At 41.5% G+C, this 121,896-nt stretch overlaps 3 protein-coding genes across 5 annotated transcripts in view; all 3 read left to right on the forward strand.

The window, feature by feature from the left end:
• LOC311254677 (PAK4-inhibitor inka1-like) overlaps positions 1-1,700 on the forward strand; it is a 2,704-nt gene extending 1,004 nt beyond the window's left edge. Inside the window, exon 2 of the mRNA XM_084348558.1 lies at positions 608-1,700. Coding sequence (XP_084204684.1) covers positions 608-1,597 — 990 coding nt within the window. The 3' untranslated portion in view covers positions 1,598-1,700. The remainder of the gene's footprint in view (positions 1-607) is intronic.
• A 46,607-nt stretch (positions 1,701-48,307) lies between these two features.
• Positions 48,308-114,647, forward strand: col7a1 (collagen, type VII, alpha 1). 2 transcript variants are annotated; one of them, XM_084348775.1, is made up of 114 exons: positions 48,308-48,790; positions 56,035-56,107; positions 56,231-56,411; positions 56,516-56,672; positions 56,772-56,865; positions 57,595-57,753; positions 57,855-58,012; positions 58,904-59,033; positions 59,155-59,274; positions 61,110-61,265; positions 61,634-61,753; positions 61,866-62,015; positions 66,080-66,196; positions 66,460-66,606; positions 66,755-66,880; positions 66,994-67,140; positions 67,580-67,702; positions 68,000-68,266; positions 68,818-68,961; positions 69,055-69,186; positions 69,380-69,526; positions 69,797-69,934; positions 70,033-70,182; positions 70,268-70,404; positions 71,505-71,631; positions 71,787-71,930; positions 72,148-72,317; positions 72,600-72,632; positions 72,788-72,814; positions 72,907-72,951; positions 73,060-73,176; positions 73,260-73,331; positions 73,421-73,456; positions 73,557-73,610; positions 74,560-74,634; positions 74,812-74,925; positions 76,992-77,018; positions 77,117-77,170; positions 77,284-77,355; positions 77,431-77,490; positions 78,705-78,740; positions 78,825-78,869; positions 80,018-80,053; positions 80,164-80,208; positions 80,341-80,376; positions 80,518-80,553; positions 80,680-80,712; positions 80,797-80,868; positions 80,980-81,039; positions 81,230-81,265; positions 81,352-81,432; positions 83,106-83,141; positions 83,246-83,290; positions 83,371-83,442; positions 83,570-83,614; positions 83,708-83,743; positions 85,430-85,471; positions 85,643-85,723; positions 85,888-85,923; positions 86,052-86,087; positions 86,313-86,393; positions 86,502-86,537; positions 87,517-87,588; positions 87,712-87,756; positions 88,122-88,157; positions 88,497-88,532; positions 89,078-89,182; positions 89,846-89,911; positions 90,330-90,365; positions 90,457-90,492; positions 90,584-90,631; positions 90,740-90,775; positions 92,913-93,038; positions 93,207-93,416; positions 93,505-93,540; positions 93,652-93,696; positions 93,802-93,918; positions 94,022-94,093; positions 95,523-95,567; positions 96,439-96,474; positions 97,551-97,586; positions 98,200-98,244; positions 98,355-98,387; positions 98,482-98,544; positions 98,670-98,705; positions 99,768-99,848; positions 99,967-100,035; positions 103,509-103,544; positions 103,748-103,807; positions 103,907-103,951; positions 104,039-104,074; positions 105,743-105,778; positions 105,862-105,921; positions 106,001-106,126; positions 106,209-106,280; positions 107,961-107,996; positions 108,087-108,146; positions 108,260-108,304; positions 108,539-108,574; positions 108,713-108,748; positions 109,043-109,099; positions 109,214-109,285; positions 110,264-110,335; positions 110,460-110,495; positions 110,594-110,674; positions 111,885-111,938; positions 112,206-112,259; positions 112,368-112,430; positions 112,507-112,569; positions 112,665-112,781; positions 113,602-113,679; positions 114,130-114,183; positions 114,335-114,383; positions 114,598-114,647. In XM_084348775.1, exons 2-114 carry the CDS (start codon positions 56,044-56,046, stop codon positions 114,612-114,614), a joined length of 8,670 nt encoding a protein of 2,889 aa, XP_084204901.1. In that variant the 5' UTR covers positions 48,308-48,790; positions 56,035-56,043; the 3' UTR covers positions 114,615-114,647. The 2 variants fall into 2 exon arrangements, with proteins under 2 accessions (XP_084204901.1, XP_084204900.1); XM_084348774.1 differs by lacking the exons at positions 105,743-105,778; positions 105,862-105,921; positions 106,001-106,126; ... (18 more) ...; positions 114,335-114,383; positions 114,598-114,647 and adding an exon at positions 104,603-104,668.
• Positions 114,648-116,086: 1,439 nt separating this feature from the next.
• Positions 116,087-121,073, forward strand: LOC311255230 (trophoblast Kunitz domain protein 1). Of its 2 annotated transcripts, XM_084349530.1 has the most exons (5): positions 116,087-116,474; positions 116,779-116,904; positions 118,476-118,652; positions 119,026-119,208; positions 119,654-121,073. In XM_084349530.1, the coding sequence occupies exons 1-5, from the start codon at positions 116,462-116,464 to the stop codon at positions 119,680-119,682; spliced, it is 528 nt and encodes a 175-aa protein (XP_084205656.1). In that variant the 5' UTR covers positions 116,087-116,461; the 3' UTR covers positions 119,683-121,073. The 2 variants fall into 2 exon arrangements, with proteins under 2 accessions (XP_084205656.1, XP_084205657.1); XM_084349531.1 differs by lacking the exon at positions 118,476-118,652.
• Positions 121,074-121,896: the final 823 nt, after the last annotated feature.

Below are 121,896 nucleotides of genomic sequence, written 5' to 3' on the forward strand. Positions count from 1 at the left end.
GCTCCGACCAATCAGCTCAGTAAGTCAGACAGGAAGCAGCAGTATTATATTCCTCAGCGTGTCACTGGTAGATTTCATAGGCAGGCACGCTGCACCCTTAAAGAGGCAGGACCCCTGTAGCTAAATAAAGACCCAGCAGAGCCCGGTTACTCCCCTGATATACTGCAGATGTTTTACTTCTGCTCCAGTGCTCAGATAAATAGTTGAGGTTGGACATGAGCGCGGCGCTCTCTGTAATAACACCTGTCTGGCTTCTCAGTTGAATCACGCCTGAGTCAATGAAATAAGGGCGTTCACTGGCGCGGCTGGCGTGGCCGAGTAAATTAACGGACGGATTGATTTGCTTTGTGTTGAAATCCTCCATCCTATTGAATAAGCTTGTTTGATCAGCAGGTCCGCTGGCCTTTAGGATTACAATAAGAGGTGTTCTGTCTTACTGCCTGCAAGCCTGAGCATGCCCACGACGCATCATGATACTCTGTACTCATGTTATTATTAGAGCCATTCTGCTTTACCTCATCAGAAAGGCTTTGAATCTCCAGATCCTTCGCCCACTCTTTAATTTGCCGACAACTTTTATCTGACCCTCTGTCTTTTGTCTCCTCAGCTCTGCCTACAAGACTCAAGCGACTGCCTACGGGAGCAGATGCAGTACATGATGAGGTCACTGCAAGACCTGAAACAACTGCGGAAAGCCTGCCCTGCAGTCAGACGCCCCCTCTCTCCCATCAGCACCCAACTCCCGGCTATGGTGCGCCACTCAGCGCTGGCACGTGCATGTCAGCAGCGAGCGCTGCAACGGGAACAGCGCACACGCCTGCGGATGTCAGACGCCAGCACGGCCAGTACCTACGACTCGGCCTGCTGCCTGGCGAGTCCTCTGGAGGAGGAGGACGAGGACACGAGCAGCCGGCTGGGCCTGAGCCTCAGACTGGGCCTGGGCTCTCCCTGCAGTCAGAAAAGTCTGGAGTTTGATTCAGGCTACTCCGAGGCGTCGTGGCAGGATGAAGGGGTGGTGCTCAGGAGGACGAGGAACGTGCGGGTGTCGTCCTCAGCATGCCTCCGCACAAACAGAGCACCCAGCGGACGTATTCGACCCAAATCCACCTCTGACGCCTGCCTGGAGAGGTGGACGACGTTCGAGGTTGGTGACCCAGAGGACTGGACAAACTCTTTACTGACCAGAGGACGCAACCGCCAGCCTCTGGTTCTGGGTGACAACAGCTTTGCAGACCTCATACAGAACTGGATGGACCTGCCAGAGTGTCCTGAGCCCACTGAGCCGAAGCCAAATCCAAGTCGCAGACCGGGGCGAGGTTTCTTTGTCAACATGAGGAGGAGACTTGCTGGTTTTTCTAAGAGCGTGGAGGACAGAGTGAAGATGAGATCCACGGACTCTTCTCATGTTAACAGAGCTGCAAATGCTCCAAAACGGCTGTCCTGCCCAGTCGTGGCGTCGCCGGCCAAAGTCCCTTTTTTCCACCAGTCTCACATGGGCATCAACCAGCTGGACTCAGACTTTTACCACTTTGCAGCTCTCATGAAATCAGGCAGTCGACAGCCAATAATCTGCAAAGACATCATCGGCTACATCTGACTTCCCCTGCATGTACAGACTGGACAATCCTCAAAGTCACTTTATTTTTATATGAATGTTTTTTTTCACCTTTATATGCTGTGACTAATAAAGATTCTCATAATTTAAACTCTACTTACTCTTATTTATAGTACTCGGGTCTTGCACGTGACACAGGATATGTGGTTGATTGATATAATTCTGAGTTCCCAGAACACATTTTTTCCTTGAGTGAAGCTTCCGTCCGAGTCATCTGAGTTTCATTACAGCTCATTACAGTCAGACAGCTGCTGGATTAGTTAAAAGATGCTTTTACTGTCCGTGTAGGTTCATTCGTTTTCATTAGAAATGTAATACTCTGGACGTGCATGATGGAGTCTGTAGCTGCGTGGTTAAGAAATTAAGATGAATTGAAAACACGATGATATCTCGTGCAGACTTGCTGTAGTTCCAGGATTAACAAGGGCATTTGAGTTTGTGAAGTCCATTTTGTAGGGACTCGCTGTTCTCAAAAACGTCTGTTCCTACTCAACTAAAAGTTGAATCCTAAGAGAGGCTTTAACCAGGACGACGAAGCTATTTACAGGCCAGAAACAGAGGCTGTATCAACACAGCGCTGTGTGCCCGATGAGGTAATTCCCCATGTGTCCACGCAGACAGGGGTGAGGAGAGGCGAAGCAGCTGGTTGCAGATGGAGCTGAGGTTTACTCTCCCGTTTGCTTCGTGAAGCACAACAGCCCCCTGCCTCATTTAACTCGTTGCGGCCACACAGGTGGTGCCAACTCATCATTGGTTAATGGTACTATTAGTTCTGAGGAAAGCAAAAAAATAACACAGATACAAAGGAGTGACACACGTGGCCAGATAAGCTCATGAGCACTTCACCTTTGCCTTTACACATTTGCTTTGTTCATCAATTCAGAGGAGGGATAACAGCAATAGACGTTATAAAGATAAAGAATTCCCCCAAAAGAGATTTCCCATGCTCCCTGCTGCAGCCCGCCTCACCAATCATGTCTCGTATCACGGCCTAAGAAGAGAGATGGTTCTTACTGGGTGCCTCCTGGTTGGACGTCGCTGCGGCACACTGCTGAGCACTCAGCTGGGATGTAATGAACTCTTATCAGCACTAATAGTCACACCGCAGTGGAAGCTTGGAAAAGTGTGGGAGCAGCCACGAGGGAAAAACATAAAAATCTCTGCAAAGAGAACTTGGAACAAATACTGTGAGCGTTTCTAAGGTTTTCCTGGCTCTGATTTTCCTTATTAGCACACGCTGGTTCCCGGCGGTTTGCAGTTGGACGAGTGCATCAATACATCACCTTCCCCAGCTGACTGAGAGTCGTTCAGGGAAAGGGGATGAGAGGAGAAGAGAGAGGAAGCAACGAGTCCAACCCATTACTCAAACTCAACCTCAACAGCACAAAGTCCCCAAAACATAGTTCACTGTGTATGTCAGCAAGCAGGAGAGCCGGTCGTCTATGTGAAGTATAAAGAGAAGTAGATGTAAAGCGGCTACGGTTGGTGTCATGCTTATTATAAGGAAAAATCAACCAAGCTGACTAAATCACAGCTGTAACAGACAAATAAGCACATTTGCGCAACCGTTTTTAAGCTAGTTGTTGGAGGCGGTTTGTCGATTCAAGTTTAACTTCATTATATGTCATTCAGTGTATTTATTGAGTCTATAATTGAAAGTCAATGATGAGGAAAAATCAGAGGAAAAATGCAAGATGTGTTGAAGCTACACGCTAATGACTGCTGGCTACTGATGTGCACATGCAGCTTGTTGAACCTCTAAGCTTTCAGACACCAGCTGCAGAAAAACAGGTCAGATTCACCTCCAGTGAGCCAAGAACCATTAAATGAGCAAACAGCAACAAAACGCTGTTTCGACCATCAGAGTTAACAGCATGCATCAATAATCACATCTTTCCTCCAGTTAACGATGCACGCTGAAGAATCCAAAACCAAATATTGTTGCTGGGTAGTCACCTCATGGTACATCCACGCAGGATCGTGTGCAATGCAACAATGTCGATCCTGGCAGCCATGTTTTTACACTGTACGTAACCATAGAACATCTGATCTCACTCTTCTCATTGTCTCAATCCCGCTCGAGTATTGACCTCTGCTACTTGTCCTCATTTCTCTACCTTACAAACATCTTTCCTCATTTGTCAGGTATGTGGACAGGAGCTGTGTGCGACGGCATGGCCGTGGTCCATCAACTGGCTTAATATTTGAAATGTAAAATGTACTTGTTCAAACCAGAGCACATGTGTACATAATGTCAGTAAGTCAGCATTCATGACTTTGCTATCCCAGTCTTTGTTAATGTCTCTCAAACAACCTTTAGAAGGCACAGAGGTAAGTAGGATCGCTCAGTAACAGCCTGTCCGCCACTACCGGACACCTTTAAGATGACTTGGCTTTCAAACCATAAAGGATAAATGATGGCTGCCACCCACAGTCTGCTTATAATGAGTAAGACTCTTAGTACCAGCAGCCATAAACAGTGTTCATGGCTTGCTGCTTGAAACCAGTGTGTTCATTTTGCGATAGGGTGTTCACGAGATGATCTCGAGCAGATCTGCTGAAGCGTTGCACACGTACAGGGTGGCCCAGTCTGATGTAGTGGACCCATAACACATCTCCTGTTAATTAACCAGCAAACAGAAGGAGAAGATGGGCCATGTGTTGACGTTTGGCAAACTTCTCATCTCTGTGATTCTAGTGTGTTGATAGAAACAAGCTCTAATTAGGACTATAATCAGGATTTTTGCACTGTGGACCATATACGTATCTTACTCGACAGTTTCAGACTTCATCTTTGAAAGTCCCTCACACTGCAGGCTGTACCTGAAGATGTTTGTGCCGCTGAGTACACTTAATCTGATCAGTTTTTCAATTCAGGGCTATTGAGATGTCACACGGTTAATTCTCTGCTCCTCGAGGACTCATATGAATAAAAATGGGAAAGTGGTCAGGTGAACTGTGTGAGAACAGCTACGGTGCGTCGAGGTTAATGAGCTCAATCCCTCTCAGGAAGTGGGGAAACAAGAAATACAGTAGGAGGAAGTGGTCTGACGAGGATGAATGACAATCACATGAAAAATGAAACTGCTTATCTTACTTGCTGCACACTGGAGTAAATGTTGTTTCTGGGCTTGTTGAATATTTTTTGATTAGGAAAAAAAATCTTCAGTTCTTGTTTCAGATGAGAAAAGATGATGTGTGAAGACCTTGTGATTTCCTTTGAAAAGAAGAAGACTTGCAACTGTTTTTTATTGCATCTGCTGACTCTGAACACGTCAATCCGTGAATGACTCCACACATTATGAAACACTTTCACTGGGAAGTTAGAGGCTTCTGACATCATCGTCGACTATTTTGCTTGAAGCAACCTGTCATAACGTTTTTCACTTCCAGAGAAATCAGGTTTCCATCTGAAAGAGGGGTGACTCGAAGCCATTAAAACAAATGCTATGATGCAGTAAAATCATGAGACAGAGTTAATGAGGAATCAGATGACAGACTGAATATACAGCATATGGTTCGTTTAGTTTGGGCTTTGTATGAATTCCACTGAACTGATTCACCAACTTGCTTACATAACTCCGAACTACAGCGCTGCAGAGAAAACAAAACTTTATATTCAGTTGTGTCCTTCAGGGAACAGGAGAGTTAATTAAATTGTGTGATCTTTGGCTTCAATATCTGTCACAATGATTGAAAGTCTGTCAGCTGCACAGATAGAAAAATGCTTCATCACAGATAGAGAGAATTAACTTTCCTTCACTGAAGAGTGAGACTGACTGACTGCTGAGGCACACGAAGACTGTTCCTATTAACCTATCATCTAACTGAGAGTGAGACAGGAAGTGTAGTGTGGGGGGTGTTCAGCCTGCAGTCTGGCTAAGAATGGATGTGATTAATGTTTTTTTTTTTGTTTTCTTTCTTTCTTTTCTGGCTATGAAATAACCTGGCAAGAATTAAAAAATAATTTCCGGAGTCATTCATTCACTGCTGCTCCTATTCCAATGTTTACGTGCCTTAAAGTGGTTATAATTCCGGTCATTTTAAACCTCGGCCCTATATTTACATGTTTTGATACTTAACAAAAGTTTCCGAATCAGTCCAACAGATCGCCTCAGCTGGCAGCTGCCACATGGCTGAAATGGCTGCATTTTAATCCGGTGGGGAAACTACAACTGTCAAACTTACGTCCACTAAAAGACTGAAGTGTTTTTGCTACTTGCAGGCTGAGGTTGTTATTCTAAGGCTGAAGTTAAACATGCTTATAACAATGCGTTTGGGCACGCCTGATGGCTGGCTCGCCTTTCCTTTGTCCATTTGGAGCGACAGTTGTGTGCATTCTCAGAAATTAATGCTACACATCCAGAGATGTAAGATGCAATATGCACATGAACGGTAGGGGGACTGTAATCTTATTATTAGCAAGAATGTCCGTCTCTGTAAAAATTGTTTCTGGAATGTTGTCAGAATAACAACTTCAGCCTGTCAGTGGTGAAAAGTACTTTTAGTGGATGTAACTGTGACAGTCGTCGTTGCCCCAAAGGATTACATTGCAGCTTTTGTAGCCGTGTCACGGATGCTGGCTAAGGCGATCTCATGGGCCGATTCCAAATCCTTTAGTAAGTATGAATCATCACACACCAAAGGGCCCGGGTTTAAAAAAACAGGAATTCACCTTTTACAAAACACAGACTTCCACCAACCGATCCTTATAGTAGAATTAGGGCCATTAAAATACTTCAATAGTAATGAAACTGTTAGTCGACATGTGGTCATTCTTGACGATTATGACCTTTCAAAGCAAATCTATCATGTTTGAGGTCCCGCTGCACATTGCACACACATCAACTGTGTAATAGATACATGTAATAGAATAAGAGGGGAATCAGGAAATCATCACACGAGCTTTATTTAGAAACCACACAGCTGCTTTCTGCCTCTGCTTACTATAAAGGTTCATGGGAATCATAACAGACCAGATGACACAGTCGAAATATCCCAGAGGACTCTGCTTGGGTTCTCATGGTCAAACAGGGCCTCTTGGGTCAGACCCTACTTCCTGTGTTCAGTACAACACACAGCTTTACAAGCAAACCCACAATCCCATAGCATAAATAAAACGGCCTCGTTAGGGGTTAAAATAACAGGCTGTTTGGTTATGTCATTATTGGTTGTTCAATTAATGACATAAGCACAACACAGTATCAGTATAGGCTCCATTTTTTAAATGCTCCTACATGCAATGCTAATGCAAAAAAAAAGATTGTAATATTGGCTTTCTGCAAAATCAGCATAGTTTCTAAATCAGTTTGTTTGTCTTCACTGCAAAAAAAATCAATATTAATTATATTCATAATAATGATCATATTACTGCTTGCTATGATCCAGTGTGTGTAATCCATATCCATTTCATCCACCATGTGCACGATAGCATTTCCATCAGCGGTTTCCTGCAATGAAGCTCAATAACTGTAATATCACAAAGAGCCATTCACTGCCGTCTTGCAGATTTTTTAAGCTTGAATAAACATCCACCTTCTCTGGAATGTCATGCTATTCATTGCCAACTACTATTCCTGTTAATTCACTGTACCTGCATGTGAGCGCGGGCCTGCCCGGGCCTGCATCGTGTCACGTCCCAGTTCATCCACACTTGGCTCAGTTGGTGACACGACCGCGGGGCCTCAGCAGAGCCTGCAGCCTGCTGCCAACGGGACTTCTCCACACTCTTCCTTGGAAAAAACAGGGGAAAAACACACCACAGTAAAGAGAACGGAAAAAACATTAGCTTCTCTGGAGACAATTAATGGCTTTTCTACTTCTTGCAGAGCCTCATGTTTCAGCGCTCCCATAAAGCAGCAGTTTCCCTCTCTTTGTCTAAAAAAAGACAGAGCCCGCAAGGTCCACTTGTAAAAGACAATTGTTTGAGACAATGGGAATGAGACTCAGATTTGTTTTTGTTTATACGAAGGTTCGACTTTATCATCATGCAGCTCTCTCGCACTGCGCGGAGCTAAAACTGGTTCGACAATGGTTGAAATAAATACTTTCCAAACAAAGCCCGTGGAAGATGCCAAAGCCACATATGGTGACAAACTCTACACATCACTTGAAGCCTCTGCTGCGTGAGGCTGCGAGTGTGAAAGTGTCTTCAGGCATTCGGAGCGTATTCACAAAGACACGGCCCAATGTGTGTTTATAGTCTCACAGACGAGGCAACAGCCCCGGCACAGTCAAACACACACTTTCACTGCCAAACACAAATATTCACACTCTCATACACACAAACATTGTCACATAGTTTACCTTGATACAATAGACACAGAGGGTTACAGTCAATAAACCAGAAACTCCTCTGAAGAGCTCAGAAAACAGGAAGAGACTTGCTCAAAATCAAAATGCTCTTAAGAACACACAAACCCTCAACAGCTGTGTTTACACGCACCCAAATATTACACTAATAATCAGAATAACAGTCCGATCAGAGTGCCTCATGACCACAGGACAAGAGGAAGAATCTCCCTGTCCTGTGGTCTGGTCTCACTTGAACTATTGGCTTTGGGGCATCTTACCGGATGCCTTTATTTAGCGTCTACGTAAAGAGTTTAGTTGGACTCTCTAATCAGAAGTTAATGTCTTCTGATTTAAGGGAAGAATGGGGCCTTTTTACCCGGAGGAGCCAGCATGTGACCTTCTAAAAAACTCCTTTGTGCCTTAAATTAGCGATAAAAAGTGACCCACTTTGGCTGAAAGGAGCTCACGTGGCTGACATTCAAAGCACAAGATAGTAATGTAACTTCTGTCTTGTCAAATATTGCAGACACAGGAAGCATCATAGACTTCGGCAGTGTGGGAGAGCGGGCTTTCCTGGCTCAACGTCCAATGAACTCAGGGTGGTGAAAGATAAGGAGAGGTAGAGAGAAGACACATAAATCCTTCACTATGAGGAGGAGAGAGCAGATGCTGACGAGGAATAAAAAAAACAGAAGAAGGGAAGAGGTCTGTCAAAGAGACTGCAGTGTTTTTAGTCCGTGTGGGAAATCAGATCATCGAGCCTGCGAGCTGCTCGGTGGCACAATTGGTGATTCTGGCGAGCAGGAAGCTAAGGTCAGCAGAGCGACCTTGATAAGTTGTCTTCCTGTGGTGCTCCTCAGCATGGTCATGCCACTAACTGTCCCTCCTCAGCTCTAAACAGAAAACCCTCGATAGACGTCCGCACAATAGCGTCCTTCTTCAGCCTAACATGGGCCACACTGAGGAGACAGACAGAAAGCAGACATTGTGTGGTCTCAAAGATCTCTCAGTCTCCCACTTCCTCCGACTCTTTTTCTCTCTGACATTTTCACTTCCTGCTGACATCCCCCCACCCCGTCTCAGCCTCTCTATCGCATGATGTCCTCTCAATTCACTGCAATAAAAACGATAAACTATTTGCATTTTAGCTCCCATCAGTACAGACCCCTGCAGGTATTTGTTGGTGAAAATGTGCTATTTGTTTGCGCAGACTTTGCTGTCGAACCCGTTGGTCATGGCTGACTTGCTCTCACGCTGTGTCTGGATATGGATAATTTGTTATGACGGCTGAACTTGTTTAGTGACCTCTTGTCCTGATATATGCCAGAGCAGGCTGAGTGTAAATAGAAATGTTGAGAAAGATGAGACAAAATGTCCACGGAGGCCATGCAGTCACACACAAATTATCATGATAATGATACCCCGCAGGTTGTTTGTTTATGTTTTCAGAGATTTATTTCTCACATGCTGAAGTAAAGGGAAACTGCAGTGTGACCCCAAGTACTCACCCTGATGTTGTCCATCTTGGACCTGTTAAACTAACATGGCTTCAATGCAGAAATCTTCATTACAGTAAAAACACACGTGCACATCCTCTGTTGTATGGCAAACCTTTAATGAGCGCTCTCGTTCTCCAAGAAGCTGCCACCTGACACAAAGCATGACGTTTAAAAAGCTGTTCAAAGTTCGAATCATGTGTCACAGACGATCAGCTGGGTTGACGGTGGGTTTGAGGGCATGTCGTCATGTGGGTGAAGAGAAGGTCAGAAGGTGAGACTATAGGATCATGTGAGAGACCAGATGCCTCCACCCTCAACGTCACTGATAACATTATTATTTGGATGTGGGAAATCAGGAAATGGTGGATGGAGGAAATCATTTCTTACATATTTCACACAAACGATGAAAGTCATCTCACATAACCTCTTTCTTTTCGGCCCAAAAGAAAATATGATAATAAATAAAAAAACTTTAAATTGTTATTTCGCTTCATAAACCATTTATTAAGCATAAAGGTTTATAAACATCAGTTGCTTAATAAATGGCTCATAAAGCAAGTCATTGTTTGTTAGCAGTGAAAAAAACTGTTAGCTAAACTTTAATCAACTGAAAAATGTCCTATTTATTAATGATAGTTATTGGAAAGCACATTTAACCTATCTCCTTATATTCTTATCTTTTTCCAGTTCGACATTTGGAGGGGACGTCGCTTATTCACTTTTAGCTGAGCGTTCGATGCTAAGATTGATAGCACTCTCAAGTCTGTTCATTAAATATTGAGCTACACCAAGCACCTGGTTAGCTTAGCTTAGCATAAAGACTGGAAACAGGCAAACAGCTAGTCTGGCTCAGTCTAAAGGTAACAAAACCCACCTATATATATATATATATATATATATATATATATCTTTGAGTATAAGTATGTGTTCATACGTCAGTTTTCATTGAAAGTTTGGATATTCATTCAAATTGTACTCAGAACTTAATTATGATTTAAATAATTACAGACTTGAAATAAAACTCAAGTACAAGTACCAAAAAAAAATGACTTAACTACAGAAGTTTGAGTAGATGTACTCAGTTACCTCCACCCCTGGTTTTAAGGAGAGTTATCCCTGAACCCTTAAAGTTCATAGTATTGGGTGTAAACTGTTCCTGAGTACATCTGCAGCCATTATAAGCAGTAAAAGCTAAATATAGTATTTATTACAATTCCATCTTGTAAAAGAAAATGTAAATGTGACAGAAATCAGCCACTAAATCTCCTGTTGCAGCAGTTTTTTTAACAGAGGTAAAAGCTCCAGGCTGGCAGAGAGGCTCGTCCTGCTCATGGCCCCTGTGTCAACACACGGCCCAGTGGAGGTGGGCTACTGCAGGCACCAGATGGCCGTCTGCCGCACCTGGACTACTGTTGATTTTAAACAAAGCTGTCAGATTTAATGCAGACCGCCTGACTGAGTGACCGCCTCACTACCACTGATGTAGTCAAATATTAAACTTAAGAGTTGTCAACCTCCCCCTCCACCCACAAGCCCTTTCACCTCTCACTCCCTCTCAGCTGACACACACCCTACACACACTGCTCACGTTGTCCTGGTCCATTTGGATTCAGTACTGATCAGTGTGGAAATAACTGTAAGCAACTTCTTTGCTTCCAGCTAGAAAAAACACAGCATGTGAGCTGCTGAACATCATCATCCACCACCTTTGGGTAAATTACTTACATCCAGACATTCGGTCTTCGTCAGGGGATGGTGTTTACTCAGTTGTCATAGTGATAATGATTTAATCTAAAACACTGTTGGGCCTTCTCAGTTAAGTTAAGCATGAACGTTTGTTCTTGTCCTTGGAAAGTGTGGTTGACATGTGAGCTCAGTAGCTGTTGAGAGCTCTGGAAAACTTAACTTGCTTAACAAATACATTTTTAGTTATGGTTGTTTTTGCTGTACTGATTTTTTTGTAAGGCTGCAAAGAATGATGTTATTCATTATCGACTCATCTTTTCAATTTCATCAATTTTAATTCACAAAATGTTACAAATGTGTTTCATTGCTTCGTCGCAGCAACAGTCACAAAGATATCAAATAGAGCTGTAACTGACACGGTTGATGTAAAAATGACCAATCATTCATCATCTATGTGGTTGTTGATTAAATGTCAATTGCTTCTTTTTTTCAGCAATATTTTCTCTTCCCGTCATTGCACTGCATCTGAGTTGACTTTACATTATTCTGTTCATACAGTATTACATAACTCATGAGTGTTTGAAACCACGCTCCATTTCTGTGTAAATCATAAGTAGTTATGATTCAGAACGAAACCTTAAACATTTGTCAACAACAACCAGTTCTACAGTTTCATAACCAGTATTTCAAGCGCTGATGCCGCCTTTGACCTGTGATCAGTTAACTGAGTCAACGGTGAACGTGAAGGTGCGACAAGTCGGGTGACAGATGAGTCATTGTGCTCCGTAACGGTTAATGTAAGTGCTTTTGATTTTACACAGCAGTTTTGTTTTCCTAACTGGACTCTTCCCGACAGTGATCACTGACATTAAACCATTTACTTTAACGAGAGTCACATTTTTGTGTAAGACAGTAGCATGCAGTCTTGTGGTTGCAATTGTTGTTGGACCCTCTGATTGGTCTCATCCGTTAACAGTATTTGAGAATTGGTCAGCAGTGACAGAATAATTTAATGGAGTGAAAACTCCTGCCTGGCAAGACTGAGCCTATCACATGACCAGTCTCCTTCATTATATCACATAAAGGACGACAGATGATGGGTACCAAACATTTCTGGACATGTCAGGGGACAAATTTGCCACTAGAACAGTTTATAAACAGTTTTCACATCCAGGCACCAGCTTGGATTTAACGTCTTGCAGGTGTTAAATCGGGAACGCTCTGGATCTTCGTCTGCCTCGAGGCCTCTCGACTTAACTGCCACTGCAGATCAGTCCTAAAATAACCTGCTGTCCCTCCTCAACCTGCTGCCACGCCTTCTGTCCCTTCACGGAGATGTGAATGGCAGGAAATCAGCAGATTGAGTCAGGAAACAAGATGGATCACTATTACGCTCCAGGCAAAGCAGTGTGGGAACTCCAATCAGACTTTAGACCGGCTGAACCAGCCCAGTAACGAGGGGAAACGGCAAGCAGGATGCAGCGTGGGAAAAATATCACTATCATTGAAAGTTCAGTGCTGAGTATGAATTAGCCCTGCGGCCAGACGGATATTTTAAATGTTAAAACAGATTGTTTTGGTATGGTTTGAGAATGGTAATGCTGGTCAGTCCACTTCACTGACATGTCAGTGCAGGCTGACATGTATCAACAACTATTGGATGGAAATTAAAAGGAAATCTTATCAGGAAATTTGTTGCATCCAGTCATGCACACCTCTGGGTGTGTTGATTCCTTAACATTTCATCTATAGCGCCATCATCAACTCAACATTTTAAAAAGTCTAACACTTTGTTTATAACCAAACACTTAAAAATGAATGACATCCTCACCTGCCTCAGCTAGCTGTTAGCTCTAGTTAGCAAATGTTAGCATGCTTACACACTAAAATGCTAAAAAAGGCTAACAGGATACCTGCTAGATATCAGCTCGTTGATTGTCAATGGAAAATGTTAGCATGTTGATGTTAGCATTATACCAGTGTGCCAAAATACAGCCTCACAGAGCTGCTGTCATGGCTGTAGCAACCACATGTATGTTTCTGCAAACCATGTTGAAACTTTACATTTATTTTGGTTCAATTTTCAATTTTGAGCTGTGACAAATGATTAATCCATCAATCAAATAGTCAATCAACAGAGAATTAATCGGCAACTGTTTTTACAATTGACATGAAAACATGTTAAACATTTGTTGGTTCCAGCTTCTTAAATTGGAGGATTTGCTGCTTTTCTAGCTGATTATCTTTCAAATACAATTTGATTATGTCAGTGTCAGCTCTGGGGAAATTGTGATTGCCATTTCTTACTTTAAAACGGTGAATCAGTTTATTCAGAAATTAACCGTCAGATTACTCAGTGACAAAAATGATTGTTAGTTTCATCTTATTATGCTCAAAATGAAAGAAAAATAAGAATCAAACACTGAGATGACAAGAAATATCAATGTGATATCTGACAAAGAGACACAGTGGTACAAACACACATGAGCAACAATGAGCTTGGGATGTTGACCACTTTATGACCGCGACAGACGTGGTGACCCGTGGCACCGCGGTGTCTGCGTGGCTTCAGGGCCGAACAGTACAGCAGCTTTTACATCTGACAACACAGACTGACCACTGTGTTGCTAATTACTCTGCTGTTGAGCTCTGTCACCTCTGTGGCCCCTGGTGACTCGTCACCACCCACAGCACACCACCAGCCCTCCCCCAGACACAGTGCCCACGACAAAAGTGAACGTCTTTTGACAAGAGAGAATAAAACTGTGACTGAGACCCAAGCAATGATAAAATATGCAGGACACAGCATGAACAGATCCCTGACAGCCACAATATAAATGAAAACTGAGTCTCCCACTGGGATCTCCTCATTCACCCCTGCATCACCTTATCAGTCCTATTAATCACAGAACCATGTGATCTAATCAGGAGCCTATTTTTGTGCCATTTATGTTATCTACGCTGCCTTTTCACCGTCTGTGTTTGAGTACAAACACATACATCAGCCAAACCAGAGCAAATAAACCTCAGATAATACCTGTGTTTACATAGTGAACTCAGCTCGTGCTCTTGGCCGGTTTTCAGCGATGTGTCGCTCTGCAAGGCTGCACGCCGCTTGGTACAGATCAAATACACTGGCTCAGCTGCAATTAACATCCACATTCCTACTGAGTGGTAAACCCACAAGCATGCTGAGTTTGATGTTTTTACTGCACATGCAGCTGAATCATCACTAACGTTTCTTACTCACGGTTCCAGATGAGATTTTCTCTTTTCAAGCTTTCAATCAAACGGCAATCAAACAAATATAAGTTTTTTTTTCTTCTTTTTTAGTGGCAGGATGTTTCTTTAAAGGAATAGTTTGACATTTAGGGAAACACGCTTATTTACTATCTATCACTGGAGAGTTCGATCTGAGAAGGTCAATACCACCCTCATGACTCTACGGTAAATATAAACCTAACATGATAATCCATTAATCACAACTCATTTCATGTTGAGATGAAACAAATAAGACATAATGTGTTAGTAAAGTTTTTTAGTTGGATTTCTTCCCCGTGTTTCCAGACTTTATGCTAAGCTAAGCTAACCAGCTGCAGCTCTACATGTAGAAAACACACATGGCAGAGGTATCGATCTTCTCGCCTAACCCATCGAAGTATTTCTAAAAAGAATATGTCAGAATATTTCTTTAATTCCTTCCTTTGTTTTTGCAGACTATATGATTTGATGACATTTACCTCAGATCAGCAGGGCCTGTTGTGTAAATGTACAATGTGCTGTGTTGTTTTCTTTCCTACCTTCTGCCATGTTACCTGTCATAGCACGAGATCGTTCAGTCACACTGCCTCAGACCACAGCTGTAAAACCCAGAGGTGTTAATTGAGAATGATCCTATAACGAGGAGTTCAACTTGGGGATAGTCATCAGTATTAAGTCAGCAAAATTGTACCTCATCTGACACATCTCTATCAAAGAGGGTTTCATTTCCACAATCTTGTTTTTCCATCTACACTCATGAACAAAGAGTCAAAGGTCCTTTTTGCAAATGTGCCACATACCTCACTGGATGACCAACTTTAACAAGACTTAGCAAGAACATTGAAAACAAATTAATTCAAATGAGTAGCAACAAACAGAAAATGTCTGCCGGTTGGGGAGACAATGAGGTCCAGGAGCTTTCTACCCTCCAAGCAGAGGACAAGACCAACAAGAACAGGGATGGTAGGTTATTGTTTCCATATGTAAAATGTCACATTAGACGCGCACGTTGTGTTATACGTCACATCTCTTTTGTTTGAAGGATGCTGACACGCTATCCAAAATCACACACTGTTGTTTAGTGCAGTTTAATAAAACAAAGGTGGCATATAGCAGGGTCTTTGTTGCGGCGGTATTGCACGAACTGTTAAATGTGCTTAAGAGTCGAGATTAGATGATGCTGCCGCATGTTTACTCTGCTGCCACATTTCCTCCATTAGGCAAATGAGAAACCACGCTCTGATCACAAGTATAAACGCACATCACCTGCAATGGGAGCAGTCTGACCTGCTGCCTTTGATTAGATGCTAATGTCGTTATCACACTGGTATTTGGAACGCCCTTCTATTAGACCAGAGAAGCGAACACTGGTGCTTCTTTGTGTACAGCTGTGTTTCTCCACATGCACTCTCCTATTAGGGTTGATGTGATCACATTAGTCCCCCCGCCCCCGACTCTTCAGCCACTTCCTGCCCCTGTAGCCCAGCAGGCAGCAGCGAGGTGGTGATCCTCCTCTCCCGACTCCGGTCTGACACAGAGCTTTCATGTCACATCATCAGACTCTACTCTCTCTTTCTCACGTTCTCTGTGCGTCACTATTTCTGTCTCTCAGTTTCTTTATCTTTCTCGGTCTCTTTGCTCTAACCTCAGGGGGACTCTCTCTCACCCACAACAAACCGAGAGCTGCCCCACAGAACGTCGCAAAAAGACCAGAATAACTCTCAAATGAGCTGCTTGTAGTGGATCTGACAGCTAAATTATGGGTGAAATGCATGTTCCTTGTCTTTAGGCTGTTGGGGGCGGAGTGGGGACGTTACCCTCGCAAAGTTTAGGGTCTTTTTAGGTCTGAGAAAATATGATTTAGTCAAATATAGTTGAGATGTGGCCGGAACTTGTTCATTTTGCAGAATGGCTCAAGCATTTGCACAAATGATCTTTCACACTACCCGTCTGTTTTACAGTATACATAACTCTTCTAACAGGGGATGTGGTTGTTCAAATTAAAACCACAGCAGGAATGTCTTATACCTGGACGGGTCCTTTCATTTGCCGGAGTGCTTTATGTTGGCCTGTACCTTTCTCAACATTATTCATGAGCCCATCAGTCTTTCATTCACTCTGTATATTTCAGTGACAGAGTGCACCGAGGACACTGTCAGGTGAAACATCTGGTTTGGGGTGACGCTCTTTGGTCTTTAATGGCCTCTGCGAGAGGCCACATCAATGGCAGGGATGATAAATCTGAACAATGAGAGAGCCAGTAAAGCAGTCAGCAGGGGTTCGACGGTGCAGGAAGTGTGGCTCCTCTTGACCCCTGAACCCTGAGGTGATGCCCTTCAGTCTGCTCTCTGTGCTCAGATATCAGACACCCATGTGCTATACAGTACAAATGGCAGGCTGCACCACATATACCCTGTCAGAGACCTACTGATTAAATACGTGGTTTTTGGTGTTAGGTTAGAATAGATGGGGTTGTTGTTTTTTATTTGAATTACAAAACAATCCTACAGTTACTACACTGATGTTAGCCAGCTCCACTGTATTCTCAGAACAGAATAAAATATTGTTTTAAGGCCTATGGTCGGGTCGTCAGTGAGCGTCTGTGGCCATAGTTTTTGCGATGCGTTATTTCCCCTAACGCAGCTGCAAAACGTACCAGCTAGTTTGCCATTAGACTGTCGTCTTGTTGCGGCGTGTTCAAGTGCAGCTTGTTGGCCGGGACACAGACCACGCGAGATAATGAAAGCCGCGAGTTCTCTGATGTCAGTTTTATGTGTCTGGGCCCTAAAGCTCACCATTTACCATGTAATATCTTGTTTGTTTAATCTGTTCAAAATTCAAATAGTAAAAATGATAATATACGAAGGAGGAAAACATCACAGTGACAACAAGACTCCAGGAAGTCACAGCTGCCGGTCAAGAAAATAGTGCCAGACGTAGTCTAATGTTGGTTTTTGTACAGATTAAACAAACAAGATATAATGCATGCATTAGAAAGTTTTGGAGGTGCTGGTAGGCAGATTTAATTTTGCCCTGGAGCAGAGCCAGGCTAGCTGTTTCTACTGGTTTTATGCTGAACAAAGCTAAACATCTGCTGGCTCCAGCTTCATACGTCATGGAAACATATGAGAGTGGTATCAATATTCTCGAGTATTGGCTAGAAAGTCAAATGAATTTGATCATCCCTGAGAAAAGATACTGCCCTGTTGGCGTATGAATTCTCAGATGGAAAAGAAATATTACTTATCATCTGGACTATTATCTTGACTTTGTTCTTAGTGCCTGTCAGTAAACAACACAGACTTGTTAGCGCCATTGAGAGAATTCGTTTTACAACAGTCTGGCTCTATAGTAGCTGACAGTTGTACACATGAAACTTCTCTTCTCAATTAGTGCAGAGCAGATGTCACAGTAGTTGGGTGAAGATCAATAGGGTCAGTTGTGACAGACTGGTCCTTAGTGTGACCGGGCATTTTTACAACACTAGGCCACTGGGACTTTAGCTGCTTACAACAAGAGAAGGAAGTGTGGCACTATTAAGAGCACAAGAACAGAGGGACTCTCACAAAGACAAAAGGGTCCAGTAGAGCTAAGTTAAGCCGCCTGCAGCCAGTGACCTCCTGCACCCTGAAAGCTGCCCTTTCAGATGGGCTCACTGTCCGCTGCTCTGGAGGAAATGAGATGCTGCTGCCAAACAAACCAGTGATCTCAGTCTATATATGGAGATGGCTGAAAAAGCACTGAGTTTAAACAGAGTAGTTAAAATCTGCTAGTCTTCCCTATGGGCAGACGTTTACAGCAACTTGTCCAAACAATAGCAAGGGAGGCGGATGTGGGGAGGAAAGGTTTCACTTTATGTATCCAGTGCCATATTTGGATGAAAGTGACAGCTGTGGCTTATCATGCCACTTAATGATAGAGTATACTTGTGCACCATTAGCATGTCCTGGGAGTTTTGAAGCACATTATATATACTATATATACTATATTATATATATATATATATTTTAAAAGCTGTTGTGTACAGCAGATAAGAACATCACTAAACACTTGGCCTGTGCTGCAGGAAGAAATCCTTCTTGCTCCCAGATATTATTGAGTGGTTTACTCTGCTGCCTCTGGAACCACTTGTGTGCTCGTACTGGCCCAAAATTAAATTTGGCCTCAACTCAATCTTCTGCTTGTCCACTGCTATTCTTCAAGATGAATGGGCTGCCACGCCAAGGAGGGAACACATTCCACGTATTTGTTTTTACTGCAAACCTCTCTGTAAAACCTAGTTTGGTACAAGCATCAGGGAAATGAGAGCTTTTTGAAAATGGTGCACCATTTGCGAAGGAATCAGATTTCAATTAGTCTGGCTGCGACTAACACTAAACTCCAATTTTGTTGAGTGAGTCACAGCTGGACTACACCAATGTCAGACTCTCACTACCCATCTCTTATTTCAGGTTTTTCAAGCTGTCCCACACCTGATGGTGCGTGGCAGTAATCACCTTCGCACAGCAGGCCCTGTCCAATCAAGATAATTGGCACCAGACTGCGAACTACAAAGGAAGGGTTGAGCTTTGGTTTTTTCTGTCCTTTTACGGTCTTGTATGTGTTTATGAGTGGATAGCCCCGGTCAAAGAAAATGTACAGGAATCCATTAAATCAATTCTCTGCTTTACTCACAACTGTTATTTCTGTGGCAGTGTTTCTATCTTTGTACGTGTTCAGACATTTTAGAAGTTGATGAAGGCCAAAGAGGGAAATGACCATAAACTGAGTTGAAAAAGCAGCTGATGCAATATTAGTTTTGCTTCACAGCATTTAAAGGAAATTTCAATATCTAAATGTCAGCAGCATAAAAGTCTGGCCTGAAATGTGACCTACAAAGGCATTAAAGACATTAAACATCTAACAGTTCATGCTCATGTTCCACCACATTTCCTTTATTTCGCATCATGCAGTGCACACTCTTTGATATCAATCAAATCAAACCACTTTGAAAACATTCTATAATAAAACGCTTCAAAGTTTGGGTATATATATGTCTATTTGCACGGCTTTAGGTGAAAAGGTTGATACCACCATTTGTATGCTAAATATGAAACTTCAACGAGACAACAACACTGCAGGAAGTTATTGTGCTATGAAATAGTCTTGGCGTTTTATTCCCTCAGTGGTGAGCTTGATATGTGCTGGTAGGCGTTTCAGTAAGCTAAGCTAGCGGCTGATGGCTGCCAACATTAGCTTCATGTTCAGTGTACAAATATAAGAGTCTGCCATGTTGCACCACTATGTTTCTACAATAGTGCGGTACGGACAAACCAAACATTGTTGAGTGAGATGAGGGTGATCAGTTGGTTGCAGTCTGCAGCCACACCAACAGATTCCAGTAAATCCTACACCATGGACCTTTACCTGTCCACAGTGGAGCTTCAGAGATATAAAATAAAACATAAAATACAGAAGAAATAGATTTATCATTTTTCGGTCCAGTGTTTTTTTCTAAATCCAGCATGGTGAGCAGTTAATTATAGCTGTTAATAGGAGTGGCGCACAGGGCTGTGCAGCAGCTGCCCCTCCCCTGGCACCCAGGTGTGAAAAGCTTTTGAATGCAGTGTGGAACTGGGCCACTCTCCCTGGAGCCAGGCCCACAAAACCACAACCATATGCACTTTCACATTCGCACGGGGATGACGAGCCTGAACGAGATAAGATTGATAGCGAGATGGGAGTATGAGATAGAAAATATGAGGAATGAAAACAGGAAGTGCAGTATAAACATAGCAGGAGACATCTGCTTCTGCAGCTCAGCCTTTGCTTAAAATCACTCTGCTGAACTGAATTGTTTTGCTTACATTTGCATTGCTATTTCGAGCAGATGTATGTTATTTACAGAGGGCCTCCTTATCTGACACGAATGCATCAGCGTTTGCCATATACTGTAGTGCTCGATAAAGAACAATGAAATGTGGGTTTTATCATGACAAAACACATGCAGCATGAAATGTTTAACGAAAAATAATTTACGCAGAGCAGCCTGTAAGATAATAGCTCTCATCTAGCTGTGACCACAGAGCAGTTTGAGGATTCTGGCTTGTGGCGAGAGCTCCCAAACTGCTCAGCTGCTCTCCTCTCCCAGTGTTTAATCACCAGACCACGCCAAAGAAAACCACCCAGTCTGAACTCAGAGCAAAGCATCTGGTTTACCACAGAGGACATTCTCATGCTCAAATATAGACGAGAGCAGAGGCACAAAATGACCCGGAGAGACATTCTTTCCCAGCAGAAAGTTGCGGCACACACCCTGAAGCCTCATCCAAAAATCAACATGTTGTTTGGCAGCGTGGCACTCCTGTGAATAAAATATGATGGAAGGGAAACCTCTCTCCCACTAACCCCTGTTTGGAGCTCCTCGACTACATGTTTAGGGCTTTGTGAACACACTCGCCCTCTCCCACAAGTTGGAGAAGCCTTTCCTTTCAGCAGACGCAACCTCTCTCCTGTGGTTCATTCCTGCCCTCAGTGGGTTTAAGTGCATGTGTGTGAGCATTGCTGCACGGGGTTGCGCTATAATTAAAGCATGAGTGCAGTTTTGGCTTGGTGGGAAAGCGAGATCCAACAAGAGTGTTGTTTTGAGTGATTTGGTGATGGAGGGTGTATTGTGCACCCACATCTGCCTCGCTGCACATGTACCTACGGCTCATTTACAACACCTGGAGGGTAAGATGATGCCTGGCCCACCAGCACGACGGGACAAAAGATGTGAAGTCAGCCAAACCAGCGCACAGCAGCAGAGAAGAGGACAGAATTAACATAAGATCCCCACTGAGATGAGGATTAGTGATAGAGAAACACAATACCAAGAGGAAAAGGTGGGAAATCTACAGCAGCAACATAACAAACCCAAACTGAGGCTTCACTGAACTCCTCCTCCTCCTCATAGCAAGTGTCTCATCATAGCTTAGCAACTGTAAGAAGGCGCAGCAGGCCTGTCAAGCTTTGAAACAATGCAAAGGTGAAGTTAACATTTTTGCAGGTCACATGTTACTTAGGGTGGCATTTGTATGAAATGGCCAGAATTCAAAGGTAGCTCCAAAAATATCAAATATTTCAGTTTGTCAAACTTAAACTGAAAACGCAGAGGCAGCAGCCAAAATATGACACAAATCATCTTAAACCAGTCACAGCGATTAGAAAATAATCACCAAAACTGAACTACGCAAGAAACCTCCCACATCGTAAAACACTGCAATCAGATAAGAGTTTAGAAGTTTTTCAGCAAAGATAGCTGCACTGTAAACACGATCCTTTGGACAAATGTTTCCCAGTACTTTCCTCCCCAGAACGCCTGTGACAGCAGAAATTATTGCCGACTTCTTGTTCCCGTTTGTGCTCCGCTTGATCCATTAGGCCACTTTAAAATGACATGAGGTAAACAATAGTCTCCTGAGAGGTAACAGTGTGGCCCCTGGGGACCCCGCCTGCAGTGTGGGGGGTCCTGCCCCTGGCACACTTCCCTTGACCTCAGGGTTATCACCATGGTAATCCCGGCTACGGCACCCATGAGGAATGACGGTGGCTACTGGGTGATACCTGGACACACTGAAGCAGCTGTGCTGGTGTGGTGAGGAGTCGTTTGCTGCATCGGTATAGACTAAACCATATCTGTCATTCTCACATTAGGGTGGTAATCATGTCTCATCTCCACAATAAAAACAGACAGTAACTGCTGAAACATCATAATTACAGAATTGGTTTTAAGCAATCATATGTCCTCCCTTATTTCCGATCTAAACAACACATTGTCATCACTAAAGATTTATTATAGCGCTCTGTGTCCGTATTCCTACATGTGCATAATCCCAACATGTGTGTCTCCACATGTAGCGCTGAGACTGTTTGGGTTGAGTCCAGGGTCAGTTGGTTTCTCCTGACAGTTTTATATACCCAGTAGATGACTGGCTGCTTGCGCTGCGACGCTCAGATGTTTACTTCCTCTGGTTGAGGGTTTAAAAGCGTGCTGCGATGGTGTGTCGCATGCTGTATTTATGTTTGGGCCCCGGCTGTTACCATCTGATCGGGCGCTCTGCGTGGACCCTCGCTGTACCGCTGAGGCTCGGGGTAACTCCTCCGCCCAGGCAGGCTCCTGTGTGTTGACATTTGAAAAACCAAATAGCACTCAGCAGTGAAACATGAGCGCAGCACGAGGAGGAGAGGGCAGCAGTTTGGTGAGGAGAGTGAAAGAAAGAGAGAGAGAGAAAATATGTAGTCGTAAAAAAAAGAAAGAAAGAAAAATAATGAAGGAAATACCCCACACCCTGTAAGATGAGGGAGATGAGTTTCAAAGCTGCTCCCTCCCTCCATTCCTTCCTCCTTTTCTGTGTGCAGGCCGGAGCAGCTGAGACTGCTTTCAGCCTGGCTTTGGCTCAAATCAACTGTCAGAGAAAATCTGTTTCTAATATGAGCTTTTCCTGTGAATGCAGGAAACGGCCCTCCACACAAAGCACAGCTTGTGAGGAGTCACCGTGGAGCTACTGCACTCCTCTCGCTCCCTTTCCGCTCTGTAGCCTGCAGTACCACTCGAACCCAAAAGAACAGGGGTGAACTCTGAAGAGATGGATAATGGAAAGTTATGTTTTGAATCCTGCACGGGGAAAGTTATGTATGTTCAAGACGTCCAAATGATTTCCATCTTCTAGGCTTTTCATTTTTTCTTTTATCTTCAGTCCCGCTCAGCTGTGAAAACTTAGAGTTGTATAGATGGGCAGACTGCTCTCCCATTCTTTACATACTGCAATCCAATGTAAATTAACTCAAGACCAAAGGCCTAGTGGCCTGGGATCTACTAGACTCTTTCTCCGTCTGGAGGGCTGACATCCAGCTTCCAGGAGCACGCTCGAACTGCTAACTAATTTGGAGAATTGCAGCCCTAATCACCGAGAACATACCCTCATAAAAAAAATGATTTATGTTTTTGCTGTTTCATGCAGGCTACCGTATGCTTCCTTTTTGGTCCTATGTTTACTTGTGCTTATTTTATATTGCTTATATATATTTGTATATTATAGGACTTGTATTTGCTCCAGGAGTTTTCTGAATCTCACCCACAAAATCTGCTTCTTTTTTCAAATGAGCAAATAAACAAATACAAAAAAGAGGCAAAACCATCACAGGTTCACAGCCACTGATTCCCTTTCTAAATGGAATTGGCAGAAGCATCCGTGGATATTCATATCAAAGGTAATTTGACAGACAATTCAGAAAATTTCAACTTTACTGTGAAGTGATGTTTAGCTGGTTGAAATTAAAGCCTCCTTTCATGTTGTGATGGGATTAAGTTTCTTTGTTTTGTTTTATTCCCATTCATTTTATTACCGTGTGATTGTTCTTTCTTTTTCTTGGTATTTCCTCCTCCATTTGCATGATATAAGGTTCAAAGGAACTGATGTGGGGAAAGAGCAACATAAATTTAAGCTCTCTGGTGGCCAAGTAGCATTAATCATTATTTTATTTGGATGTTTACTCTTCAATCTCCTCCAAATTATCTGAGCCTAAACTTTTTATTACATGCCACCAGAGACTCGTTGGCTGTTTTTCTTCCCTTGTCTTTTCTAAACTGCCCAGATGTCCCAGATGTTTTCACTGTGTGCTTTAATGTGTTATGTCAAAGCTAATAAAAAATTGGTCACAAAAAAGAATTGACTGCAAAAACAGGCCCACTTGAAGGAAGTAAATGTATGGAGGATTAGAGTATTTTGTCTTCTCAGTTTCCGCACATGTAGACAAGGATTATCATCCCAATGTGACATCAATACTCCTCTTTAAAACACTGATCCAAAAATCCCTGCACCAGAGTATCCTGACTATCCTGAATCCTATGTTTCATCGAAAAACCAGCAGCGTAACATAATATTTCCCAGGGGACACGCCGTCATCGCACCCACCGCATACCACAACAGGCTTCAAGGCCTCTGGCTCAGCCCAGAGGATGTGACAGGAATCAAAGAGGCTTTTGCTGCTTTTTAAATCAGCAGCTCTAATACTTACTTACTTACTTGTCCAGACACTTAAACCTGCTTTACTAGCTGGGATTGGCCTTCAGAAGTCAAGGTCGGATGACCTGAGTGCTTTGACAGATAAAATAGGACTCCCCCGCAGGCTACTGCAAGTAATATAAAGACTGCTGTTCAGAATTAAACCCAAATAGATGATTAACATTTTAGTTGTAATTTTTATAGTTTTGTAGAGATGTATGTGTGATTGATACATGTTAATTGCTGCATCTGAATGTTGCTTTTCAAGCTTCAAGCACACGACAAGATAAACCACATGAGGCCACAGCTGGACAGTGTCGCTGTCATTGTGCTGTATGACAGCTGCATCTACTGAGGCCATCCTGTTCCAGATACGACACAATGCAACAGGGAAGGAAGGATCTTTGGCTGAGAGACACATATCATCACCAGAGCAGTCCTGCCTAACAAGGAGCACTCCTCATTAATGATCCTTTTCTCTCACGTTTAGCTTTATGACAAACAGCACTTTGCTGAGTAGTTAACCCCGAGGTCAGGCCTCCCGAGGGCCAGCATGACCCGGCTCCGTCCAGCCACATATTCATTTAGGTTCAGTGTGTTTGGTCACTGTTCGCACGGGTCACTTGTATCCTCTCGGTCACTGAAACTATGTCCCAGCAGAATGTGAGGTGACTTAAAGAACTTGAGTTTTAAGACATAAGTTATACACTACTCTGCTTTGACTAATAATGTATGTCTGAAAAAGTTCAGTTACTCTGTTATTATTCTTAGTATTACACCTAACATCCACAATCTGCAAATATTTTTCATTTTAAAGTGTAACTGCTGGACACAAGATGCCTCCGTTCATGTGTCCTGAAGGCTTCCCGTTTCTACATCACATGCTCCACACATGTGGACACTAATGGTGATGTCACAACATCATGCTCATACGTACAGGTTTAACTCAGATTCAAGGTGAGTACACAGAAACTTCATCTGCAGCGTGAATGTGACAACAGGCTTCTAACTTTGCATCATCCTGCACAGTAGTGAAGTAACAACAAGCAAAACAGATTTTGAGTGGAAGAGTCCTTTAATTAGTAGTCCGCTTTACCTGTTAAGGAGTTTTGCACAGATATGATTCATTCTTCCTTATTACATGTTAGTAATGAGGGAGCACAAGCTGATGAATTATCTTTGACGCTATGTGAGCAGTAAGTGACCCTGTGAGTCTGGGCACAGGATCAGATACAGACAGTGAACATGAACACATGGTGTGTCTTCCTTTTACTGCCGCAGGTCCATCTACAGTATGCACCAACATCCTACACACAAGTGAAGAAGTATTTATTGACATGTGCATAATAAAGATGAGACATGGACCCCTTTGTGACATCTTTTAAGGATGTAATGCAGCTGCGTATGGTCCCTGATGGAGTCTAAAAACTTGTGGTGGTGACTGGATGAAGAGACTGGTTGAGATCTGGATGGATGTAAAGAGGAGGCTTCTGTTGAGCACAGACTTGGGGAGCTGGAGGTAAATGAGACGGAGGAGGGTTACAACAATTGCTGCTGAAATGGCAGCTGACAACATCAGAGAGGGGAAGGCGATATGATTGGCTTAAGAAGATCGTAGTATAATCTTAATGGTTCAAGGGTAACTCTTTTTATTTACCCGATTTTATACGTTAAAGTGTTTTTACAGGTCTCAGGGAGTACTACTGGATATGTAGAAAAAAGTAGAATGAAGCCTTTTGTGGCTCCAGAGGAAGCTCCATGTAATCTGATAAACTGCCTCCAGTGATGTCACTCAGTGGCTAAGGTCCACTGTGGGTGATGTAGGCGGCAGGTTTTGAAAAGGAGTCCACTGGTCAAACGTTGCTGTCCTGTCACTGTTGGACTCATTGAGAACATTTAAAAACAAGTGATCAAAATTGTTACAACCAGAGATATCACCTTCTTTATTCCACACATTCCTCCTTCTCTTCAAAACCTGGTGCCTTCATTACCCACAATGCAACTGAGCCACTGAGTGACATCCCCGGGGGCACTTTATCAGATTACATGCAGCTTCCTCTGGAGCCGCAAAAGGATCTATACTACTTTTTCACACATGTAGTAGAACTCCTCAAGACCCATGAACACACTTAAATACGTAAAAAAAAAGTGGAGTTGCCCTTTAAACTGAAAGAGTTTGGACTGAATTTAGGAAAAAAGAAAGAAGGGAGGATAAGCGTGATGTTGAATGAGTTTGGGATGAGTGATTTTAAGACAGGTCACACTGCCCGGGTGTAAACTGAGAGTGCTGTTGGAGTGTAATGGTCCTGTGAAGGCTGTTGCTTTTACTTCTCGGATCATTAAGCTCATGGACATCAGCCAGGCCAGACCTTGAGCGGGGCGAGCAATCACTGTGTGGAATAACTTTACATAGAGCAGTTAGAGTGAGAGTGTGCCTCTGGACATGCTCTATCAGTCAGCGTAGGGCCTCGTTTACATCAGGCTGATATCACATTCGCCCTTATTCCCATAAAACATGCTGCGCACGGACGGATTTCAGAAACACTTTCCTGCATGGAAAAATAAGGGCCACTGGGACCTCTCACTGGATCCTTTTTCCAGTGGACGCATGTGTATACACGTGTGCATGTGTGTGTGTTGGGGATCCTCGTGTCCATCCCTATTCATACGTGTCATGCCTCCATCTGGATCCTGCTCTCTGACCACATGTCAGGTAAGTCAGCGCCGAGTAACAGAATACAGGCACAGATGATGAGCTTTTACAACGAGCTAACCTGTCATTTATCTGATTCTCCACGCCAGGTCAACGGACTGAAACCGCGGGGTCATGAATACACGGGCTTCCTGTTGAAGCTCATAGAGGGATAAACAGACTGTCACATGTATTAAGTTACATATGACACGCGGAGATTCTTGACATTTCCAAAAACATAGAGGAATAAAACTCACCTGACCTGATCACACCTTTCAGTCAAACTTGAGATATAATGACGCCTGCTGATGTGAGAAGTGTTTTGATTGATAACTAATGAAAACCAGGTGAGTCTCAGTCAGGCACTCTGGTCCCGACACAAGGTCACCAGAGGTTGCAGAGAGAGGTCAGTCTACCTCAGGGGGCTGATGGGGGGGCAGAATAGGCTGAAACTGCAGGGGTCGGTTTTCAATTAAGTCACAGCTCAAAGTGTCACAAGGATATATGAACAGCCCACTGGCTTTCCTTAAGATGAAACTCCCAATCCATCTTTCCATTGAGAGCTCAAAGGAATCAAAGAAAGCTGATGTCTTTATCAAACATGAACATCACTCTTCCATCTTTGCTCGTTCCCTTATCTGTCACCCTTTATCACTGTGAGACGTGTGTGCACTCCCTGTGTGTCTTCATCTCTGATCACAATCGATCACGATCTTTGCTTTGCCTCCGAATTCTCTCGTAAAAGCTGAAGTTTTCAGCCTCAGAAAATCAATAAAGAAAGTAATGCAGTGTGTGAGGAATGTGTTGTTTCTCTGGTTTGCATTATTGCTCTTTGTTAACCCCAGGAAATGAACCTTCCCCCTAAATATCTGTGCTACATTAAATGTGCTTATTTGTGCTGTTTGTATCCGCCTTTGTATGTGCGAACGACGGAGAGAGAGCGGTGAGAGATCGTGAAATACAGGAAAGAAAGAGCAAAACGTCGGGAGACATCTATCTCACTGATGGATGACTCCATCTTGGAAACTCAAACATGTGAACCAGATGGTGGACAGGAAGGGAAACAGGACTCTGCTGATGAATAGGATGACAGTGAGGTCCACATTTATACCAGAACGCTCCTTTTTTATTCTTTTTTATTACTTGATGAGCAGTTGCAAGATCTTGGAGTGTTTTTGATTCGGGATAAGCAATTAATAATTGTTTGAATAGTTAAAGGATCCATGAGTACAAATTTTTGTTTAAAACATTCAAAATCAACAGAATGTGAAGAAATAACATCAAAGACGTCTATGTATTGTGTTGCAGACATATCTACTGAAGTTAGCATCCTAACCTGCTAGCTCCAGCACATCCTGTCTCACAATACCATTTTGTAGCACAAGAGGCGATGGTAGTAGTCAGATACTGCCGCTTCACGTCTCTCTTGCCCCTAATTGAACCCGCTGTGTCTTTGTCGTCCCTGGAGTCAGAATCCTGGAATGAATCGATGTAAATCAGAGATGTGGACTAGAGTCAGTGTGACTTGGAATCGAGTCGACTCAAGTCGCTGTTTTGATGACTTGCAACTTGACTCGACAGAAAATAGATGACTTAGACTTGGAAGTTACCTAGACTTATGACTTGACTTGCCTATTCATTTTATGTTTTCAGGATAGTTTTTGTAGTCTGGCTGTCAGTATTTGACTCTTTAAAAGTGAAGGGGTGGGATTGATCAAGAAAAAATTAAGAAAGCATTTATAAAGTTTTTTTTTTGATTATACTTTACACCTTGGTGCTTGCCCCGCTCACTTACTGCCAGCATTCACCAACAATCCAACGGTGCTCCGACCGCCCAGTCAGGTTAGAGTCAGTGAAGGACCCCTTGCTGCATTGCTAACTGAGCTAACAAGCTGACAGCAGCTACAGTTAGCATCAGTTAGCAGTTACTCTAGTGCTACGCTGCCACTTATTTGTTTCGAGTATGAATTGGACAGGTTGCCACTTCTTACATATCACATTTTTAATATCCCTGATATTACTATTAACTTTCCTAATGCTTTGGCCATGGCATTTGAAGAGGCCCCTCTGCGTCACAACATTCCCCTCAAAAGGGCAAAATAATGCTGCAGAAAGACTCAATTTAACAATTAGTTGAAGAAACCCTGTGACCATCAGTCAACATCCAATGCTCAGAGGTCACTCACTGGTCACTAGACTAACCAGCGTCACTTCAGTATAGTTTTGTACACATCATTATTGGTTATTGTAGTGTTTGAATTCACAAGGTAAACACAGTGGTCTCAGGGTCTAAATTCACAGTACTTACTGACACAGAAAGTAGAGTGTGGACACCACTGCTGACAAGTAATGAGCGACAGGAAGAAATACAGAATGATAGTGTGTACACTGTTGTTTTCTTAAAGGTAATAGTCAAGACCCTAAGAAACAATCTGAAAACCAAAAAATACTTTAATCCTGGTTTGATGAAGAGTTGTTTAAAATGCCGTGGGCTTTTGGCAGCAGAGTGAAACAGATATTGCAGAGCGGGAGAGTCTAGCTCCAGAGCAGCAGAGCTAAACGTGACATTGATTAATCAGCAGTAAACAGATTGGGTCTTCATTATCTAGTCTCTAAGGACTTAATGATGGCCTGAGCTTTGCAGGCGTAGGAGGGCAGACAAGAAAGAAAGACTCATTCTCAGGGTATTTCTATGACTGACTCTTTCTCGGTTCTTTCTGTTAACCCTGACTAATCTTTCAGGGCAGTGTGACTTAGCAGTGGAGCCTAAAGACTCCAAAATGATTGGAGACTATTAATACTCTGCTATTGCATGTTGGGGCAGGTTATAATTAAAAGGATAAAAATAAAAAAAATACTCTTTTGTCTTCACAGCATCATGACTAAGTTGTCCTTCTGCATAATTTAAATAAATGGTTCAGGCTGTATCCCAGCATGGAAATATGAGTGTGATGTTCCCAGATGTTGTGTTAAGCCCAGGAGAAAGAAAGTTCACGAGAGAACTGGGGGCACAAGAGGAAGTTTAATTTCAAGCTGAAGAGACTTTGACACCCCAAATAGAAAAGACATGTCTTAATATCAACTGCAAAGTCATTTATGGTTTCAAATGCAAACCCTGTTCTCTTAACTGCTACATGAACACTGCAAGGTACACTGTATTTCACATAAGTGTGTTTTTTTTTTTACAATATTAATACAAGGATACTGAATTCGTGAAGATTTTACAAAATGAGTGGTGAACTCTGTCCTGACTTCTGCCTTCTAAAAACCAGATTCTGCTCCAGGGCCCGCGGTTGAGTCTGGAGTGGGGGATGTGGAGGATGTGGGGTGAGGGGGGTCGGACGGTGAAGACTGTACACGCTGCAGAGAAATTAGACAGGTTGTCAGCTGAGTGTGCAGCAGGGCTTTGGCGGCTGGCCCTCCTCTGGGAGTCCAGGATGGAGGAGTGTGCGAGCCGTGCACAAGGGGTTGAGACACGGTTTCCTGTGTGTATTTCCTGTGTGTTTAATGTGGAGCTCAGGGCCAGGGCCTGTTTCCTGTGTGTGATGGGTGCCAGGCCTGAGACCCCGACACAAAGACAACACAAGAGCCCACCAATGTCAGTAGCAGGCCAGGCAGCCGGTACACACATCAGGACAGCTTCACAGACTTCTGTATACAGACTCAGAGCTTCAAAGTTTACAAAATGTAGCTCTTCAGAGACAGAGCTCTCTTTCTCTTTCTGTCTGCCTGTTTTTGTTATTACCAGAGACCTCAAGACCTCTGCCCGGAGGGCTCGATACAGCGAGGTGTGCCACTCGGCATGAATACTTTGATGGAATTAAAAGTATGACACAAGAAGCTGAAGGATTCATGTTTCTCAGTCTGTTTTAATTTCCTAAAACATCAGGGCATTGCAGTTTTTAGCAAATATTACTCAAACCGAAGTAAAAGGGAAATATACAGGGGACTATTTAAGTTGTGGAGGAATACACATTTGGTGCACTAATGAGTATTTACAGCAGCAGGACAGTGTGCAATATGTGGGATTTACTTTAAAAAACTACGGTGCCCATCGTCATTCTGATGAAGGACCATATGAACCCAGTGTGATCAAGATAAAGATGAAGTTTTTGGACAGCAATGGAGGTCTATGGCACCAGAAAATAAGATCAATCAGGCTTTGTCTGCACAAGCAATACTTGGTAATCATGGTAATAATTAGTTTTTGGTGTGGGGGGCTTGTTAAAGCCGCTACTGTACAAGAAACTTTCATATTTTGTTGATTTTGGAGGTTCCTGTAGACAAAAGTTGTATTGTTTCCAAAGTCAAAACCACAAAATATAATGTCAAAAATAAAATTACGTCAAGAAAATTCTCCTTCTTCTTTTAAACTGGTTAACGTTGAGACTGATTCACAGGCAGTTAAAAGTTACTTGTAGTATCTTTAATATTAAGGAAACATAATGTTTATTGCCATCCTTATCATTTGAATATATTTATAATAAAAGTTATTCATTGCTAACATAAAAATCAAACCTGTTCTCATTTATTAAACACTAAAGCTGCAATAACTGATGCTGGGCAGCAGAGGAGAGAAGCTGTAAACAAGCAAAAATTTCCACCAAAAGCAGATACAGAGCAATATAAGCATTATTTCTTCCATATTTCTGTCAAATTTTTACTCTTCTTTCAGCTCCATTTTACCCTCCACCAACTCCTAAGTGAAATATTACTGCTTAGTGCTAAACTGTGTTCACCAGCTAGTTGTTGACTTTGCCTGCGAGCTGTTTGGTGCCGGACAGGTCGTGTTCAGTGGACTTTTAAAGCTCTGTCACTGAAAACAGCTGCCTGCTGAGGCCACACTCAGTGCTGATGAAAGCAATGTGAGTGGACCAAAACAGGAGGGCTGGACAGGTTAACACTGAGCTGAAAGATGCTTAAAAGCTCCATAGAGGAGATGAGAGCTGCAGAGTCTGGTGGGTTCATCACTACAGGCAACTTCTTTCACAAACAAGGGGTCATGTGATCCACTGTTGCTGAAAAAATATTGATTATGGCCGCTTTATAGTGTTTCAGCTTGTTTGAAATATGTGTTTGCACATGTGCTGGCGTGTGTGTGAGGGGTCAGGCCAGGAGCTCTGACAAAGTGACAAAACCTCACTCAAGAAAACGGAGCATGTTTGCCCAGTAAGAGAAGCCTAAAACACACAAGCAACACAAACAAAGACCCTGGACATATGGGAGGATGGAAAGAAGAGAGGACAGAGAAACCAGAGAGACAGAGAGAGGGAGAGGGAGGTAGGGATCAAGTGAACATGACTGAAGCTGTTAATTCACCTCAGACAAGCTCAGACACATACAGTGAAACTGTGACGCATTAAATTACTCCTTCCTGGAATCCTCAACTTTATATGCCTGAGTGTGCGGTAAGGACGATCTGCGCATCTGCACATCCATGTCTGTGACGTATTACTGTTGTGACTGTGTAATTACTGATTTCTTAATTTCCAGACAACAAAGCCTCAGGACAGATTCATAAAGCAAAACGCAAACGCACATGAACAGTCACTCAACTGTTGACACACAAACACGCACTGAAATGCAAAATCAGGCAGGCAGTCATTTATGGGTGTGTGTGGTGGTCAGCCAAGAGCCGGGGTTATGTGAGTCTATCAGACACACACCGATAGGTTAGCCAGGCCGCCTCCAGAGGGAAGGCCTCTGACGGAAAGAGGCTGCCAGTCCTCTGTCATCGTATGTCAGTGCAGTGCAGTCTGGCATAAACTCAGGGAGGCAGCCTGAGACACTTCAGCTGTACTGTAAAATATGAGTATAAAGGTAAGAGGCAGTTGTTTACACACGAAGGCAGAGTCAGCCAGGGAATGAAGGCCAGCTGAAGGCAGCAGGCCTCAACACAAGCTCTGAATATATGCACCATCATGAGTACTTTTCCTCCTTAAAACTTCACTTCACTTGCATCACTGCAAACTCATATGTTATTTTATTATGACTCATTATTGCACCATGAGATACAAATGAAAACCCAATCAATGATAGTGGGAGATGTTCAGACATTTTTAATCAGCGGTTTCCAATTAGAGGTGCTCGAAAAATGGAAAGTTGGTTTGAGGGATAGGGTTAACTGTGACAATAAGGCTGATTGTACAGGACACACTGCCAAATAACATGAGTCAGTTGTAACACGATGTCACCATGTGATGCAATTAAGAGTGCACTGAAAACTATTTGGCAAGTGATGAGAAAAGTTGAAAAGGGAGGAAAACCATTAAATAAACTAATTAAACTTCCAGCTCCTACAACACCAAGTGACAGTGGTGCAAATGTAAAACTGTCTGAAAAAAGACACCAAGCCAAAACAAGGCAATGTTAGAAACTGTTTGGTTTGTATAAAAAAATATTCAACCCAATTGGCAGAGTAAATGTTGGCACAGATATGCTAAAACTTCATGCTTCTAAAGGTTCAATTTCACATTTCTCTCTGGTCACAACACTGTGGTTGTGCTCTGGTTAGGTGTAGGCACAAAGACCACTTGGTTAGGGTTAGAAAAAACACCATAATTTGGCTTAAAATGTCTGTTTTTGTTGACAAACATGGATGGAGATGGCCCTACTTCCCATCAAAACAATCGCTTTTTTTGACACAAAAACAGTCAGAAATTGTCCCGAGGTCCCCTTAAAAAATCCAAAATATAAAGTTTTGAAATGCAGACTCTAACTGCAGTCATTGGCTTGGCAGCCTTGTCGCTGCCTGCATCTCCCACACCATCCCCTCCACATCCAGACTGCAAAGCCAAGTAATAAACATGTAATGTTAATCTAATATGAGTGTAAATATCAATAAGGTGCGCAGCCTGTGACACGTAAAAATTTGAACCCATCTGCAGTTTACAGAAACTGTCACTGCTCACATTTTATCCTGGTGACTTTACTGAAATATTAAATAAATTATCTGGTTTTAAATATTTCTAAATCACAAGTGGTGTCAATGAAGGGCTCATCTGATAAGGTTTCGGACGTACATCAGACATGAATGGTTGGAAATCAGCGTTTTAAATGACGATCAGTACAATGTTATAATTCAGCTTTGCAAATTTTAAACAAAGACCCAGAAATGATAAGGCACACATGTTCTAGTGTATATTTCATTCATGCTGTTAAAACTGAAGAGATGCAGGTCTGAGCTCAAAGACGAGCCGGCTCTAACCCTCAGGACCCCCCATCACATCTATGAATCCCTAACCTGAGCAGGTATCTGAGCCTCAGACATAAACCTCATCACAGACCTCTTGCCACAGCTATAAGTCCCCCGTCACTCAGCTCTCAACTCTTTTATGTACATTTGTCCAGCCTGCAGTTCACCGGAGGGGGGGAGGAAAGCTGCCATTCACTGAAACGTCTATTGCACCAGTGTGTGTGTATGTGTGTGTCCAACAGGGCTGAAAGGATAGTAGGGGGACGTCTATGTGATTAAGTACGAACAAAAAAAGACCAGGCTGGAGTCTATTCAAAAGGCTCTTGAGGATAGAAAAGACCTCTCACCCATTACTAGAGACCCCAAAGCCTTTTTTATTTTTTCCTCTTGCATCGTTGTGTTCTATTTACTGCAGAAGTCATTTATCAAAAGAATGAAAGGAGTGTGTGTGTGTGTGTATTATTAATCCGTGTAAGAAAAATGGATTTCTATTCATCCGCTCTCACAACATGTATGACTGATAAAAGCGCAGCAGTGCCTTAGTTACCAGCTGCATACTGTAAACATGCAGCATAATGAGGCATCAATAACTCATTAAAAGCTAGACTCAAAATACGCTGGGATGGGCAGGCATGTCTTGCCCATTATTGCTTCACTTTTTGCAGTGTCACGAACCGACAGGTCTGAACATGAAGGCGGCAAATCTGGTCAGAAGCCAGGAGGGTGGCAAACAAATGACATTGAAAACTGTGTGTATGTTTAACAGCAGAAAACGTCACTAATATACAAGTAGCACACATATACTTAATATATATCCTTGTTATTAGAGCTGCATCTAAATTCTGTGAACATTATTACACCAACGGCACACTTTGACTCTGGTCAAAGTGTGCCGTTGGTGTAATAATGAGACAACAACACGCTCATCCTCAGCTGATTGGGCTGAGCACTGTGTCTGTTGGTTTTAAACAAAAGGTCAGGGTGTCTCAGCTTTACTGAGGCCTTGTACAGCAAAGACTTGTTATTCTGCTTTAAATCCACCTTTAAGTACTTTGGCATTTACGATCTGACTTTTCCTCTGGACACTCTGCTTGGCTTCTTATTGTTATTTGACTTGTTATTATGTCATATTATACTGTTCAAGTTGGAATCAGCTGCTGCAAAAGCTTGATTATGTGCAGGCAGATGGCTGAGACGACTACTCTTTACTTTTGAATGGTCTTGTGCTTCTAGATGGTAGAAAATCTTTCCAAACACATGTTATTTTGTGTGAGGTGTTTGCAAAAAAAGTCATGTTTTCCACAGCTATGGTTCAACTGGACTGATGGGGCATTAGGAGACAAAGACACCGCTGAGCAACACTTAAAGGGTAACTAAACCGTTGGACTCATTATGGACGGTTTAAAAACTAATGATCAAATTGATAGAGCAGAACTTGAGATATTATATTTTTTTATTCCATGCATTCTTCTTCCTTTTCAAAACCCGGTCCTACATTACCCACAATGCAACTTAGCTAGAGTGATATTACTGGAGGCAATTTATCAGAATATATGCAGCTTAGTCTGGAGCCACAAAAAAGCTTCATACTACTTTTTTCACATATGCAGCAGTACTCAAGTACCCCAAGACTAGTAAACACACTTGTAAAATGTAAAATTGGTGGAGTAATCCTTTAAGTAAGAATATAAGAAATCAGCAGTCATTGGTGAAAGAAACTGGACGCCTTTAAATAGGACCAGGTTCCTGTTTCAGTGTCAAGTGCACAATAATGCCTCCAACAGGCGTGTTGTTTTCCTGAAATATTCAGAGCCCAACTGAGAGCACTGTTGTGGTTCAATAATGTTCCAGGGTCACTTACACTTTTCTGGACTGGAAAACAAAACCAAAGCATATTTGGGGGGAAAAGGGGAGTTACAACATTAATCTCTCCTGTCAAGCAACACTGCAGGAACTTAGACCATCATTTAACCATTCATTTTTGGAGGTCAAAACCTTTTTGACTAATTTTAATTAATTTGGCATCTGAACTAATATGTTTTATCCAAGTAAAAACATCCATACAACAGGTGATTCCAGACTTTTGAACGGTAGTGTATATGTGACCATTTTTCATTTGCAACAACAAATTGTTTGGTATTTGATCAACACAATGGGAACTAAATCATGGGTTGGCCTCAAAGGCACTCAAAGTCTCTGGATGAATCTCTGCTGCTCTCTGTGGGCAATGTAGTTCAATAACACCTTTAAAAAAGAGCACTAGAACTTCTCACATTGAAACACAGTTCAGTTTCCTCAGTTTAATACCAAGTCTTCAGAACTGATCCCCAAACCATCTGTGATTCTGGGCTCTTTTTGCACACAAAACATACAGAGGGCTTAAAAATATGATGTTTTGTTATGAATTAAACTACCCAACAGTAAATAGGCTCAGACGCAGCCAAAACTAATAGTCACTTAATCAATGTATCAATCGACAGAAAATAATCAGCAACTATTTTGACTATCATTTAGGTCATTATTTGAATACTATTGTGTCACAACTGTGTCACAGTTTGAGCTGTTTGTAATTGTGATGGGATTTCTCAGTATTATGACATTTTTTATAAACCCAACAGTAAAATGCTGCTTTAGTAACTGACCAAATATATTAAAGCCACAGGTAACATTTTTCTGCATTTACTTTCAGTACATTTTTCCCAGTAACATGTCCATTGCAGGACCTTTACTTGTAACTGAGTATTTGTAAAGTATGGCATTACTACAATAACACTCAGCATATGTAATGAATACTCCTTGTATGCAGCCACGTTTACTGTCTGTACACACAAACAGGACATTTGCCCAGTTAGGATGTTGGTTTCGATTTCCACTTCCACATTCCAACAAAACTAATACGACACTTTCATAACTTTCAACACAGTATTTGGTCATACTGCAAGAGTGGAAATGAAACAAGCTGTTGTTGTCCTGTGGTTCCCCCTACTGGTGGTGCAGTATATTTCACAACAGGCTAAACGGAGGCAAAAATGTGGTATAAAAAGTGCATTGTGAAAAAAAAAAACACTGACTTCAACAGCTTGTTAGCTTTCCATCATATATTTTAAATGCTACTGCTCTCACGTTTACACCATAACTTACATTTTCTGACCTGCAAATGAATGTTTTCTATTCTGTGTCCTGTTGTGACTGTTACGTGTGATTGTCAATAACAAAACGCCTTCAGATAATATGCGATTATGTTAAGCACACATTATTGCATGTTACTCACTTTCTATTGAAAACTATACATTTAAATGTAACCTGCACATGTAGAGGCTGCGCTGCTTCTCTTATACTCACACTCATTGCTTCATGCATTAAATGTAATATGACTACATGCTCTGTCCTCTGCCTCCCCTTCATTTATCTTGTTATTAATTCTGCTAATAAAGTTAAATGATTGCAGCCCACACATCAGACTCAGTGACTCCTTCAGAAGTGGACACTGGGGAGGAAAGTTTATATTAACCAACCCTGAAGGAATTTCTGATGCTAATCTACTCCACTGTATGAAATAATACAAATTAATTTGTACCTCTACCCTGAAACACTAGAGGACCTCAGAGACTTGTTGTGTTTGCCCTTTGGCTTTAACCCAGATACATTAAAATGAGACAGATTGTGTGGTTTGTTAGAAAGCCCCAACATATCTGTTTGAGACAAAACAGAGGGAGGATTTTCTTAGTCATCTGTCTGAAAATCAAAGAAGGGATTATACGGTCAGTACACACACCCCTTAAACTAGACCTCAGCATTTACCACTTGTGACTATCTACGTTAATTTCCTTTCATGTGTCAAATGTCGATTTATGAAGTGCTAGTGAAAGTTCAGACAGGAAGAGTACTCTTTCTCATGCTCAGTACTTCTCTTACCATCCTTTCATTCACCCCTCCCACACATGCTCACTCATAATTGCCTGTCATTATCTGGAGCTGTCAATTGATATCAGCTGCTCACACCAGCTGGTCCACATCTATCCAACAGCACCGCGACACACCTTCAATGTTAACCTATCATCTTGTTGATGTACAATTACAATCACACACAGTTAAAGATGGGAAGGCAACGCCCCTCCTGTATTGAGTTGTCCGCCACAGAAGAGAACTAGAAAGTTCATCTTCATGGCAGAGTTGGTCCAATCTGTAAAAAATTAAAATGTTACCAGCTACGAGCTGGGCTGAGTTTAAATAAAATAGCCTAAAACCACATCACTCCAAACATGGCATGGGACAATATGGAAATGTTGTCATGATTATCCTGAACGAAACAATTGGGATTCACGATATTCTCCTGATAATGATCAAAATATGCTCTTAAAACGACACTAAAACACTCTGTGGAAGCCCATTTCATAAAAAAAAGAAAACTTAGGCTTGATGAAAAACAAAAATCTCATCGTAAGTCATAATTATGATTATCAAAAGAAGAAATTCTGATATAAAAAGTCATAATTATGAGATCTCAAAATTCTCATAATTCATAATTTTGATTTTATCTCAGAATTTCAACATTTACCTCTTACATCTTGACTTTTTAATCTCAGATTTTTTTTCTGTTTCATCATTTAATTATGACTTTAAATATCTCTTATGACTTACCTCATAATTTTGACTTTCTAACTAAGTTCAGACTGAGTCTTCATCATTTTTTTAACTGGCAGAAATGGGCTTCAATACTAATGACAAATGTTTTTTGTGTCACAGGTATGACAGCTGATGCAGATGCTAATAATAGGGAGTAAAGAAATTCTTATATCAATATAATGGCAGATATTCTTATACACCCAGAATATATACATAAACAGATTTTTTTTTCACTGATCCCACAGATGTGGTTATCAAACACTTGTGACAAAGATACGTACATAATGGTGGCAGGATACAGGATACTACTGCAACACTAAACTTAAATGGGACTTAATAATTATAAATTACCTTATTAACCTACCTAAATAAGGTTTTCATAAATCAAATTTCCTTGGGCGAAAAAGGATATTCGATGAAGATGAATAATAAGTAGCATTCGTCTAACAGGAGATGTTTACAACTCAGAGACTAATATGACTTGGGGACATGAGGAAATGAGGAGCTGCAGTAGTTATAACAAAAACAAGACCCTTTAAAGTCTGCGAGCATGTACTGTATACTGAAAATGTTACAGAAGTCAGGCGTCAGATGTCTTTTCCCTGGAGTCAAGCAGGGGCCCCGTGAATGGTTCTGTGGTTCAGTGCGTGCCGCTCTCCAGTTTAGGTCGGCCTATCATAGCAGAAATGCATCAAGTGGGTCCAAGTGTTGGAGAAGATTCCTGACAAAAACAAGATGAGCACTGGTTTGACCTAGATTGATGTTGCCTTCAGGCAAACCTGTTTAATGGGTGGATCTTCTTCATGTAGATGCTGTAGAGATTAAAGTTTGGCAGAGCAAAGGTCTGGTCTCTGTACCTGGCAGACATGATGACAATATGACTTTCACAATCATTGACCTTGGCTTCACAAAGATGACCTCTGTAACTTCCCTGCAGAAGACTGCCTGCCGGTCAGAGGACCTTTACAGCAGGAGAGCTGAGATCAGGAACCGACTACTTTGCTGACTGTCATCGCCCAACACCCCAACAGTGTGGGAGAGTCTGTTTCTGCCAAGCAACAAACCAATGAGTGACAAGCAAGGGACTAAAGTGTAATCAAGGAGAAGTCTGACTAAACTCTGTTGCGACCTCTCTCATGTGAAACCTAAAGGGACAGTTCACCCCACAATCAGAAATGCATTTTTAAAAAACTTGAGCAAGGGCCAAAAAAAAACTTGAGCAAGGGCCAAAACACGTTAATGGTCCTCGAAATTAAATTCAAATTTGGGAAATTAACAAAAAAAAAAAGAAAAAAAAAAAAAAGAAATGCATATTTTACCTTGTATGCTGAAGTAAACATGTATGTGACGCTGTGATCCTGCCCTCTCACTGAAGTTACATAGTGCAGAAACAAGTGACAGCTGAGACAGAGACACCATTCACCCTGTTACAAGACACTGAACCATCAATGTGATTTTAAGGTAAAAAAGTTACATAATGTTGCTTTAAAAAGAAGCACATATTGCCTCTTAGTTCAAAAGCCCCAAAATATTTGTTTGAGACACGACAGAGGATTTTCTTAGTCATCTGTCTGAAAATCAAAAAAGGGATTATACAGTCACTGCACACACCCCTCGCCAGCTAAACCTCAACATTTCCCACCTGTGACTATTAATGTTGATTTCCTTTCATGTTCCCTTTCAAGTGTACTGCATTTTTGCTCATGTTTACCACAATTGCATTCACTTTCTGAACATCACAATGAGATTGTTTTTGTTTGTTCATGAAACTGTGCTTGAAACAAGCTGCAAGAGGTTGAATACAAACTCATGCTCTGAAGAGTGTCTAATGCATACACTGACAGCAGCTCATAAGGAATAGGTGCTTCACATTGATCAGTTTGATAAATTATCAGTTCATCTTTTATCTGAACGACAGAGCCTCTTGAAGAGGGGATGATGTGTATGTGCAGACACAAGCACACCAATAACTCTTGTAAGGAAGGCAACACAGCCCTCACTGTCAGTCACTGTGGTATTTGCAAGTGAACACTGACATTAAAGCCTCTGAACCCTGTTGTTATAGAGAGTTATGGGATGGGTTTAAAGGTAAAGTGGTGTTATTTTAAATAGCTAAAAAGCTTCGGTACATTTTTTTTGCATCCTATCCTAAATCCTAAATGTATGTCTAGTTGGAAAAAAGGAAATACGAATACTCCCAAGAGTTAGATGAGAAGATTGATACCAATCACAAATCTTTCTGCTTAGCATGAAGCTACCACCAACCAGCTAGCTAAGCTTAGCATAAAACAAGAATTGGGGAAGCAGCTCGCCTGGCTCCGTCAGGTGTTCTTAGAATACCAAAACAGCACTTTTCACATAATTATGAGAAGGATCTTTTGTGCGACACACACTGTAATTATGACTTTGAACAGTTTATCATTTAAAAATATCCAACATGGACTACCCAGAGTACACAACATTTGCAAATACTGTTGTTAAAATATTGCTTTTTTTTGCGCCACCTACACTTACAGATAAAGGGATTACAAAGAAAAGTGGTGCCAAACCCACCGTGCTACTTGTTTTTTCTTTTTTTTCTATCAAGAATGTAAAGAAGACTCTTTTTTTTAATTTGTTCAATCCTGAGGTTTTTTGGCCTTTAAACGTTTTAAATCATGTCAGATCTTCCGGCCAAGAACAACAATGCCCACCAGTGCAATTACTGAGGAAATGAACAACAGAGCCAAACTGGTGAATCATCAAAGACAGTGCCATTGTCTGCACCAGTTTGTTCAGACATGTTACCACTCTGTTATTAGAAACCCAGTCTTAACATCAGCTGCATTCTGTCTGACTCTCTCAGTTTTTCCACTGCAGGTCAATGGGAACCCACAAACAGAGTTGTGAATGTCAGGTTGTTGCGGTAAATAAGCCGTGACCAGGCAGGAAGCAAAAGAAGCTGTGATCTCTTTAACTTTTAACGCCTCATGATTGCTCTGAGATGATCTGAGTCTTGAAAGCCAAAGAGCGATGAAAAGCTTTGGAAACATGTGGGAACTATTTTCTACACAAAACTGAGACCTGTTATCAATTTTTTTGGATGAGTTATAGTCCTTTGATTACTTGTGAAATGTTTGCACATTACTATAAAATCTTGTGCATGAATGGTTTTCTTTAAGGACACAATGTAACTTAACCAGTTTTATTGGTGTTACTGAAATTGAACTCTTGCATCCATCTGTATTCCTCGAGCTGGCATGTCAAGACATTCTTACAGAAAATTTTGCAAATGCAATTAAGCGTGTGTGGGGCTGTGAGGTTAGACATGGAAAGGCAAGTTGATATGAAAACACAACATGATTTGATTTGAACCTGTGTGTACATGGGCCATATGCCAGGAGAGTACATTAACTTTACAGAGCCCCACCTGTCTATCTACAATCTACATTCAGATCCAGGTGTGAAGTTCCATTTTTTTTTAAAAATCCTAAATGAATAGCAATATAGATGATCATGTTTTAACGTGAAACTTTTCACCTTATCACAGATGGATAAAAAGATAAACAAAAGAAGTGGAGCTGCAATCAAAAATGCCTTTTTAACCCATTTAGATCACATCCACAGACACATTGTGCACCTACTTAACAATATATGCCAGAAAATGACCAAAAATCCATTTCTTCGTACATTTATATCAAAATCCAGTGATGTCTTGGTCCTGTAGAACAAAATGTCACACTTGTGAACGTAAGCTTGAACCAATGGATTTCAGCCAGTTATATCACGCCATCCACCCATCAGTCAATCTACGTATAACTTTAAGCAGTGAGCTGGTGGCAGAGATCTAAGATTTCTTGTCAGAAAGTGGAGCAGAGTACTCACTGATTTCTGGACAAAAACACAAATTTATAATTTTGTTCAGGTGGTTCAAGTGAACACGGCCAGTGTCGGGACTGAACACAAACTCTGAGACAAACTGCAGCCAGTTTGACAACGGGGAAGTCAGTACGGAGGGGGTTTAGCTGCTGTTAACAGTTAATGTTACTGCTTGCTCATGTAGTTGTCCAGCCCAGCCCCAAGGAAGAGCGCCGAGCTTTGAAGTGGTAAATTTTGCCCATAAGCTTACATTGTGAAAGATGTGGCTGTAAAACGGTGGATAAATATTTTGGGCATCACAACCCTGACAAATGACTTTTTTGCCTTATTTGAGCCATCTGGTCCAATAGAATTTGGAGCCGCAAGGTTAAATTATTTTATCCCTATTCAAGTTAGCCGGGTATCGAACCAGGAGTTAGCTTGCTTGGTCAGCGGTAGTCCCTAGCACGCACACTCTATGGGCCCCACAGCAAGGAAGGTCCAGGTAATTACATAGCTGGGAAACGGAGCATTTTTGGCTTCATGCGCCACTGAGTAGCTTTCATAGGAATGAATGGGGCTCTGCCTCCAACACCTTATCCATTTTTTTTGTAACATCCTTGCATCCAGCTGACTTGAGCGGCCATATAAGATGACTAATGTCAGGCCCTGTGTTACTAGGAGCCAAACCCGGCAAGAAAGCCACCTTGGTACTGTATTCCCTGCCTTCAAATTGGCAGCCGTCAGTCTCTGTTTTGGCAAGTCCTCATATTACTAAATCGGCTGTGTTCACTGGGAGCTCACAGTCAGGCAGTCAGCTACTTTCACATGTAGCTATGGCATTGGGGTGAAATTCACATTATGCACCAATGCTATTGGCTATCATAAACACCAATCAATATCCTTAACAGTCCCTCCCTACCTAACTGTTTTTACAGGTAACACATAAATACGCGGAAGCAAATAACGCTCCACCTTCCATTTAATGGGGACTTGAAATGAAGAAAGTGAGAAAAAAATCCTGGATTTGTTGCTTTATACGAATCCACAACAAAAAGTTGATGGGGTCCATTCTGGGCTGAGTCCCATCCTCCACTCAAGTTTTGTGGAAATAAACAGAGTAATTTTTGTATAATCCAGCTGACAAACCAACCAACAAAAGGACAGGTGAAAACATAACCTCCGTGTTGGAGGGAATGAGAAATGAAATCCATTAACCCCTTGGTTTTGAAAAATCTATATTTGAGCTCCATACAAAGAGATCTATTAAGTCTGTTAAATTGTAGACCATTTTCACATAAAACATTTAAGCATATTCTTTCTTTCAGTCTCCGTAATGGAGGTATCAGAGCAGGTTACTGTGCCATTTGTCACCTGGACAGTTGGTATTTGGAGAGAAAGCTGCAGGCGATTGAGGATCAAAACAAGAGAGCCTAGCTGTTCATCCACCTCTCTCCTGTACAACTGTGCCTGAGAGAATGAGGTGAGAGCTGTGAATTCCTGCCTCTAGTGAGGTAAACCATCCCTCCTTCAGGTCCCTGAAGGGTCAGAACCCATTTGTTTTTCAGGGTAACTCTTAGCAAACACACTCTCTGAGCTTTGGTTCTGTCTCAAACAACGTGAACATAAGCGGATTTGTCTGGTGTCACCAGTCTGCACTCAGACAAAACAGCAAATCCACTCACACAATAGTATATTCATGAAGCTGAAAGGGAAAATGACTCCCTACAGGACATAAACACTACACTCTCCTGTAATCTCTCCTATCACCCACGTCGTCACACATCTTTAAATCCAGTTAAATCAGCTAAACATATAGAGCTATCGGTGGTGGAGAATGGGGAGATCAGTGTCAATCACATAAGAAAGGACAGAAGACAGACACCACATGTCATCATTCAGTCCTTTTGCATTCCTCTCTCCATCTGGAAACAGATCTCTAAAACAGCAAGTTAATCGTGGTAAGTTCATCTTCCAACATCTTTTCTCAATTAATATCCGATTTCATTTTAAGGAAGTTTTTTTGAAACTTTTATTTTGAAATTAAAGGTATTTTCAGAGAGATGACTGCGGGAAACCCATTACCCCCAGGAGATAATGAGGCTATACCAAAGATACTGACTAACTGATAACTGCATTACTGAGTCTGACATGCAGTGAAATGATGATTTATTGTCCTTTAAGCATCCAACTCCAACCAACCGCCTCATAAAAAACAAGTTCACACCTGTTGATTGACAGCAGCTTGCTAGGAGTTCGTTTTTACATATAACAACAAGCTACGCTTCATGCCTACCTACTCCTCTTTTAAAAAAATATGATCATGATAACAAAACATGATAGCGTTGGCAGACAATGACAAATATTGCTCACAGTTGGCCAAAGAGTTTGCTGGTGATGTTATGATAACTTTTCACTGACAACTTCTCCTGGTTGCACATCTATGTAATGGTGTGTAACTGAGATATGAGACGGATATGACTCTTTTTCATTTTTCATCCACTATTTTTCAGTGTGTTTGAATGCAAAACCCTGCTATACATCCACCTTGTCAAATCCTTGTAGCGTCAGGGAAATAATCACTTTAACTACAGCAACTGGCTACTGAACGAATCCATCAAAACAGTTGGGGATATAGGGTAAGACAAGGCAAGGCAAGTTTATATGTATAGCACAATTCAGACACAAGGCAACTCAAAGTGCAAACAGGGGCATAAAGATTACATTAAAAGAAATTAAAAATTGCATTTAAAATATATTAAAACAAGTAGGAAGACATCAAGAAACAAAACATTAAACAAGTTAAGAAATAGGAAAGTAGGCTAAAATAGAAAAGGTTTAAAAGAGACAAGAATAGAAAACAATAAAAGAGACAGTGCAGTTCAAAACCTTGAAATTGCTTCAGTGAAAGGTTGTGGCAAACAGAAAGGTCTTCAGCCTTGATTAAAACGAGGTGAGAGTTGGAGCAGACCTGCAGTTTTCTGGGAGTTTGTTCCAGATATGTGGTGCATAATAACTGAATGCTGCTTCTCCATGTTTAGTTTTGACTCTAGGGACTGAAAGCAGACCTGTACCTGACGACCTCAGAGGTCTGGATGGTTCGTAACGTGGCAGCAGATCAGAAATGGATTTTGGCCCGAAACCATTCAGTGTTTTATAAACCAACAACAGGATTTTGAAATCTATACTTTGACTGATAGGAAGCCAGTGTAAAGATCTAATAACTGGAGTGATGCTCAAAGGCACATCAGTGGTATAACCCTGTACAGAGGTCTCCAGCAGCTCTGGGAATCCAAGTAAATGTGTTCACCTACCCAACCTTTAGGCTGTTTATTGTTATAGCCTGGTTATGATTAGGACAGAAGGACGGACGTCACAAGACAGTATGCGAAGGAGAGTATTTTAGGGTGGGAAATTGTGTGCAAAGATCAAATTGAAGCAGTTGAAACCCCAAATCATCTTGTCTCTATTGTCCCTAACCAACACAGACTTAAAAAAGCGGTGTCAGGAGAACACATCGAGCGGTGGAATGTGTTTTTATTAGTGCAGCATGGTTACAGTTTCAGCTCTGTTGGCTGGTTCGAAAGATCCAGAGCTGCACACAACACATCTGCCTCGCACAGATTTCTGTAGACCTCAGACTGCTGGCCTGCCTGTTTACACCAGCCTCCGCCTCCTCCCTTTTATTAAAAGTACAAAAAGAAGAGGCTGAACTTCAATTCAGTTGCTTAGAAGCAATGAATGCAAAGAAATACACCATCCATCTGGACAGCAAGCGCAAGTTTTATCCCAAAAATGGGCGGATGAAACATGTATGAAGTGTATCACTTCTACATACACTCACATGTAGAACATAAGGAAATATCAATAAAAGTTGTGCATGGTATTTCAGCGGTTTGATTTACAAAAGTCTTGTGTCAATGAATCATTTCGTGAGAAAGTTGTGACACAGTAACTTAATCTCTAACGATAGATGGGCCTGAAGGAGCTCCATAAACACTCTGTATCGAAATCTAAGCCAGAGCTCAATCAAAATCATAACCACTTGTACAAAACAACCTGAGAACACACACAACAGGACCTCACACGAAACAAAGCCCACAAAGACTGATAAGTCTAGTGAGAGACGATAATTCACACAATATAAAGTACAACACACTGAAGACTAGAACACCAGTCTTCTGCTCTGTACATTCAGCACTGTCTGATGAGAAGCAGAGGTTCACCTGAACACAATAAGAATGATATAATAAGGATATGGTCGCTGTAAGGTACCATTATTGTGAGTGGAGCAGGGTTGTGCAGGTATTGCTATGGTAACAGTAAACAGCACACTAATTAGAGGGAGCAGTGGGGAGCTCGTCTGTAAAGCATCGTGAGGTGTTTAATTTGTGTTGATGTGAATTATACAGGTTGGACTCGGAGAGGCTGGTAGGCTGGCAGATCTTGGCAAGAAGATGGCAGAATCAAGGAGTGTCTGCTGACTGACTCTATTCCACTTTCATATGAACAACTTTATGTACATCATGAAGAAACGATTCTCACAGCCTGAAAACTGCCTACAGCCACGCCAACAGATCCACCATCTTCGTGTTGTGTGTTAGCATGCTAACAATTGATAGCCTATTTAGCTCTTAACACAAAGTACAGCTGAGTCTGGTTGGAATCGTATTAGTTTGGCTGGTATTTAGCAACAAACCAAAGTAGCCAATTGGACAAAATGAAATTTTGACCTGATGGTGGCGCTAGATGAAAAGTCAGGAGACCATCAAAGAGATTAAAGTTCATGTTGTTGCACTGGTGGACTCATGGGGTGGCCAGTGCCCCCGCCAGTGTCCCCGTGTTTGAAAAAAACACAGTGAAAGTGCCCTCTTGGATCAATACCATCCTCAGTAATTCCTGACTTGTCCCCTTTAATTAACTATCAAAAAGCTAGCCTTACTTGTGACAGTCTCACTCCAGAGGGTACAAGAAATAGACTCTGAGGCTCTGCTGTGGTTCAGTCCGTCTACGACAGGTATGTCACACTTTTGACAAATATGTAATGTGCAGCCACACACCAAACTAAATTATTAAGGAGGAAAATTAAGTTAACTGATCCAAAACTAAAATAAAAACAAATGAAAATTATTCAACAGTTTTGAGCTAACTTACAGTCTAGTGCAGGTTAGCAGTTGGCACGGCGTTGCCAACGTTAGCGTGTTTGCAGGTTCAGTCTGATCGTTAGGCTAGCAGAGCATGATAATTAATTAATGAATTACTTTAAAAAACATAAATTAAATGTCTGTCAGTGTTTCACCACAATTGCTTGTAGGGTAGATTAAGTGCTGTCAATTTCAAAATTATGGAAAGATAGCATTTCACTGTAAGAACTGAGCAAGGACTTAGATTTAAACTTGAAAACATAAAAACAAAACAAAGAACTGATACATGTATGTTAGAAATGCACAGAACCTTTTTTTTTTATAATTATAAACCTGAATGTTCTTGCTTCAAACGTCTACAGGCCACGTGGGATAACATAAATAAAGGAAATCTGACAAGGTGTGACCCTGAGTGCCCTGTCTTACCTGGAAAAGTAGCGGAATTATTAGGCCAATGTTTCAGCTGCACATGGTTACACAGGGAAGCTTGCAGGCAGGAGCATGGGAGGGACGAGAAGCGACGAGAATGAGGTTGGAGGAAGAAAAAAAACCAGAACAGTGAGAGCTCAGGACTCCCCTTCAGGCATCCGAACAAGTCTGGACTGTTCTGCCTGCTGCTTGTGCTCAGCCTACACTGAACAACGCAGCCTCGGGAACCGCAAACAGCGCCCACAGTTTTGACAGAGTCCTGCAGGGATGCACCGACAGGACTTCACTTCTTGAGCTGCAGTGGATGATCGTGGAAGTTTGCGTTGAGCACTTTTTTTTTTAAAGCTGCGACAGTGGACATCGGTGGCCGGGGACTATTGCTGTGTGTCCACACGCTGCACGGAGAGCCAGGGCTTCTGGATATGCCACAGGTGGAAAGGTGGGGAGCAGCAGGCTGTGGCCGGGTGCACCGAGCAGAGATCCCCCGGTAAGATGAGGCAGAGGCGGGGAGATGGGGTTCAGCGGCGGGCCCCTTGTTGTCCAATGTGCATGGTGTAATGAAGATGCATTCAGGGGCTGCACAGTTTTGCATGTCGTCATGCGTGCAATATCATACATGTCAGCAGTGAATTACTCTTCAAGTTCATGCTAGTAAGAGATAACTCCTGTCCTCCATAATGTGTAGATCACTTATCTGAACTGTAGCCAGTGCACCACTCCTTGGCCTAATGCTTTCCCTGCAGCAAAACCTTGACTTTGAACAAGACCAAGCAGAGCCTTCATCACTTATGTTTACCCGTTCTGAAATGTAATTGTAATCAAAATAGATAATGTTTGCAGCATCAGGGATTAGACTAAAATAACATAATATTTCAGTGCATATTTGAATTAAATAGTGCATAACTCTGACAAACACTGTCATTATATTCCTCTATACTCCTCTATTCCTCTATTAGAAACAGTCTGCCTGCATTAGTTTTCATGACAGTGGCACGGTGGAGCTTACCACCGTGTTGACCTCGGCTGAACTCATTTAGTGAGAGGGCACTGCGACGGTCCACGATGCTGCACAGAGGAAGACATCCTCACTCCTCCGCTTCCTCCTCCGCCTTTGTGTCTTGATTGGTTTCAATTTTCTGTTCCACTCAGGAGGGCATCCATGTCTTTGCTGTGGTTTGGCTCACGCAACATCAAATAAATCCCCTTTTTTAAACATGGACTATAAATAATGCCCGGACTGATTAGACTCTTCCTCTCTGCCTCACCTTCGCCCACTCACGCTTTCATTCGCTGCATTGTTTGCAGGCTACTTGGCTACGTTTTTTTGGCTCGCCAATCTGGTACTGGATTGCTCTGGACTCATCCCAAGTGTGTCATCTAGGACTGGTGCTGGTTACTTTGTGTGTTTGATGTTTTTTTGGTTAGGAAACATTGTCTGTTGTTCTAACTTGAGGTTTAGGATAGGAACATCACACTCTAAGACTGGTACTTTAAACATTTTTATGAACAAAGGGGCATTTTTGCACAAATACCTCTGCAGCCAGAACTTTTATTCTTAGTGAATGTGTGTGTGTTTTGATTATTAAGAGCTTTCATGGCTCTTGACTGTGTTTATGTTGGATTAAACTAGCTATTAACCAGAGGTATTGACTCCTTTGTGTCTGCTCATTCATGTCTTTGAATGAGAAGGACGACCCATTGATGAATGCAGTCATTTCCCTGATGTCGTCCATCTGGCTTTTGTTACTAGTAATTCAAAGCTTGTGAAATACTAAGGGAGGATAATATCAGTGATTCTCTTCAGACTTGTTCCAACAGGAGGTCACACAAGATTTTTCAAAAGCTGTGGTTTTTAGTAATTCTGTTTAGTTTGGACGTAGAAACAGACTGATACAGTAATCCATTATTGGTTGAAGTGAGAGAAGCTGTACTTGACCTAGAGGTCAAAGGTGATCTGTCTCCCCAGACAGCCTCAGAGGGAGGGCTCTCCTGTTCTTGCTACCAGCTGCTTGTGACTACCAAGGACACAAAATCCTGGTGTGCAAGCACATTTGCAGGAGACTTTGGTAATTTACTGTGACACCCCGCCCTCGTGTGACCCCTCCATCCCCTTGTCCACTCGTGTCACTCTCCGTCCCGGGACTGATGTTGTGCTGAGGGAGCTTACACAATCCTGCACTCTGTCACATTGCAGTGGCCGGTGGCCCGCCGCCCCCCTGGGAGAATGGCATCTTTACTAAACCACAACCCTGTGATCCTGCCTGAGCTGAGCTTTCACAGAGCACAGCCCGGCCTCTGTAAGGCTCCCACCAGTAGCTCTTGGATGAGTCCTAATCTCCTTTTCTTCCTGTCCCTGAAAAGTCCTTTTCTTCATCTGTCAGTGCTGTGGCACACGGGTTGTTATTCTACACTTAGTCCTCACTTAATTCCTGTTGAGGATGGCTCTTTGCAGCACTTTGCTACTGTGCCATTGACCTTTGAACCCACGTGCTTTCTTTAATTCCCAGGTGGCCTATAGTGGGTGTGGCCATACCCATAAGTTACTTCATCCTTTTAAAATTCCAGGTGTTGAGGCCACCCGAGGAATGTACTTAATAAAGGCTTGATGAGTATCTTCACGTAGCCTGTTATAAAAAAGGAGTTCATCGGAGGAAGTGGGCTACTCCCACAGCTGGCATGTGATCCATCCAGCGAGTTATTTCAATAATTATTTGAAAATATATACCAGCAGGTTTGTATGTACACACAGATCAGGACAGGACCTGAAAATAGAGCAGGGTGTGTTGTAGGAGTGGCAGGAAGAGGAGGAAAGAACAAGAAACCTGGCTTTTTTTTTTTAACGTTCGCTGCCACTTTTCTTCTGTGTCGTCAGCTGGTGTTTTTAATGGCCCTCGAAACATTAATGCCTTTCAATTATGATCTGTTAACTTAGCCAACATGTAGCTGCTCAGAATAGGCTGTGGGTATGGACTGTGGTCTCAACACCTGGCTCACAGAATGAGACCAGAAGTAAACATTATTCCATTAGTTTCCATTCAGGAAACAGAGAAATAACATGAAAGAGGGGGAAGCTGACGTGGCTTGTCAGGAGCTAATTGTACATAATTTCACTTTATAGGTGTAAAAGTCTTAAAATAAGAGCTTTGAATCTTGAAAAGGGAAAGGGGCAGTAGACTTTGAACATATTAAGCGTTGTGTGTGCTGCATGTTTGTGACAAAAACTCTGAAACTGGTGGGTTTGTGGGCTCTGCATCTTACAGAGGGAACAAACATTTATGGGTAATTATGAGCTTATGGTTCCGGCAATGCCTGAAAGTTTTCTTTCTTGAACCAATTAAAAAAGGGTAAGGCCAACGGATTCCTGTGTCTATTTTCAGTATTGCTGCTCTTTGTGTACTTTATAGTATTTAAGTATTATTAGTATTAATCAACTGTAGTCCTCCTAAAACTTTGAGTACTATAATTAGGGGTGGGCAATCTGATGGTTTTGTGTCCACAATCTACTTTTCAGGAAATCGCAGAGATTGCAGTATTTAAAGTTTAGATTATAACACTCTAAACTTAAGCATGAATTCGACACGATACCAATTCTTACATATTGCACCTTTTATTTACTCTTATCTCTATTTCCAGACTTCACATAACCTCACTGACCAGCAGATCAGCACTACAAATCAGTAGAATGATGGAGCCGAGTAGATGGCTTCTGTGTTTGTAGGTGAATATACAGCCACAGTCAGAAGAGCTGAGAGTTAGTTTAGTTTAGCTTTTACTGGAGAAAGAGGTAAAAGCTAGCTTGGCTCTGTCCAAAACTAACAAAACCTCTAAAGCTCTCATGTCATACCTTGTTTGTATAATCCATACAAACATCAAAGTGTAAGTGACAAGTTGTGGCTTATGTGCCAAACAGTTTGTTGGCTGGTTGTAGTCACACTGTAGTTTCTGTCCGAAATCAACAAATGAGAAATATAGAAAGCTTTAATTAGTGAGCTTTAGAGCTGCTGGTAGGCGGATTATGTAACCATGACACAGAATCTGTCAAAAACTGTTTCTGCTTGTTTCCAGTTTTTATGCTAAGCTAAGCTTACAGACTGGTGGCTGTTACCTTATTTTTACGAGACACATATGAGAGTGGTATCAATCCTCTCATCCACCTCTTACCAAGACAGTGAAATAGTGTTTCCAAACATGTCAACAACTATTCTTTCAAAGGACAACACATCCTCATTATTTTGAGGATGGCTACTCAGTGTTGAGGATGCATTAGCTATTGTAATAGACATTAAATGTGCACTGGGTTTCGTACACTGGGAACCACAATAAAGTGGCTGCCCTCCAGTGTAGCTTTCTGTCAGCTATGGATGTTATCAAGCCTGTCAGCATGTATCAACTACATCTGTCTTTCATGTGGTCTAGTTCTGACAGTCGGTCTGGTTCGGGTTAGTGTTCCACCAGAATTCCTCGCAATGAAAACGTCCAAAATCCAGATGATGCTGATGTTCTTTGCATTATCATAGAGACTGAGAAAATCACTTCTGTCTGCTGGTGTCCCCACTGCTCTCCCGTATACATTTGATTTAATCAGCCTAACTGGTTTCTCATGGGTTTTGCCCGCTGACAGTGTTTACTTTTGCTATCATTGCTCTCCAGAGTAGATCAGAGGTTTTCGTTCCTTGGCTCAACATCTGTCAGCTATTTGCAGTAGCCACCGTGTCGTGCATCACCTCTGTAAAAAAGGTGCATGTGAGTAGAGGTTGTCATGAAGAGATGGGTTTCTCTCACCAGATGTAGGCTGTCACTGAAGTTTGAAGCTGAAAGTGATAGTTTTGTTTATTGCTTGTGAGCAGTGGCCGGTGACACTTATATATAAAGGTGACACAGGCCACAAATCAATCAAGTCCTGCATTCTCTAAGTCTTAAAGATCTGTTGCACGTTTTCAAAATGTTACAAACTGTATTGTCCATAAGATGCATTCCAGACACATAGTAACCAAAGACAGACACACATTGTGAGTTGGAGTTGATAACGGTATAGAAGTTAAAAGGTTTTATGGGGCATCCTGCGTATGATCGTCTTCCCTATTGAAAAGAGACACATCTGAATGGAAATGACCTGAGTTTATCTGCTTTAATGAGGACAGAGAGCAATTGTGAAAATAATCAGCAGATTATAAACAGAAACAGAGTCTTGGAATGTTGTGAAGTATTTTTCTAAGCAGTTGGTGAACGCGACTGCAGATTTAGTTCCCTCGAAAATCATGAGCCATGTGACCAGTTTAATTAGAAATGAAAAGAAATTGTAGCTTTTTATAATCAGAAGCTGACATTTTTGAACTGACAGTAACAAGTAACACTAGTGGAATGTTATCTGCCAACACGTGCAGCCCTTTGTAGTGTAGATGTCACATCGGTCATGGGTGATAATTGCATCTGGCTCCTTTTCAGCTTCATTTAATACATGTTAGGACTGGCATTATAAGTGGTTTATCTTCAACATACTTAAGTCTGCTATTTGCAGATTACAGTGTCTTATAATTTCAGTTTTGTCAGATCACAGTGGAGGTCATTATATTCTTCTCATCCCATTCACCTATTGTCAGTCTTTTCCTGGTTTTGCCACAGCTTGCAGTAATGTCACAGAGAAAGGCTTCCATCTTTGGTTTAACACCTGGACCACAATTATTGAGAGCTAATTTTAGACATTTCACTAATTTAAAGTGCAAAAGATTATACTTAAGTCTTCGGTAAAAGAGTAAAAGTGTAAGCTTGAGTATTAAGTATAAGCCATGAGGAAGCTGTATTTTGATAGATTGTTTTCATTGTAATTCCCCTTAATTCTAGTCGAAACAGGATGTTCTGATGGGACATGTGGGGAGAGATGTCCAAAACTATATGAAAAAAAAGAGTTCATAATTGCTTTGTGCATAAACCTTGAGTTATTACATATTCAGGATTTTGTTTTTAGAAGGCAGTGCAATCACAAAGAGCAACATCAGAATTACAATGAAAAGCAAGAAAGTTTACAGAGCAAGTACTACATGTAATGCACCGTAAAACAGACAACAGATGATATTCATGGCATTGCCCTGTGTGTTTTAAACACATTATTATGTGTCAGGAGGGTCATAGGTAAACAGGAATGAGCTCAGAAACTGTAAAAAGGGGGACCCGGTGTTTTGGAAAGTGTTTTTGTTGTATTGTGAATGTCTGTGATGTGATGAAATTAAGCATTTAAGCTGAATCGAGGAGCAGTCACCCAGAAGTAAGATGTGCCGTCTGATGTTGCGTTGTCTGCGGATGTCTGAGCTCCTGCTCATTACTCACATACATAATTATTGTGAAGTATTTGTAGAAAGCCAGAGAGCATGAAAGTATTTATCTAGGTTAGACAGTGTGGACTTGTTTTTAATCTGCAATCATCATATAACTTGTTTGTATTTTATCAACAATTTCAGGGTTGCAGGTCAGGGAGAACAGGTTGTTGCACATAAGTCTGACAATATGTTAGTATTGAGTTTTCATGATACTAGTTCATGTTTAATCTAATATTCTCCCTGGCTTCAGGGTTTATAGGACTATATTTAATTTTAAGATAATCAGCCATGGTAATATTAAAGGTCCCATATTAGGCTAATTAGATTCATACTTTTATTTTGGGTGTCTACTAGAGTAGGTTTTAAAGCTTTGATACTGTCCATTGCTACAGCACCTCTATTCACCCTCTGTCTGAATGCTCCATTTTAGTGCCTGTCTCTTTAAGGCCCCTTGCTCAAAAGCCCAGTCTGCTCTGATTGGTCAGCTATTACAGGCCTGAGCATGCATCGATTTCCACTGGTGATGGTGTTTTTGCAAACACGGCCATGTTGACGGTAATACTGAGTCCTGACAGTTTATTTAAAGGCACAATTTCTGAATATGGGCTTTGTGCATTGCTTCACGGATAAAGCATTTTGATACTTTTACAGTATTTATATATCACCTAAATCTGCTTTATAATCAAAAAAGAAATAGAAATCTAATTTTCTACAATATGGGACCTTTAAGGCGTCATCATTACATTACAGCTTTTACATTTCAAATCACAAAACTATCTCATATTGGGAAAGGCAAAAATGGGACTGAAGTAAGATGTGTGGGCAGGGGATAACACTGTTTGTCAGTGTTATCTGTGCACATATTACAGCACAGTCCATTAGTCCGGTATAATAAAAGAGACTTCGCCCGGTAGTAAGACAGACAGAAGAAGAAAGCATGTTCAAAGGCTTGAGGCTTGGCAGGCAGGATATCAAAGATGCTAGATGGGTCGGAACAGGTATGCACAAGTCAAGTCTAAGACAATCTGACAAATAACAGGGCTGAACTACCATCAACATATGCTGAGGAACAAACGACTAATGGGACACAGCTGAACAGGAAAGTGACAAGATCAGGCACAAACAGGAAATTCGATGGGTATGAATAGAAAGTAGCTGAGGGACGGCAGCGATTCCTCTAACGGGATGGTTACAACTCAGAGACTAATATGACCAGGGGACATGAGGAAATGAGGAGGAGCTGGTAGTAGTTATAACAAACAACAAGGCAATTTAAACTCTGCTTGCATGCATACTGGAAATGTTTTTATGTACCAGTAAATGGAAATATTTTTCTATTAACAGGACATTTTAAAGCAGTGCACCATTCAAATTTTCTGATGTCATGAAAAGATGTATTTGTCCTCTGTGTGCCCAGGTTGTGAAGATGAGGAGCTGGGTTCTTACTGTGACTGTCCTCCTGTCCTCCCTGAAACAGGCTGAAGCTCAGGGTATAAATAACTCACAATTCTCCTCCCATCTGCAACGTCACCCCCAACAGTTCTCCTCATGTGTCAGTTTGTGTGCAGAAAGTTTTTATGTGCTCACTTGTGTTCTCCATCTTGTATTTGCAGGCAGGTGTAATAATGTGCAAGCAGCAGATATTGTATTTCTGGTCGATGGGTCTTCCAGCATTGGCCGACCTAACTTCCTGCAGGTGAAGGGCTTCATGGCTGGGATCATCAAGCCATTTGCCAGCTCTGTCAGTGAGTCAGGGATACGGTTTGGTGCCATACAGTACAGTGACACCTCCAGGTGACTGACAGGAGTAATATTTACCTCATTACCTGCGCAGGCAATGACAAAGTATCTAACTGCAGGTGCAGAATTATGTATTAATGCTCATTCTCTCCTTCCAGAGTTGAATTTACATTTACTACCTACCTGAACGGCACTGAGCTGGTCAACGCTGTGCAGAATCTCAACTATAAGGGTGGAAACACACGCACTGGTGCTGGTCTCAAGTTTGTTGCCGATAACTTCTTCAACCCTGCGTCCAGTCGGGACGTCCCAAAGGTCTGAGGAGCAGCCATTCTGTTATGTTTTATTATCATAAAACTGCATAATTAAGACAGAACTTCTTGTTTTTTCTAATTCGACCCCCTTAACTGTCAGATCACCATCCTGATCACGGACGGGAAGTCACAGGACAGCGTGCAGGACCCAGCACAGAAGCTGCGCAGTCAAGGAGTGCATATTTTTGCCGTCGGTAGGTGTCTCACCGTCATTTGTGATGTTCCTCAGAATAGTTTTGATTTTATAAGGGCTGTACTGAATAGTTTGAAGCTTTGAAGTCTCATTCAATAAAGCTGACATTTAAATGTAGCACAGCTTTTTTTGGCATGTCTGTTTATCTTGTTTAAACCCAGTATTTGATCTACCGAAATATGCTGCTTCAAAACATATTTGTTGGCATTTAGAGTTTCAAACAAACATTTTCACTGCGGTAGAAAACGTTTTGCTCTCCCGCATGACAATCACTAAGGGAGGCACACACCTGTATTAATGGGGCCGTCTAGCAGCGATCTAATAGCACCATTTTTATTATTACAATGACAAATAATCACTTTCAACTATAACACTATTATTGTAAATTATTTAAAGCGTACAAGATAAGATTTTTATCTGTGGATTATAGATCTGAGTTCACTTGGCACTCCATCAGGATGTCACTGTTTGGTTGTTATATTCATTAAAGAAAGCTGATTTAATAAGAGAGATTAACTCATTTAATCCGATTAATTGCTTTCCTCAAATTGATAATTTTGTTTGAGGATTTTTTTTTTAGGGTGAATAAAATATGATGTCAGACTTATGAAGCTTCATTCAAAAACCTCAATAAAAGCTTTGAATAAAAAAACAATTAGATTAGGGGTACAGTCCAAGTGTTTTTGACATGATTATGAGCCACTGTGATTAATTTTTCTGTGTTTGTCAGGTGTAAAGAGTGCAGACAGAAATGAATTGGCTCAGATATCCTCGCAGCCCAGCAGCGACTTCACCTCCTTCGTTGGGGACTTCAAACTGTTGAACACACTTCTTCCTCTTGTGAGCCCCCGAGTGTGTTCAAAGGCAGGAGGAGTTTATGCGAGCGATGGTATGTGGGAATATCACCAGTGTGCTAAAATACACACAGACATTATGACTTTGTCAGAGTGCAACCCTGCATTTCATTTTATCCGTCTTCCCTCCTCTCAGAGGCATTTTCTGGTCCGACCAACATTCAGTTCACAGGCCAGACGTCTGATTCTCTCAGGTTTCGCTGGAGTCAAGCAGGCGGCCCCGTGAGTGGTTACGTGGTCCAATATGTGCCACTCTCCGGCCTGGGTCAACCTATCACAGCAGAACTGCGTCAGGTGAGTCCAGATGTTGGAGAATTTTTCTGATGAGTAACCTGTTACATTACAAGAGTTCTGCCTTTAAAAAACAACTTGTTATATGTTGTTTTATTTAAGCGTCAGCAGCTTTTCAGTGATTTGATTTGAATAAATACCTGTGTGTACCTTATGTGTTAACAAAAATGAAAAGCCCTTTGCGATTTAGTTTCAGCAGAGAGATATGTTCGAGCTTGTTCTGTACCTTTCATATCTAGTCAGTGTAGCCAGTGTTGGCTGTTAATGATCTGACAGCCAACTGGGTAGAGGCATAAATGCACAGCCTACACTAGCCTCTATGAAGACAATGAAACATGGAATCGTCGAGCCTACAAGGCCTCATGTTTCATCACACATGATCCTTATGATTAATGGTCCGCTAGCAATTAATGGCCAAAAAAAGAACAGAGAAATACTGTAATATTTTAAAAGTAGCACACTGCTTATTTGAAAATCCACTGAAGTAACTGGTTACTTGAATTGGAGAACTAATTTGTTATGTTACTTGTTACAAAAGTAATCTGAGTACTAAGTAACACATTGCCACCAGCACTGTTTCTGACACATGAAGGTGAGCCCTGGTGTGACCTAGATTGAAGTAGTAAATGGAGTTTAAGGAGCCAAAGTCAATCGTGCATAGCGAGAGAAACATGTGCCTTCAGGCTGTGTATAAACCTGTCTAATGAGTGAATCTTCCTCACGTAGGTGCTGTAGAGATTAAAGTTTGGCAGAGCAAAGACTAAAATTCCCTTCTCCGTACCTAAGAGACATGATGAGGACAGAAGAATGCCATGTTTCATTATCTATCTGTCAGTCACTTTGCAAAAACTTGTCTTCGGCTTCACAAAGATGACCTCTTTGACTCCCCTGCAGGAGACTGTCTCTGCTAGTCAGAGGACCTTTACAGCACGAGAGCTGAGATCAGGAACCGACTACCTGGTGACTATCATCGCCCAATACCCCAACAGTGTGGGAGAGTCTGTTTCTGCCAAGCAACGGACCAGTGAGTGAAAAAGTGATGGACGCAGATGTCAGCAGAGGGAAATCTGCCAAAATGTCAGGCAGTCTCTCTCACATTAGACATACGCCAGCAATGTTTTCAATGTTTTGTTCTCCTCATACAGGGTCTTTGCCAGGGGTCTCCAGTCTACGTCTGATCCAGGCAGGCTTCTTCTCTCTCTCTGTGGGCTGGGATCAGCCTTCATCTCCTGTCCAGGGCTACAAAATCACCTATGGACCTAGAGGTCAGGCATACACACAGACCTTTGTTTATATTTCCTGTTTGTCTCTATCTGTCTTTGTCTTTCTCCCTGCCTGACTGTTGCATCAGTGTTTTTTTTAACACTTACAGTTTATTAGCAACGCCTCCTCTTTTAAACATTTATTTAAAGGTGCAATATGTCAGAATTTGAATTTTAAACATATCAATACAGTGTGAAGAAAAACCAATTTTGATGTTAAGTCAAGGACGTCTTTGTACTGTGTTGCACAGATGTGTATTGAAGCTAGTATGCTAACGAGCTAGATCCGGGCCTGAAATCCTCTTTCTCCAAGCAGTCCAAAGCTACTGTGCTAGCAGCGTAGACACCAACACTCCCCTGGTAATTCCACTAGCTGCAAGGCTAACTGAGCTAACAAATTAACAGTGGCTACAGTCGATGTAGTTGGATGAATGGATGTAGCAGTTTCTCTGGTGAGATGCTGCCCCTATTTGTTGGAGTATAAATTAGACAAGAGGCCAATCCTTACATATTGCACCTTTTTAATCTTCATTTAATCAGGTGGTCTCATTGAGATTACAATCCTTTTTACAATCAGCAAGTAAAAAAACAACAACAAAGAATTAATAAAATCAATGATAGGAATCATGGAAAGCATCAGATAATTAAGCTTTCAAATCTGAAAAGAAATGAGCAGGAAATTTGTCATTTGTGATAAAGTGTAATGCACTCGCAGCAGGACAATAGAGTATATTTTCATAGACATGAAGGTTGACTGCACAATAGTTTTACGGTTGGAGGAAAACTCACATGCGTTTTAATGTTTGCAAGAAGCCTCGTTTGACTTTTAACTTCTGAGCCAGATGTTGAAAATGAGTCTGAATGAAACGTCTGCCGTCAAGACAAATTCCAAAGTATTTGTATGACTCAGCCAGAGTAATATGGATGGCATTTAGTTCAAAGGGCATGATAGTTAGTGACTGGTGGAGGAAGAAAGTACCATTTACTTGGTCTTTGTTGTCAGTTGCGACAGAATAATCTAATCTAACCTTGGCGGGTTGAAGGATTCCAGAAAAACGAAGGAGTAAAATAAGCTACACTTGTCAATAACAGTTAACTTGTTTGTGGTAGCAAGTTGGAAACATGCCGAGTATATACAGCTGTCAAGGCTCAGTGTTAGGAACAGGAGCTTCTTTTAACACCTTACCTCCCTCAGGCGCTGGCTGTCAGTAAGGACTTTTATTGCTCAATCATTACCTAAATATCAAATACATTTTATCACCACCAGTCTTGAAATTTAACAGACAGTGAAAACCTTTACTTATGTCATGGATCGGCAGTAATTCTGTACTTGCATTTATAGAGACAAGGTGTGGCGCGGATCATAACAGTGTCGAGATGTCTGGGTTCTTATAACATGATTCAGGAGAGTGGCCCCTGAGGGCTGATATAAACAGTTTCTCCCTCCACACATGTGGCAGGAGTGCCAGTCTCACACGGAGCTCCTCTTCTGACTAGTTAGGCTGGCATGTGTGTGTGAAATGAGGTCAGCGTGTATCCTGTAATGAAAGGTGTGATGTTTCTACCTGTTCCTGCTGCTGCCGGTTCTAGCAAGTGTGCATGCGAGCCTATACAGGATGTACACACAACACAGAAATTTTGCACCAACTCCAAACAATATTTCTCTTCAGCGGGCTTGTTGCCATATTTAAGCTTCATACTCTGAGGTGAGAATGAGGTCAACTTAATGAGGTGAGGACACATATTTGTGCAGCTTGTAGTCGGTTAATTTGTCTGATGATAGTGCAATAATTGGACTCCAATTCTGTGTCCTGTCTGTTCTGTGATTGGATGAGCAGGTCAGCCAGCCGCTCAGCTGTTGGAGCAGTCTCTGTCTGCGGACTCCACATCCGTCCTCCTGGAGTCTCTTCAGCCCGACACAGAGTACGTCGTCAGCCTCTACCCCCTGTTCCCCCGAAACTCTGCATCCCCATCCATCCTCAATGCCAGAACATGTGAGTCCACCCTGTGGCCATTTAATAATAATGTACTGTTATGTTGTATTATGTGTAAGATACATTTTATGAACAGTAATACAATACAGTGATACTATCTATTTAAAGGTTTTCATGATACCAACAATAATTTCCCACAATCCTTAGCATTGTAGCCACTGAGTGACATCACTGGAGGCAATTTGTCAGATACATGCAGCTTCCTCTGGAGACACGAAAGGCCTTATACTACTTTTATCACATATGCAGTAGAACTCACCAAGACCTGTAAGCACACTTTATAGCGTAGGTACCTATTGATTTAAACATATGGTGTTTGTTGTGGTTTATGAAGTGTGTGTCTGTGTTCATATTTTTGCATGTGTCAGTGCGCCTTGAGGCGGTGCAGCAGTTAGCAGTGGAGACGGAGTCAGAGGGCAGCGTGCGCGTGCGGTGGCGAGTTGTCAGCGGTGCGCGGGCCTACCGTCTGGTGTGGGGACCATTTACAGGTCAGGACAAAGCTGACAATCAAACATCGTCTTGCATATCTACCAGAAAAGGTTTTTTTTCAAACTAATTTGTGTACACATAATTATATTTTGTTTTTTTCTGTTCACAAAGGTCGAAATGTTGAGACTGTGGAGGTTGCCGGTGACAGCGAGTTTCACACTTTGTCCAGCCTGCAGCCCGACACCGAGTACATCGTCACTATCATCCCGCTGTATGAAGGCAACACTGAGGGCCCTGTAGCGACGGCCAGGTTCAAAATAGGTAGGTGTGGTTACACAGTTCATCAGAATATCACTCTCTGTGCGCTGTGGATGCTTCTCTCACAGTTACACACACAGTCACCAAAACAGTTATTTGCCACAATACACTAAATTACATTCCATTGTTGTGTCAATTGCTTCTCAGATTTGTAATAGTCGTACACACTAGCTTTGTGAATAAGTGGTTGCCTTCATGGACAGGAAGCAGAGACGGAGAAGACAGCCAATAATCTGGCCCGTTGTTTGTCTCTCTTCTGTAAACCTACACATGTTAGTGTTTAGTTCAGTTTGAGGAACATTTCTCGCACACCTACACACTCATTATGCACACACGCCATCTGTCTCTCGTGAGAAATGCCCATATGGTGTCGCTTCAGTCGGACCAGTGTTATTTGAATGAAGGCTGAGTCACTGCATCGACCAGAGAGCTGGCACGGAAAACTGGAGAACTGCAAACCTCTGTGTGGCCTCTTTCTGCTATCAAAGAAATGAGATATTTATAGTTGTCTACGTACTGTACACCACAGTACCTTAGACTTCAACTCAGCTTGTTTCTGTCTTGTTTGTTCCTGTTTAAACTGGCAGAGAAACAACTGTTTGTTGTGTCTGTGGTTGACATGAGTCGACTGTTCCGTCTCAGAAGGAAAAAAGTCGACTTTTTGGGGCTTTTAGTGAGGACAAGATTGAATGAAGACATCATATTAATTTACAAGTATGTGATTATTAATATTCATCGATTCCATTAAACTTTCTAACATGTAGGATGCCAGAAATTAAGTTTTGAACAATATTTCAAAGACTGCATGACATGTAAAGTTGCATTTTTTAAAAAGGATTTTGGTTTATCTTCTTCCTCATTACCAACCACTTTAATAGCTTTGCACGACATTAAATCAAGCAATATAATGCAATCTGGTAAATGTTCAGTTAGTTTGTGTATAGTCTGACTGTCAGACCTAACAGGGGCATCAGTGGGTGTGTAATACTCACTGGTCTTCAGACTTCTTTCTTTGACATGTGTGCTCTCCATGGACACTTTCTTGTGGGTTTATGTTCACCACCATCAAGACCTGTGGCCATAAACAGTAGTATACATGTAGAGAAAGTGTTTAGAGAGTGTCAGGCCTGTAGTGTTGTAGTACTTGAGATTTACCTTGTTCTTCAGACTGGTCCCAGGATCATTTTTTCTAAGGTCTACTGTATGTCTTGACTCTAGCGCATTTTTACTAGTGCTTTGCTTGAAGACAATGAGGATTTTGGATTTTATTTCAAGAACAGTAAATAGAGGAGGGAAACGACACATGAGGAAACAGACGGCACTTTAAAATGTATCCAAATATTCTATTCCTAGCCTGTTGTAGTCTACAAACTCATCCTACTCCCTCAACATGGGTGCTGCCACTGTTGTGTGACATCAAAACTTTAAACTTTATTTATTTATATAGCACCTTTCATACATTAAAAATGCAACACAAAGTGCTGTACAAGTTAAAAGACCCGACCCCCCCCATCCCCCCCACCAACCCCCCACCCCCGACACACACACACACGCAAGCACACACATACACACAAGTACATGCACCCACTCACTCACTTAGGCATGCACACACAGCCACAAACATACACATTAAGATAGGTATGGCTGGGCACTGAGGATCCAGGTGAGGAAAGCAACATTGGGGAGCCATCAACGCTGGGAAATCTTGTCGATCCATGGCCACAAGGCCCTCAGACAGACAACTGCTCCCTCATGAAGCCGGGGTAGATCAATTTGCCTGAGTTTACAAGTAGGAATTCCAGTGTTGTACTATTGTACTTTTCTAGTAGGAGGTTGGAAGTTTATGTGTTCTGAGTTGTCTGGAACGAAAGTGTTTGTATTTTACGAAGGGAAATCCCCACAGAAAATTCCTCTGCAATTCCTGGTGATTATTTTATCAAGACATTTTTCAAGGTACACCCATACATACACATATATATACAGTATATATTTATATATGGCAATAAAAGAGGTGACTGAAGAGGAATCTTCATTTGTTGTCTGTTGGTGTCTGGATGTGGATCTTTTCAGATCAGTTTGAGGAGTGCCTATGGTTTGCTTGTTCCAGATCTTACTGTAAGTGTTTCACTGGCCCGGTCTTTGACATGACTCGGTTTGCCTTTCCTTTGTCTCGGTCGTGACTTGGCCTCAAGCCCTCCAAGTCTTCTTGATACACTTGGTCTTGGTCATGGATCATAAACTGGTTTTAGTTTTGGTGGTCTTGACCCCAACACTGCAGGTCAGTGTTAAAAATGCTAAATGAAATGGGTCAATCAAAGAGAAAACAACACAGAGTGGCTACAGCCCCTGAGAGCTGTAGACTGTCAGCCCCCACAGCCGCTTTTAACCTGATGGTGTCATCTCTATTTGTTATCACATGTAATCAATCACATGCACATACACATGAACACAGCGTTCACTCAGTTGATGGTTTGTGCATTGACAAGCACAAGAAAAAGAGATCACGAGGGAAATATATGTAAGTGGTATACGAAAGCAGCTGGACTTGCTTGAGTTTCTTGAAGATGTTTCACCTCTCATCCAAGAGGCTCTTAATATAATTAGTTCATATAAGTTCTTATATACATTTTTTTTTTCAACATTAGTAAATAGGCTACGTTTTGGTGTCTGCATGTGTCTCTCCTGCAGTTTTCTGCCATCACTGCCTGTCACAGCCTCTTTCTCTTTATAATTGTTGTTTGTGAGCTGCTGTAAAGCCGTCTACTTCTCATTATAAAAATTCTCAGTGTTAAACAGTGATTTATCTTGATCTGTGTCTCAAACTATGCCGCTTTGGCTCCTTGAATTTGAGGAAATTGGCCCTTGAAAGTCCTTGAAGCTTTTGAACTGGCTGTTTAAGAAGGTGTGGGAACGGTGTTGATCTCTGTTGTATTGTACCGAGATACAAACCTCAACTCTCATTATGCTTCTCGACACACCTCATACACCCTGTACATAATGGCACTCAGAGCATTTATTTATGCAGTAGCATTTTCTAAGCATCAAATGAAATCTAAAATTTTTAGCAACTGCTACCATGGACGCTGTTTTGTGTGTGTGTCTGTGTATGAATATGGTGATTAAGTTAAGTGTGGACTATGTAGGCTAAAGCTAAAGAAGCTGGAAAACCTCCAACATTGATTTATCATTTAGTCTATGAAATATAAAAGATATAAAAAATACTCATCACATCTTTTACCACGTCCCAAAGTGACGACTTCAAATAGCTAATTTTGTCCAACCACCAGTCCGAAACCCAAAGACGATAAAAGGTCAGCAAATCCTTTTATTTAAGAAGCTGAAACCAGCAAATGTTTGACATTATTGCTTCAAAAATTACTGAAACGATTAATCGATTATCAAAGTAGTTGGCTATCACGTTTCTTTCAATCCACTAATCGATTGATAGAAATAATATCTATCTTAATTCAATATTCTTTGGCCCATTCTGTACGTGTATTGAAAGTTATTGAGTTAATGGTCATTGCATTCCTTTGATTACTTGTTGCTGCTGATACTGTCATTGTGTGTATTAATACTGGTTTCAGACTGGTGTTTCTGTATCTACAGACTGGTGTTTGTTGTTTCAGCAGTTTGAATTGGTCAAATAAAGTCGGTATCTTTCAAATTCATGAGCTTCTTTGTGTTATCATCCCTCTTCCATGGAGCACAAAGAGGTCATTCTATGCTAAAAGACTTGAACTTTGAAATATACCCACTTGGTTTGACTAATTAAGCCTCATATCAGACTCAGCTGAATTTTTTGCCAAGTTTATTAATATAGCACTTTGCATACGACGGCGTAGACTCAGTGTGCTTAAATAAAACATGTACTGTGGATTTTGTCTCCATCACTGTTCACAGCAACCAGTAAACCACTCAGTGTACAAATAGACATTTCAGTATTGTTTTCACGACAGACTTGAAGAAATGTGAACCCACCCGCCAAGATTTTTCATTGATAGATTGATGGGCATAGAGCTTTACCTATGACAAATGACATGTTAGTTAATGTGTGTTTCCCTCAGAGCGTCAGGAGCAGCAGGTCCTCAGAGCATCTACCAGCGGCCCCTCCTCTATTCGCCTCACCTGGAGAATCATTCAGTCCTCTCGAGGGTACCGCCTGCAGTGGAGCGAGGGGGAAGGTCAGATTTTAATGTCACATGCACGCTTAAACATTCACTTATCAATTTTGTACTCTTTTTGTACTCAAGTTAAAACATTCTGCAGTTTTAAGGAAGAAGATGGACAAGTTCTTATTATGCCATTATTATAATTATACATAATTTAGCTGACATGTTGCCTCCACTTTTAAGTTGTAAGTAGTAGGAAGTAATACTTAAGCTGAAGGTAAAGTACATATAGTAGGTATAGATGCACTGATCTTGGGCCGTTATTCTGTCTCCAGGTGGCCGCGTCCAGAGACTGTCCTTTCCTAGAGACACCAGCAGCTACGAGCTTACAGGCCTTCAGCCCAACACAGAATATATCATCACCCTGTTCACCCTGTACGATGGTCGTGAGGAGGCCACACCTGTTTCCACCGCATCCAGAGGTCAGTAAGGGGGCACTAAACTCTGAGTTTGGTTTGACTTATGGCTCATAAAAGTGCCGGGGTTAAATTCCAACCAGTTCTGAATGTGTTTGTACAAATATATGCTTGAAAGTTTCTATGTGCTTCGATACATTTTTCATGAGTGCAGAGGAACAGCCAGTGGGGAGAGTGTCCAACCTGAGAGTCGTGGAGTCTCTGGGCAGCACTGTCAGACTCGGCTGGACGGGTGTAGCCGGGGCTACGCAGTACCGCATCATAATCCAGAACACACAAGGTACACTGACTGATTTCATTTGTTACTCTATTATTCATTTTGATGTATTTCGTGCCCAATTATGAATGAAAACTTGTGAAAACGGTGTGTCTGTGTGTTTTATGTCATGTCAGGGGGAACACAGGAAATCCGGAGTATCCCTGGAAACCAGACGACCCTTGACCTCAGAGACCTGACAGTGGGAGTGTCTTATGGTGTCAGTGTCACAGCACTGGTGGGGACAAATGAAGGAGACCCAGTTACTGTCTCCATCAAACCAGGTGGGCGGAGCAGTGACGATGTGTTCCTGTCATCATGTCTTTATATTCTCGACTCCTGCTTGTGTTTAATTGCTTCCTTGCTCAATCTGTTTGGTCTTTTTTATCGGTCTTTTTTATGAACATTTTCAGTGGTGTAACAGTAATTCACCTTGATCCGTGTCTCAAACTATGCTGTGTTGGGTCCTTGAATTTGAAGTATTTGGACCTGGAAAGTCCTTGAAAAATTCTTGAACTTGATGTTTAAGAAGGAGTGGGAACCCTGACTGCCGTTAGCACTTGTGTATATACACAGTATTAGCGTTACCAGATTACCCAACATACACTATGTGTCGAACTATTTGTGAATACAGTATCTTTGAACGCCCAAAGCCTTATCGAAGAACCATTTTGTCCCTGTTGTTGCTCTTCAAGTGAAATATAGATGTATACATTATTTCAGAGCAAGGTGCTGGCAGAGTGACTAACCTCAGAGTGACAAACGCAAACAGTCGGAGGATTCGCATTGCCTGGACGGCTGTAAGTGGAGCAACAGGGTACAGGGTGACCTGGAGACAAGGCAGCAGTAAGTGTTATGTCTAGTTTATCCTTTCTAATCACGCATTAATGCATCCATCTTTGACATGCAGTAATTGGGCCTCAAGGAGGCAGATAATATAATTTTTTGCTTCCTGCTGTTGTGTTAATGGAATGTGTATAAGTAAAGTGGGTAAAAGTGTATTTGTCTCTTGTACAATTGTCCTTTAAAAAAACAGTGGCAGCAGACTTTGAAGTTTCATATCTTCACTCCTCTCTGTGTTTTGGCTTGTAGTCAGTTTTTTTATCTGCATGACTTTACATTTTCTTATGTTCTGCCTCGCAGGTGCGGAGCAGTCCCGTCTTCTCGGAGCCGAGGCCACGGCCTACACCATAGACAACCTGCGACCAGATGAGGCGCTGGTAATTGGTGTTGCAGCTGTGGTTGATCAGCGCGTCGGAGAGGTGGTCACGCTGTCTTCTCGTACTAATCCCCATGGTGGATCAGTGTCTGGCCTTCGCATCATTGACGTCACATCTCAGAGGATACGCATTGCGTGGTCACCTTCCACCAGGGCAACTAGCTATAAGGTCATTTGGCGTCGTGATGACGGTAAGCAGTGATTAGAATCAAAGCTTTATAGTCAATTCAAGCGAAAATGAAAATTTGGTGTGAAAAAACATTTAGTTTATTGAAATAAAATAAAAAATAGACTAAAACTAAAACTAACTGAAAAAATATTGTGTTCTAACAAAAATAACAAAAATAGAATGAAAATATGTAGGAAATGTCTTTAGTTTTAATCTTGAGGAGTCATGGTGCATATATTTATTGAGACTGGGATGTCTCAGTGACTGTGGGTCAACTGCCATCACAAAATGTTGTGTTTGTATTGTAATACCTATTTTGAACTTCATGTCTTATTCCTGAAAAATAATATAACCAATACTTAACCAATAAAAACCAATAAAAACTAATTTTAAACAATAAAAAAAAAATGGAACAGACAAATCCAATCTGAAAAAATTAACTGAATTGACTCTGATTAGAATTAACACTCAGTATATACAGTATATCCAAACACAGCACCCTCTTTCCTCTTGTATCTATAGTTGGAAAAGGAAACAAATGTCTACGTTTCATTCATGTTTTTCTTGGTGCAGGAGTTGAAACAACTCGTAACGTGCCTGCCGACGTCTCTTCCTTCACCATCGATGGACTGCAGTCAGATTCAGTTTACACTGTGTTAGTTTCCTCGCTGAGTGGCTCTCGAGAGGGAAGTCCTGCCACCCTGGTAATCAGAACAGGTAACAAACTGAATTTGTCAATACACATTATCGTTGTTGTACAGAGTGTCTTTAGGGAGAAACCTGGCTACGTGTGACTGTCTTGACCTTCAGAGTCGGATACGACTGTGGTCGGGCCTGTGACGTCACTGCAAGTCCAGGAGACCCGTGGAGAGGTCGTCCGAGTCACTTGGGTTGGTGTGCAGGGAGCGACAGCTTATCGTGTGTCCTGGAGGAGAACAGACGGTTTGTTTTTGGTCCATTTGTACTTTCACTCATCTCACATAATCAGTGTTTCTTTCAAAGCATGAAGTTGCCTTTAAAATATGCATGCCATGTTTAAGTTAGACTTTAATAAGAAATAAGTTGTTTTCTTCTGATGGATGTTTTATGGCGGCCGGTCTGTGTTACTCATCGTTGCGACTTTTTGCTGCTGTAGGTGGTGAAGAGAGGAGTCAGGTGGTGGGGGGAGATGTGACAGCAGTGGATTTAGACCGGTTGGACCCCGGAGCCCAGTACGAGGTGCAGGTCATGGCTTTAGTTCAGAACAGAGAGGGAACCCCTGTGTCTGTCAGAGTCACTACACGTGAGTCTAGTCTTTGTTTAAATAAACCTCGAAAGTGAGATTTGCTTGTGTAAATTCTCAATAAAATGTTGTTCTCAAATGCTAAGTAGAGTGAAATATAAGATATTACATTGTAGACCTCAGTAATATGTGGTCTCATGTCACATGCCATTATTTAGTCACTTTTTAAAACCTTAAACTGTCAGTGTTGTGTGCAATAATTTAATTTTGCACCGTATACTAAATATTATATTTTGACAAATGTATTGGATGAAATGTCTCTGTATACAGCTGGGGCCTTCACCCCCGCTCCGTCAGTACCTGCCACAACTTTACAAGTGGCGGAAATTACCCAGAGTTCTGTGCGGCTTGGCTGGAATCCACTACCAGGTGCCACAGGATATATTCTACGCTGGAGAGACGAGTCAGGTGAAACATATTATGATACATGTTATAATTTATATTTCTCTGAGACTCTTCTATGCCTGCTCTACAGTCCAACCGTTTTCTCTATTCACATTTCTCAGATGTTGGTCGAGGCTTGTCTGTCACGCTCCCCGCTGCGTCCAGCTCTTACCAGGTGACCGGGCTGCGTTTGGGCCGTCGATATCGCTTTACCGTGCAGCCCACCTTCACAAGTGGAGTCGGGAGAGAGAGCTCTGTAGATGAACGCACTGGTAACACATGAACACCTGCTTTATTCATATACTTGCAGTACCTTTATGATATGTGACTTATTCCTGCCTGCTTATATGTTTACAGTGTGTGCGGGCGGGCGTCTGGATGTGGTATTTTTGGTACCGGCATCTACTGATCGGATTAGCCTCGCAAGACCTCTGCGTGAACTCCTTACAAGTGCAGCAGGGTCGCTCAACACTATCGGACCCCGAGACTCACAGGTAAATGCCTTACCTTCAGTAAAAACACTTACTGGGTTATGTTTGGGAAAAATGGGACCAAAATGACAAACACTTAGGAGCAGGCAAGTGACAGAACAAAAGGCTACTGTTAATAAATTATGCTGTAATCCATATAAATCCAAAGTGCAAGCAACAAAACTGACAAAGACAGACTGGGGCAAATCCAAAATAAGGAATAAAAGACAAATGCAAAAACCATGAGACGTACAAACCTGAAGCTTGAGGAACACAAGGGCTGAAAACACGAGGAGCAACACAGAGATACCAGGAACAAAACAGAGGATGCAGGAATGACGTGAGGAAGCAGACAAACTGAGAGAGACTAAGGGAAAAACGCAGGTCTCAATACACAGGGAGGGTGCACACAGACAAAGGACGGCAAAAGAGAGGAAGTGAAAGGGAAACATGAGACATGAGGATATAAACTACAAAATAAAACCCGAAAATACTAAGATTATAAAATATGAATGAGGCTTCTCAGTCTGAAAGGGAAGCCAATGTAAAATTGCCTTAATCCTGCATTCCTTCTAATGGCCAGCAGGGGGCGCATCCAATGATTTCAGAAAGAAGCCTGATTGTATGTAAGCTTATGAGAAAAATGATCCCACTTCTCACTTGATTTATCACCTCAGTTAACAGTTTCCTAATGACACCAGCGTGTCCACTGGTTCTCAGTCAGATCCAGTTAGTGACCTCCTTAGCTCCACCCTCTCCTCCACATATGGTCACTTGCGGCTCCAAAAACAAAACATGGTGACAGCTGTGCTGCTGAAATTGAGGTTTAAAAACGGTAGCTCACAAACCAATGGGTGTCGTCACAGCAGGTTTATACTCGGTCTAGAAACCAAATGGAGCAGTCATCTGTCGAATGAAATTAACTTCCTGCACCTATTAGATCACTACAGTTGGCTGCATCAGGACAGTTTAGTTGAATACTTTCAGCCACGAAATCTGTACAACTGATTTCGAAAAACACTTTGTAAAAATTGGTCCTCCATCTGAAATTTAGCTGCATTGTGCATTTAGAGGATTTTATCTGTGGACCGCCAATCTTTTTGATTATTTTCTGCCTGTTTCAGGTGGGAGTTGTCGTGTACGGTTACAGACCCAAAATATGGTTCCTGCTTAATCGCCACGCCCGGTCTGACACACTTCTGCAAGAGATCCAGTCCACCCCCTTTGATGAAAGCCCAGGGAATAACATTGGTCAGTGTTTCTTTCTCCCTCCTCTCTGATAGACTGATAGACTGATGTCTTTCCTGTTGTTCTGTACTTACTGAACTGAGCTTCATCTCTGCAACCGCTCTACGGTATGTGTGTGTGTGTGTGTGGGCAGTGATATTGTCTGTCTCCCTCTGCAGGTGAGGCGGCGACATTCACCACACAGTATCTTCTGAGCCCTGCAGCTGGCCGGAGGCCGAGGGTCCCTGGTGCTGTTGTCATCATCGCAGACAAAAGATCAGCTGACAACCTTACACTTGCAGCCAGCAGACTCAGGGCTACAGGTATGTGGGAGCAGTCATGTGTTAAATTAAACAAACTTCCTGCACCTATTAGATCACTACAGTTGGCTGCATCTGAAAAATTTCAAGCTTTCAGCAACAGGAATGTATACAAACATTTGTACTGGTGTCTAATACTGAATCCACAAGAATGTCATATACTACACATACAACTCTTAAAATCTGCCCCGTTGAAACCAGTCCGTTGTATGTTTGCCAGGTGTGACAGTGTTAGCAGTGGGTATGGAGCAGGCAGATACTGAGGAGCTGCGCCGGGTGGTGACGGATGGCAGCATCCAGAACATCCTGTATGGCCGTGATGCAGCACAGTTGGGCACTCTTCATACTGATCTGGCAGACATGCTCTGTGGTCTTGCCAGAATACCAGAGGTATGAAGAAAACCACATTTGGTTTATAGTCGTGATGTTGAATGCAACTGCGCACTAATGACCCGACCAAAACAACATATTTTCCCTTTCCTGTGTTAATATAATCCTGTGCCTCCTAGTTCAGCTATTTGACAAACAAATGCAACATGTGGATGTAGATTCTGACACATGTTTATGGTATTTTGTGACCTTTTATTTAAATAAAAGAGAATTAAAGTAATAAGGGAGGATATAAGACACAACCATCTCTCTCATCTCTTCCTCTGTCCTTGTTTTGTTTAGCCTCCAGGGCCAGGTTGTACTATATGCCCACAGGTGAGTCATCCTCTTAAGTGTATTAAAGACTGTGCCCCAGCTTTGATGAACATACTGCAGATTTGGTGACTGACAGACACACCCTTTAGGTTTTTCTCTCCTCTTCCCTGCATTCGCCTCCCTCCTGAATTACTCCTGTTTTCCATTTCTTTCAGGGCGAGAAGGGTGATCGTGGAGAAAGGGTACAGTGCAGAAAGTTGCTGAATTTTTTACCACTTCTCTGGTATTTTAAGTTTTCAGCTGTTATGGTGTCATTTTTTGTTTGACTCCACAGGGTGAGAGAGGCAGAGATGGTACAGATGGACGTAAGGGAGACCCTGTGAGTTATTCATTCACTCTGAACATGAATAACTCACTATACAGAAATGTACTAATCGTTCAAAATGATACTGATTGTTTTTATTATATTTGTGTGTGTGTGATGCAGGGTCGTGATGGTTTGCCTGGGAGGGATGGCCCCAGAGGGCCTGAAGGACCCCCAGGTCAGCCAGGCCAAATATCTATTGACCCCTCAGGGGGGGTGAAAGGAGAAAAGGGAGAAAGAGTAAGTAGATTTAGAGCTGTACAAAAAATATAAAAACCTGCCTTAGTAGGAATAAAGTAACAGATGGGTTGTTCTCTGTTCAGGGTTTTCCTGGCATTGATGGAAATCCAGGGTTGCCAGGACGACCAGGTTCCCCAGGAAATGCAGGGGTCCCGGTGAGTAGAGGGACCATGGACTCCTGGACATCTTTATGTTGTTGAATAAACATAAAGGTCATAAAACAATGCTGTTTTTGTGTCTGCAGGGTTCACAGGGCATACCTGGTATCAGAGGAGACCCAGTGAGTAACCGTCATCCTCCTGACCTGCAGAGTTAATAGATGGACTTCTGAGTATGAAGTACGTTGCTTCCTCCCTAAGGGTTTTTTTTTGTTGTTTTAGGGTGGACCAGGTGTGGCAGGGCCACAAGGGCCAACGGGAAGTAAAGGTGAAAGGGTGAGTAATCATTTTTAAACAATTTCCTAACCCACATGCTGATAGTTTGTTTGGGGCAGTTTGAAAGACACCTAGAACAGAACAAAATGATTCAGAGGGATCTATTGTTAGAAATAGAACATAATCTTCATAATGACATTTTCATTAGCGTGTGATGTAACTAAAAATCGTTGTATTTTTGTTACCTTAGAATTAACCTTTTATATCTACAAATGGAGAGGACTGAGTCCACCATGTTTAGACAGTATCCTAGAACAAACAAGCCAAACACTGACTCTAGAGAGGGCCTTTCGACCGGAGATGAGGGTGAGGTGAAGGGTGTTCAGTTGGTTGCAATCTGAAAACTCACCACTAGAGGCCATCAAATCCTACACACTGGACCTTTTTTTCAATTTCATCATTCACACTATTTACATAACATTACAGAAACAAGTGCAGAAAGAACGAATCATGCATGCATATATATATATATATATATATATATATATATATATATAAAAATATATATAAATGTATATAAATTATCTGGCATATAGCATTAGGCAAAATGAAACAAACTGTTACTTTGAATAAAAAAAATGTATTTCTTTGGGTTTGGGAAACATTTAGGATAATGTACACAACTCAACAAAATATATAACAAAGGTGAAAATGTTTTTAGCATCTTTAACACAGAAATAAAGCACATATCTCTAAAGAAACAAATATCATGGCTAAAGATCTAAATCAAAGAGAAAACCAAACTGTATGCTTCAGTGCAAAAGTAAAAGTTAATAATTGAGTATTCAAAATCAAAGGGGCTCAAAAGAAAATGTGTGAGATCCTCTAGATCCAGTAAATACAAAGTGAACAAACCCAGAATACTGTAGATCCCATCCTATTAAAGAAATGACACAAACAAATAGATGGCAATGTCTGTGTGTTCACTGTGCTTTTTTTGATGCTTTAGGGTGAACCGGGCTCATCTGGACCTGGAGGGGGGTTTCCTGGGAGGAAAGGAGAACCAGGCATCCCAGGAATACCGGTAAGAAACAAACTGGAAAGCAAAATGTTCTTAAACAACTTTAAGACGATCATATCATTGCTATCGAGATGGACACGACATGATAACTAGCTGTCTGTCTAGCTGTAGCTGTATAGATGTTTTGTTGTACTAAGTTGTTCCTATATATTAACCAGTGTTAGTGGGTTTTATAATTAGGCTACTCCAGGTCGACCAGGCAACGACGGGGCCAAAGGCGCCGCAGGAGTTCCGGGGACACCGGGTCAGGACGGTCGCCCGGGTATACCAGGAACACCAGGACTCTCTATCAAGGTAGGCCTCCTCACCTGCTGCCTCTCTCCACCTCAGTCAATAACTTAAATATACTGACATCAGCTCTGTGAGATATTCACTCATGACTGTAAGATACTTTCTTTCAAAGATGCAACAAGCAAGATTTTGTAATATAATTATATTTAATTGAAGTAGTTTTGGAAAAGAAACTGATGCAGAAACACAGAAAGGTAATATTTACAATATTAATGAGGTAATAATACCAACTAAGAAAAGTATTAATTTATTGGATATATTTCTATATCTGAATAAACAAACTGTCCCCAGAGGAGAATAAGGTCCCCTGAACACTGTGGTGACTTAGAAGGGTCCTGCAAATAGAGACAAAGTAAAATCATATGAAATTGTGTTTTTTGTTCAATGTATTCAGCAATTAAAATAAATAAATGAAAGTTTGTCTCTTCTGATTAAAACTACATATTGCACCTTTAAATATTTCAGCTGTTTTTCTGAACTGCTCACAGACGTTTACAACAAAAGATTTTAAAATCAAATGCATAAAAAAATCCGGTTGGATGTTGTCAGCTCAGCCAATAGATTATTTTTGTCATCTATAGTTCAATCAGGAGAGACTTAGTTTTTAATGAATAAATCTTTGGCAATTAGGCCCCATCGTGACTGTCATTAGATTTTAAGAGGGAAGGTGAAGCTTTGAGTAGTATAGGAAAGCCCGGTGATGGAGCCGAGCTGCTTCTGGTGGTGATGGGATGAAGATGATTGCTAAAGATCTGGATGGGATGAGGTGGACTCTGGTGAGCTTGGACTGGGCACTGGATATGATGAACTGGAGGTGAATGGGGTGGAGGAGGGTTGCAACAAATTTGAATGAACAATTAGATCTTATGCTGAGTATCATTTTTATAATGTTACAGTAAGTAGACATCAGATTATTGCAATAATGGATCCAATTTTGAAAATCTTTGATAAAACCACAAGTTTCCTCAATGGATTCTCTCATTTAGACTTACAGTGCTATAAAAGTCCACTACACCAAGACAAAACTCTTATTATCCGACTCAATCACATGGTGGTAGTATTGAGCCACTTAAGTATTTCATTCAGTGGAGGCTCAAACATTTACTGTATATGAGATCTTTTGTCACATTATATCATTTTGAATGTATGGATTTATTCAGTCAAGTCAGGGTTTTTATTTTTTTATTTTCAATTGTGAGACAAGGACTGAAAACTGTATTTTTCCTGATGCATCCAAAAAAAAAATATTTTCATATTTGATAGTTGTGTCAGATACTAATGGTATTTCTAGTACGTATCTGTGCTGACAGTGTCTCTGGAAACTTGCAAATTACACTGTAATTACACTAAATGATTGATTCTTCCATCACAACAGTTTACAATTAATCAGTAATGGAAAAAGTTGTTATAATTGGTCTTATTTAGAATGACAAGTACTTATTTCTGTTATTACATTAAATGTCGAGCAGCAGAGAGGTTGGTTGGTGTATGAATCAACCTTTGAGTATTTGTGTAGATGTTGTGTAGATTATCATAAGCCCCAGTTCATGTACTCTTTATCACATTTCTGTTAAATGGCGGAGATTATGTGACGTGATTCAGAGCAAAAAACTTCAACTCACCATGTCTTTGTCACCTATTGAAAAATCACTGCAATGGTCAGCCCTCCCGACTAAGACTCCAGTGAACTTTCCCCCAGAAAACAACAGCCCTCCTTGTGAGTGAGAGCCAGACAGAGTCTGCTATTTACTGATGGCGATTATGTGATGTCATTTAGAGCAAAAAACCTATCTTTGTGACTTTCCACGATGCATGGTGGGTCATAATCTCAATCACAACACATTATACTGTAACAGCATCCATATAATTATAAATGGGCAGTGGATACATGTTTGGATTAACAGTTGGAAAGCCGGGAAACACAGTGTGAACAATCAAAGGCGGCATAAAGGCGAGCCTTCTTTACAGTGATAGTGCAGAATCTCTGTGTGAAAAAGGCTACAGAGTAACTCTCCCTAACAACAGTGTTTACCCTCCTCTCTCCTCTCTCTCTTTGTTTCTTTCTGCAGGGAGAAAGGGGCAGCCCAGGAGAGAGGGTGAGTCACATCATCACCAGCTTGTCCTCTCACTGCAGAAATGTCCCAAGGAGCTCACAAGCATAATGATTCCAGCTCTTATCTCTCTTTGCTGACAGGGACCTCCAGGAGTCGGCAGCGGGGTGGCCGTGAAGGGCGAGAAGGGCTCCCCAGTAAGAGCTGTCAATCACTGCCGAAGTGCTGACACGTTTAGTCTGCATCTGAACTGTGTGTGTGTGGGGGGAGGGATGTATTTTGCATTTACTAATTGCATTTTTATTATCAGGGAGCTTCAGGAACTCCAGGGGCCCAGGGTCCTAGAGGGCTGACAGGACCACAGGGTAGCAAAGGAGACAAGGTAGCTGCAGATTGAGTCAGTGCATGAGTGGTTGAGCATATGAGGTGCTTATCTCAGAGAAATGTTCTTTTTCAGGGCGAAGGTGCTGATGGGCCACCGGGACCTGCAGGCAGACAAGGAGAGCCTGGGGACAGGGTAGGTTAAACACACAGCAACTTCAGATGGCTGATGTCATGATGATGAACGATATATATACAATATATTCAGCAAATTATACAAAGCACTGACAGCACATACCTCTGCTACAGTATGCCTGTACAATCCTCCTCACACCCGTCGCAATTTCAAAACATTCAGATCTGCATCTGCATCCACATCTGCATCACGTAATAAATCACTATTACTTTCTATTATGTTGTGGTCGTTCGAGTTCACCATGATGCTGAAGTGCCATCTATAAGCAAACATTACAATATTAATTGCTTTACACAAGATGTCTCCTACTTCACTGTAAAATCCATTCTCAGTGTATGTGTATGGGAGATCTCAATTTTCTACATCAACCTTGATGGGGCTCAATATTGGCCCCAGATTGGCTTCGAAGCCATTTGTGATGTCACAAATCATCCTCATTGGCTCGTCTCTTAAAGAAACAATTTTTAAGATTTGTCCAGAATTTTTGTTCAAAACAAACAAAAAAGTGTTGATGTTATGTCAAAGATGTCGATGTGTTGCAGAGATGTCTACTGAAGTTAGCATGCTAACCAGCTAGCCACAGGTTCCACCTTGAACCGCAAAAGGCGATAGTCCGGTAGCCCCCATAGTTTCAGCTGGGAGATGTAAAAGTGGCAAGTTCACTACTAAGTCTAATAAATTAACAAAATTAACTCACAAAATGTCAAGTAAGGAAATATTTTATGCCTTCTTTCCTTATTTAACAAAAAAATACAACTGTACACCGCCTACTTTCATTTTCAGCAGATGAATGTTAAAGAAAAAATCAGCCTTCTATCGTCACAGCTCAAACATTTGACAGGAGGAACAGGAAGAAATACACATTTTTGACTGCAGGGGAACTTGCAGAATTACAGTAATTTGCATTACATTTGGTTAATATTAGATAGAATGTCAGTGTACAGTTTCTCCTTCTGCCTTTATGGACACAGACACGATTAGCCAAGGAAAAGATAATTATGCACTTATGCCTCACAATTCAGGAATTACAAGCAAAAGTGTAAAGTGTTTCAGAAAATGGTCACAGGGTGGCGCTGTCTACGGCTACAATTATTCAGTTCTTTCTTTGCCCGTGGCCGGACTGTCCACCACAATTCAGTGAAACAGGACCAAAACATAACCTCCTTGATGGAGTTCATATATTTATGTTCAAGCATTTTGCTCATGTCTTTCAGGGTCCCCGTGGGCCTCCAGGAGAAATTGGTAGCAAGGTAAGATAAAGGTGAGGAAAATCACTTCTGTGGTGAGGTGTAAATAGAAGAATGACCTCTGTCACTCTCTCTCTGCTCTGATAGGGTGACCGCGGGCAGCCAGGTGAGCCTGGATCACAGGGAGACAGGGTGAGTTACATGATATGAGAATGAATCAGCCAAGTATGTGCATGTCTGTGTCTGTAGTGTGAGTCTTTGTGGTGTCAGTGTGGGTTTTTAATAGTCTGAATGACTGTGGTCCATATTCACAGGTAGGGCACCAGGTTTTATAGCTAATTTTACCACAGGGAACATTTATAAAGTTATACCAGCAATCTTGTGGAGCCAGATGTGTGTTCCATCATGCTCACATTGGTCTAAGTTAAAAAATGTTGGTTAGAGAAGGGTGGAGACACAGCAGGTGTTTTTTTTTCTAAATCCAATAAAAAGATATACTACAGACAACGTGTTTGTACCTGAGCTGAAAGGCAGCTTTAATCTTTAATGTCGATGCCAAGGTCTTTTTCTTTTTTTTTCTGGTGGGATGGACGTCTGTCTGTTAAAGATGATCATAGTTGTACAGAATAAATGGAAAGCGTTGGTGTTGGCTGACAGATAAAGCCTCTTAGCATCAGAAAATATTTCTACATTATAGAAATCCCTTGATTTTTTCGCACATACAGTAATATTTATTTGCAGATGAGCCAGTGCAAGTTGAGAAGCTCTAACAATTGTTAGTAACAAACTATCCCAAACAACTGTAGCGCATTTAAAGTATTATCACTTTAAAAGTCACATAATGTGCTAAATATGCACAAAGATCAGTTTCAGAATGGCTGGAACCCCTTTCTGTAAGATGCAGGTATTGTTGACAGCAAGTCAGACAATCAAAGGGGAGGGCATTTACGCTCCAGTTATGACTAGAGCTGTACCGAATGTCAACATATTTGGACTCATTATTAGAAATGTTTGGATCACATGAGTCGGAAAAAGTCCTGCGCAGCCACAGCTGGAATCTAATTCTACAAATAGAATAATACTGTCAGTGTAGCCTAAACTTTATCTGTAGCAGTGCAGAAATACTGAACAAAATGAAAAGACGTGCAAAAAAAATGTAAAAAGCTGAACAGCATTCAAATGTGGATTTAGAGTTTCAAATGTCAATTTTATAAGTGAAGCTTCGACGCTCCAAACTCATCGGTCATGCAATTTGCACATGCATGTGTTGATAGAGGGGCATAATGGGCACATTTCAGCTAGAAAACAATCAGTGAATGAGGACATGTGTCTCTTTGCAGGGGGAGAGAGGACCGGCTGGTGAAACTGGGGAGAGAGTGAGTTCAGCACTGTTGGTTTAGCTTTTAATTTAAATGAGTTCAGCTGTTGACATTTCCCTCTTTTAGTGAGATTTTTTTGCTGTTATTTAAATCATGTTATCTCTTAGGGGGACCAAGGGAAGCCGGGCCTCGCAGGAACTCCGGGTTTGAGAGTGAGTGACAGACTGCCACGTAGTATTGGTTAATGACGACACTGTGCCTTTTTGTCTGCTATTTTGCCGCATGGTACGACTGTTACAAATTCAGGGCGAGTCTCACGAATGAGTCTTTGCATTTGTCATCAGGGTTTACCAGGGCCCAGTGGACCAGCAGGAGAAAAGGTGAGACTGATTCAATTAGATGCAATCGTATGAGAAGCAGCGGGTCAATAGGAACGTGACGCCAGCGCAGAATGTTTCATAATCTGATGTAATGCATTTCCGAGCAAAGATGAAAGAACAAGTGAATCCGTCTGTTCCCAGGGAAACGAAGGTGCACGAGGGGAGCCCGGCCGAAGTGTAAGTTATCAGATAAGGAAAAAAAAATCAGAACCTATAATAATTTATCTTTCTTATCACTTTGGATGTGCACTTAATGCCCATGGCGGTCTGTGATGATGAGTCTTCACTGTATTATTTATGCAGGCTCCAGGTCTACCAGGGAAGAAAGGGGATCAGGTAAGCAATCAAATTCTGTTCTCGTTTAACTTCTCATTTTAACAGAGTGCCATCCTTTATTCTGACGGTTTTCCTCTCACACAGGGGGAGCGAGGCGTGCCTGGTACCGAAGGGTCGAAGGGAGATAGAGGAGAGCAGGGACTGAGAGGAGAGAAAGTGAGCGACCAGAGGACGATACAGGGGATGATGAAAATATTCACCTGCTTGTGTGTGAGGTTCACACTGGCTCTGTCTAAATGACGTTTCCTTTTCTTGTCATTTTGACAGGGGTCTTCAGGGTCAGGAGGGTCAGCTGTCCCTGGTCCTAAAGGAGAGGCTGGAGAGAGGGTAAGTTCGTTCACACCTCCCTATCAGAACAACAAATGTCACAATCATAACGTTTACATCTGCTGTGATACATTCCTGACAACAACAACCATTATTCATGAAACATTCCCTCGCGCCACCTGTCAGTGTAAGTCGTGGCCCCAAAGTTGCTCAAACCAAGAAATACATTAAACATGTGCTCTCTCCTCAGGGACTTCCTGGTATCAGTGGAAGGCCGGGTGCCAAGGTGAGAGGCCTGCTCTGTTGTGTTTTAGCCCTTTTGTTTGTTTCTATGTGTTTGACTGTTAAACTGGTCCTGTTATTGTTCTTTAGGGAGACGCAGGTGAACCAGCAGAGAGGGGGGAAAATGGACGGCCAGGAATCCCAGGAAAGCCTGGTCTGGCTGGGAAAGAGGTCAGAGTGGTGTTTGGGATCTATATTTCTTCTCTATGCACCTTTATCAGTATCTTGTTGTTAGCCTTCTCTACATACAGTAGAAGTGGGGTGATACTTGAATATTATTTATTTATGTCTAAAAGTAGAATTTTATTGAGATGTTATGATCTTTAGAGCCGAGGTATGGAAGCTGAAAATCGCTGCGCTTTGTTTTCTCTGTTATCTCAAGATCACAAGTTCATTATGTTGTTATCTCGAGCTCTGTTATCTTGAGACAACAAGATAATCAACCCATTATCACTTTCTCTCATTACTAATGCTCATCAGAGATCAGGAGTGTCATGCCAGCATGCTTTGACAACTGTAGCAACCGATTTAAGATGGAAGTGTCAGATTAAGGAGCACCCATTGTTGATCAAGCATCAGACCATACTTCAGTCAAGGTCTGACATGAATGAATCCTCCCAGACAGTCGTGATAGTGATCTTGAAGACTAAGATTGGGTGTGTTTAATTGAACCAGACACTTATTTTCGACTTCTTCATAATTATCCTGTGATCTCAAGGAAACAAAAGTCGTTTTCTTGTGATAAATGATGTTGTTATTTCGAGGAAATCGACCCTTTGTCAGATAATAAGACAAATGAACCGGTCATTTCGAGAGAACAGGCTCCATTATCTAAAAATATCTACAAAATAATTAACTTGTGGTTTTTGATAACAGCTTTAAAATAATAACTGCTCTCCTCTTCCTCGAATACTTAATGATGGGTATTGTTGAACTGATTAGTCAATCGACTTACAATTAAGTTTCAGCTACTCTGATAGTTGACTAATCTGTTAGGTATTACTTTATACCTGCTTGTCCGACATGAGGATTTACTTCTAATCTTTGTTTTATACCATTTTAAACAGAATATATTTGGGCTTAAGACTGTTTGTTAGACAAAACAATTTCTGTCGTCCAAATTAATGATTAGAATTCGGGCATGAAGTGATAAGTATCCTCGCAATAATATCAACCTCGTGTCTCAGGCCTTTTATTAAGCAAATGGGAAACTGTTACTGTCTTTCTTTAAATGGTTCTCCACTGGGGCTGAAGGATTAACCAAATATTATCTGAATCACTCATGGCCAAGTGCAATGTCTAAATTGTAGATGCTGCTATCTTTTGATAAGGTATGTGTGTCACAATATACCATTTATTAATGACCCATTGTAGTTTGCAGAGATGACCCGGCCTACAGATCATATTCTCTAGTCGTAAGGGAACACTATCACATCATTTTTTAGTTTATTTTTTTTCTGTGAAAATGAAATGCAAAAATGTTCATACCCACTAAAAATTGTGCCTCATTTTGCAATATCAGTCAAAGTGATCACAATATGATGTGTTTTTGCGCAACAATCAGTAAACAAATAGCAATCAGTATCAGTACCGTAATCAAAGATCAGACTGCCTGTTAAGTGTCTTCTGTTTCCTCTGTCCTTCCAACATGCATCTCTTTCTAATGATGCCATTTCAGAGGTAAAAAAAATAACACTTTGTGTGTATGACATGCAAACCTTTGCTAATTTATGTTGTACATGTTCTCTGTTGTCTCTACTCAGCTGATGAAGAGTTTGAAATGTAATGCCACTGAAGTTTTCTCCAGGTACAATCATTGAATTATTTATACTCATGTTATACAGGGACCTAGAGGAGAGAAGGGTGATGAAGGCACACCTGTAAGTGTGATCTATTTCCTCTTATTCTTACAAACATCTCAAACATCCATTCTCCTTATAAAATGTGTGTTTATTTATTAAAATGAATGTGTACATGTCACCAGGGTGAGTCTGGACTTCCAGGGAAGCCAGGAGAAAGAGGACTGAGGGTAGGACAAGTGTCTTTTCAACTTTAAACATACAGTAAGTCGATGGAAAGTTAACGAACGTTTTTATTACCCCTTCTCAGGGACTGGCTGGTCAACCAGGACGACTGGGAGAGAAAGGAGACCTGGGAGACCCAGGAGAGTCCGGACGAAATGTGAGACACACATTTATGTATCATCATACAGACAGTTTATCAATATTCTTCTGTGCTACTTGACTGAGAAGAAGCAGTGCAGAAGGTCAGCTGTTCAGCATCTTTATTGATCTGTGTTTGATCGCAGGGTAGCCCAGGACCTTCAGGGCTGAGAGGAGAAAAAGGAGAAGTGGTTTGTTATTTGCTTTATTTTTACAAGGTGCTTTTATAACTTTGCATCTACTGTTTGTGGATTCACACTTTTCACGCTGTTCTCTTCTTCAAGGGACCTCAAGGGCCTCCAGGACCACCAGGAAAAATGGTGAGTGCGTTTTCTTCATTGGCATACTCAAATAAAAAAGCTTGTAACAGAAGTACTGTAAGGGCAAAATGCATCTATGAGGACTTATTTGAAAGGCAGCATGCTCTAGTTTGTGAGAGTTTGCACGTTTATTATGGGGCCTAAACAGAAGCTATACTAGATCAGCTCCAACATAAAGGAAAACAAATTTTTAACTTGTCTTGTTTAGAAGCATTAACAAAACCATGATCAATGTTACAACTATGAGAATGACCACATACTTTTTACATTATATCAACTTCATCTGTGTAAAAATATATACCTGTGGGTCGAACTTAATAGCAGCTTGTTAGTTTTTTGTTTGTGGTGTCAGTGGCGTTCCCACACCTTGACCCTGATCTGGTGCAGCGGATCCATTGGAATTGAAAGGAGCAATGTGCAAGATATGGCCAGAAATGGAGTTTAAAACATTAAAATATTAACCAACATTATCAAAAGGGTGCAAAGAAACATTGTTGACGTTATGTCAAAGACGTACAACGTCTATGTACTGCATAAAGATGTCTATTGAAGTTAGCATACTAACCAGCTAGCCCCGTTCCATCCTGTCTCATAATGCCTCTATGTACCGGTAAGAGGTGATAAATTAATAAACTCAGAAATTGTAAAGGATTTAAATATTTTTTTTGTATCTATTTTCCTTACTAAACAGAAGAAATGCAGCCATACACCTTCTGAATTCAAGTTTCTCTTTTACTGAACAACAACAAGCTTAATTGCCACTACTGCCTCTGCCACCTTAGGCCGGGCTCACACTGCAGGAGTTTGGGGCTGATTTAACCCCAATTTGCGCCTCCTCACAATCGGAGGAGAAATCTGGGCAGAGCGCTTGGCTGGTCCCAATGTTCGGCCGGGATTTCTCTCCTGATTTCTCACTGCGATTGTATTTACGTTAGTACTGTACTTCAATATAGACAATGAGAGATACCCCGGAGCAGCTGACAACCCTAGTTCTTGCGGCTAACGTTAGCTAGCGTACTACTGTTGACAGATAATAAAACTGACAGTTCTCATCGAAGAATAGACAGTCCGTGTTTACCGTGTCCCCAAACATTTCATCACCCAGACTCATTTAATTTCTGTTTTTTCACACACTTAACATTACTACAGCAAGTTGTGTCCAATTGTTTACATTTGTGATCACGTGACTGAGATCATGTGAGGCGCTGCATCGCTCCCTCTGTAGTATGAGAATCTACATTTTTTATAGTCTTGTAGTGTGTGCAGGTTTGACATTAGAGAGAAGAACATCTATGTGCATGATGCAACCAGTATTCACAGTTGGTTATGATTTCAAAAGTCCTGTAGTGTGAGCCTAGCACTGAACAGACTGGTGATGGTCAGATGGACAGCAATTGTAGATGACAACAAAGAAGTTATCAGTGTTGTTTTCTTTTGTAAAATGTACATTATCTGACTATTTCTTTATTTCTCTTTAGTTACAGATATCATGATATTGTAGATTGTTGCCCCTTTGTTGTGATAAATCATTATTATGGGAAGAATTTGGTGATAGTTGTGTATCACGAGTTTGATACATTTTTATCAAAGTAAATTAGAGTTAGGAACGTATAAACAACTTCTACAATCTAGATCCTCTCAGCTTTGAGACTACATTCAGTCTCCTGTGTTTGATCTCTTCAACAGGCTGACATCCAGGGCCAGCTCAAAGGAGATAAAGGAGAGCAGGTATGCACTGTAACTATGAAGAGCTCCACTTTTTGCAGTTATTGTGGTTGTTGCAAAGACACGATGGGAGAACTCCTTAATAAACCACCATGTCATTATCAGCTGAAAATTAATTGGATAAAAAAAAAAAAGTAGCACAGCTAAAACAATTTACGTCATTGTGAATCCCAGGGCGAAGATGGCGACCCAGGAGAGCACGGCAGCAAAGGTCAGAAAGGCGAAGCAGGAACTCCCGGAGCCCCAGGCCTACGAGTGAGTTTGCCTCATTCTAGCAATTTATAAATGCTTCTGTGAGCATCTGATAAGCCACTCTAGTATACGCATCTGTATTCGCACTGACCTCTTTCCCTGTTGATTTAGTATGCGTGACTGATGATCCTCTGTGACTTCTTGTTTTCTCCCTGCTGTCTCTAAAGGGTTCGGAGGGACAACGGGGGCCAGCAGGCACAAGAGTGAGTTTTCTCTCTGTCACTCATATCCTTATAAATAGAAAGCTGTAAATATCTGAATCACTAATTTTCTTTAACACACATTTATAATATTATCACTTCTAATATATTTCTATTTTATATATGTCCAGGGTGACACAGGAGAGAGAGGAGCGCCTGGAGAGAAGGTTTGAAATCAATCACAGTGACTGCTCCTCACAATGCCACCTACTGAACTGACCCATGTCATTTTATCAATATTTAAAATTGAAGGATTTTCTGCTGCCCGTACGGTGCCAGGTGTCCTTCATTCCTATATATTCTGCAGTGGATTCCCAGTGGGATGACGCTCAGAGGGTGAAGTTCTGTATTGTACATGTCATTTTCTAACCCTTAAACCTTTTTGTGATCAGGGAGAAAGGGGAGCATCTGGGTTGGATGGACGTCCAGGTTTGGATGGTAAACCAGGTGCTTCTGGACCAGCTGGACAGAGGGTACTTCTGTTTCTGCCAACTTTTCACCAAACTATAAAACACACTATATGTAGAGGTGAGCGGTGAATATGTGTAGCTGATCGCTGACACTTTTTTTTGTTTTTACAGGGTGATCCTGGGAAACAGGGTGATCCTGGGAGAGATGTGAGTGTCCTTGTTCCTGTCAGTTTGTTTAAAAACACAATTGCCATATGATTGATCATATGATTCAAATTCTGCATTAAACACATCCACAACACATTTCAGTGAAGATGTCTTACTCTGAATTGCAGTTGCGCATGTTTATTTATGTGTATGTGCTGCAGAGGGCACTGTGGAGGTGTAAAAATTCAGCCTTCACTCCTGTGACCGGTTGCATAAGCTGACTGTAGGGAAAGATGTTCTCAGTATGGTTTCAGGGGAGATTAAAATGTAATATTGACCATAAATATTGATTCTGAAAGTCCAAAACTGCTCTTACAGTTCAGTTCAAGAGCCTAAATGCTGTTTTCAGGGGTGAACACATGAAGCTTCTATGACTGCTGCTGCTGTACATTTCTGTCCTGTGCAGTTTTATTCACATTTAATTTTCGTAGATGTATACATGTCAGATATTTCTGGGGTTTTTTTCATACTTTTTCCAGATATGCACCGTTGTGCCAGCCCTAGTTTAAAGATGATAGAATAGCTTATTTTTCTGATACTTTTAATGATGTAGTTAGAGTTTCCCATCATCTATTATCCACCTTTTCTCAAACACATCTTCCATTTTCATTATTTCTTGAGTCACTATCTCCATAAGTTAAGGTTAGTTCTTTAATCATACTGTACTAATCCATTTGATCAAATCTGGGGGCTTGTTTTTTCTACTCTTCCTGCCTCAGTGCTGTGATTCTCAGGATTCTGAATAGATACTTTTCATCTCGATTGACAGCAGCTGGAGGTTTTCCCAATATGATATGTTCTGCTTTTAAATACACAATTTAAATAAAAACAACCTCCAGACATTTAAATCTTACTGAATGTACTAACATCCCCACAACGCAGTGAAAATATTACCGATTGTAAATCAGTTCTGGCTCACCAGGCATTTTGATTGAGTAAAAGTGAGATTAAACCTTTCACTGTGATGTGTTGGTTTCAGGGTTTACCAGGACTTAGAGGAGAGCAGGGCCCTCCTGGTCCTGTTGGGCCTCCAGGAACTCCAGGGACACCTGTGAGTAAACACACTCCAGCACTCAGTCTTTAGATGATGTCTTTATTCATCAGTTTCATTCATTCGTTTGCTTGTCTCTGTTTTTGATCACATCTACTTATCATCCTTGCTGTTGTATTTCAGGGTAAAGCAGGCGAGGATGGCAAGCCTGGGGCTGCTGGCAAAATGGTAGCTGGTTTACTTCAGAGTCTTGTTTATAAAATCCACTCTCACTGACATAATGTGACACATTGCACTTTATATGAGTGACTTGACATATTTAGATACTGGCAGCCAGAATATGAATCTTGACAGTATTGTTCAGTATGAGTGTGTCCCCTCTCCATCATTCTCTAATTGGTAAAAGCCTTGATGTACTCTTTCATGTGAACGATGTTCACTGATCCAGAGCAGTGCAGACGTTTGTTTGTGGTCTGCTGTGTAATGGCTGTCTTGGCATAATGGCACTGAATTATCTGAGTGCTCCTGCAGCGGACCGGCTATTACTCAGTTTGTTCCTGTGGAGTTTGTAATGCATTTCGTTTGACTTACAGGGAGAGGATGGTGTTCCAGGTGAAGATGGGAGGAAGGTTTGTGGCTGTTTATTAGATTATACGAGTTGGCATGACAAGTGTATGCGACAAATCTGTGAAACAGTTCTTATTTTACTGATATCCTCTGAATGTTGTTGTGTACACTGATCTGTTAAAGCAGAGCATCTTTGATAAAATACAAGGTACTTTTGAATATTATTTTGATGAGTTTCTTCTAGACACTCCTCATGTAAATTGACTAAAAATGAAAATGAAAACCAAACAATAATTTAGTCTGGTAAAAGTTTTACCTTTTTATTTACTGAGTTTTAAGAAACTTGTTTATGAAGATTGTCCCCATTACGTCTGTATTTCTCTTCTGTCTTTAATCTGCAGGGTGACAAAGGAGAAGCAGGAGCAGCTGGAAGAGATGTCAGTTTTGCCAAATCTTAATATCTAATATAATATATCATAATATCATCTCTTTGTGTTTTGTTGTCAGTTTGTCTATAAACTGTATCCTGTCTGACTCAACCTGCCCTGTCTCACCCCTCCTTCCTGTATCGATCCCACCTTCCTTGACATTACTGAATTACACATCAGTTTTCCTCCCTTCTCCTCATCACTTTCCCCCTCCAGTGTGTATTTATCAACCGTAGTTTGCTCTGACATTGACATTACCATCACGCGCTCACTGCTGAATCAATAGGCTTCTCAGAAGCAGCTATATACATTCACTAGCCTCTAATGATCAAGCTTAGCCTTTAAAGGGAAGCCACTTCTGAGAGGAATCCAGAGTGGCGCCAAATGTCAGAGCTGTTTTCATGTGCAAATTCATATTAATTATCTCTAGAACATCAGTGGAGGGGTGGCAGCGGCCACCTGCTTTGATTTTATAGTTTACTCTCATATAGTGCAGCAGGAAGTTACCCTGGGTAGAGAGAGTCTCAGTTGTGTAATCGCATGTGTTTTTCCAGGGCCGTGATGGGCTGAAAGGAGACCGGGGCCCTGCTGGACCTGTAGGACCCACTGGCCTTCAGGGGTCTCCTGGAGTACCTGGTGCAGTCGGTCCTCCTGGACAGGTATGACCAGTGTTGAAAAAAGTACCCAAAAGACATACTTGAGTGAAAGTTAAGATATTGTGTTAAAATATTACTTTGGTAAAAGCAAATGTCACCATTAGGAATAGTACTCATTCAGCATGTAATCTGCAAAGCAACTAGTAACCAAAGTTATCAAACTTTATAATAAAAGATTATATTTTAGTGGAGTGGGAGAATAAAGGGGCAGAAAATGGAAATGCTCAAGTTACAAGTATCTTCAAATTGTACCTAAGTACAGTTCTTACATCTCTACACTGGGTGTGACTAATATAGAGCTGCAACAATTACTATCATTGAGTAATCTGCTGATGAGTTTCATGATGAATCACTCATTTAGTCTATATTATGTCAAAACCTGAAAAATGCTCATCACAGTTTTCCTGAGCTCAAAATGAATGAATCTTCAAATCGCTTCTTTTAGCCCAAAACCTAAAGACTCATTTAAGAAGCTGGAGCCAGTATTTGTCTGGTATTTGCGCTTGACAAATGACTGAAACCATTAATTGATTATCAAAATAGTTGATGATTAATATTCTTTCGATAGACTCATCTTTGATAAATTGTTGCAGCCTTAAACTGATGTAGAGGTATTTGAAAAATATCATGAATGGGGTGGATGAATGTATCCTGTCCCTGTCTCAGGTTGTGTACGTAAAAGGAGCTCAAGCGGCATCAATCCCAGGCCCACAGGGGCCCCCAGGAACCCCGGTGAGTGTGCATGACTTAGCAGATTTCTGACATTGCTGTTAATTACATTATTTAAATGCATATTACAGTCTAACACACACTGTACTGCTTCTCCTGCAGTGTTGTGTGCTAGGAATAATACAAACCCCTATGGGCTACATTGCATTAACAGAAAAGAAGTCATTATACACACCAAACAATTCCTCTGCATGTAATTATGTTTTCATGTAACTGTATTTCTGTTTGCTGACCATCATAGAAAAGGTATTTTAACAGACATCAATGTGTTTAGCTCTTGTGCGGTCATGTTATCAACAGCATCACTCCTCCTGTAGCAGCACAGATGTGTGTTTTATCTACATCTCTCTGTATGCTGCTGCAGCCCCCCCACAGTCTTATCTGTTGATGTTTTTATCATTGTCCTTGCTCTGTCCTTCAGGGCGTACCTGGGACCCCGGGAGCTGCTGGAGCCAGAGTAAGTCATGGTTGTCTTTATTGATCTCAGTTTGCTTTAGACTGGTAACCACTCAGTCCGCTTTGTGACCTTCTAACTTTCTCTGTTCCAGGGTGAGAGAGGTTCCCCTGGCCTTAGAGGTGAAGCTGTAAGTTAAACTTCCGTCTCTATTATAGTGAAAGTGTCACACGGGTGAGTTTTCGTGTGTTTTGTGTTGACACTTTGATATCTTTTGGCAGGGAGACCCCGGAGAGGACGGAGCGCCGGGCAAACCCGGGACAGCAGTGGTAGGACGTAGCACATCACCCGTCATGACACAGCTGTGGCTTGTGGAAGCATTTATTGATGATGTTCTTCATCTCTGTTGAATGATGTTTGTGTATTTCTATTATCAGGATGTCCAGAAGGCATTGGCAAACCTTGGCATTCAGGTATGAGGACTTATGACTTGCAATTTAATAATTCTGTCAAATGTTTGTTCGTTGTCCTTTAAAGCGGACATTTTTTCAACTTTCCCCTTCCTATTTTCCTGTGGTATTACTGTTGGTGCCATGTCATGAACCGTGTCTACCGCTAATGGCCCAGCTACTGTCCACAGCAGAAGACAACCTTAAGAGTCCCAATTCAACCTAAAAACCCCGATCTCAGTTCTATTAAAAGCAGAATAAAGGTTATAGGTCATATTAATAACTGGCTGGGTAGGTTTTGTTACTTGCTGCTCTCCATCGAGTGATTGCCTCTCCGTTCACTTCTTCTTTACCTCGGTTTCTATCACTCTCCCTCTTCACCTTCTTTGCTTCCTCTCTTATTCCAGTTTTTCCACTGGTACCAAGGAACCAAGCAACCAAGGAAAACAGTGCCTTTTCCCATTTTGGTTATGCAATGGCAGACACGCTTCCTTTGTGCTGTAATTCGACCTGAGTGAAAGTGAGGTTTATAGGGAAGCAATATATATGCAGCTGGCGTCAATTTACAGTTGAAGCATTTACACAGCCATCACACTGTGCAGTCAGTATTTACTGAATGATAAGTTAAAGCAAAAAAGGTGTCTATTGACAGTGTAAAAGGTTTGAGAAATGTTCTATTTTCGGTATTTTATAGCCGCGTTTCCACCCAAAGTACCGAGATCTTTTAGTCCCAGGATCTACCTGTCAAAGAACTAAAAGGTTCCTTCAGCCTGTTGTTGTCTGTGTTTCCACCGTGGTCGAAAGACCTGTGAAGATTAGGTAAATTATGAGGGATGAAAAAGCCATGATTGATTTTACATGGCATTCTTTCACGTGATTATATAACAACGATGATGGTCCATCTGTCATATGTTTTCTTCTGTAACTCCACGTTAATATATCAAAGCAAACTGAACCAAAAGCAAAGTAATTTGTGACTGCAGATTTTTCAGTACTCGACCAATCAGAAATGTTGAGTGCCCCCAAAGTTCCTGTACTTTTGGAGATTACTACCCTCTGAGCGAGGACTTTTTGGGGGGATAAAAGATGTCCCTGTAGATCTGTCCCAGATCATACAGTGGAGACGCAGCTTATGTCATTTAAGAAAAGATATTTTTAAATGCAGTAGACACACGTTAATATTGGATTTGATCACGATGAAGTTGTAGCTTGATGATCCCTTTGAATATGTAAATGTTTGCTGGCGTATTTCTGAAAGGCTAACTATTTTCCCACTCATATCTGTCAATACTTTCATGGTCCTCTAATCAAGAAGACATGTTTAACAGTCGTGTCTAAATTTGAAAATACTCTACATTTGGCAAACTTTAAATCCCCATAGGAGCAGTAAAACAATGTTTAATCAGTAAAAAATACAAATATCAAAACAGCCTGAATCTCAGTTCTTACTCATGTATCTATTCCCGGTATATGGATGAATATTTTAGCATAATTGTCTTGCTAATGGAAACATTTCCTGGAACTTGTGCAAAGTGTTATATTTGTCCCTTTGTTCTCACAAATGTTATCATACCATTCAAAGCTTCCGGATGTATTTATAACTCATGTTCAGCTGTTGTTTCTTGTGTCAAACAGCTCAATTAGTTTGAAAATAAAAATGTCTTCAATCCAGTAAAAAAAAGTGGATTAACAAGAGCTGCCACAGTCAAATATGGGATTTGCTCCTGGTTTATGGCCCTTTATAAAAATAGGACTGCGCAGTTTAAACCCACAGCAGCATGTGGGGGTTGATTTCATGGATGTAGACCAAAGAGTGACGTAGGTCTGTGACTGAATTGTCACTTCTAAGAATAAACGTAGCTCAGACAGTGTGGAGGAGTTTACTACCCCCTAGTATTCTTGCAGATGACAGACTACTGTATCTCAGTCTCCCAGAGAAAAATAAACCTTTATACTTGAGAGTTTCTGTGTGAATGCATTTTGAAATGACCGTCCTGTGACCTTGCATTTTTCGGGCTCACAAACGACACTGATGACAGGCAACTTTCCAGCTGCTGCGATCAAATCTGACTGGTTGTTTGAAGCATTTCACAGACAGAAACCTGTGGCTAAAAGTTACAAAGCTCTTGCAAACTATTTCCCTTTTCTGCCCTCCACACAGGTGTCTGATCTGAAAGTTGTTGTGGACAGGAAGGACATACCACAAACTCCTATAGTGCAGAAGACAGAGAAAGGTGCAAAAGGAGACAGGGGTGAATCTGGACTAAGAGGACAACCAGGTTTGGATGTAAGTACGACGAAGGGCATCTTAGAGGAGTAAAAATGAAAAACCTTGATGAAAACCCCAGGACGATCGTAGAACGTCCAGATGATCCCACATTTATGTGTTTATTAAAATGTCTAATAAAATCATGATTCAAAACGCTTAAAAATGATATTTATCTCTTCCCACCAGGGTGCTCGTGGTGTTCCAGGAGAGAGAGGAACAAAAGGGGACCAAGGGGATCGAGGACCCGTGGGAGCAACCGGGCCTCCTGGTAGAGCCATTGGAGAGCGAGGGCCCGAGGGACCCCCAGGGCCTGCTGGAGAGCCAGGCAAGCCAGGAATACCAGGAGTTCCTGGACGAGCTGGGGAGCTGGGAGAGGTTGGAAGACCAGGAGAAAAGGTGAAGAGGAGAGTTTGGTAAACAAATAATTTTGATTGTTTTTGAATGTAGCATAATTCTGCTAATGTCATGCGTGTCTGTATTTCAGGGGGCGCATGGAGACAAAGGTGACAAAGGAGAATCTGTAAGTGCTCGTGGTATACTGACATTGTTTATTTCTGTCCTCATGTTAAGGTCGTGAGAAGAAATTCATGTTTTTCTAGTCAATGAAGTGAGAGTTTCTTCTGTTTTTCAGGGTAAAAGTGGGCTAACAGGGCCACCCGGCCCACCAGGTCAAAAGGTAAACTCCTCCTTGTTATTGATGCAGTGAAACCAAGAAGATTCAACATTACGTAGATACACAGAATAAAGTCCATAAGCATTTGTGTGGGTGTATGTACTATAGGGAGCATCTGCTGATGCAGTTCTGGCTGGTACACCTGGAGTCCGAGGGCCTCCAGGAGTTTCAGGACAGAAGGGAGAGCCGGGTGCTGCAGGACCACTAGGGCCTAAAGGAGAACGGGTTAGATTTGCGAATAAAACAATCACATACAGTATCATTTGTCAAGTCATGCTCTTTCATGTGTTTCTTTATGCAAATGAGCTCATTTTAATGTGTCTTACAGGGTTTTGTGGGATCTCGTGGTGATAAAGGAGACAGAGGAGAGCCAGGAGAAAGAGGACGTGATGGCTCGCAGGTGAGCTTGCTCTCAGGTGTAATCGACAGACAGGTGACAAATTTAAGGAAAAACCTGAACCCTTTAATTCAGTCAAACCTAATCCAATATCAAACTCGATAGCCTTGTGTCATTCTACATTTAAAACCACCCATAATTGTTTAACCATAATTTAAGCTCACAAGATCTAGGATCCTCATCAAATTGTTTTTACTTATAGATGGAAGCCATCTAAATACACCCCATTGTTTTCATCAACTGAGAAATTAATGTTAAAGGAAGTGAGAAAAAAAAATCCTGAATTTGTTCCTTTATCCAGATCTGCAACCAAAGTTAATGGGGTATATTCTGGCCCAAGACCCATCCTCCATCCAAGTTTCATTGAAATCTGTTTTGTAGCTTTTGTGTAATCCTGCTAACAAACCAACCAACCAACGGACACAGGTGAAAACAGACCCTGCTTGGCAGAAGTAATGAGTGGAGAAACATAAAAACCACTGGCTCTGTTATGCTGTGGGGGACGTTTGACTAGCATGGTCCCCTTAAAGGGAAGGGTCACTGCAAATCAAAACAAAGTTTTTCTGAGTAATCACCTTTATCCTATGATGAAACATCTGTATCCTGATCAGTGGTCTCACTGCCCCCATCCATAGAGCACAAAGGGTCAGTGAATGTTTTAATAAGCATGAAAATTATGTGAATCATACACTGTGGCCTTTGCAGTCACCAGAGTTCAACCCAGTTGAACACCTATGGGATGTTTTGGACGGATATTAGACAGCACTGTCCACCATCATCATCATCAGTGCCAAATGAGGGAATATCTTTTGGAAGAAGAATCTTTACAGTATGTGTCACATATAATCATACTCGGTTCATTGCTGCATTTATCCCATCCCTAAGGAGCAGCGTGCAGCTATTGTACGGCACCTGGGGACCAACTCCAGCTCTAGAATTAACTCACATTTTTAACCTCATATGCAAGTCTTGATGGTGGGAGTAAGCCAGAACACCTGGAGGAAACCTATGCAAACTCCCCACAGAAAGGCCCGGCCCCAGCTGGTAGCTGAACACAGCACCTCTGAGTCAACATGCTGGGTTGCGTTGCAGAATGGATTAGGATCTGTGGGCAGCAAGGATTATTTTTGCGCTGATAACATATAATTGTGGTTCTGCAAGACGTCGTGGTTAGAAATACTGAAAATCGTCACACACAGGAGCGAGAGCCAATTTGCCTCATAGCTGGGGCTTTTTCTCTCCAGAAAAACAAATACATGTGTGGAAAAACAGCATTTTGAATTTAGTAAGAGACTTTGTCACCTTTCTGTAGATACATTACTTTAATAATAACTCCTAAACTAGTGAGAAAATCTGTTTTTGATTATACTGTTGTTACCAATACATTGTTATTCCATTTTTATAAGAAGTGATCTGTGGTTTGTCATCTTAGGGAATACCAGGAGAATCAGGAAAACCTGGTCTGGATGGGAAACCGGTAAGTGAAAAGTACTGGATGTTAGCTGAGTTATCCTGAATGAAGGTTTTTATTCCCCCCATTTTCAGCTTGTTATAGTAATACCTTTTGTGACTAAACTTTTGTGTAACTATTTGGTCAATATTTCTTCCAAAACACATGGTGAGTGTGTTTTTTTACTATGAGAGAAGCGATAGTAAATCATTTATAGTGAATGTTTTCATAATATTCTTGCTCATTGTGTATTTGTCTTTATAAATGTGTTATGTAAATATGTGAGTATTAATGCATGTGAAAGACGTCAAGCACCTGCTAATCTTTTTCAAAATGTAAAACCAGCAGGATTCCAGTTAACATCAGAGGACACGTTAAGGTTTCATCTTTTTTTACGAAACATTTTAAAATGATTTCTAAAAGCTCCAACGCACTGACAGTCAAATGATGTACTCTATTACTTCTGGCTGCTAGAATAAATATAAGGAGAGGAGCGATACGAAGCACTTCCTCACACTTTGTGTTTTCCTTCCCTCCATGTCGGAGCAGGGCCAAACAGGGCCTGCTGGTAATCGAGGCCAACCAGTGAGTAACCAGTAACCCAGCAAAGGGACCTTCCCTTAGGCTTGATCCTCAGAGAAAATCACTGGGTTGGCTGCAAGCTGATGGAGCTCTCTTTTCCCCCTCTTGGGCCGAGGCTTCATAGATCTTAGACAGTAACCTTTTGCAGCTGTGCGGCTAACTCCTCACTCTTTGACCCCAGCCCTCCTGATGTGTCCCTTATACCTGTCCATTTCCATGTTTCTGTTGTTTGTTTCCCCTCTTCTAACACTGTTCTCCACCCACCTGTCCCCCACCCTCCTGTCATCTACTTTCCTCTATCTTTCATCCTCTCCAGGGCCTGCCTGGGTTCCCAGGAGTTCTAGGCAGACCGGTAGGTTTCTCTGCTACTGGCTGGCATGCTTGAGCGCTGGAGGAGGAAGGTTTGGGAGAACTGGTCTCTGTTGTATCAGATACAAGAGGGATAAAGGGGAATGAACCAAAGCTATATTGAGCTATGTTGAGATGTATCCACATTGACCAACAGCAGACTAGAACAAGCAATCATCAGGATGCACACACCTACATGTACCTCCCAGGCAAATTCCCCCACTTTAAATCCAACTCATTTGTATTGGAAACATCCTTCTGGGAGCTGGAGTCCGGGATAAGAGTCAGACCTCGATCGACACATCATGAAATATTAATCAAGACCGCCTGTCCCCAAAGAACCCATGTCAAACTCAAGAGTTGAGTTTTTGAAGTTGAATTTTAAGCATGTAAATCACCACAGATTTGTCGGAGGAGATGAAAGGAAATCAGCTGACATCCTGAGCCGAAGCTCTAGCCAGATCCAATGCACAATAGTGATTGGGCGGGGGTGGGGGTGCTATATTGGGTGTTCTCCAAAAAGTACTGTGATGTCGATTCGCTTGAGTCTGCTTATCGTGCATGCAGCTGTGCCTGCTGTCTGTTGTGTGCTTATCCCTCTCGCAGCACTGATTTTTCAGAGCTTACCATGTGAGCGTCTCTTTGTTGACACTGTTGATCCTCTGTGTTTGTGTTGTCCTACCTGTTGTCATGAGTCAGTCAGATGTTTGAGTGATTGTAAATGTATGTCTCCTGCAGAGACTCAAGTACCTCGGTGATTCGTCTTTGTGTTATTTACGTCAAATCCATGTTGTTCAGTATAAGCACATAAGATGTATAGATTTGAGAAAAAAAATGTATATATTTTTTATGTGCGCAGTTTTCTAAACATATTTATGCATAAATATGTGTTTGTATGTCTTTTGTTATCACTGTGAGGTTGCCAGACAATCAGTGGAGACTTCAGGAAGTCAATCTAAGTCTCAGCAAGGACGTGAATAAGCTTCTGCTAAATGTTCCTGTAAAATGTGGCCTATGTGCAGTTGTAGTAAGTATGTTACGATGTGAATGTGCTGTATATGACTTGTATTTTGCTCCTAGGGAAACCCAGGAGAGCCGGGCGTAAGGGGCCCAACTGTAAGTATCAAAAAAATGATTGTATAAAGATGGACAGCATGCCTCCACTTCACTTTCCCAGTGTCCGGCAACGTTACGGAAACTTTTCCTTTGAAGATACTTTTTGTTAGATAATAAGATGTTTTATAACCAGAAACACAAGCCTCCCTCAGGAAGAAGTTTGGATTTTATAGATGGAATTTATTGCCAAAGTCATGGCTGAGTATTTAACTGATTTTGACAATCTAGATTAAGCTACAGCTGTTAAAACGTACCTCGCGTGATTTCAGAGCAAGACTTCTTTGTGAGCGAGACAAAAAGGATTTTATTAACAAAAAGGTCACTTAAGAAAACAAAGCACTTTTAATGGACGTAACATTGACAGCATTGCCCCAAAGGATTAAAACATAAAATGACAGACACCATCTTTGGGGAAAAATGTATCTGACGTGTCAGCGGGGTTTATGACCTGTACTGCAGTCAGCCACCAGGGGGCGATCGAGATGGCTTCACCTTTGGGGAGCTGTCATGTTGTTTATCTTCATATACGTACATTCATTGATCACATGATGAAGCATGAATACACAGACTCTCATGTAGCAGTTTACATGTTGGTGATATGTGTTTCAATTAGGGACCCATGGGTGCCAATGGTCCCCCAGGTCCAGCAGGTGTGAAGGTGAGTTTACTACATCTCAGTGTGCTGCTACCTGTTACGACATGTGTACTGAAACTCTTCAGTTTGTTCCTTTCCGGACAAAGTCATAAAAAAGTTGTTTTTTTCCTCAGGGTAATCAAGGAGAGCCAGGTGTTGGTGTCAAGGTAAAATAGCTCGCCGCAGTGCATAGCCACATAACAGTCTAGCGAAGATGTATAACAGATCTGCAGTGTGTGAGTGAATTTCTTCTCTCTGCAGGGGCCCCCTGGTGCCCAGGGGAGCACAGGTCTGCCGGGACCAGCAGGCCCTCCAGGAGCTGTAGTAAGTGTTGCCATAAATCACAGTTTCTCTTCAGGGGGAAAAAAACTGCTTTCATGTTTTCTCCTTCATTGTGTGTGTATCACATTGTGCTCCCTCATACCACGGTATTTATTTCTGCCCCGCAGGGTCCACAGGGCCCCCCAGGACTGTCAGGGCAGGTGGTGAGTATGCACTCTTGATCTGGCTGCTGCTGTTGCTTCATTGCACATCGAGGAAGTGTAAAATGGAAGAAATGTTTTGAGCCTGAGGCATTTGAGTTATAACTGAAAATGGGAAGCTAATTAAATAAAAATGCCAAAACTTGTTTATCGAGCTTTTCTTGATAAATGGGAGCTTCAGCTGCGTTTTGTGCTCATAATTTGAAAACGCAGGTCAAGGAACATGTGATTTGTTGTACCTTCAGCTGAAAAACAAGCAATCTCCTCAGCATGTACACGATACTGACATTTGTATTAACAGTGAACACTACGACCAACTTCTCTGCCACTATTCTCTCATTTTCTGTTTTGCTCTCAACTGTTGGCTGTTTGTGTAATAATATCTTACTATTATAAAAGAAATATATTCAAATAATAAGTGAAGACCTTATTATTAAAGGGAAGCATTGCTAATTTTCAACCAGCTATTCATTACGGTGTAATCACAACATGTAATGTTTTGTTGTTTTGATGTATTTATTTCATAGCTTCATTGTTAGTGTAGTTTCTGTGGTTAGTCTTTGTAGGGCAGATGCGAGAAGAGCCTCGAGACCCGAAACTCAGGTCAAACTGTGAAACCGAGCAGCCCTGATCAAATATTAATCAGGATCCTGTTATGGCTTTGCCTCTTTCTTGTCTAAAATCTTTTCAGAAACACATTTTAGTGTACTGTTGGCTGTTATATGAGACAGTTTGTGACCAGGCTGTCATTGCTCAACACACAACAAAGTCAAAAGAAAGCAACGCTCAGCGCTTAATAGATTGTTGCAGTGCAGCACATTCTGGTTGTCTTAGGTTTCTACCATTTGAGCAAAAGAACCACAGCCCCTTTTCTCTGTTTTAGCATTTGTATTGAAAAGCACCCATTTCTAGAATATTTGTGTCTTAGACAGCATAGACAGCCAAATTATATGGAAAGGTCATGTTTTCCTGCGGTGAAATACTTCTTTGAAAGGACATATTATGAGTAAAACAAACTTAAATACATATTACATGTTGTATACTGAAGTATTTGCTGCTCCTCAGGGTGAAGCAGGTAAACCAGGAGTCCCTGGAAGAGATGGGGTGCCCGGCAAAGAGGGAATACCTGGATTACCAGGAAAGCAGGTGTGTGTGTGTGTGTGTGTATGTGTAGTATGTGTAGTGTGTGTGTGTAGTGTGTGTAGCACTGTGCTGTTTTTTGCAGGTCCTCCTCTGTGTCATCATGGTGTAATTTGTTCCTCAGGGCATTGTTGGACCACCAGGCCAGTCCGGTTTAAAGGGGGAGCAGGGAGACAGCGGTCCTCCAGGGAGGGTGAGAACATGCCGAGCTGCCTCTGGCTTGAACCGCAGTCAATGAAATTGGTTTTGTGGTCGCTTTTATTGGATGTGATCCAAGCAATAGAATGATTTGCTGCCTGAAGTGAAAAAAAAGAAAACATTTCTGTAGTGCTATTATTAGCTTCCTACTGCAAGAGTTTTCATCTGGTGCACAACAACACTAGGCGGTCTTATTCTGAGGCTTCCTTCAGGGGCCGCAGTCAGGCTGCTGCTGTTTGTCCACCTGGGCCTGCCTAGAATCAAAATGGTGTTTCAGATAAATTTTCCTCTGCTATTTGTACACTTGTTATAGTTGCCCTGGAGTCAAACTGTTGGTTGCTTACATATGCTTCTTCTAGCTGTTCCTATAAACTCTGATCCAGGCTGCGTCAGTGTGAGCTCCAGACAGTTCACAAACAGACAACAACAGAATAGAGACATCCTGTCTGACTATAGATGATGGGATCCACCACCTGTGGTTGAATCCAGTAAAGGCTTCAACCAATCAGAACAACAGTAGGACAGCGCTACCAGTAGGCTTAAAGCAAGCTGAGAAAATCAATTCTCACCGAAGCCAGTCGAGAAAAGCGCGAAAACATCTTTTCCATCAACATTATAAAGCGATGTCTCTCAGTGAGCAAATTATTGTGATATTAAATACCGAGCATTAAAAGTCCTCTGTGCTTGGTGAGTACTTTGAGCTGGGATTAGGCAGTAACACAAGAACTTCATCTTCCCTCGAGAGCTGTCTCTGTGGGATTACTCTGTGTTACGACTGTTATTGATTGGCATTCAAAGCAAATGCTCCTGCCCTTTCTGACCCGGTGAAATGAGTTTTCACATGACTGAAACATATTTGGTGACTCCTTCTTGTGTTTATCTGATGCAGTACAGGCCTTGCTTTTTTTTTTTGTTTTTTTTACAGAATTTGATCTAAATGAAGGGAAAACCCAGTGGAGGCCTGTAGTGAAACTAGCCATGAAAATGATTTGCAGCTAAATCTTTGCATACATTTATGGATCATTGATTCAATGAATGCACTCCACCAGGCCGTCCGATCTGGATTGTCTTGCGTCAGATCATATTTCACGTTGCAATAGGTGAGCTGTAAACAACATCTCTGGCTGGAATCTAATTTTCAGCATTCACCATGCAAAAGGAAGAAGTGCATCTACTCATGGACGAGCAGCTAGATAACTAATGTAGGACACCATTGTTTACCATGTTTACATCCCACACTGTAACAAGTATGTACCTCTTCTCCATGAGTATGGTGCGTGTTCTGCACCATATTAAGGTTGAAGGTTGTAGAGTGCTTGAAAGAAAATAGTCTCACAACAATGTCTGTGGATTATCTCAAGTGAACTTGAACTGAACTGTCCCTTTAACAAGAAAAAGAGCCTTGAGAACACTCTGGTATACATATTGTGAACTTCTGTTAGGAACTGGCAAAGCAAAATGAACTGGATGTCTATTTGAAGCTGCTCCCATGGTCAGGTTAAACATCAATGAATTGAGTTTTTCCTTTTAATATATTCTAAGAATCCTTTGGTAGAGCTGAAGGTGAAGTCAAACCTCTGCTCAGCTGTGATTTATCAGCTACTTGGCCTTCATCTGGAAACTACCTTAGCACTGACACTGATAATATGATTGCCTGCCAGTTGTCTGTATTTGAGTGACTGCAGACATCTGCTAATAGCAATTGGCTCGGCTTGACAAAGTCTGAGCCAATTCTGCCGATGAGGATCTCAATTAAGCCAAATTTCAGCTCACTGAGACTGAGAATGACTGAGAAGGTCACACATTCATAACTTTCTCTCTGTGCATAGAGTCAAAATCATTTCATGTCATTACACTGCAGACACCAACAAGACTAATTTTAAACTTTTATCATACTGCTACCAAGCTATTAGCAGCCTATTTGTGCACCTGACCTTATCTTGTAAAATGGCGTGCAGTGTACTCTTCATTTGCCCCTGCAACAGATTACCCCTTGTCTCAGCCAGGAGCGATCAAACTTTTTAGCCTGGAGCACAGCTTCTTGTAATGCAGCACAGCAGGTCTGCTGCCAGATATCGTAATGACATGTAGTAGCACACACATTTACTCGCTGTGAACTCCCCCAACCGCAGTGTTTTTTGAAGCATTTTGATGGGAATTCAGTGCACTGCTCGTACACATAGGGGACAGCTGTTTCTCAGAGATGAAATGTCCATCTGGCAGTATGTGGAAAGGCTTGAGCTTCACATTTAGCTTCCAGAGCACATGTTTACTCAGCCAAGGAAAGGGTTTCATCTTCCACAACAACAAAAAACAAAAATATCCCACTATTTTCTGTGTTATCAGCCTTACTTTGTTGTCAATGGTCTTGCACGTTGTTGTTGGTCGAACGTCTTCTCCTCTTGGCAGTGTTTTCTTTATTTTAAACGTCATCATATTCCTTCGCACGATGCCTCTATGGGTGTTTTGTCAAATGTATAATAGAAGGTAGCTGCACATGCTACACTAGAGAAGCTCTTTTAGGGCGTAATACTACTTTTTCTTCTCCTGAGTTAATGTCATGTTGCAACTTGTATCAGAGAGAGGGATGTAGAGATGTAGCAAAGGTCTCACAGCATATGGTATGTGTCTTAACCACCAGGCCGCCAGACACCCTGTCCTGTTTTATCTGTTAAAAACGGTTTAAACATTGTCATGGCTGGGAGCTGGTAAGAAGGGTTTCGAGATAAAAGACACAAATATTGAGCTTGCTTGTCAGGCACTCAGTATTCGTCGCCACTCCTGCTGTTTGTGATGTTGACATGAATCGTGACGAGTGTCTCGAACAGCTCCCTCACTGCTGACAGCCTCAGGTTCAGGACCTTGGACAGAGCCCCAGTGACACTGTCAGCGAGTTCACTTGCTTGATAAATAACCAGGCAACACTTGTCCATCTGCTCAGTGGCTCCACCATTTGTTCACACACACACACACACACACACACACACACACACACACACACACAAACGAAGACAAAGACAAAGTAAATTTTCCAGCTTCGCACTTGCAACAGACTCGTGTAAAGCTTTCTAAACTACAGCATATTTTTGTTTCAGTCGTTAATTAAACATCACGTCCTTGTGTTTCTTTCAGTATTCTCAAGTACAATTATTTGGGGGTATTATTAACACAAGACTTTAATGTTTTAAACACAGCCTGCATCAGAGCAGAAATCTCTCAGATTTAAAGTGTGCTGTAGCGCAAAGGTTACGGGTACGGGCAGTACTGGTTGTGAATTTGTTGGCTGTCCTTGCCGAAGACATTAAGGCTCTTAATCTTTAAGAGCTGGGAAGACTAATGGTTGAGCTAATATGATACCTGTGTAGCAAGGCTTTTAAGTGCACATTTACGTCTTTTCATGAACAAGAACCCACATGGTGGTGCACAGGTAATTACTATTATTTTCTCAATTTTTCCGCACTCTTACAGGCGGTGGCTGGACCACCTGGAGTCAAAGGAGAGAGGGTGAGTCACTCTTCTCAGCATCAGTGTGGAAGTAACCATTTATTCACATTAGTAGCTGTAGCATTGACTGTTTTGAAGAATTCAAAGTGGATGCAGAGTAAAGCCAATTAATAAAGCCTCAGCAGAAAGTGAGAGACTGGAAAATGATAGAGCAGAGCAGCTGAACGGAGCTGAACTAACTTCCCTGGCTGTGATTGATGCAGGGTCCTCCAGGTCAAACCCTGCCAGGCTTGGCTGGAGAGAGAGGTCTATCTGGAGAAAAGGTGAGTCAGACCCCAAACCATTAGCACTGAAGGCTCACTCTCAGTCCATGTGGAAAATGTGCCTTTTATTAAAGCTGTATGACACCTGCTGTCTGTCAGGGTACCAGGGGAGACAAAGGTGCTGCTGGCACCAAAGGAGAGAGGGTGAGTACCATCACGCTGCAGAGCAACACCTGTACATCACGTTAACATAGCAACACGTTGACAACATGTAATCTGTCGTCATACTAGGGAGTGGCTGGTGAATCAGGAGAGCCTGGAGAAGATGTGAGTAATCAGCATCCACCCTTTGTTTCATTGATTCTCATGTTTTATAGTCCTGAATGTAGTCTGTCATCAGTCAGTGACAGTTTAATACCACTATAACAATACCATTAGTACTGTGTAATTAAGATAAAATCTCATCAGGATTTAACGGTTGAGGTGAACAAAGATGCGTATTAATCTGGGAATCTTACATTGTACTGTAGATTTTAACTGTGGGCAAAGAGTTCAGCTTTGTGATCAAATCCCTCCAGAAGTTTACTCGTCTTTGCACTTATCAGAGCTAGGGATGTTCACAGCAACTGATGTCCTTGATGTGGAAGTTTAAACTAAACTAGTCTAAAAGTAAGAAAACAATCAGAAAAAAGTCACAATTTAGCACAGTTTTATCTATAAGGTTAAACATTGTCCAAAAAAGTATTGTTTTGATTATAAGAGCCATTATAAAATTGCTGACCTCATTCCTCAGCAGTTGGGTAAGAAGGTTTTTTTTTAAGAAATCTTTTCAAATGTTTCACCTTTCTTTTTCAGAATACACTTCAGAAATAAACTTCCAGAGCAGTAACTCATTTCTGTCAGGCATTTGCCCACCTGTGGCCACTGGAGTAGACACATATTCAATAGAGTTTGTTTAATTCTTTGTATGACAGGGTGGCAGGATATAACCCCAAAATACTTTAGGATCAAGAGGTAGCTTCACAATCTATCATTTTCTTAAATCATTTATGAAACCAGTGTTGTTAACATGGATGCTAGATTTTTATGAAGCGGCATTTTAGTGCAATAATGAGAATATGTAACCGAAATGTTTACTTTAATAAATAATAATAATGAGTTCCTGAAGCCAGACTAGTGAGGGTAGGAACCATAAAATTGACTGGTCGACTTATCACGTACATCCGTTATGGGAACTATTATGTATCCGTTATTGAGGCAACATGTTCTTATTAAAGTACAGAGATTCTGTATTGCTCTTGACAGTTTTAATTTAGCATCCTTGGTAATTATTATTTTGTGAGCTCCCCATGCTGCTACAGCCATAAAAATCAGGTTGACATTGAGCCTGTGTCTGCTTGGAAGGCTCCAGATGTTTTACTCATCCTACTTAGATTTATGTAATGGTGGTATGAAATTTCTGTTTTCCAGATATCACAAAAATGTGAAGCAAATGTATAATAATACGACTAATTGTATTCAGTATTTTGACTTTTTTACTCTACATTTAAAACTTGGACTCTTTTTGTCAAGCTCGGCTACAGACTACTATTTAGTCTCACCTTAATCAACCTTCTATCTATCACAGTGTGATTAAAGTCTCCACGCCTTCTATCTAAAAGTGTCAACTGTAATCTCCTCTGATGCTCCAGGTTTTGATTATTTGTCGTCCTTGAGCTTAACGAGGCATGTTAACTGTAATGACAGCCAAGCCGCTGACAGTAAGCAACCAATACTGATGGGAAGCGTCTTCACCAGCATAATGATGATTTCGCATACATTTGTAACACTTTTTAAACAACCTGCACACTTAAACATTATTGTTGTTTTTGTTGTTGTAAATAAAAAAAATGAATGAATATATCTGTGTTCTGTATCATTATTGGTATCTCATTATTGGTATCCATGATCAGTAATTCTTATTCTCACACCCGCTATTTGTGTCTTTGCATGCAGGGGGCACCAGGATCTTCTGGGCCAAAAGGAGATAAGGTGAGCTTTTGTCATGTGTTTCATTTATTTGCCTGAAATCAAACTTAATCGGTGCAGCAGGTATGACACGATGTGTGTTGCAGGGAGAGAAGGGAATCGGACTGTCAGGTCCTCCTGGTCGGGTCGGGCCTCCAGGTTTAAAGGTGAGCAAGCACATGTTTGTCCTTTCGAATCAGTAAGTGTGGTTCATCAAGTCAGAATCTAACTGCGACTTGACTTCAGGGGGATCCCGGTCTTCCTGGTTCACCTGGTCCTCCAGGGCCACTGGGGAAGTCAGGTGATACTGGGCCTCCTGGTCTGAGAGGAGAAACTGGACAAAATGGACCTCCTGGACCACCAGGGGACAGGGTCAGTGGAGCCACTGATTACAAAATGTTTTCAATCTTAATCTCTGTGGTATGATTTTCAACTGCTGAGGTCTTATTTTCAGGGACTCCCAGGCTTTGCAGGCCGCCCAGGAAATGTCGGACCCCCAGGCCCGGCTGGACCTCCTGGACAGGCAGTGAGTTCAGTTTTTATTACATTAGTAGCTGCATTCAGCTAAAAGTTGCCTTACATTGGCTTGATTTTGATCGTGCTCCATAACGGCTGCTTATAGATACAAATGGGTGACAAATTAAAGGAAAATAGTGTCTTAGTCAGGCGTTGCCTTGGCTCAGCTGGATAGATGTATCATCATTCTGCCAAAAGATATTCCATCATGGTGTGTTGATGACAGTGGTAGAAATTGCTGTCAAACACATTGGTTCATAGTCTTGCATGTGTTCACTAGGGTTGAGATCTGAGGACAGTAAAGGCCATCGCGTGTGAGTCATCATTTTCATCAACCCATTCAGTGAGCCCAACACGTTTCCAAACTCGTCAAATACGTCAGAGTGTTATGGTTGCAAAAATGTGAGGACCCGAATGCAGACACAGTGGTAGGCAGGTCAAAAACAATAAGCAGGCTTTACTCACAAAGCCGGTATCCAAATATCAAAAGGCAGGCAAAAAATGGCAGGCAGCAAAAGCACAATAAAAGGCAAGCAAAAGAGAATCCAAGGAAAAACTAAAAATACAAAACCAAGAACCATCCAGAAAAACTGGAACAAAGGACACATGCAAGGAGCAAACGCAGACGAACCAACATCAGCAGGAAAACAGAATATGCAGCGATGACACCAAGATTAAAACAAACAAACTGACAAAGAGTACGAAAAAGGAGCGCAAAAATACATAGGACAAGAAGAGGAAGTGAAAAGCAAAACATGACACACGAGGAGATAACTGACAAAATGAAACAGGAAACAACTAAACCAAAAACCCAAATGATGAAACAAACGCCTTAATATTCAAATTATGCCGATATACTTACCCATCTACTGTCAGTTTTGCAATCAAGTTAGACATTAAAACTACTTGCAACACCTGGGAGACTTTCAAAATAAAGCTTGCTGACTAACCACATATTATGACATATAACGACTTTTCGACTGTTATAAACATCAAACTGTTTTGGTTTGGTTAAGTCAACAAAACTACTTGATCAGGTTCAGGAAAACATCCTGCTATGTAACATTATTTATGTAAGCTAACTCACTTACACAACGTATCTTTCAAACCAATTCAATGTTGACACCTTGTCACACATGGGAGGTGAACCCCACCCTCCTGTGGGAAAGTCTTACAAATGATCCACCCGACCCAACCCGCTCTTTGTACAACTATACGCTTAAAGGGATTCTCCAGGAATTACACTACAGGGTTAACTATATCTTCAAACTTAGAGTCGAGGGCAACTGACCAGGCTGCTGTGTTTGACACATTGGGAGAGAGAACGGGCTGCCTGGAGGAGACCGCTCCCATCAGGAGAGAGATGTTTCATCGTAGCTTAAAGGTGATCACTCAGAACAAGTTTGTTTTGATTTGCCATGACCCCTCCTTCTTAGGGGACAAGCGGACCCAAACCACGCCAGCAAAATGTTGCATAACAGAGCCAGCGCCTGTTATGTTTCTCCGCTCCTTTATTGGAGTTTTTCCTTTAATCTGTCACCTGTTTCTAGTTGTGATATGTAGTTAATAATGTTTTTAATTTGGTCCCTAAAGTAAAGCTTTTAAAGTATTAGGTCTGAGAGAAAAAGAGAGAAAGCCAAATGAACTGATGGACTGTCAGATGTGATTGGCTAAATGCTTTGTTTTCCAGGGCTCTCCTGGTACCAATGGGGTCAAAGGAGACAAGGTGACAGTCCAAGCCGACACATATTTCCACCTACCTGCTTAAATGTTAATAGACTCTTGTGAAGGGTGTTCATATTACTTCTGTTGCCAGGGGGAAGTTGGCGTCGGAGTCCCGGGTCCCAGAGGAGAGAGAGGAGATTCAGGGCCCAGAGTAAGACATGAGATACATCATTATATCACTGAGGAGATGTGATCTGATATGAATTTGCCTCAGGATGATAGAAACCAACACTTGTGTGCCTTTCTCTGTCTGTCATGTCTTAGGGAGAGGAGGGTCGTGCTGGCTTGGATGGGGAGAGAGGGCCAACGGTAAAATATCATGTGTTTCCTTTTTTATCCATCACTCAGTGACATGACGTGCACCAACAGAGCCTTTGCACCAAAACTTCAGGATCTTTTCCATCATTACTTATATGGGGACATAATCTATCTCTCAGATTATAAGATAATTATTTAATAGGGCTCATGATGCCCGTCATTTTATATCGAGATCAACCTGTGCCGACTGTGGAGTCATACAGTGTGTGTTTGTGTGTCCATCAGGGTCCCTCAGGTATCCGAGGCACACGGGGAGAGAAGGTGAATACCACCAGTCCTTTTCTCATTTTTATGTGTCATTATATGAGCCGTGTCCCCCGAGCTATCTGCTCATGTAAGGGGGTGAATTAAATTGACACGCCTGAATGAAATGTTTTGCTCTCAATCTTTTCTTGTCAGGGAGACGTCGGGCTTCAAGGTGACAAAGGAGAGAAGGTGTGTGCATTTTAATATCCAATAAGCCCCACTGCTCACTCGCTATTGTATTTGTTGATATTTGTAAACGCCAGTGACACAGAAATGGAGAATATTTGTGTCAGCGGCGGCTGTTTTGAAAGAGCTCTTTCATGAGGTTTACTCTGAAGAGAGCAAGAGGAATATATGAATACACACAATGTTAATGAGCTGTGATACTATTGAGTGGGAAAAAGTAACAGGATGAAACGTTGTGTCTTGATGTTTTGGCTTTGGGGTGAAGCCAGATGTTTACAGCTGCACTGTCACTCGCAGGGGGACACTGTGCTGGTGGGAGGACCCGCTGGAGAAAAGGGCAACAAAGGAGAAACAGTCAGTGAACACCCGGATGGGTCAAAATGCTAAATCTATAGAAACATATCCACTTTTATTCTGTTTCTTATGGTGTATATTTGGATTGTGGATTTCAATGTTGTTCCATTTTAGGGTGACAGGGGACCCAAAGGTGTGCAGGGAGAAAAAGGGGTGAAGGGTCAAGAGGGGCCACCAGGGGAGCAGGTAATTTTTTTTTCACTCTTGTCAGAACATATGTGACAGTTTTGGGCTTTCTAATGACCAACAAGGGGCTTACTTATTAAGAAAATATGTACATGAACATAAACGGCATGACTTCCATTCTCCTCCTTACCCTAATGAAGGCCACTAGGCCGAAACGTAGCCTGTTGTTTGACATGTCCAAAATAAATTGGTGAAACTGAGATTTGTCGACTGTGCTCTGAAGAAGAGTGTGTGTGTGTTACTGTAATCCCTTTTAATATTCAGCAGTTGAAACATGACTTTGGTTTAGCACCACTATTTTAAACACACTGGGAAGGCGCATCCTCCCAAAGATTAGCTAAAGAATCAATTTAAGATTTGGTGAAGAACATGTCAGAACATAGTGAAGTGTGCCCACCTGTCAGTACCAAAAGTGACTTTTTCTCATTACTCGTTTTATCCAACCAGAGAAATCCACAGGATCTGTTACACTTGAGAAACCCTGTTCAGAGACTATGTTTGTCTTGCCTGTTTTGGGTTATTGTAGAAATATTGTAGACATTGCAATATGGCATACATATAAAAGGCTCACTCCAAGTTAACATAGAAATAGCTATTCAAAGGTTCAGGTGATTATACACTCATCAAAACATCAGTGTGAATATTATATTCCATTTCTGTCTAAAGATTTCCTTAAATCCCCTTAAATCCTACGCACTGGACCTTTAATTGACTCATTGTTTTTAGATAGTTTGCCCTTCAACAGTATTTACTCTAAATTAGGGTTGGGTGACATATTGTCATTAGTCATGTGGATCTGATTGCCAAACAGGCTGAGGCCATCGATTGGTTACTCAACAGTCAAATAAGATCAGAAGTATGAATCACTTAATGATGACATTTAAACAATATTCTGGTGGTGTGCAGGAACCAAAACCAGAGATTGGATGTCTCTTTATTGATATTACAAATGATCGATATGCATGTGTTTGACATCAGGGTCTGAGGGGAGAGCCGGGAGAACGAGGATCCACTGGATTCCCGGGTGCTCGTGGCCCCGGTGGACAGAAGGCAAGTGATGCTGAGCGTGGATGATGATTGTGATTAAATCAGTTGCAGGATTAATAGCAAAGCCAATCATTACAGGTTGTAATTTTACTGCTCTGATTACTGTAATTGTGTCGTTGCTCTGCAGGGAGAAGCCGGCCAACCTGGAGTGCCTGGCGAGTCGGTCTGTGATTTATCCTTCCATCAAAATACACTTTCTCTGTGAGGGGTTTTCTCTCCTTATTGGACATAATGAAGGATGATTTCTGTTTTGTCTTCCAGGGTTTACCAGGAAAAGAGGGGCTGCTGGGGCGTAAAGGGGACAAAGGAGAGATTGGCATCATAGGAATGAGAGGAATCAAGGTATTTTCATTGTTGTGTGTGTGTGTGTGTGTGTGTGTGTGTGTGTGTGTGTGTGTGTGTGTGTGTGTGTGTGTGTGTGTGTGTGTGTGTGTGTTGTTTATTCATTCTGTGTGGTTTCAATCTTGAAAGCGTCTTTTAGGAGTCGATGATGACAGTCACTGGATAATAGTATAAAATTAATATGATTGCAGAGGATGAATGCAAATTGTTACATTTATCTGCACTGAATGTTTTTCTTCACCCTAACATTATGATGATTAATACCTGGAAATGGCTGTTTTGCTCAGCTGGATTGATTCAATTTCCTTTTTCTTTTTTCACTTCATTCATTCATTTGAATTCTGTTTGAATCACTGAACCAATCAAAGATGGAAGCGACTACTCAGGCATGTGGAGGGAGGCTGGGCTTTATATTGTTACTATTATGACCTTTATTTAATCAGGTAATCATTGAGATAATAGTAATTGAGTACAGCAGGAAGAAATGAGTCAAGAGAGACACACAACAAAGACAGCCAGTCACACACAAGATATACCTACAAACAGCATCAGAAGCAGGCCCCGCCATCTCTAAAAAGTTCAGAACCGCTCAGTGGGTTGAAGCTTTAAAGGTCCAATTCATGAAAAAGTGGATTTTTGATTCTAATTCCCATCTTGCCAATACTGACGTTTTGGGATTGTAGTTTGGGTCGGCCGTCATACTAAAGCATCAGTATTTGAAAAGTTTGCGAATTCTTACAAATCGGACCTTTTAAAGGAATATGTTGAATATGCTGGGTTGGCAAGTTTGTTTCCTCCTCTTTCCAGTATCCAGTGTTTCCAGTCAGCTAACCCACTGCTGGCAGTAGCTTCGTGTTTACCGTTGAAGATAATACCAGTGTGCTATCAGACGCCATGCACATGGATTCAGAATGGCTGGACCAAACAGCATCAGCCCCTCCAGCTGCGCTGCCACTTATCTTGCTTTTACTTGTCATTTTTGTCTGAGCACCTGTTATCAGGAAAAGTATAGCATCCTGTTCTGCGTCATGTCCTGTACACTGTGTGTGTGTGTACAGAAAGTGCTCGTGCACAGTGATTGAGCCTGAGTGGCAGGTGAGAGGACTGTCTGTGTAAAGATGGGCTCTCTGCTTGTCTGGTTTGGAGCATTTTTTCTTCTCTTTGCGCCTCTCCAATTGCCTCTGTCAATGATGAAGTTGTGTGTTTCCAGGGTGACCGAGGATCCAAAGGGGCTTGTGGAAGCGAGGGACCCAAAGGAGATAAGGCGAGTTTGGGACAGACTGATAAAATGTGAAAAAAGAAGCATGAATGAAGACATTGTGTAGAGATAATTTAATACGTAGTGGGATTTTGACACTGTGGGGGGCGTTTCTGTACAAATCGTGAACGGAAGCATTTTAACATTTAATAGATAATAGACACTGTGCTCTTTTAGTTAACTTAAATAGATTGAATGTGTCAGACATGTGTGAGTAATGTACTTTGTGGTAAGCACATGAACATAAAGTGAATCATGAGTGTTTGTGCTCAGGGGGATGCGGGTGTTCACGGACGATCTGGCCTACCAGGAAGAAAAGGTGAACAGGTATGAGTCATATCTGTGGTAGAAAAACAGGTATCGTGTCGTTGATTCTTTGCATCTGTGAGCTTCTTTAAGATCTGGCATCTACAGGCTTCTCTCTGTGTTCTCCAGGGAGAAATCGGACACTCTGGGGCCCCAGGGACCCCCGGAAAAGAGGGAATAGTCGGCCCCAAGGTATGTTCTGTACAACTTTGTGTCCAAACTTTTGTGTCCAAATGCAAAGTGTGACCACTTTTCTTTGTCGGTGTAGGGAGACCGTGGTTTCGACGGGCTCGCAGGACCTAAAGGGGCCCAGGGAGAGAAAGGTGAAAGGGTGAGTTTGTGACTTCAACTTCTGCAGGACCATCACTCATCTTCACAGCTAGCTGAGTTACATAACTAACTGTCTCTGTGCTCATATACTTGCAGGGTCCACCTGGGGTACCTGGTCCTCCCGGTCCCAGAGGAAATGATGGGGCCACAGGCATCACTGGCCCTCAGGGACAAGCAGGTGCTAAAGGCCCAGAGGGGCTTCAAGGACAGAAGGTGACTGTACTTGGCTTGACAACACTTTAACATGTTTTTTCTGTGGCGGTCTGACTGAGAAGATGAGAGAGGGTATTTTGTTGTTGGTGATGTAGCAAATAAAAGTACAGTATAACAGGAGCGAGAACATACAAAAGTGTGGGTTACGTCACTGAGTGCGCAAAATAGCAGCGGTCAGGTGTCTGAGTGGCAACAAAGACACAACTTTTGTTTTTTGACAGTTTTGACACTTAAAGCATGATGTAAGAGGGATGTAAAAAGAATACAGCGTTTTTTGTATCCCTCCTTGATTTGTTCTGCTCTTTCTTCTTCACCTGACTGTGGTAGCCTTGTTTGATTGTTTCATGATGATTGAGAGTTTGATGGGTCGTGCGTCTGACTGGCTTGTCTGCTGCATCATCGAGTAATAAAGGAAGGCGGTGACAGCAGAGCAGAGCAGCATCTGTCTCTCTGATGGGTGCACCTTTTATTCAAACTGAGACACTCTTGAGTCAACCAAGCTACATTATTTTTCTGAACAAATATTTTGCTGTGGTGCAGCCTGAAAGGAAGGCTGAGCACTAAGGCGAAAACTGTAACGTTGTACCGATTTGATATACAATATATAAAAGGAATTCTGTATAAGAAAACAAAAGAAAGAAAACTGTTTCTTCTTTGCTTGTTTTCGTTGAAACTATGCCGGCAAATACCACCTGTCAAGAGACTATGTGTACAGAGGCACTGGGACGTGCTGTTGTGTGTTTGTTTTTTTACTTGTAATGCAGTTTTATACATCTGTCTGCCACAGACGTGTTGTAATATTGTTTTTCCTGTGCATCAGGGGGAGAGAGGTCCAATTGGTCCCGCCACAGTGGGTCCACGCGGTATCCCAGGGATCCCGGGGGAGCGAGGAGAGTCGGTAAATGTCATACTTGCTCTACTGGTTGTTTTCTTGACAGCCCACTTTAGCCCCGTTTCCACCAAGCTGCTCTCAGTGAAGTAGCATTTGAACCCGTAAACACAATGCATTGTAACTTTACCTAAATGATCCAGATCTGCTTGGCTACTTTTTGAAATTGAGTATTTCACATTTCACTGCGACATTTTTCAGGAAACTGAATTCTTTCTTTCTTAGCCTAGCTTTCCTAGCTTTAATATTATTAATTGTTGGTCAGAAATCCCATATAAGGACAATACACGTTCAGAATGAGAAACCAAACACATCTAATCTTTTTATTAAAGCTGGTTTAACCTTTCACTTTGACTTTGCACTTAGTTCATGTGCTGCACCTGCTCTCAGTCTAATGAATTAATGTGCTGCGAGCCTCTCTGTGGGTCATGTGTGTCCTAATACCTGTCCATGTTGCAGGGAGAGATGGGCCCAGATGGAGCCAAGGGAGACAGAGGAGAGCCAGGCATGACGGTCAGTGCTCGAGCCTTACCGTGGGGCTCGATCTGAAGATGCTGACACCAGACAGCACACACACACACACACACACACTTACACAGAGTTGATATTAGGGTTGTGTTTGTAATTTTGCTTTGCTCTGCTCCCCTCTTCATTTTGAATTCAGGAGGATGAAGTCAGAACGTACGTTCGCTCTGAAATGAGTCAGCACTGTGGTGAGTCTTTCATGCATCTCGCATTTCTAATTTATTACAGAGTTGTCCCCAAGCTGAACTTTGGATGGCAATCACAGCACATGAGTCAGAGCTTGAGCTAAACTCTATGAGAGTGTGATAGAAGAGAAACTGCACCAATGCCATGACTCTTGAAACTGACCTTTATTATTCGCTCTCTTTCTGCTTCCTTCCTGTCCATCTGTGTGATCCTCAGCGTGTGGAGGTGAGTGAGCCATTCAGCTGCAGCACAAGAGAGGAGGGCGGACAGAGGGCTGTGAAGTAGCATGAGTCACAGTGGTGTACTATACCACATATGCTGCTGTAGTGAGATGAGTCAGTCTCATATATATTATTGATAGGCTTCAATGCATTTACCCTCATTTAGCATTTTTGTGGATTTTAAATGAGTGAAATTCATGATGAATTAACTTCGTGCAGACAAATGTAACATGCTGGTGAAGATTCTCAGTCATTCAGGTCGTGGTTTCTGTATGTGCTATATGGAGGCAACTGGAACCTTAAGCAAGTCCAGTTGCCTTCGTAGAGCACTTAGATACACAAATATAACATACTGTCATTCCCTGTTGGTCTGAACAAACTAACAAGATGGTGTAAAATACACCGCTTGTTAAGGTTTCTTCACAGATAAATCTTATTTAAACAATATTTGCCTGAAATATCTTCGACTGTCCCTCGATGTTTTGTGATGTCCCTGAGTCAAGTTGGAGCCCTTTAGCAGCTTGTTGCATGTAACTCACGTGCAATAACATGCACACGCCCAGCTACCAAAACGAAGAACAGAGAAGCTATGATTACAACACACATATAGGAAGTGTGACTTTAATCTCTATATATTCATATAGTAAATCGTTGTTTTCTGCCATATTAATGTTCAAAATCTAATATACAGATTTTAAACTTTAGTTTATAGGTCAAACAATTGCCTAATAAATGGTTTAGAAAGCATTTCATTGTTAACAGTGAAATAACTAAAGTTTAATTAAAGGGGCACTGTGTAGTTTTGGAGAAGACTCTTGACCTCTTGAAAATTTAAAAACTGTCTAATATTAATGAGGTAATGATTTGAACTGTGTTGTCCTTTAAGGTCAGTTTGTTTATTCAGTTTATTCAGTCATGAAAACAAAAATAGTTTGTTTATTCAGGTTTTTTTAGGTATAAAAGAGTCAATGAAGATCTTTCTTTACTGATTACAAGTTTTTGTAGATATTGAATGTAATGAGATTACTGTAGAAATTAGACAAATATACTTGATAATATTTTGAGTTATGGCAGAGAAAAGGTTAAAGTAAATATTTAAAAGTAAATAAATTGTTTTATTTGGAAAATTAGAAAATGAACGTCAAACTCGTGCACTTTTCTCAAAGTTTTCGTTGATTTCTTTTTTATCTGAGCTCTTAATCAATGCAAGACTTCATCAGTGTTGTGTTGCAGCAGCATGAGATAAGTGATGGTGATGCAGTGTTACTGAGAATGAGGCCAAAACAAACATTTTGCTCATGTTTAATTTATTTATTATTATCTAAGAGACACTTCTGTGTGTTTCATAATGTTCAAGTAAGTAACAGTGAGTCTTCAGTTGAATCAGCGCTGATCTGATTTGGACTCAAGTCAAAAAGTGTTTGACTCGAGTGCGACACAAGTCCATATAGCAACGGCTTGAGTCCTTAAAGGATTACAGTCGGTTCTTGGAAGATTGCCTCATGTTGAGCAGTCCCTCAAAAACTTTGTAAATCCTTTTAGCTGGTGTTTGTGTTGGAACGGTGGAATGATGTTTGTGGTGCTCTGGGGGTTGTTGGCTCATTTGTCTGAATGTTTTACTACGAGAACGTTCTGTCCTTCCTTTTGTTTTTCATCATGTTACCTCTCTGGTCCCCCCTTTTTCTCTCCCTCCTGTGTAACACTTACCTGGTCCCTCTCGCTCCTTAAATCCTGGTCCTCTCTGCTCCCTCGGTGTTCGCTCCTCTTTGTCCTATCTGGCTCTCTCAGGATCAGTCCCAGACACTCGGTCCCTGCCCCCGGTCAGGGCTCGGCCCACACCAGAGCAACAACTGGCCCTGATGGGTGAGGAGGGTGAGTGTGTCAATCCACCGCTTTGCCTGTGGGCCTCCATCTGTTTATGTGTCTGCGTGTCCGTCCCTAACAAACAGGTTTAACTTGGTGGTGCTGCGTCTGGAGACCTCTGAACGACGGGTGGTTTTCTAATCAAGAAAACAGAGGACTCCATTTGTGTTTATATTCTGTATCTCTGAGCATATCCAGACACATACAAATATTCGTGTCGAGGCTGTATTTAACTGACTGTTCTGAGCCTGCCCTCTGTCGAAGCTTGGAGGTTTGTGATCTTCTGACCCTTGTGGCGTTGCTCTTCTCTCAGGCCGTGAGTTGCGCGTCGTGGTGAACACGAACGACCCCGACTACGAGCACATCTACTCCATTGAGTCCTACGATGACCCCATGGATGAGCTGCTCTACTTCCCTCCCTCTGCCAACCAGAGTGATGGTACTGTGTCCAAAGCTGAAATGAAGTACCTCTTTCTGAAATACTAAGTACCACCTAACCCAGCCTGGTCTCATGTAACACTTGTGAAATGAGCACATGATCTTAAAAACCTGTGTGTTCCCTTCTTGAAAGTGAAAGAAATACTCCAAACATCCTCGGGTCTGGTAATGCTCGAGCAGAAGTAGTTTGTACGGCATGTTGTCTGACTGTGACGGAAATGAAAAGCGTTTATATCACTTCCAAACCACCACAGCTGAAACGGGGAGTGAAAAGCCGAATATCATTAATGATTAAATTCAGCACACATACATGACAGTCTGTCCTTGAAGGCATTCAAGTCAAGTCAAATTTCATTAAATAGCCCAAAAACTACAAATCACAATTTGCCTCAGGAAGCTTTACAATCTGTAAAGCAGACGAGTCACTCTGTCCTCAGACGGTCAATTTGGGTAAGAATACTCCTTCACAAACCTCCCCTCTAACCTCAGGCAAGAAGTGACAGAAAGGATTTAGTGTAACAAATGGAAACCAGAGATCTAGAGAAAGGGGGTCTGTTTTCAATGGTTCCCAAAGTGATGCAATCAAACCACAAGCAAAAACAGTCTTTATAAAGAGAAAACACAAAGTAATAGAAAGTGTCAAATCATGATATTGTTGGTTTATCTAACCTGTTAAAACCATACGACAAATAATTACATTTTTATTATATGTAATCAAACAAAACAACTTTATAAAATCCCTCCTCATCACATTTAAACGGTGAAATACAGACAGCCAGGCTAAAAAACAGTGAACACAGATAAGTCCTTTGAGTCATAATGTCTCAAGTCGTGAGTGTTTAACTTCCAAGTCAAAGTTAAGTCTCATGTAATTTATCTGTCAAGTCAGGTTGCAAGTCATTATAAACAGTTTTTAGCTTTATCTTTCATTTCAATATTTTCATTTTCAGATGATAGTAAAGTGATACAATACAACTCGCAACCTTAACAAAGTTGGTGTACTGTTTTTCCAAACCATGATCCCAACCTTGGTGCTGCTCCCACATTTTTGTCCATTATGACTTACATCTGTTATATTATTAGGGCGTGTGTGTGTTGTTATTATGGACAAAAATCACACTGGATATAATATGAGAAGAAGAACCAAGTAGTCAAATGCTGGGAATCCCCTTTAATTAAATTATTTCAGTCACCTAACATCGACGCCGACTTGTTTATATGCTACAAACTTATTGTGTGACAAACAGACTATGGCGTTTCGAATCTGTGCTCATGTCCCGTAAATCTGGTTATTCAATCGGCACATAATCCAATTTGTGCTGTGAGGAGCGTGTCTCATATTATGTATGCGTTCCACTTTGTGCTCATTTCATGACACTATGAGACTGTGTTGACTTCACAGCCTGCTTCAAGCACACACCATCTGAGCCTGTGACCTTTCATGAAGATACATGATCTTTACACCCCTGTCATCACATTAATCTACATTTCTTTTCTATGTATTCTGGATGTGTGTCTGTTTGTGTGTGCCCCCGTGCGTTTACGTGCGTGTGTTTTTGTGTGTGTCGACAGGTGAGGCTGTCAAAGATGAAACTGACAAAACGGTCAAAGTTGAACCAAACAAATCAGCCAGTGCTGCCGTTAAGAAAACAAAAGCAACAGTTGCTGGTCAGAAAGCAGTCAAAGTTACACCTGTGAAAGCAGTGCTGTCCAGATCAGTCAGGTCCAAGAGGAGAGTCACAGGGGAAGGTAATCCAGCTCATGGTTGTTGGGATAAGGGCGAACTCTGCCTGCCTCGTGTCTGGCCCTTTCTGCATGTCTGAGGCTGCATTGGCTGCTTTACTTTTGACTCAACGGCATATATTGAGTAAAAGAAAACACAGATATCAGTGCTAACAAGTCACTTTGGATCTAAAAGAAAAACACGGGAAAATATCGAAATAAACAGGTTGGCTTTAAGTTTTAGCTCAGTGGTCATGAATGCTTGTTTTGGGTCCCTTGTTGTTCTTTATTGCTGTTCTGCCTCTGCTCTTTTTGACCGGCCTGTACTGTCCTCATCGTGTGTGTCTTCTTTGTGTGTATGCATGCACACTCTTCACATGTGTGTATGTGTGTTGTGCAGCTCCAGCTGACCTGTGCCTGCTTCCCATGGAGGAGGGGAGCTGTGGACGATACTCTCTGCGCTGGTACTTTAACAGTCAGGTTCAGGCCTGCAGGCCGTTCATCTACAGCGGCTGTGAAGGGAACGACAACCGCTTCGTTGAGCTGGAGGACTGTGAGGAGGCCTGCTTAGGGGAGGCCACAGGTACACACACACAGAAACACACACACACACACACTAAGTTCAGTGTATGTGAACTATGGCTGTGGCTAAATGATTCATGATAATGATATTATTTTGATATCTATAGAAAATGTTAACAACAATGCTTTAAGTCAAACTCTTCTTTAATTCATCTTTGTTTCCTGTGTTTTGTCGCTTTTTGGGCAAATAAATAAAGCTCAAAGCATGTAGGGAGGTGCAGAGAGTCTGTAACCATAAATGTAAAAAAGCAAACAAAAAGGACAATTACACTTAATAACTAGTGTAAAGGTGACCAGATGAACTGATAAACAAGAGATCTGGCAGGTCTAACATCAGAGAACATTATCATTATTAACACAATGTCCATATTTCATTTGTTAATGCCACAGTGAGTGTCAGTATCGGTATATCTTGACATCCCTAATGCGTACTATCTGTTGTGCAGGTCCTCGTCCCCCACAGACAGCGCGATGATTGTGGCCCACCCCTCGTCTGCCGCAGGAATGTTAGCCGTTATATTGCTTTTATAAATCATTATTTTGTCAGATGTCAATGTTAACATTTGTTTTTTGTTTATTTATTGTTTCTGTAAACCCAACCAAACTTCATCCCATGGTTGAGAGGGGAGACCAGAGGGATGCCTCCTTGTTTTATGTTCTCTGTACCAGGCAAAAGAAAAGACAGAACAGTGTTCATTAGGCTACACAATGCTTTCTCTTTGTGTAGGAGCCAAACAGACATTTTTAACGTTTGCACACTGAATAAGAGCAACTTTGCTTTTTTTTTCAGACTTCACCCTGATTTTCTCAGTTTGACTTTACCACAGTATTAAGGCATTTTAGTACATCCATCCATTTCAAGTTGCACACAGATAATAAGACTTAGTGTCTGCATGCGGGAGGGAGCAGACAAATTAACGACTCATCTGATAGTCTAATATGATAATCCTCAAGTAAATACCAATACGGTGAAGCTCATTAACTTGACGGTGTAGTTCAGTCATTATGTGCGTTAACATGGAGCCTGTCGCTCCACTAATTATTGGAACGAATAGAAATTTGCATATTTAAAAGTCTTTCCACACATTCCTACCATTCCTATCCAAAGATGCACTTTTCTGTCGTCCATTGTTTGAAATCTACAAGCACTTTGTTCCACTTTTTCCAAAAGGTGCATATACAAATCTGTTTTTAATCATATAGCGCTGCATCACAAATCATAATAAGCCTCAAACTAGTACTACTTAAGAGGCATGTCTGATTAAAAAAATAGCACCTTACTGCAAATCCACAGCAGGAAACAAAGCATTTGACACTTGACTTGCTGGTGGAAGCGTTTGTGGAGTGCAGTATAATTATATTTTGTAATAATTAAACGTTTGTGAGAGTCGTTGATCTGACTGATTGCATTAAGGAGGAAAGAGGTGCACATGTGGAGAGAGCTGCCCCTTCGTTAATAATTTTTTGTGTGCATTGTGTCCTAATGACCTCTTAAAGCTGACACATACTGCTACTTGGTATCAAACTTACTTATAACTTACTTATTAATCAAGATTCACAGACTTTGTTTAGTTATGTCAAGGAGAAAAGTGTAACACTAAACTCGAAGCTGAAATACATAAAAAACATAACAGGACTTTTTTTTTAATGAACAGCACAAACTACAAACTTTATGAACTTTACCAAACTGGTGTTTACTGCAAAGATGCTGCATGATGAGATATTTTTATTGGTGCTCACTCCCTGATTGTACTGACTGTTTATACCGCTTAGTAAATAAGAAAGGTTGGTAGAGATCTGGCCTCTGAAAGTAATTCTCCTTTTGTACACAAACATTTAAAAGTTTTCTTACTGTACTTTCACTTGTGTGAAAGTGAGGATATTTTAGTCTTTAGTTTTGTATTTCAGATTTGTTTCTGAGGGATCAGTTTGGTTAGCAAATAGACTTTAGAGGCAGCCTCAGCAGTCAGTCATCACTGTGGAGAAGATGAGAGGGGCAAATCAGAGCTTTAGTAAAGAACTAAACGCTGCAATGTGATTGTTGAAATCATCCAAAACTGATCCAGAAGTCAGAAGTGAATCAATTCAAACTGGTAAATATATGAACAGGTTTCGACCTTTATCTTTAAAGGACAAGAGAACAATAACGTGCCGAACAGGAAGAATGTGAATCTAGACCAAAAAGTCACTCACATCTCACACAACAAGGTTTTAATTGTGTTTGTTTGTTCCACTGCAGTGCTCCTTTCTAGTTGAAATCAACTTCTCTCTGAAAGTTTTTATGTTCATGGTCTTTTTACTTTTTATCAAAAAAGCAGATTTCTCCCAGCGATCCATATCCAAGCAAACTGTCACCTGATACTGTCTGTGGACTTTAACCTGCCTGAAACAACTTCTCTACATCATAACTATGCAAGCACAATTATATTGGGTTATAATTATAATGGATATAGTTGTATCATGTGTATTAAATATGAAGAATCAAGCACATTATTCTGCCAATATTTTGTATATATTGTTTTATATTGTTTTGGGGAAAGTTGTGTTTCCGACCACGACTGCATGTCTACCTGCCGGAGAAACGGTGCTATTTTTAAAGGTATTTTTATACTGTTTATTGAAGATGGAAGCTTTTGTATTTACTGTATGTGGTACAATATTTTAATAATCATTTTTAATAAACCAAATG

The sequence above is a fragment of the Pagrus pagrus genome (genome assembly GCF_965226575.1).
Source record: "Pagrus pagrus genome assembly, chromosome: 3".
NCBI classification, from domain to species: domain Eukaryota; kingdom Metazoa; phylum Chordata; class Actinopteri; order Spariformes; family Sparidae; genus Pagrus; species Pagrus pagrus.

Coding starts and splice junctions, on each gene's coding strand:
- col7a1 (XM_084348775.1), top strand. CDS start 56,044: ATGAGGAGCTGGGTTCTTACTGTGACTGTCCTCCTGTCCTCCCTGAAA. Junction 83,291..83,370: donor CAGGAGAAAGAGGACTGAGG/GTAGGACAAGTG, acceptor ACCCCTTCTCAG/GGACTGGCTGGTCAACCAGG. Junction 108,749..109,042: donor AAGGTGACAAAGGAGAGAAG/GTGTGTGCATTT, acceptor TGTCACTCGCAG/GGGGACACTGTGCTGGTGGG.
- LOC311255230 (XM_084349530.1), top strand. Junction 116,905..118,475: donor CTCTGCCAACCAGAGTGATG/GTACTGTGTCCA, acceptor GTGTGTCGACAG/GTGAGGCTGTCAAAGATGAA. Junction 118,653..119,025: donor GAGGAGAGTCACAGGGGAAG/GTAATCCAGCTC, acceptor TGTGTTGTGCAG/CTCCAGCTGACCTGTGCCTG.